The 144,179-nt window shown below is 32.5% G+C and overlaps 2 protein-coding genes across 2 annotated transcripts; both read left to right on the top strand.

Annotated features, from left to right (window-relative positions):
- The first annotated feature begins 48,528 nt into the window (after positions 1 to 48,528).
- Positions 48,529 to 102,678, top strand: LOC129228425 (uncharacterized). The gene is made up of 6 exons (XM_054863105.1): positions 48,529 to 48,661; positions 89,283 to 89,500; positions 94,143 to 94,278; positions 95,715 to 95,863; positions 98,791 to 99,010; positions 102,554 to 102,678. Exons 1-6 carry the CDS (start codon positions 48,529 to 48,531, stop codon positions 102,676 to 102,678), a joined length of 981 nt encoding a protein of 326 aa, XP_054719080.1.
- A 23,467-nt stretch (positions 102,679 to 126,145) lies between these two features.
- On the top strand, positions 126,146 to 126,955 carry LOC129228424 (uncharacterized). Its single transcript, XM_054863104.1, has one exon. The coding sequence runs from the start codon at positions 126,146 to 126,148 to the stop codon at positions 126,953 to 126,955; it is 810 nt and encodes a 269-aa protein (XP_054719079.1).
- Positions 126,956 to 144,179: the final 17,224 nt, after the last annotated feature.

Here is a 144,179-nt window from a genome sequence, read left to right as displayed (position 1 = left end):
TAAACCATTTTTTTTTGTTGATAATTTCCCTTATTTTTCATGCAACTTTCTATGTTTTATATATTTTGCAAAAAATAAATAAATAAATAAATAAATAAATAAATAAAATAAAATAATAAAAATAACAATTATAAAAATACCTCGACACGTGATATTTCCGGACCTACGTTCTACTCGTCATCAAAGCAATGGATCACGTGACTAGATATCTACCAATCAAATGTGATATATAAGTATATCTTTTGAATTAATGACTGGACGCATTAGTTTTATGTCCAATACCGTCAGCTAGGGTAAGTCGTTTTTCCCGGGCTCATCGCGGCTTTGGTGAACGGATGTATCAGTTAAAAAGGAAATACAAATTCGTTTATTAATTCGAAATTGAAAAAAAAAAAAAAATTGCTTGTTCATTTAATGCGTGCCCACAATCGAGCTTTCTGACTTTGTACAATATGACGTATTTAAGTGGTTATCTAATTAGTTTGCCCTTAGTACGTTATGTCATTGTTACTATTGAATATTATACTTGTAAATACGAGAGAGGATACACCAACTAGTAAGATATTGTATAATAAAATAGCAGAAAGTTCCTTTTTTCCTACTTATTTCAGCATCGAAAAATTCACCTTTCTTTCTCTGCAATCGGTTAAAAATCAAATACTGCAAGGCAAATACTACCGACATTTTACCAGCTAACTAGCAGTAGCCATTGCAATTCGAAAGATAAACTAGAATTATGTACGTTTTAGCGTGTATAGATAAAAACACAAAACATTTTTCAAGACTTAGTTTTTATTCAGCCATAATAGAAGATGCGTTGGGCGTGCAAAATTCACTCAAGAAGACATTTGAAAATAACTCCACCAAAAACTCAGAAGAGTTAGTTCACACTGCCTCTTCAGTTTTTCTGGGAATACGGCAATGTTCAGTTTCTTTTTTCAACATTTTACTGTTATCCTCATGAATAGTTTTAGATTGCTGCTGTTGAGCAGGGCCTCCCAGAACTCAAATTTTTGGGAAGGTGGATACTCTCAATTCGCAGAATGAAACTCCAAATTTTGTCGAATGATGATAGTTTTGCTGAATAGAACTCCAAAGTTCGCCAAATAAAACTCCGAATTTCGGCGAATGATAATTTTGTCAAATAGAACTCCAAATTAGCTGAATGATGATAATTTTTCCGAATCGCCAGACAGAATTTGCCAAATAAGTAAATTTTTGGGTTGGTGGTATTTTTTGAAAGATATCTGTAAGCTACGTTTTGAACTTTTATCAAGGACAAAGTTTTGCTAACATTACTGGGACATCTCACATTAAATGTCAATGAGTGCTTATTACATACGTTACATAATACACTGTAAGAACGATTCAGAAACGTTCCTGGAAATTAATGGGGAGCTGATGTGCCCAATTTCTGCCAGTAACATATCTTGCAAAAACCAGGAACGTTTTCCGCTAATATTCAGTAACCTTCCTAAAAAATTCAGAAAACTTCCCGTTTAAAGCCAGTCGTGTCACTGGAACTTTAGAGTAAATTTTGGCAGGTATAATTAATAGCTCAGTCCCTTGCTGATTTATTACGAAAGTTCCATAAACTGTATTGCAAGTACGGCCAACGTTAAGCAAGAATTGCAAGTAAGCATCGAGAATTTTACTCGCCTACAACCCTTGCAAAGCAGCGTAGTCCATACTTCTTTGCTCCTTCTGAGAGCTTAATCAGCACGGACGGGCCACAAGTAACCTGACGTTGATTCACTTTATAAATACGCAAAGTTAATCTTTTAACTGGAAGCTAAAAATATTTTTTACACCAGTAAGAAGTGTGCACTCGTGCAACTTGTAGCAATTTAGGAAACCTTTTGACAATAAAACTTGATTTTTCAAGGAAGTGGATAAAAACCTTTGAAGTCCCGACACGTTACACGGAAATACTCAGTAACGTTTCGGAATTTTTTTACAGTGTAATACTAATACCAGATAGTTTTGCGACGTTCTGACGCAATGAGATTATTTTTTAACATCCATTCTCCACACATCGAAAACGGCGAGCTTTTCAAAAATTCGGAAAACGAAGAGATACACATTATCCAGCAGAATCGTTAAATGCGTGATGTCATCAGTAGTCTAAGATTAAAAACGTAAATACGTGACTAACTACTAACTCGTCTCTTCCGTTTTATGTTGATTTCCATGGAAACGGGCTCCCCTCTCCAAAGGATGATCAGATAAAATTTCCAGTTACAAATTGCTTCCATTCCATAAAGCAACTAACATCCATTTATAAGCAATAATACGTGCTGATACGTTGAAAGCACTAATTTTCTACAAGTACAGGATCGCACATATTACACCTCATTGCATTTTATTGCTACTGTTTAATTTTGAGTTCCACTTAATGATTTGGAATCGCTCAAATTGCTGGTTTTAAGAGACACTTAATATAATAGTCTTCCAGAAAAAATGGAAAATGCCGTCTTATTTTTTTTTTTTACAAATCTGAAATCTAAAATATTGCTGATTCTTTTAAAAAATGACTTTGCTCCTTTCTTTCTTAAGATATTAAAAAACGAAATAACACAACTTTGTAAAGACACCATTATTTTTAATTTACAACTTGAAAAACATGAAAATCATCCAGAAAAATAAAATAACTTTTTTTCTCTAATACCTCTATTTTATTACAGTAAAAGAGTGGCTTTGCAACTTCTTTTTACCTTTGAATGCAGTTTTTATGGCAAATACGTTCTTTCAGTAATGGTAAAATTACTGTTTTCTGTCACCAAAAACACGAAATATTTGTAAGTCGTAGTACTTTAAAGCTGCAGTAACTAACACTTTATTAACGAGATAACAACTCTAACTATAACTGGCTAAACAAATGTCCTTCTTTGGAACATCTTAGTTTGACGTGTGCTGCCATGCTAAGCGCAAAATTCGTATCTGCAGCTGAGTACAAAATGAGATATTGCCGTTTAAAGTTGTGCGGCTTCATGTTTTTAATTCCGAAGAAGTTTTTAAAGATTTTTTTAAAAAATATTCCCTGCTCGCATATGATCATAAAACATTGTATTTAGGTGAAATATGTGACGAAGAACCACCTGATGAACGTAACTCAATTTTGATAAAAAAGTGAAAATACGACATTTCTGCTTAGCATGACAGTGTGATACATGATTTTTTTCGTTTTCTTAAGACATCACTGCAGCAAAATTTTTCTGCATGCATTTCTAATGCCACATTTCTAATGTCATTACCACATACATATTCAAAAGCTTTACTAAAAAACCGCTCACTACTGAGATAATAACTTCAACCTTTACTGACTAAACTGCTGTCTCTGGAACATCCGAATATGAATATGTAATATAATAGATAATCGTTTTCTATTGGTATTACTACAGCAGTATTTGTTTTGATTGTATTTTGAATGTAAATTTCTAAAGCTATTTCTAATATTATTACTACAGTGTTATTTAAAAGTTATTGCAAAGAACTGTTCATCAACTTATTAATAACTTTAACTATCACTGACTTAACATCTGCCTATTGATCATCTGAATATGAGTTTGTAATGCAGGAATTGATCTTTTAATGACTAAACAGCTGTCTCTTGAACATCCAAAGATGAATTTCTTATATATTTGTTCATCGTTTTCTAACGGTATTACTACAGCAGTATTTATTTTGATTTTATTGTTAATGTACATTTCTAAAACTATTTCTAATATTATTATTACAACAGCGTTGTTTAAAAGTTATAGCAAAGAGAGCTGCTCATCAACTCAATAATAACTTAAACCATCACTGACTTAACATCTGCCTATTGATCATCCGAATATGAATTTACAATGCAAGAATTGATCTTTTAATGACTAAACAGCTGTCTCTTGAACATCTAAATATGAATTTTTTATATATTTGTTCATCGTTTTCTATTGGTATTACTACAACAGTATTTATTTTGATTGTATTGTTAATGTACATTTCTAAAACTATTTCTAATATTATTATTACAACAGCGTTGTTTAAAAGTTATAGCAAAGAGAGCTGCTCATCAACTCAATAATAACTTCAACCATCATTGACTTAACATCTGCCTATTGATCATCTGAATATGAATTTATAATGCAAGAATTGATCTTTTTCGAATATCATACATTTCAAATCAATTTATATGCTCTTGTTTTGTTCCTTTTTGATAATGTTTAAGCAGTTTTGTTTCTTCAGCTTTCCAAGAAATACATTAATTGATGCAATACTCCAAAATAAGATAACTTTTTCTTTGAGAGGGGTCTTCGATCTCTTATTTTAATTCTAATACAACAAAGAGAATGAACTCGATATTTATGATATAAAGGTCATACCATCAGTACATTACCGCTCTTCACCCAGGGTTAACGCAGAACAAGTATTATACCGACTGCCTGGTTTTGACACCTCCAGTCCTATTTACGGACGCATAAGTTTGGACTAGTCGATATACCGAGCTGCAGATGCTCTCTTATTGAAGCTCAGATTGCCTTCAAACTAGGGTAACACAACAATGAGGTTCTTACAGCAGTGGTGTGTTCAACTCGTAAAATGTAGGCGAAAGCTTAGGTAATAAGCACTAAGTTTTTTGAACCTCACCATTGCTTCTGAACTTTGATTTATGTGCTAAATTGATTTTAACTAACAGTTTGAAGATTATCTTCTTTTAAATGAGAGGACAGCTGCTTCCAACTCAGTAATTACTATCACAGACTGATGAGTCCATATCATGTACAAAACTGCAGCCTTCGGATGTCATTGGCAGAATGAATCTATATACTCGTATCTTGACTATATGGGTTCCATAATTTAAAGGGATCCGGGACAAAAAAAATCGTCAAATTTTGTATTTTTTTTCTTCTCATTAAAAAAAAAAATCCGTTTTTTTTTTTGCTTGAAATGACGTTTATATCTCGTTTCTATCTTAATTAAAACGAAAGATATAATTATTTTTGTTGCATGCCATTTAACAAATATTATTTTTATCTTTAAAACTTTAAACGCGTTTTTCTCCATGATGCAATTTTTCCCCAATTTTTGCATTCAAACTCTTATAAGTCAGGAACTGATAAGGATAATGTAAGGAAACTTGGAGCATACCGTTTTTAAACATTTAACTTTAATTTTTATTTGGCAAATTTGAAAAAAAAAAAAACCGTTTACTGCATAAAATGGGATTAAAAAAAAGTATCTTAGATTTTTTTTTAAATTTTTTCAACTATTTTGTATTTTTTATTGAATTAATATTTTTAAATTGCCTGAAATATATTGAAGCTTAGATATTTGCGCATAGTTTTGTGAAAAAAAAATTGAAAATTGACCAAGAATGTTTTGAATGTTAGCGCTTTAAAGCAACGCCATAAAAAAAAAGAAAAAAAAATATTATTTTTTTTTTATATTTATGCTTTGATTTTGCTTATTAAATAGATGATGAATCAGTGCTGCAAAAAATTTTAAAAATCTAAACTGTTTAATAAAATAGTTTTCAAAATGCGTCTTGGACCCCAATAAAAAAAAAAAAACCTGCAAAGGTTAACAGTAATCTCCGATAATGTAAAAAAAACTTCGATACTGTACTGTTGAAATTACCGATACAATATTGCTCATGCATAAAGTTTATTTAATTTGACTTCATTTGCAATATTACAGTTCGAATCACGTGTAATCTTAATTTACAGTTTATCACTTAACATTCTAATGATCACCCGAAGACGTAACTCAGCTGTTTCCCGTTTTGGGAACAGAGAATTATTCGTTTCTCTTGGAAATCTCGTAATAGTTCTGAGTAATACTTAAGTCTAATCTAAAAATGAAGCAATTCTTTCTTCCAATCTCAAGAATATACCAAGAAACATTTGGATCTAACTTACCGGAAGTGTAAATATTTTTTCTTAGGATCAATCTTCCGAGAGAAGGAGTTGTATAAGATAAAATCACAATCTTCGAAAAAATTCATACCATTCGTATTCTTCTCTGATCTTATTAAGGCACTATCATCTTAAATGAGTTTGTTTTTGATTCTCTCAGAGATGACCATCTTCCTACTTAGCCATCTTTTTTCTTTCTTTAGGCTTAAAAAAAGCAAGTTCTTTCCAGATAAGGGCGATCCGTTTAGCGGAGAAATGAGAATTTTATGAACCCATCGTAAAAGAAAACTTTTTCCGCTTACTGAAAATAACCGTCCCTTTCACATCAAACGGTTTATGTGTAAATATAATGGGGTGCTTTTAGAGAAGCTTGGATAAAAAAATGATGTTTCTAGTAAAACGCCTAAAATTTATGGAGCTTTTTCATTGGTCCATTAAAAATCTGTTATGCTAGAATGTTGCCGTCTTTGTGCATATGCATTAAAATTATGATAACTAAATGTCAGAATATAAGTGCTTGAAGATTTTAAAAGTAGCACAATAACTTGAATGTGATATTATATATTAATGTATAGCATGAAAAATTATCAATAAAATATGGAATAAAAAATATTTTTTATGAGTTAATAATGTGGCATATACGAGGGTCGACTCAAAAGTAAGGTTCCTATCAGTTTTACAAATATACAGCACTGTCTATTCTCAATGAAATTTACATCGTTGAAAAGTAAAAAACATTTCTCTATTTTTATAAATAATCGCCATCGCTTTCTTTGCAAAACTGTCGACGGTGCTTAACTTCTGTATCGAGTGTCAGAGAATTCCAGAAGGGGATATGACAGTCAACCAAACCACTCCATTCTTGATTGCAGTCCGGAGCTCGAGTCTAGTGATTACCACTTGTTTCCTAAGTTTAAGGAATACTTTGATGGCCAACTTTCTAGAGCGATGACGAAGTCAAAAAAGGGGTGAAACGCTTTCTCAACGGGTTGACGGTGGAATTCTGTGACACTCGATACAGAAGTAAGGTCATCGTCGATAAAAATACGGAGAAAAAGATGGCGAATATGTATAAAAATAGAGAAACGTTTTTTCTTTCCAACGATGTAAATTTTAATGAGAGTAAACAGTGCTGTATATTTGTAATATTGGTGGGGACCTTACTTTTGACTCAACTCTTGCAGTCTACGTCAAATGAACTAATCAACTGCTTATATGAAGAGATAACATTTCCGGGCTTATTGGCCGTGGTCTAATTGGAGTAGAAACTCCAGACGTTTCGTCTTGCTTTGCTGCAGCCATCATCAGTGGTTTGAGTTTGGTGAGACTGATGAACTACTCAAACCACTGATGATGGCTGCAGCAAAGCAAGCCGAAACTTCTGAAATTTCTACTCCAATTAGACCACGACCAATAAGCCCGGAAATGTTATCTCCTCATATTGACGCCGGCCGTGAAAGCCTTAAACAGTATTTAATCAACTGCTTATTTAAATTCATCCTTGGTAACATCCAGAGCCATGCAAATCTACTTCAGATGTTACGTCGAGTATGAGTTTTAAATAACTGGTGAGTATTTGAAAGTAAAAATACACGACGTTTCCACCGAAGAGAAAATAAATTGAACTTTCGAAACAACAGTAGACCGGGGGTGGGGGGACTCGAAAATTGAAATATTTTCTCCATGAGATATCTTTAGTTTGTGTAGAATTTTTCACATTACTTTTAGTTCTTCATTCCCCCCCCCCCATTTTTTTACCAGTTTTAATCGGCTGATCTTTCAATTAATCATTATATGATTTTCATCAAACTTTTAATGATGTTGATACCCGCTGATGGTAGTAGAACAATCAGTTCTTTTGGTGTTTGAATTGCTTTTTTTTAATATCATTTTTACTTTCTTCTATATCTGGTTTTTCAAGAGAAGTATTAGATTCGGGAAAATTCGCGAATTTTAAATTTTAATAGGTCCAGAATAGCTGAATGTATTTCGGCAATTTCCAGAAAACTTCTGTCTCTCTGTGTATTTATGCGTGACCCATCTTTTGGGGCTATGCGGATTTAATTCCCAAAAAATCCCGGAGAGCGACCCCAAAGAGCTCTTCCCCCCCCCCCCCAAAAAAAAACCGCCCTATCTCTATCAGCAAGAATACTCTAAAACTGCGTTTAAAGAACCACAATTTTGAAACAAATCTAGAATTGCATTCTTTGAATTTCAATTTCGAAACATTCCCACGGGAATGCCACCAAATCTCTACTCCCCTTAAATTATCAAAACTCGTCTAAAACTACAATTTTAAAACTACAAATCTGAAAAATTTCCGATGGAGTAAACCCTGGAATCCCCCCCCCCCCCCCGCATCTTTACGGAGTGAATATTACACATACTCGAAGGTTAATAAGGCCCTTACGTTTGGGCCAAAGGTCCACAAAGGGTTTTTTAAATAAAGAAACTATTTAAAAGAGAAAATGATTGAAAGCTTTTCACTTTTATCTAGATGAAAAAGGGTCATACTGTTTAGATTTACTAATGACTATCTCTTAAACCAGACGTTGTATCTATTATTACTATTAATTAATGCGTCAAAAAAAAAAAAAAAAAGGTCGCAATACTCAAGGGTCTTCAACAGTTTTCATACTCAGGGACCTCATAGTAAGTTTTGGACACAAAGTGACCCAACAATACAAAAATGTTTCAGTTCATATGATGTAGTCAGAAAACTTTGCAGATTTCATGGAGCGAATATTAGTTCCTCATGACTTGTATATTTATTGATGGCAAAATATTTTTTTGTAATTAGAGTACCAAAGCGCTTATGAGAAAAAAAAAAGCTTTTATATTTGAAGAAAACCAGCAGGGTAAAATAATAATAATCGTAAGAAATATTGTTATAGACTTATTTTTTGAACAAAGTATTTTAACTGCCGAAAAAGATTTATTTTATTCCATAATGAAAGCTGAAGTAGATGAATGAAAACAGCTAATGTCAACTTCTCAAGAAATGATGTTTGAAGATTATATTCAAACAGAAAAGAGAAAGAGATAGAATAAAGGCTGATTGCTTACGCATAATTGAAGATGAACGAAGGCTTTCCCTGTTATTAAGTAAGAAGGTAATGAAAAGTGACTGGAGTCTGCTAAGAAATTTTCAGGGATTCTCATAACACACTTAGTATTTGTTTCAAAATTATATTTTTTTTTGTTATTATTATTTTTGATCGGAATATTGCAACATCTTTTTAGCAAATATCTAAGGGTTTACAGTATAGTTCATACTGAATGGGACAAAATGATAGAAAAGTGCAAACTGCGTATTGTATTTACTGAACAAAATAAATTGAGTTTGAAGCTACAATTATGTATATTTCATATTAAGGGGTCCAAAGACCATTAACGTTCAAAAATTTTGACTTTCTGGAAAAAATATATGTTTTGCATAATTTAATTCTAAAAAATTTGACACCTCCATTTATAACCATACGCGATGAACTTTTCGTCGTGAAAATGCGTAAACTTTCCCCATAGAGATTTATGTTAACAGCTGCTGTTTAAGCCTCTTTTTCTAAGGTGCCGGTTTCGGTCAGAAAGTTTGTTATATATTTCCATAAAACTTATCATGCATAATTGTCTGGTTTATTTTCATGATCTGAATCTAAATTTTAACTAAAAATAAAAATTAATATTAAAGAAATGCATATTTTTGCCCAAAATTTTGGAAAGTTTTGATATTAACTTATAAAATTTCAAAAAAAAATAAATCAATTATTTTAAAAAAATAAGGAAATTTAGGTTTAGATGATAAAAATAAACCAGACAAACATGCATTAAAAGTTTTACGGAAATACATAAGAAACTTTCTGAGATATCATGCACGCAAATCGAGAAATAGGTGGAACCGGCACCTGAAAAAAATGAAGCTTAAACAGCTGCTGTTAACATAAATCTCTATGAAGATATGTTACGCATTTTTACGATAACTTGAAAAGTTTTTGCGTATGGTAATAAATAAGGTATCAAATTGTTCAGAATTGAACTATGCATAACACATATTTTTTTTTTCAGAAAGTCAAAAATTTTGAACGTTAGAAGTCCTTAGACCCCTTAACATCGAGAATTCTTCTGGTCATGAATTTTCCGTAAGGGGCACTGTTAATCAAAATGGCGTCAGTCACGCAAGAAAAAAAAAAGTACTGTGTTTTAGAATGTGTCAAAAAATATCTTTTATTTTCTTTTAAGACGTTTTTGCATAAACTTTGTTTCACAACTATCGAAAAGGTTAGTTAAGCAGTTGCAGATGGAGAGTCTACCCTCATGGCTAGATTGGTTGTGCGGGGTCAAACAATATGACAATGCTGTGTTCTCCACGAAGATACCCTAATGTAACTCTACTGTTGCGTCCTTTTTTTAGGGAGGGGAAAGGGGGAATTTCGCAAAGACTAAGCGTTCTTGACTCAATTTCTAACGGATTAAATACTGCAAGCCCAGGTGAAATGGAAGCAACAACCTGGAGCAGCAGATAGCTGAAGTGCTGTAATATTTAACAATATGTACTCAATGGCAAGTGTTGCAGGAACTGGAATACCCTAGACATTTTCGTTATATTACCGGAGTGGTACACATAAAACATCTACAGAACGATGACAACTATAACTTCTTTGTAAATTTAATTTATTAAAATTAAATAATTACAACGTTCACATGGCTCCTTTCGTTTTGTCCTATTCAGTATGAAATACCCTGCATTAGTATTAATGTGTAAATCAAGAAAATGCTTAGAAAAAAATATAAAAAAACGAATTTTATTTTTGGAACATATGCATTCAGTTTTCAACTATACATATTTTATTTTAGTTTAGATTTATAGTTAAGAAAAGCCTTTGCAACTAAAAAATATGTGGTATGGTAACTGCATAATACAAGTGAATTATAGAAGTTCGTACCATAAAAATACGCATATTTGGCTTCTGATATTAATTTTGTCTAATTATTACTTGAAATTATTATTTCAATATTTCATCATTCTTATTTGAAATTAATTTTTCATACATTTCCTTTTTTCTTCTTTAAAGTAAGATTTTTCCAAAGTACTTCTTTGCAACAAACTTTAATGCAACTTTGCTGAAAAAAATGTTACTACTTTATTTGAAAATAACTAGGAAATTTATTTTAAAACTTATGTATATATACAGGTACCGGACAAAAGAATAGGAACAACTGTGAAAAAATGAAAATCTTTTATTTATAAGGGGTTGGGTAACTTTCAGCCCGAATGGCAGCTTGCATTCGATGTGAAACTGTCAAATAAAGGTCTTGAATATAGATCATTGGCTCTCGCACTCATTAATCGCACGGACTTTTTTTTCTACAAAACCCCACAAAGCTCAATGATGTTCAGATCAGGAGACTATGGACACCATGTGAAATGTTCCACTTCATCGTCCTGCTCATGTAAACACGTTTGAACACAGTGGTGCGTGTGAGTAGGGGCGTTGTCACCTTGGAACGCCGGACGTTCTCCCGGAAAGAGAGTCTGAAGCATGGGGTGAAGATGATCGGCGAGAATGCTTCGATAGTGGTCACCTGTAGTTCTCCTCCTTAGGTCAACAAGAGGCCTCAATCCACATTAAGATAACCGCTACTAGGTGGCAAGCTGTTGCAACACTTGGCGGTCGTTTATTGGACGGTCGAAGAAAGACTCAATTTTTTTAGAGGGTTCCTATTATTTTGTCCTATAACTGTGTGTATATAGGTATATATATGTATGTGTGTGTGTGTGTTATTGTGAATGACAGAAATTATTAGCTTAAAAGAATAATAGTTGCAAATAATTATTTAAACAAAAAATTTAAAGAATACAAACAAACTGTAGGTTTTCGCTGTTAATGAATAAATTATGCAGGGATTAAATAAATGAATGAATTATCAACGTTTTAAAACACAAAAATTGCAAGTTACTGCAGACACTTTTTTTGGATTTACAAGGAACTCCTTTTTCAGTACCAAGAAGTGTGAGCTTTTGGATGAAAAGTCATCCGAAGAAAGCAACACGGTGGAACAGAAGACAGTATAAATAGAAAAAGAAAGAAAGTAACAAAACAAACGTGACAAAATGAAACCTAGAGCCGAAATTTATTACATAATTATATCAGGAAAAATTCTTCTGTAATAAATTTCCCAGGAATCCCTTAAACAATGCAAATTGTCCAATAAATGAAACCACTCCTAATAAATTAGCAATAAATTTACTGACAGGAAAAGTTATGCACTTAAAAAATGTAACAAATAGAGAAATGCAGAAAAAGAGAGTGAAGGATCTGAACCCCCCTCCTTTTTCTGTTTTTGTCAGTGCATTTTTTTATTTTGTTTTCATATCTTGTTTTGTGATCAACTAATTACAATTTGTTTAGCCTCCCGTCTGTTAATTTATTGCTAATTGATTAGAAGTGGTTTCATTTATTGGACAATTTGCATTGTTTATGGGATTTCTTGGAAAATTATTACTTAACAGTTTTTCCTGCTGACATTATGTAATAAATTTCACCTCTAGGTGTCATTTTGTCGTGTTTGTTTTAGTAATTTCCACTTTTTACTACTTATACTGTCTTCTGTTCCACCGTGTTGCTTTCCTCGGATGGCTTTTCATCCACAGGCTCACCCTTCTTTGCATTGAAAAAAGGGTTCCTTGTAATCCCGAATTACTTGTCTGCAGTAATTTGTGTATTAAAACACTGGTTGTTCATTCGTTTAATTTTCAAGCACAAAGGTATGTAGTCGTTGTTCTGGCAGGGTTTATAAAAATTTGTCCCTCACCCCAACATGTGCTGAGTCATCTTCACCTATAAGTATTGACCAATTTACTTGATTTATTTTCTAAGTTTTGCATAACAGGTAAAGGGAGGGAATCCCTTCTAGAGAATGCTATTTTAATTTTGTTTATAAACCATTTTAACGTGTACACACAAGATAAAGTTTTTGATCTAATATAATTATATCTCTAGAAAAGAAAAAAAAATATTTTTCGGGAGAAGTAGACCAAACAAGTTTAATAGTAGGGGCATTCCAAGGTATTTTTGACATTATGTAGAGTCCCTAACGTGACCTTTTTTTGCCATAACTTTTTAATTTACCGTTTGATTTGCAAATTATTTTAATTTGAGCTGGTATGTTGGTTGGTAAAGATCAAAATAAAATAATATGCTAATCAAACAGTAAATTAAAAAGTTATGGCAAAAAAGGTCACGCTACGGACTCTACATAAATGTCAAAAATACCTTGGAATGCCCCAGTAGTTAAAATATTTTTTTTCTTCATCTTAATATTTTCTAAGACTTAACGAAAACTGAAAGAAATTAAAACCTTCTAGTACTTTGTTTCAAGAAAAGTAAATATTTTTCTTCCGAATAGAGAAGTAATTAATAAAAGGTGAAATCACACTGCTGAAGGAAAATTCATACAGGGATTTTCTTAAATAACTCTGTTCCTTTATTGATATTTTTAACGAGTTACAAGGTAACTTTTATAACGAGCGTAAAGTGGTTTCCAATTTTTCTCGAAAAACCCCACTTTTTAGTTCGAAGCCATTGTGAGTTTTAATTTTTTAGAAATCGAAAAAAAAGAAGGAAGAAAAAAATCAGATAATGATGATTCCTTTCTCACAGAAATAAGAATTTTATGATGCTCTCGTAAAAGAAAACTTTTTTCGTTTACTGGAAATCTTCTTTTTCACATCAAACGGTTTATGTGCAGATATTAGAGTTTTCTTTTTGGAGGCTAAGATAAAAAGTTGTGTTCCTAGTAACGCGTCTCAAATTTATGAAGGTTTTTTGGGGGGACTATTAAAAATCTGTTCGATTGAAATGTTTTTTTCCCTTCATTGTTATTACTATTATTATTTTAATAAGAGACTGCATAATAAGTTTATTTATTGTGTTTCATAAATCTTTTTGACTTGAATTTTTGATATAAAAGTTAATTTATTACTTTAAAGTTTGACCTATGTGTGAGTTTTAACATATTACATTTCCATTTCTTTTTCAAATTCAAATTAGTTTCAAAATGTAATTCAGAGTTCAAATATTCGCCCTCAAAGTCCCGAAACACACTGGAACACCTAAATTCAGAAAAAGCTCTTATTTCCTGTATGTGTACGATAACGTGTTCCGGTGCTTCGTTATAAACACTGTAAAAAAAATGTGTAAGGTGACCAGTATTAATGAGTGTGATGTTATGCGAATTCTGAAGTGTGTAGCATTATTGTTTCGAAAACTCAATTCTTGGTGAAATCTCGTACTATGGTTTCAGTAGAACTCAAAGCGCATGCGTTAAGATCATAATCGACGCAAGGCAGGTGAACTCTTATTAGTGGAACGAAAACCGTCCATGATATCCGAGCGGTAAAAGCTCTTGCTTTGCGACTTGTCTAAGATTCGCGTTGTGGGTTTAGACACCACTCAGGTCATTTCCTCATTGAATGCAATAAAATTGTCTTGTTTGTATATTACAATAAATAAATGATTGGTGTTAAAAAGCATGAAATTGATAAATTGTTCAAGAAAGCCAGATGAAAGCTTAATTTTTGCTAATGTGTTATCTTTCAAGCGATTTCTCTGTAAGCATGCAGAAAATACAGTTGATAATTCACGCAGAAGTGAGTGAGATGCTACGCTATAATTACGTTACCATGGTGTAACCTTCCACAAGCAATGTGTAACTTTACACCAGTTATATCAGTTAAGTAACTCCAGAGCAATGGGGGCAATTAAGGCCACCGATTTTATGGAGTAAAGTTACACAATTTCTTTTAACAGTGGGGAACGTGTACTGAAATGTTTTCCACCTCTGTTCCGAAAGTGTACTGAGTTTGTTCTGATTAGGATATTTATAAGTTTAAACTTGACAGAGCATTCGAGGTTTGAACCGCAGTTAAGAACGTATGATGCAGTGAGAAGCAAAGGGATGCAAGTAGATTATTTTAAGTTTCGAGTAAAACGCGATTAAAGATAAGATCTTAGGTAGGCTTTCATTGAAATTTTTTTCAAAATCATGCTGTACAGTAGCACCTACCAGGGCTACTAGTACTATCTCTTGCCCCAAGACGGAGGAGAGGTTCACCTACCATGTGTACTGTTTTTTTTCTTTTTTTTTAATTAGACACAAAAAGAAACCACATAGTATCACATAGGGCCAGAAGGTAAGAGGCACAACAGTACAAAAAGGTACTACAAAAAGGTCAAACAACTGAATAAATAAAACGTTTAAAAAGAGAAAAAGTCTCGACGCTCTGAACCAGAGCAGAAGGAACAGGAGGCCAAGAAACGGACAACTTCCTCAGCTCCCGCATAAGAGTTTCTCTCAGGGGGTTAAAACGATTGCAACGAAACAACAAGTGTTCTGGATTTTCAATATCCTGTCCACAATCACACACGCTACTAGTAGAAATATTAAATTTATACAAGTATTCTTTGAAATTTTCATGCCCAGTAAGAAACTGAGTGACAAAAAAATCAGTTTTGAGATGTTGCCGTTTCAATCTAAAGAAAATAGTGGGAAGGAAGCGCTTGGTCCATTTTCCCTTATTTGAAGACAGATACTCTGAATAGGGAAGTTGCAACCTATTAAATGTTCATATTTTGGCTATTGGATATTGTTAATTGACCCTCAAAACTAAAAAATTCACCATCGCCGAATTTTAAAACACCGTGGTTGATTCTTAATGAATTTTTAAAAATCCACGCGCAAAAGTGCGCGCTTCTGAAACGTCACTAGCCTACGTCACAGGGCGCGAACGGGCAGCCTTCCGCCGAAGATCCCTTGTTTTCGCTAGGAATATTTTGAGCGCGCTGATATTTATATTTTTTAGAAATTCAATAATCCTTTTGAACACACTATGGAGACCGGATTCGTTAAAGCACAATCTAAATAATCTTCCTCATGTAACATCAATGAGGATATTCGAATATTTCCGAGAGGATGAGAGGTTTAATGTTCCAAAAACGCGAGAAGTTAAATGCGAGGAGATAGCCTTTTACGTTTCGTCTTCGAAGTCGAATGCGTGACCTTCGGCTTCTGCCCTACCGGAAGGCGCATAACGTCACTTCCTATGTCATCTGACGTCACAGGCGCTTGAACTTTAAAAATTAATTTAAAAAAAACTACTTATCGTATCGCAAAAATTTTTTCACCTATGATGTTCATACATGTTACTCTATCATATAAAAATAAAATTGAAAAATCGAAAACTTCCCTATTCCAATCCTTAGTAGCTTTCTTAGAGTAGAACAGTTTCCAGAACGAGGGAGGATTATTTTTAATTTTGCCCCATACTTCCCTTCGCTTCTCACTGCCTCATATAGGACACACATCTGGACCTTACAGCCAGATGGACGTAAGTCACCTTAATATAATTTATGTTTACGATAATTTAGAGAGGTAAAACTTTTTTCTTGCGCATGAAAGGATGGGACGCGAGCTCTTTTACCCTGGTAAAAAACGGGAAAGAATGTTTTTTTTTAAAGAGTTACCTTCACATGGCTCGATGCGAAATGGTCTTTGTCATCATTCTTGTATGAATGAAATTCAAAGAACAGTTCTAAAACAGTATACATGTTGATAATACGTACTTAATGTGGTGTTAGCAAATGTCTGTTTAAGTTATTCAGGAAAAGTTTTTAAAGAAAATGAAAGCTTCAATGTTTTTTAACCACTGCTTCAAAGTAGACTACAAAGAAATATTTATATTTTCTTTGTTTAACTAGTGTTGGTGTTTCTGTTTTGAGTGTGAAAAAAGTGGGAAATACAGTATATAAAGAGTGGATTAATTTTCATAATTTCTTCTCACTTACGATATTTTTCTGCTGATCATATTATTTTATTTCGTTTTCACTGAAGTAAAGAGCTTCGCTGTTAAAGATAAAATGTTTTGGTTCATGCACGACGACAAGAAATGGCGATTTTTTTTCTCGCTTCAACTGAAATGTTTTTTTTTTCGAGCCCTTTTTAGAGCATAACACCGTTGAGAATGCAAATGATATAACGCATAGTCCACTAATAATGAAGAACGGACTTTTGCAAAGCCCGATTCGAAAATTTCAGTAGCTCTGGAAATGTTTCCCGATACTTCCATCAACATCGCAATGAATTCTGACATCCATACGGATATACAAAATTTGATTAGCTATTCGTTGTTCATTTCGTTACCGTATTTTATTTCTCTTTTTCTTTTAAGTATAGCAAGAGAATACTTTTGAATGTAAAAAAAAAAAAAAAAGCCAAAAGATAGTTGCCTCTATTTTCCCTTACTTATAAACAAGAGATAGAAAAAGTAATGTTTTTTTTTTTATTATCGCCATTATGATTAAATGTTTGCTTTAACTTTAAATTTCCTTCTTTTCTTAAATTTATGTCTTAGTTTTCACCGTCATCGTTTTAAGATATTGTTGACATTTTATTAAAATACGTAATACTCTCTTAACTCTAATTAGCAGTTTTCTCTAATCTCAAAACATCGCATCAATTTTCTCTTGGAATCGAAATGCAAGAAGAAATATCCAATGTTTATTTTTCAAAATTGTAAATCTATCTTGCTTTTTTTTCCAGTACTTCGGCAGATAAATGAGAATTTCAAAAAAACATATCAAAAGTGAAATTGTTACCTATGCGTTAAAGTAAATCTTACTTTTATTTTCAAACAAGTTGCACGTCACGAGATACTTTTAGTAAAGTATTTTTAAAAACGACGGCTCTTCTAGAACATTCTTAAAATTGGGAAACAATTCCTCATCTTCTTAAAAAATATAATACGAATGCACTAAATCAATAATTACAAATATAGATAGTTTTGTATAGATTCTCTCTTAATTAGCTTTGAAGGGATTATTCATTTAAAACAAATTATTTTTTCTTTTATCTTATATGTTTTTATCGACCTCTATAGTTAAAGTAAAAGTATTTTAGGAAAGATTATCATTAAATATTAGATTCTCATCAAACACTCGCGATAAACTTTTTCAATGCAAAAATGTGCTTTGTAAATCTTTCAAATTTCTGCTGCTATTGACAAAGAGTAAATGTACCGAGGAGTCTTAAGGAAACGCAATAGTTTTTTTAACACATAGCATTTATAAATTGACGTAAGATTTCATCAAATAAAACTATCTTTGCAGTCAATTCGTCATTTGAATTAAGAAAAAAATGCATGTTTGATTCTTTTTTCTAATGGGGCTGCGTTGAAGGCACTACACTTTGTAGACTTGGTGCGATTCCTCTATTTAGGATACATTCTTTCATATAGCACCACTTTCGGTGGTTGCCATTACCAAGATTCTTTTGACGAAGTCCCAAGTAGATGGAGGCACCAGGTCTTTATTCAACGCGAAACTGCACTATGAACTTAATTTTGCCAAGAACTTTAAGCCAAACAAGTACGCGAGGGATCTTTTTTACATGGTGCCTAATCATACGACATAGACGTTGTCGTTTTTCTGCGTCTTAAAAATGCTCCGACTGGAGCTATAGGATTGAACCTGCGACTTTGGACGCTAGGGAACACCGTCTAACCACTATACCACTCTGTCGACATGTTTGAGTTAAAATCAAATAAAAAACATTATGCAGTGAAATCTTTCTAAGTTAACTACTTGCGATTGATCTCTTAAGTGGATGTCAAACTAGACAAGTGGTTGACTTACACAAGTGGATACACATGCTGTGGAATTAATTCCGTACCTGACAAAAGTGGTTAACTTAGACAAGTGGTCAACTTCGCAGGTTTTATTGTAGCAAGGAAAAAAAAGTAGGGGACATTTTTATTGAAAAAAAAATCTTTAAAACACATTTTCAAAAAAAAAAAAAAAAGACTGATTTCACACTGTTTCATAAATAGAACGAAACGGAAATCAAAGGAAATGCCCTATAAAAAATTTCGAAACGTTACTGATTATTTCCGTGGAACATTGCAGGATTTAACGGGTTTTCAATTATTTCCCGTAAATTCAAGTATCTTTGCAAAAAAGTTTCCCGAATTGTTTCAAGTTGCACGTACGCAGACTCCTCAGTAGTAGAAAAAATATTTTTAGTTACCAGTTTCAAGATTAACTAAGTGTATTTATAAGGTGTGTCGTCTTAACTTCGGCTATGGCCCATCCAGGTTGACTAAGCTCCCAATGAGAGCGAATACATCTTTGAGTAGCCGAAGCTTTGCGAGACAAGAGTTGCAGGCAAAGGAGATGCCTGGCGCTTGCTTGCTATTCTGCCGTAGCGCTTTGGCCACGGTTCCATTGATATTTTGGAACTTTCTTAGTAACTCTGGAAGGTTTATAATGAATTGTATTAAACCTACCGAATTTCAGTTGAAGGATCTAAACTGGCTTTAACCGGTAAGATCTGCATAATCTTCAGAAAGATTCAAGGATAATTTCAGAAAGGTTACTGGTTTTTAGTGGAAAACTTTCCTTGTTTTTAAAAGTTATGTTACTGGCGAAAATCGGACATACATCAGCTGCCCATTATTTTTTAGGAACGTTTCTGAATACTTTTAACAGTGTGAGTGTGATGGAAGTAGCAGCAAAGTAATAATCCAAAACAAAAGACATAAAGCAAAACATATGACATACTTCATATCAAACATCCTTCATTATTAATCGAAGCTGAATATTGCTTCGCTTGTTATTGTAGGGTTGTAATGAAATGGGACTTGGAGTTTGACGCGAAAATGTCAGAAACTGAATTAAAGACAGGGTGTATTTGGCGCAGAGCGAAAAATATCATTGACCGGGAAGACACATATATTATTCTGTTGTTAGTGAAAGGAATTTTTCCTAATGTTTACTTTTAAATACTTTTCTTTTTAGAGATATAATTTTGCTAATGTAAAATCCTTAGAATTGAAGTTAACAAATTTTAGGCTCTTTTCTTTAAAAATTTTAACGGCATGGTTGGAAAGCATACTAAAAAAATCATCTTCGTAGTTATGTTTTACGATACTTACAACAAAGCTATTACCTAAGTTAAAGGCAATTTATGAAATCCGGCATTTAATAGAATACTTAGATATTCATACTTTAATAGAATACGAGTTTGTTAGGGTAGAAATTTTAGATAATGCAGGGCTTCCATTTTTGACATTGGATTCATTTCGTGTCAAGTGACTTAGTGATCCCAGCTTGACCATCCCCGATTTGGATGAAATTTTATAGAGATGCCTTTGAAACTAACTTATGAAAATTTTCAGCTTCCAAAACCCAAATGCTGAGAATTTTGGATTTCCTTAAAAAGTGCCCAAGAAGGCGTGTCAGCTTTGAGTAACGAATCGCTATGTTTAGGCTGAGGTTGCAGAGCATTTTTTACATAGGAAACTTCAAATTTAAAGAGCTCAAAGTACGTTTGGCTAATTATACGTCCTAGTATTTTTTGGGAGTTTGAGCTCATTAGATTTTGTGTAATACGCATGTAAACTCCCGAAAAGGCGTGGTATGGGCATTTTTCCTGGATTTTAGGTTGTCATAAATTCAGAACAAAAAATATTCAAAGGCACATACGAAAACAGTTCTTACATCCCTCTTTGTTTTTGTAGAAACTTCGAACATATTCCATCTGATGCAGAAAACTCCAAACTTTCGAATGACTGGAAACGTATAATAGTGTGAATAAAATATTTCTTCCCCTTATTATCAATTTTATGTGAAAAATGAACTTAAATTTGGAAGAGAAAAAGAACAAAATTGATCTTTCCAAAAAACACTTCAACGTGTAAACCCCCATGCTAGAAACTAATGATATACCAAATTTAATAATTACCGGCCGAACAGTCTTTGCCTTATGATTGTAACAGACGTACATCCAGACATCTAAACTTTTTGCTTTACTTTCAGTAGAGAAAATATTTGGCAGTATACAATTAGAACAATGCGCTTTTGAGTCTCGACGATTTGTTTTTATTTCTAACAAGTCATTGCAGTTAAAAATCCCTTCCCCTGAAAGTTTGTTTAATATCCTGCCGTATATTTCTCAGTGTAGTTCGTGGGCAAAACACTTTGGTTAATTTAATACATATTAAAAATCTCTTAATTAGCAAATCATTTTAAAATTTGCTTGTATCCTTCAAAATATTTTAGTTGTATATAGAGAACATGCGTTTCTTTTCTTACCTTTTTTTCATTTTAGACAAGGTGTTAAAAGTGATTGAGAAAGTCGAGTTGAGTGATAGCACTTCTCAGTTATTCTCTTATGATAATAGTAATTTCTTTTATTTTTTACTTGAAAAAAGTTTTGGAATACAATTAAATAGTCATAAGTTTCAAAAAATTGAAAAAACATTAAGAAACCTGCATTTTAATTTTTAAATGTATGTGTATGAATAGAATTTTATTTTACCAGCATTTTGTGAACCAAATACATAAACTTCGCGTGAAATGAATTTACAGAGCAGTTAATGAATATCATTTAAAAAAAAGACATACTGGGCTATTCTATGTAACGGAACAGTACATTTTCATCAGTTTTGTCACGAGATTTTTGTTGTTGGGCGCACAATGTTTGGACATTTTTGCATCTTTGAATAATTACAATCACAGATAAAAGCATTTTAACAGAACAAGTAGATTGCTTCAAAACCATATTTGTACAGTTAAGTATTATTAAACTTAAGTTTATTGAAGTAAAAATACAATAATGAGACTCACTCACTCTCTGCACTTATCTAAATTAATAATAAATTATGTTTACAGCAAATGTAGTTATGAAGCAACGTAACAGTTTTTCCCGCAAGTTAAAATGAAGGTCTTGTGTGGAAAACACAAAAGAAGTAAAGGAAAGTGCTTTGAAACCAAAACGATTATTCCTCATGAACATCAAAATGTCCGTCACAGTTACAGTTTGTGACAGCGAACAGTTTTAAGTGACAAATAGGGAGAAATACTCTGTCCGGACGTTTTATTGACAAAGATTAATGAGATGGCATGTATAAGAACATATTTGTCTACATTTACTTCATAACCGTCAAAGGAGAGCAGATATCGATCAGAGATTTAGGGAGATACATATTTGGCAAAAATAATTTTTACCTTTCATATGAACTTGTAAATTAAACTTGTGACTAAAATGTGAAAAAAAAAAAAAATAAATATGCAGATAAGCAAAAACGCTAATTTTGTAAGAATGTTTTTCTGAGTAGTTGTCTTTTTAATTATGTCAAAACTATTTTCAATGAAGAACAATAATATTAATACATTTTCTTGAAGCTGCGCAACAAAAATGTTTTTGAAATATTTAAAATTCGAATTTTTTATGATGAAATGTTTCATAACATTAGTAGTTACATATTTAATTTAATTGGTGTTAGAACTTTGGCCAAAAAGGAATGTTATATAACAGATGGCATGGGGAATATTTTTACCACTGGAGGCCTTATTTAAATGATGCAGTTATAAAGGAGGCCGCGTACGTCGATAAACCTTTAAAATGCAACTTTTATGTAGTTAATGTATAGTTGTATCACCTAACTGTATTACATGAAAATAATAGAAAAAGCATCACGTCGTTTTTTATTATTCAGTTTGTACAATGAAAATGCATATTCGTATTTGCTAACGCAAGAATTAATAACTTGATACATTTTTTATTTAAAAAACAATACGCATTCAACTAGCACTAGAGTGCAAGTAGTTAAGTAGAATTATTTTTTAAGGTTTATTTTAAGGTATTTTGTTTACCTAAAAAAAAAAAAACAAATTTAAAAAAAAGAAAGAAAATAATAATAAATGAACTACTTTGTTCGTAGACATGATGTTTAGTTTTGATTATTTGCGAATTGACTTAGACACTTAGATAATGTCATCTAGGGATTCATTGAAATATAAACGCAAAATCCATGGGGGAAAAGTAACGATAAGATGTGATAAAAAGTGCCGGTTACATCCGTCGAATTGAATTGCAACTACCACACATTATAATCACGATTATGGTACTTCCTAAAAATATTTTTTCATTCTATATCAAATTATTTTAAACTAATCTTGATGTGTTGCTGGTAATTTTTTAATTAAATGAACAAAAAATTAAACCAGTCAGGATTTGCGTTGTAATTTCTTATTTTTTTTTTTTTTTTAGGTGAGTTAGTTGTCGTCTTTGCTGTTTGAAATTTACGAAAATATAAAGGCAGTTTCCAGGTAAAAAGTCATGTTTATTACGTATTTCAGTGACATGTTCTTTACGGTAAATAGTTGGGAATTACAAAGCCTTAAATGAAAGTGCTATTTGCACGTCTGGGTTTAAAATCATAAACATATTCGGCAAAATTGTTAAATCACTTTTTCTATATATGTGCGTTTAAGTGTATACAATGAGTACAGTTTTTTCTAACAGAAGGATGAAAATTGTCAGACAGCTAAGCAAAAGCTGTTTTTTCTTGAAATTTGACGCGGATTCCAGGCAAATATAAAACCAAACAGTATAAATGCTTTTAAACACATACAAAATGAAATAAAGAGACACATGGCTGTTACACTAAAAAAAAGTCCAAAATGTTTCTTTAAAAATGATAGGCAGCTCATGCGCCTAATTTTTGTCAGTAATTTATCCGACAAAAAACAGGAAAGATTCACGCTGAAAATCAGTGGCCGTCCAGAAAATAGCCTGGACGAAGGAGTTGGTTTCTGAATGAATTCTGAAGTATTCAGAAACCTTTCCAATAAAAGCCCGATATGATTCTAAAACAATAGAAAAAAAATCTTAGAAATGTTAGATGTAGGATAACAAAACCAGTAATAGACATGCTAAAGACATCGCTCTCAGGTCAACTCAATTTTCTAAGCCCTTTAATGTATTTAAATTTTTAAAACCTTTTTTGTCTGACGCAACTACATCTCATCTAATGTTTGGCTGCTTTTGGACTCTCTGAGTTAGTTAATTTATCTTTTATTTGCTCATTTTCCAAAAAAGGTCCAACTCCCAGTAACATACACCGAAAAATCTGGTGATACCCAGTAATAGATAAGATGCGGAAAAGATGAGTATTGGACGAAATTTCCCTATTTTTCTTCAAAATGTGCAGAAGTTCTTTATTTTTAGAACTTTAGCTTTCTTAAATGCAAATGAGTATGAAACACCAGCTGACCTCGTGGTGGCTGTTCGTAACCTTCCACCACTGCCTTTTAAATACCAACTGGATCATAAAATTTACTCTAATAACACTAGATGGTTGCACCGTATTCATAAGCCACAGCAAGATCAGTTTTACCCGCCTAAAATTCTTGTTATTTGAATCCAAACTTATGACTGTCTGTTACTGCACCCTTGTTTGTTACTCGTGCCGTTACCCTATGTTCAACAGCTTCTTTATTTACCAAGAAATCATTATTTAAAGTAATTACCAATCAGCTTATTTGCCTGCAGTGCTTGAAATGCTGTAGTATGCAGGAACTGCATTTCGCCTTTGTTTGGAAAATAGTCAATTTGGACGAAACTCCGAATAAAGTAGCAAAATATATTTTCACATTGGTAACTAAAAATGTTTTTCACGATTTGTATACAGGGTGTCCCAAAACGACAGCATAAACTCTGCACAGTTAGATTCATAGTTGGGAGTGCATCAAAACTGCCCAAAGAAGAATTCCTATACGGTCCATAGTTTACGAGAAAAATACGAAAAACGAAGTATGACTTCAGTGCCAGTGCAAATTAAAAACACTTTATTAGACATATCAACAGCGGTATTTGCATATCTCTCCCGGCGATAATGTTTAAAACATCATTTCACGTATTTGTTGCTATACGTAATGTAAGTACACTGCTGTTGATATGTGCAAAAAAAATGTTTTTTCTTGCACCGGAAGCGGCGTCTCTGGTGCAACTTCTTTTCTGGTAAACTATGGATCGTACAGGAACGTTTCTTTGGGCAGTTTTTATGCATACTCCCAACGAGGAACCTAGCTCTGCAGAGTTTATGCGGTCGTTTTGGGACAACCTGTATAGTCGGCATTTATGCAACTTGTAGCGACTCAATAGTTTTTCCTGAAATATAACTGTTATTGATGGGAAACCGTAAAATCCCGAAACGTTGCCTGGAAATAACCTGCGACGTTTTTGAATTTTCTGGCTGTAAAAATACATGTAAGAAAATGCTATTGAAGTAATTAGACATCTACCCATGAGCGGTAGAAATTAACATTTTAGCCTTAATAAAAGCGTCAGCGTTTAAACACAAAAGTCTCAGATAATCGCCTGCTTGTGATTATTGATTGACAGAAAGGAAAAGAAAAAACGTTGCCGCCTAACTCTTGCTGCCGCCGCAGATCATAGAGAGACATTTAAGCTGCATCACGAACAGGTGATCTACGTTCTCTGAAAATGGACGTAGATAGTCAAGTGAAAATAGGGCAGCTTAATTCTATGATATTTTTTTGTTTATTTGCATAATTTTACCCAAGCATATTTTTTGGAGTCATAGATATTTACCGTGTAAACAGAGTAAGTAGCTTAAGTTTCTTTTTAAAGTGTAAAAAGTTTAAAACTCCATTGCAATCCTTAGGTAAGAATGAAATGCCTTTTCCGAAGTTTAAAAAGCATTTGAACTTTTGCAAGTCTCACGTCAAAACATTTCGAAACGTCAAAATAAGATCTAGTTACATAAAAATTTACTGTTACTCGGAAAGGCTTTTCAGTTTTAATATTCAACATCGTTTTAAAATGCGAAAAGAAAATAAACTACAGAACGTTAAACGGGAGAACTTAAGCACGTATATCAAATATGACTTTTTGGAAAGAGAGAACGTCACTATTTGTAATCTTTAAAATATAAATATTAGTTGTACTACAAGCGGTCGGTCAACCTTTTACTTAGAACGCCATCCCTTCGTCAACAATACATTTTCGCAAGACTTTCCTCTTTCAAAATGCTTGGTCTTGCATTAAGAATAAAACTTCAAAGGCGTTTGTCTGAATAATGCAAGTAGAGAAATTTAGAATCGGAGGGCTTTAGAAACGTGATAAATTCTATGGGGAAATATTTCAAAGGACAGTAGATTTTTTTCTTCCTTAGCAAACTGTTTCGGTTTGTTTCTAAAAGGAAAAAAAAAGACTGAAAGAATGTTGCATAGGTGCTGTTACATACATAGTAGTTTAAATAATAAAAAAATAACTTTCATGGGTAATGAAATTTGCATAACATTCGACAATATTTTTCTAGTTTTATGTATTGATACTAAGTAATTCGTGCTATTGTATGGTAAAACGTTACATATTACTTGAAAGCTTTTCAAAGATTTTAATGAGAAATATTTTCTCCTTTGCGAATAAAAATGTTTTGTTTTACAAGTGGGGCTAAACACGTTTGACGTTTCAAAAATATGCTTGTATCTCTAAGTTTTTGTCTGCGCACTTCTATTTCTATACGCAATTGAACTATTTTATTAGAACTACATTTCTTAAAAAAGTATCTTTTCTTTCGTAAATGATGAACATTTTAAATTGGCATAATATTGCAGATAAGTGAAGGACTTAACCAAATTTACGATTTTTTCGAAAGCAACGTTGAAATTAAAAAATGCAGTAAATGAACTCAGAGCCACACAAACCTACTGCAAAAAAAAAAAAAAAAAAAAAAAAAAATATTACTGCAATACAAACATTTACCAGATTACCTCAAAAAAAATCTATAAAACAGTTATCGGTAATGTTTGAAGTAATTTTTCCGGATGTAGTAATCAGGCTGGGCCAGAATCTTACATTTTATTCCCTTCGCGTAACTCCAAAACCCGTGAATATGCAGCTAAATATTCATGGATTTGCATTCAAGTGTTAGTTTTCCCACGGCTGCGGAGTCGGAGGTAAAAGGACCGACTCTGACTCCGATTTCTTCAATTTTTAAGCCTTTGACTCCATCTTCTTTACCCGAAAATCAGTCCGACTCTAACTTCGACTCCACAAGCATTGGCAGTTGCGCACTTAGAGGAAAAATTACCGACTTGAACTCTTGAAATTCAAAATCTTCGAATCCCGACACCGGCTCTTGAAGTATAAAGTTTTTGACTCAAAACCAGTCCGAATCAGTTTTGCAGTCCTGTTCCTTTTACTATATGTATATATTGAATGATGTGTAATACGATTTCTACACGTAGTGGAAGGGGGAACACATGTGCGAAAACCTTTCTACTTCTTTCGTTATTTTTCGTATATTATGATGAATTTCTAACAGCAAAAATATCCACATGGTTGAATATAGTCAGTTATGTATGTCACAGACACTTTAATGCCTTATTTCTTTATTTCAAGGTGTTTTTTAAACGCTCTTAAATTTTTTTACAACTGCCCCTGTACAAGAGCGCATGTGAAAAGGCCTGGCGCACAAATGTACAATATTTTAAAAACAGGACAATCACCAAAAATAAAAATTTTTCAGGATAAATATTTTTGTTGTTGAGCATATACAGTCAATTATCAAAAACTCGAAGTCCCAAAAGACCGGCTAAAACATTCGAGTTATTGGTAGTTTGAGCTATGGGAAGTTTCCACAACAGTCTCAAGAGTTTGGGATCCAAGGAAAACTTTGAGACAAAGGAATATTCGACTTATAAGCTTCGAGTTATCAAAATTCAATAGTTTTTAGAAGAAAATACTTGATAGAAATCTATCAAATAGTATGCACGTCTCTTAAATGTAATCAGGGGAAAAAAACTTAAAATCTTCAGTTCACAGCTTCAATTTTTAAAAGGAGAGGAAAAGAAGAACAAAAAGTATTTTTATTGAAAATACATTGAAACATATTAAAATATGTTGAAAATATATTAAAACATATTAAAAATATATTTAAAATATATTGTAATATATTGAAAATGTATTGAAATATATTGAAAATGTATTTAAAATATATTGAAAATATACTTAAATATATTAAAATGTATTTAAAAAATTCCATTGATTAATTTGGGTTTACTAATCCATGTGGATACCAAACCTTCCTCTGAAATCGCCTTTGGCAAAGAATCTCAGTCGCTTAAACTTCATGAGGTATGAAAAGTTTTCATCCTGCTATTAATCCCAGCGCAGATAAATCCAAAAACCAATCTGTATTGCACCTCAATGTCTGGGTATTTTCATAAACCGAGACATAAAGTGGAGTAACGATCTCGAAGATGATCAGTCAGTTTAGCACACAAATGAGGATTTTATGACGATGTCGTAAAATACAAAGAGCTCCGGAGCGGCCTAAAATGATTTTTCTTTCCGGCCTGAATGTTTTATAAGCGTCGATAATGGTTGCTATTAGACGGAACGTAAAAAATGTTATCGATACTTTGGGCGAGAGTGGGAGTGTGCTCTTTCGTAACTGAGCTATTCGGTCACCAGCAAAAATCATATATTATTTGAATTTTTTTAATATGAAAAAAAAGCTTTGAATAACAAAATCCTTTCTTTTGGAAAATAAATTATAAGAGTTTCTTCACTTAAAAAATATTAAAAGCAGTGAGGAATGCTGTGTAGTTAACAACATTTTGTTGCTATGATGATTTTACGTTTGCACGATTACCATGTTTCGTTCTAGGAATTAGATCCCAGCTAAGTTTAACTTTAGATTACCTAACAGTCACTTGTTTCTCATCTTCTAAAAGCCGAATGCAATTACAGATATCTGTTCTAGAAGTTGGAGCAGAGCCTACTTATCTAAGATTTAATGATTTTTATTTAAGTGCTTTTTAAGAATACTATTTAACTGAGTGTAAAAAATTGAGTTTAAATGTTTTAGATTTATTCACCGCATAAGTTTTAGCCACATATTATCATTTAATACTGCAGCCTTTTTAGTATCAACCTGATAAGTTGCCTTCTAACACATTTCGAAAACCGTGTTTAAGATTTTGCTGTTTTTTCAATATTGTTATATGAAACTGATTGATTATAGAAGGAAAAAACCTGTACTATCGTGACCGTAACTACAATACTTACCCAACAATTAGGAGTGAAAATTAACATGTTTAATTATTAATATTTTTCTAGTATGGTAATAAAGTAGGCAACAGTAGTTAAAACTCCATTCTCTCATTTTGAAACTTTACTTTCCTCAAAATGTCTCGAAATGAGATGAATTCTCTGGTGATTTGGATCATTGTAAGGATTTTATTTAAAAAATTTCATTTCAGTGCCATTATATACTGAAATAGGATTATACAATCATTACATAACACACTACAAATATAATTTTGAGAAATCAGCTAGATTACATTGTAAATATTGGGTTCGAATGTTTTTTAACAAAGAGCATGTAATGAATTTTCTCAAACCTTATTGATTACTGAAGTAGCTATTGTTTTGAAATCTTAGGTTGGTTCAAAGCAAATATTTTTTTTTAAATAACATGCATACGATTTAATTAATCAAATAATAATTCGATTGAATTAATCGAATTAATCCTGCTAATGAAAATGATAAACGATTGTTGTAAAATCGCCACTAACTTCGAAGAAACATGTCTCTTAACCGAAATATCATATCGACTTTTTTAGGCCATGAACTTTCATTAGTGCCATCGATATGAAAAATTACACAATTTGAGCGCTCAAATTTGCTAGGTCGTAGAATAATAGCTGCAAATTAGGCATTATACTAAAGCAATGTTTTAAAAAGATGCATTTAAAGTTTTTTCGAGCCTTATTGCAGTGCTGATTTATTAATGTTAAAAAAAAAAAGTCTTCAAGAAGAATTCAAGCTAAAATATTTCTCAACCATATTTTTTTCCCATATAACTGTCAAAATTTGTATTTAGAAAATCTTAGTGATCAGATAGACTTTTTCTGTGCCAGCATAAGATTTTAAGGAAGGAATAGTAGAATCATATATTTTTTTTTCTGATCAATATATTATCACTGATGTTTTTAAATCATACACACTGTTTTTATGAGAAACTGCAGATTAAAGCTCATAACTGCAATGTTAGAGCATGCATGAGACAATAAGTCAAGACATCATTTAAGAGATATCGTGCTAATTTACAAACATTAAGCAGGTTTTTTTTTTCGCCTCCATTTTTTATTTTTTGGTCCTGGTCCAAATCCAAATTTTGTATCAAAAAAAAAAAAAAAAAAAAAAAAAAAAAAAAAAAAAAAACAGCATGAAATGCTGTTATTATTATTATTATTTTTTTGGTTACTAAATGTTTTTAGAAATAACAGTATCTAATTCTACATTTTTCAAAGGTTAAGGTGCTACCGGTTTTGGTGCGGTTTAATTCGAATATTAGATGGGTTAACAAAATCAAATATTTTTACTTTATTTCTATCGCAACAAACTGTAAAAATAATATAAGATTGAGTATTTTAACATAATTATAATCAAAACCAATAGAATAATATCTATCAACTTGTTTGAAAAAAAAATGAACGGGACGCATTGAATAAAGTCCGAGACGCATACATTTAAACAAAATAATTGATTGAAAACCATGAACTATCTTAAAACGTTTCACTTCAAAAGAAAACTGAAGCACCCCTTCAATATCAAAACCAAAAGAGCTCTTTGGATTGTCCATCATTTCTGACAGTTGGCACTATTCTTTGCCTGAAGAAGATAAATTGACATTAAGTGCGTGATCTTTGCAAGCTTTGTAACAAAAGAGGGTAAAACTACTTGCATTGTAATAAATACAGCTAGCTGTAATACAAAAGATGGAAAATATCGAAGAGAGAAAATTTAATTTTAAATGGGGAAAGAAAGCTTCGCAGAAAATGCGTGATAAATATTTATGATCGGAGTTAAAGAAAAATATGGATGGAGCTGGAGAGAGAAGATTGAACAACTGAAAATTAAATACTTCGAAAAATAATGAATAATTCCTTACCTTCATCTTTTTGCATAATATTTTATTACTATACCACAAAAAGTAAAAAATGTTTACGATGCTCTTGCATTAATAAAGTAGAGGAATGTAAAGCAAAGTAAAATAGTTAAGATACCTATCAATTTTCAAAATGAACAAATTTGAAATAAATGTTTAAACTTAAACTGTATAAAGAAAGAAATATGATTGCTATAGTTGAACTTTCATTCAAACGTTATTATTATTATTATTATTTATTATTATTTTTTTTTTGCTGTAAATAAGTTTGGCAGTCATCATGCACTGTAAAAAAAATCCGAAACGTTACTGGTTATTTCCGTACTCGTCTCGGGACTTCACAGATTTTCATCTTTTTCCCGTAAAAGCAAGTATTTTCACAAAAGAGTTTCCTGAATCGCTACAAGTTGCACGCATGCAGACTTTTCACAGTTGTGGAAAATATTTTTAGCAACCAGTTTAAAGATTGAATGACCGTGTTTATAAAGTGTATCGTCTTAAGTTCGCCTATGGCCTGTCCAGATTGACTAAGCTCCCAGTGAGAGCGAAAAAGTCATCCAGATTGACTAAGCTCCCAGTGAGAGCGAAAAAGTCAATGGATAGCTACAGCTTTGCAAAGCAGGAATTGCACGCCAAGAGATATGCTTGGTTCCTTCTTGCATAGCCGTGGTCGCTCTAATTGTAGAGTTTTCTTGGTAAATCGGAAAGGTTCTAATCAATTACACTAAACCTGCTCAATTATTTTAGAAGGTTCTAGAGACATAGGTCTTTAAAAGGGGAGATTCGTACTTCTATCAGAAAGTTTCTAGGTTAATTTCAAAAAGGTTACTGACTTTTAGCGGAAAACGTTCCTGATTTTTCCAAGATATGTTACTGGAAGAAATTGGGCGCATCAGCTGCCTACTAATTTCCAGAAACGTTTCTGGATCGTTTTTACGGTGTGTTTCTCTATATACGAGACAAAGTGACAGTTAAATTTATTATCTTTACTTATGTTTTCTTTATTTATTTTCTTTTTTATATTTTGTTAAATAAAATAGTTTTATTTGAAGGAACAAGAGTAAAAATAATAAATGACTAAATAAGTAAATAAAATGTTTCATTTACATAAAAAATAAATGTGTAAAATCGTATCAATGAATGGAACAATCTATAAATATGTAAATACTAGTCGACCCGTGCGGAACTCCGCACTGTGCTTCGAATCGTTTCATAAGGCATTTCGCTCTTTAAAAATTTCAAAGGAAGAACATTATGAAGAAAAAACGAAGAAAAGTAAGCGCAGCAGAGAAGGCATGTAATTTAAAGACATCAGTAACAAAACCTCGTTAAATACAACGTTGTGATAATTTGATCATCGCTCACCTTTTGGTCGTACATATTTTCAAACATAAAAATATAATGCAAACATAAATATTAGGGCTCGACCGATGGCATTTTTTGGCCGATGGGCCGATGCCGACTGTTGGCCGATTGTTCAAAGATGGCCGATGGCCGATTGCCGATTGTTTTCCTCCAAATGGCCGATTGCCGATGGCCGATGCCGTTGGCCGATGGCAAAAAAAAAAAATCTAATGGAAATAAATTGATAAGATTGTCAGGGATTTAAAGGATCATTTATTCATTTCACTTTATTTCCTTTCTGTGAAAAAGGACTTGTAATCAAAAAAAAAAAAAAAAATCAAAATTTAACCTAATTTCTATTTTACGATCACCCAATTTAAACTTCACAAGTTTTTTCGGCACATCTGTACACGCATATGTACCAAAGAACATATAGATGATCCAAATATCCATTTTGAACATCTCCTCAGTTAATTATCGCAAGTTCTCTTGTGATGTCTTCATACGCGTAAACTTGCGTCACTCAGAAGCGTTGTGAAATAGTAAGTTGAAAACTCATACGTACGTAGTAAGATCTAAAAGTTCGTGGACAAGCAGTATAAAACATTACCCTAAATAGTTCATATTACCGAAGCACATCTATCTACAAAATAATCACCTTGAACGACTATGCACTTCTGCCAACGTTCGTATAGCTTTTAGATGCACTCCTGGCAGCCATTTTCCGCAACCTCCTGTAAGGTCTCTTGCGCTGCTGCTTTAACTTCATCGAGGGGAAGAAGGCCACTTTCATGATGAGGATGCACGGTTTGATTGATCAATGCTCTTATATGACAAATAAATAACAAAACGTTTCGTCGGACTTAGCTCCGTGTGACTCTTACCTGACGCTTTCTTCCGTCAAGAGAAGATAAAAGTGCATCATAGTAGGTTGCAAAAATGGCTTCCACTGGTGTTTCCCAAAGCTATATGAACACTGGCAGAAGTACATAGTCCCTCAAGGTGACACTTTGAAGGTGGATGTGCTTCGGTAATGTGAACTATTCTGGGTAAAGTTTTATACTGCTTGTCCCCGAAATTTTGGATCGTACTACGTACAATCTATATAGGATGTAGTTATGCTTCTTTTGTTTGACTGTTGTAAGATGACAGAGAAAGAACAACAACCAAAAAAAAAAAAAGGAAGAAAAACAAAGACACTGTTTCATAACCAACTGATTTGCTTTTTTAAAATTGAACATATAACTAAGATTTCAGCAATATTATAATAATGCATGGATTATGTGCATTATACATAGTTAAAAAACTTTAAATTATGTTGTTTATTCATTCAAAAAAAATTTAAGAATAAAAATATGAAACCGTCAACAAATTGCAATTAAAGTGGAAAGATTGCACATAGACATTTTTTAGTCATGAAATTAAACAAAAAAAGTAACAGATAAATTGCAATAATAAATCATAATAGGAATAATTTTATACTTGTTTAAAATTTATGAATAGAAAAATTTGCATTTTTCATAAAAGCTATAACAGGGACATAAATTTTTCAGAAAAAAGAAATAGCCATGAAAAGAGTGAGGTTCTTAAAACGCAGCTACAATAAAAAAACTCAATATTTACTCCAAGTTAATAATTGAATACATATACTACTTGATCTGATGTTTGCAGACATAATATTGAACAATTTGATTGTTTAAAATCTTTTATGAAGCACTACAAACAAGTTCAAATTAAATTCTTCAATTTAACAATAATTTGCAGAAATTTAAAAAATTGCTTAATAGAAAATCCTTAACTTTTCTATAACGTATTAAAAATATGATGAAAACGAAAATAACTCGTTCACTGATTTTATAAAAATACATGAAAATAGTTACTTATAATAGAAAAAAATCGATCGCTATAAATGGTGCAAAAAAGATGGCCCATTACGAAATAAAGATGAAACAAGAATGAGAAATACTCAAAATGACATTTCTTGAGCAAAATAAATAATCGCTAAATATTTAAGAAATTTCCATTCAAATACCATTCAAAACGTATTTAATCAATTTCTTACATTAATGCTCTAAATTCTTCCTAAACAATAGATTAAGTTTGAAAAAAAAAATCTCTATTTTTATTAATGGTGTTAGTTTTAAACAACTCGGATGTGCAACTAGAGTTTAATTTCAGAAATATAGGGAGGGGGAGGGGGGCACGCAAGAATTCTAAAAATTACCGTCGGTTCAACGGGAATCTAACAAAATGACACAAAAACCGGTTTCGCCATCTCATATTTGTTTCCATGGTCTCCAATTTGGGTATATACACTCTATAACAAAAAAAAAAAAAAAATCTCGCATCAAGAAGCAATCATCCGATTGCTTTGAAATTTTGTATGCAGGATTGTTTCGACCAGATGTGCAAATGAATAAAATTTGGTGTCCAATGAATGAATATCATCAGAATGATCTCCAGCGCATCCAGCAGATGTATATAAAGAGCAGTTCTTCAACAGTTTTTAAAACTTTCGGTTTGATTGCGATTCAGATTACCTTTCAACAACTTTAAAATGCCTCGCCGCATGGTCCGTGCTCATTACGAGCAACTGTCGGAGTTTTAAAGAGGTCATATCATTGGATTGAAAGAGGCCGGCTGGTCAAATTGGAGAATCGCTCGTCATTTGAGTCGAAGTGATGCGACGATTCGAAGATGCTGGCAAGGATGGGTAGAAAATGGCAGAGTTCAGCGTCAGGATGTCAGCGCTCGACCTAGGGTCACAACAGATCGTGATGACAGTGATTGTCCGATCAGCAGTCACAGAGCTTTCTTCATCTCTATGAACCATCAACGTTAAACCTAAACACCAATGTCCATCATGACCACTTACAGACGACGGACAACGAAATTTACGCTCGCGCCGACCATTACACCACCTGCCACTGACGCCTACACACTGCCAAGCTAGATTACAGTGGTGCATGACTCGATCAGGTTGGAATGGTGCCGACTGGGGATGTATAGTTTTTAGCGACGAATCCTGCTTCCATCTGTGTCATGACGATCATCGAAGACGTGTTTGAAGACACCCAGGGCAGAGGAGGGATCCTGGTTTCACTTTTGCACTCCGCACCGGCCCTCAGCAAAGCATTATGGTCTGGGGTGCCATTTCCTTTGATAACTGGACCCCTTTGGTCGTAATTAGAGGTACACTTACTGCACAGTGGTGCGACGACGACATTCTAAGACCTGTTTTGTTGCCGTTCCTTTTGTAGTATCCTCGACTGGTTTTCAGCAGGAAAATGACAGATAACATACGGCATGTGTTGCTATGAACTGTCCGCAAGCTTGCCAAACTCTTCCGTGTCCAGATCGTCAGATCTCTCTCCCATCGAGCATGTCTGGGATATGATGGGATGGCAATTGCATCTGGCAAGGAAATGTTGATAACCTCGTCCGACAATTGGAGCGAATATTTGGCCTGAAATACCACAGGACAACCTCCGGGAGCTTTCTCGGTGTTTACCACGCCCTGCTTCAGCTTGTATTTAGGCTAGAGGCGGGTCAATACCTTATTGAACTTGTTACTGTAACTCTGACATAAATTATTCAATTGTTCTAAGAATTTAATCATTTACTATTATGTGCATTGTCTTCCTATCCACCAATTTTCGTCTCAATCGGATCACTCCTTCTTGGTGCGTCGATTTTTTTTTGTCATAGAGTGTATCACCAAATGATTGTCAGACTGAGACGCTATATAGTTTTGTATTGAAATAAGTAATTAATAGCCAAAAAAGAATGAATAAATAGGCTTTGTAGAATACCCGATCGAAAACAAAAAGGAAAGTGCAGCACTGGAACGTACGCACATCCTACATGCGAAATTTTAACCTTCTACACTCTACAGCTTACCATTTTTGAGTTATGACTTATGACAGATACATACGTACATCCAGCCGCAAGAAACAACGCAATTATTAACTTGTTTGGTACCTGAATGCAGTATTAAAAACTCTTTCAGGGGTGACTAAAATAGAAATTCATACTGAAGTTTAAACAATTTTGTATGAAAACTATAACTTCCTTTACTTTGCATTAAAAAGTAAAACAGCAAAGGTTTTTTTTTTGAAAACATCGGCCACTTCCATCGGCTTTTCAATGCTTTTCAGGCCGATGGGCCGATGTTTCCTGCAAGTTAGCATCGGCCGCCGATGCCGATGCCGATAGCTAAATTGTTGAACCATCGGCGCCGATGCATCGGCCAGGCCGATGCATCGGTCGAGTCCTAATAAATATCATTAAAAGTGTGGCTGAGTAGTGACCCGTGAAAAAGCAATAATTGTGCATGTGAAAAAACAGGTTATGGCAAATACAGTCCTGCCCATGTGAGCATCTGACGGGAAAAAAAGAAACATTAAAGAGATATTTATTGGCTCGGATTCGAATTGGCGCCATTCTGATTAACAGCCCGACACCCCAACAAACCTAGCAATCGCGCCTTCCTTTTCGAAAGCTATTCATTGAAGGAATGCGTAATAAAAAACAGCAAAAAAGCAGTTTGCCAAAAAAATAACAATAAGATCATGCTTCTATGTTTTGCCATGAACCAGCATGATACGATTTAAAATTATTCGTAAAGCATGGAATTTGTTTAAAGAATGACGAAGATCTTACATAGCGATTGAAACAAACATTCTAGAGAAGTAATAAATTGGATTGAAAATAAGTGTTTTTATCTTTGAATATTGAACTATTTCACATAGAAGGTTGTTTTAACCGTTACGGCTTAAATGCCCGCACATGTTTCTCTTTTAATCGAACACTTAAAATTCAAAACCAAAACCAGTTGAACTGAGTCCGTTTTTTAAGTGTAATTTTTCGAACGTAGACAAAATGTATTTTTTTTCAGCAGAAAGCAGAGGAGTAGAAAATGATTTCTTGTTAATGAAGTTGATAATAATTTTAATGCCTTATATCGTATTCGCTTGAATAAAAAATTAAAGGTTTACTGGGTGAAACTCGTAGTTTTAATCGGCGTAGTATTTTTTCATTTGTACAAAAGGTCGAACACTGCTATTAGAAACATCTACATTTCAGCATACAATGAAAATGTTTTTCTGCACAAAAAGGATTTCCGTTAGGTAAATTTAATACTTTTTTATGCTTACATTATGCTGAGTGATCTGAATGTAGTCAAAGCCTAAAAAAAGGAAGAACACCCTTCGATTCAACTTATCCGAATGATAACTCTAGCCTGCATAAAGGAGTCCAAACACTAAGTAGCATTCCCACTGCATTTATTTTATTACGTGTGTATGTTATGAGTACATGTAATGCGTAATACTAATATAAATTTGATATTATGTCGGACAGTCCAAGCTTGCCCGAAGTTCAGATAGTTTACAGCCGAACGCTCTACCGAAAAAACTTATCAATTTAACCAAACAACTAAGTCCAGTGCTTTTAAGCTTTATTAAAATATGAACACACACACAGGCTTTTTTTTTTGCCGAAAGCGACGTAAAAAATTGGAATCCGCCATTAGAACTTTGCTTTAAAAAAAATGCATAAGAACTACAGGCTGCATCAAGGTTTTGAAACAGCAAGGGGCGCTTTCGAAAGCTTGATTTTTCTACCGTAAGTCTATTTTTCGTCATAAGCCAGCCTGATAAGTTTTAAAATGAGAGGGGAATAATATATAAAATAAGATTTTGAAGAAAAATGTTTTTTTTTTTTTTGAAAAATTTTACAATTTGTTACCGCAGGCTGCTTGAACCGTTATGACTTAGATGGCAGCACGTGTTCATGATTTAACAGCACGGTTAAAATACAAAATAAATTGAACTATGCTCTTTTTTAAGCGTAGTTTTTCGAATGTTGTAAAAATGTGATAAGTTATTTGTTTTTTTGCAAAAAGAAGAAAAAATATATATTTTCCCCTTGAAATTGAGGTAGTAATTTTTTTATTTGTACAAAGAGTCAAAAACTCATTAGAAGAATATATATTTCAATATACGATTAATTATTTGTTCTGAACAAAAAACAATTCTATTGTAGTCTGAAATCTTAAACCTGTTACTTATATTTTCGCTTACATTATGCTTTAATTTTCTTACCGGAGCCAAAGCTTAAAAAGAAAAAAAAAACGTACAATTCAGAAGTAATTTAGCACAAAAGTCACATCAAGTTTTCATAACAGCAAGGGGAGCGTTTCCTTCTCATTTATTCTATTTCCTCATATTTGTTATTCACTTAATTAAGTGTTCATGTAATGCGCGATATTTCTCTATTTTATTGATGCGGATTGTCCGGACGTGGGCCCGAACACTCATTCTCCTGGTTACGAGGAGAATGCTCTGCCTATCAAGCTATTCAGCTCTGTCGATCACAGTGCAAATTAAAGTTATAAGTTTAACCGAAAACCTCATTCTGGTTCTTTAAAACAGGTTTTTCGGCTGAAAAAAAAAACAATTTTTAGACCGTGGGTCTATTTTTCGTCAGTAGCCAGCACCATAAGCTTTAAAATAAGGTGTAAATCAAAGAAATCGATCAAGAATTGAGGAAAATCTGGCGTAGAAACCATAAACAGGCTACAGAAATAATATATAAGGAAGTTAAATGATAAATGAATAAATTAATGACTACATGAAAAAATAATGAATGTGTAAATAAATAAATGAAATTATCTATTTCACTTTGTTAGAATCACTTTGCCCCTCTTATTCCTCTCAGAATTTTGTATTGCATTCTGAAAACCGAAAGTCGCCTAACATTAAACAAATTCGTACTGACTGATTATCAGCAGGCATTAATTACACTGTGTGACAAAGTTTTACTTTTTTTTTTCGAACATTGAATTTAATAGCTGATTTATGTCAAGTTGGACCTGCTTAACATAAATATATGAACAAAATTCATGTAACACGTACCATTTTAAAGTTATAACAAATTTAATTTCAATAAATGGCTAAAAACTGAAATATTTAAATCAAACCATACATGATTCAAGAGGTAAATTAAAAAATTAAGTGTTGCCAATTTAGAAACTAGAGGCTCTAACCAAAAAACGTGATTTGTAAGACACCCATATTGGCAAACTTTGTTATAATTAAGTAAGTAATTCAATACATATGATAGTATTCATGTTAGAAAAACCGAGTCCCACTGTGTTATTTTTTTAACTGTTAATAACAAAAATTTAACCAATTTATAGTGATCATTAGGGGAAATAACGTCAGGGCTGGTATCATCCCTAGGAGATAGTATTCAGCGTAATTACATTGGATGAATGAATCCGGGAAATGACACTACGAGCTCAGCTCAGAGCGAATCTAAAGCAAATACGAAATCACTGGATGTTTCTTTGCTCCATTTGTAGAAGCTAACCAGATAGCACACTACGTTTCGTAAACGTTTTAAAACGGTTATCAACGTAATGACAACCACTTCAAAACGTTTATAAAAAATTACGTGTGTTGCCTAAATATCTGTGTAAAAATAACCGAGAAATGAACGCTTATTTGAAATTTGCGAGAAGAGTTATGTAATTTGAAGACTAGGATAACGACACAACAAACAAGGGTCCAGTAACAGTCATAAGTTTGAATTTAAATAAGGCAGGTAAAACTAATGTTGCTGTCGCCCATGAATACGGTGCACCATCTTGTGTTTCCAGAGTGAATTTTATGAGCCTGATGGTATTTTTAAGGCAGTGGTGAAAGGTTGTGATTAGCCACCACGAGGTCAGCTGGTGTTTCAAGTTCATTTGAATTTAATAAGGTTTTTGTTTTAGAAATAAAGAATTCTTGAACATTTTGAAGAGAAAAAGGGAATTTTGTCCATTAATCATCCTTTCCTCATCCTATCTGTTACTATCATTAGAGTTTTCGGTGTCTGTTGACCTTTTCGGAAATTGCGCAGATAAAAATAGAATTAACTAATGCAGAGGATCCTGAAGCAGCCAAACTTCAGATGAGATGCAGTTGCATGAGTGAAAAATAGTTCAAAAAGTTTAAAGACGTCAAAAGGATCAGAAAATTGAGTTAACTTGAAAGCAATGTCTTATGCATGTCTGTTACTAGTCCCATTTAAATGAAGGGGTGTTTTTTTTTCTTTTAAGAGTGTCGAGAAAATGCAAAAGGAAGCATATGGAGGAGGCAGTGGAGTGAAGAGAACATAATTCTCGTTACTGAAACGAACAATTATTGAAAAAAAGGGAGAAATATCGAAACATGATGCTCAAAAACTTTATGGAATCGCGTGGCAAGTTCTGCCACTCTAAGTGTCTCCTCAAAAACCATCACCTTCCAAACAAACATCTTCTAGTAAAGAAACAGCTACAAAGATTCTATAGAAGTCTTATCCAGTCCCAAAAACTACCTAGCTCGACATTGAAGGAAAAATAAGTTGTTTGTGTGCACTAAATGATGGATAAATTATTATTATTATTATTAAAAAAAACATGACTTGATTAAATGTTTGTTATGCCGAAAATGGTTGAATGATTACAATGTACGCTCCGCATTGTAATAATTGAAATAATCCGCAAAAGATCAAAAACAAGGAATAATAACATAAATGGCATCTCTCCCACACGTTATGGGAGAGATGGCCTGCTGTCAACTTACAATTTATAGTTTTTACTAATTTTTTATTTAAGTCTGAAGCTCCGTAATGGTAATTTTAGTACCTAATAATATTGTCTACTGCGAAATAAGTAAACCGAAGAAAAACGACACTCTCTTTTCAAAAAAGGTAATATACTAAATATGAAGAGGCGTTTAATGTTCGGGATATTTGTTCCTGAAATGTGTTGGTATAACCAGAAAGTGTAAAGAGAAATGTGTATGTTATAAATGCTGGTAACTTTTTCATGTCAGAGGAATAAGACATTAAGTGAGTATTTATGTACACTGATATTGTATTTAATGATGAAAAACATCACTAGGTAATTTCAACCTCGTGGAGCCATTTTTGAAGTTGTTTTCATAAAAACACATTTAAATGTTTTATTTTGCGATTGAAATTTATTTGGTTTAGTATTTTACATTTTGCAACGAGATCCGCATGTTTTCTAAGATTCTTGAATACTTTTACTTGTAACGACGAACATAGTAAAACATAATGTACCGAAGCATATTTAACGAATATTTCAAATATAGTACTACAATAACAGAATTTTTAAAAAAATATTAAGGACTTTTCAAAAAGAACAAAATAACTTTTCTGACTCAGAAAGGACAATATTTAAGTATTCCTGTAGTTTTCAATTATTCCAAGAAAAGGACTCCACAAAAAAAGAAAAGTGCGGCTCAAATCAGGTAGAGAATATTTCTTATCATTATTTAGCTTTCTATCCTAAAATTTGAGTGTTGAAACATGCGTATTTTTCTGGGAAAGTTTGGTTTGAAATGACTTGAGCCGCACTTTTCTTCGTTTGTGCAGTTATTTCCTTGGAATAATTTAAAACTATAGGAATACTTAAATATTGTCCTTTCTGACCCATAAAAGTTATTTTGTCCTTTTGAGTGCATTATGAAAAGTCCTTAGCATGTTTGAAAATTCTGTTATTTTATTCTTTTTAGTGTATTTCAGTCAGAATATTATTTCAGAGACGTTCAAAATACGACATTACAGAATAATTTATCAATCAGAATAGTATTTCAGAAATAGAATAATGTTACCATCATGAAATTTCACCTCTTTTTTTTCATATAAATTTTTAATACTAAAAGAACAAAAAAACTTAAAACTTTAAGCATTTGACACTATAAATTAATCCTTCTTCCCCTGTAGGATTTGTTTGCGTGCTAGTTAAATTAGAACCATTTGAATATTAAAAGTTTGCGAAACAAATTCGTAGCTCACAATATGCAAGTTAATCGCGATAAAGATCCTAATATGTGTCTTTACTTAGCCCCATTTTCGATTATTGGCATAGATGAGGATAAAAATCCTAAGAAAACAATGATAGTGGAAAAATTTCATGCTTGCTCCAGAGAAGCCTTGATTCAAAAATTTTATTATGGTTACTATTAATATTGCTGTAGTAAAGCAACAAAACTTGTAACAATGGATCTCATATTTAAGCATTTAATAGGGAAATTACATAAATTTGCTATTTTCCATCCTAACCGAAATAATAGTTTTATTTTAGAATTGAATTTTTTAGCGTTACGTTGTACCTTAAGATTCAGCAAATCATTTAAGGAAATCCCGAAGTCTCTAAGTGGTGTAGTTGCTGGGATATAAGAAAAAGCAAGTCAAAGATTTTTCCGTGACAATCAGGTCAAGTATAATGAAAGTGCTTAAAAACATAGCATATAAAAATGGTTTCTTTCACTGTAAAAAGATTCTGAAACGTTACTGGGTATTTCCGTGTTACGTTTCGACACTTTAATGGTTTTTATTCACTTCCTGGAAAAATCAAGTATCCTTGTCAAAAAGTTTCCTGAATTGCTACAAGTCGCATGAATGCAAAATTTTCACTGTTATGAAAAATATTTTTAGCTCCCAGTTTATAGATTAACTGAATTTATTTATAAAGTCAATCGGCTTCAGTTCAGTTATGGCCCGTCTATCCTAATTGAGCTCCCAAAGGGAGCGAATAAGTGTGGACTACTTTGCTTCGCAAGAACTGCAGGCGGGTAAAATTCTGGCTTAGCTTTGGCCATGTTTGCAACAATGCTCTTGGAACTTCCTTAATAAATCAGGAAGATGCCGAGCTATTATATTATACATTCCTAAGTTTACTCCAATTTTACAGACACACGACTGACCTTTAACGGAAATATTTCTGAATTTCTTAGGAGGGCTTCCAGGATAACTTCAGGAAGATTACTGAAGTTTAGCGGAAAATATTCCTGGATTTTGCAAGATATGTTACTGGCAGAAATTGGGCACATCAGCTACCCAATATTTTCCAGAAACGTTTCTGAATCGTTTTTACGGTGTTGAATTAGAAACAATTGTGTCGCGTAGTCGCAAAACCGGCCAACTCCTCAATTTTAGGAAACATGTTTTTTTAGTGTTTTGAGTACTAAGATACATGTTCCACCTATTGGATACCTAAGTCACGACAAAATTGGCAAAATCCTCATTTAATATGCATTTGAAAATTATGTGCTGCAAACCCGGCCAAATCCTCTCGTCTGTGAGTTTCAAAACCGGCCATGTCCATATCCGCTAGATGGCGCTGCCGATTCAGATCTAGAATGTTCCTTTTCAGCTTACAGCAGTCTGTTTACCTTTCCCTGTGCTTTATAGTCGTCGTGTTTAATATTGGTTAGTGGTGCGCGTTGCTTGACGGCTGTGGTGGCCAAAACAAAAACACAACAATGATGTTCATGCTTCAATACTGGATGACTCGCTACGCCCCAACCCATCTAAAAAAGTGGAAGTCATTTTCCCCATTCCTGGTCATTCTTTTATTCCTCCAGATCGTGTTTTCGTCCAAATTGAGAAGAAGTTGAAAAAAATTGAGACCCTAGTTCAGCCTTCAGAATTTAACGACGTTCTTTCGGAAAAAGGAACAGTGTACAAGCCATGAAGAGACTACACTGATCTTGATTGGAAGAGAACCAGCATTACCATCCTCAAACCCCCAGCACAATGGCATTTCAAATTCGCACCAACGAAGAGATTTTTCATAACCAAGTAGAATAATGAAAAGCTGGTTCAAGGAGCGATTTTCTATTTGAGGATGGAAGAGTAAGAGAAGCATTATAATCAATAAGGTTGCGAGTGTATTTCCAGGTTTAGTGGTGAAACCTCAGAAAGTGAGCGATATCCAAAACTTACTGACCAAACATTTTGGGTCAAACTGGGAGACTGAAGAGCGCTTGATTTTTTACAAAAACATCTGCTCAAGGTGATGGAAGCACAGGCGAAGAGGAAGAAAACAGTAGATATGAAGAACATCATGGAGAAATGGGTGAGCCTGTTGAAGACGATAATGCTGCAAGAAGTATGAGACTGTAGTTCTTAAATGTTGATATTATTATTATTATTTTGTTATTTTATTATGCTTAAAAATAATTCTAGTCAGCTGTTCTGGTCTGTTTGATTTCAAATTATATTGTCTTATTCTTGAGAGTTATGTTTATCGTACCTCTAAATTTCCAATACCTAAATTTGGTACAGCAATTTTTAAGTTCAAATAAGGAGCAAAACCGGTCAACTCCAAAATGAGTTGCAAAAGCGGCCAACTCAAAAAGGAAACTATGAGTAAATACCCCCCTCCACATACCACCATCATTTACATAAACGTTTTCCAACACCCTTATCTAATATCATTGAAAACTGAAGAGATTTAGTTTTGACCTCGATTATGGTTGATGTAATACTAAAATGGCTCTCCCCAAAAATTTAATTTTTTGGGGGTGGCCGGTTTTGCAACTGCACGACACAATTGTTTGAATTGCATATTTAAACTGGCATTTCATGTTTTTATTTCAAATATTTTTAATAGACTGACGCGTTACAAGAAAATGAACTTTTTACGCTGAAATGATTCAAAATTTGATATGATTCAGAGAAAAACCATAAAAAATACTATGCTACGTCACAAAAATGTTAATCTATAACAAATAAATACAACTATCCTATTGCACAAATTATCTTAGAAGCATGCATAAGATATATTGTAAAATGCATAAATTTTCGATCCTTTATACTAATTATCTGCAAGATTTTTGTTTAAAAAAAATCTTTGTTATATTTAAACCAAGAAGTACTAAACGATGTTTAAAGGAAAATAGTTTCCGAAGTATAAGAAGCTTAAATATCGAAAACGTTTTTGTTATTTTGTTTAGTTACTTTTTCTTTTGTTCCAAAAGCGAAACTTATTTCTCTGAAATATTTCATCATGCAAAACTCAATGACGCTTTAGTTTCCAAACCAAAAAACTCTCTGGAATGTCAATCATTTTTGACAGTCGGTTCCATTGTTCGAATGAAGAAGATAAATGGATGCAGAATGCATTTTCATTGTTATATTCGTATCAAAAGAGCATTAAATAAAGAAATATTTTAAAATAAAATAATAAATCCAAACGAATACCTAGTGGATGGAAAATGTAAATTTTTGAAAAGGAACTTTTTCGAACGTTGAAAACTCATTTGATAAATATGTATGATTGAAATTATTTTCAAATGCTAAGGTACCAATGCTGAAATGGCATTAAAAGTTTGAAAGTAAATAAATTATTAAGATTTTAAAGAAGGAAAATATTTTTTTCCAGTTTTATCTTTGAATAAACAATGCAGTTGCTTTAAAACTATATTTAATGCTAGTTAGCAAAGCAAATATTATGCTTTAATGTAAAAAAAAAGTAACGAGAAGAGTGGCATGTGCATTCATACAAACATAAAGAAACACACAAAAACTTTTCTTGTAACTACTGTTATATATCTTTAGCTATGTCATCTATTTAATTTTTAGTCTGAATCAACTCTCCTTTCTGTATATATAAGCATAAATATATTATAAATTATTCAAAACTTACGATGGAATAGAAAGCAGATGTTTTTATTTTTAATATTCCTCTCCAATGCATTTTAAAAAGTCAAAAAAAAAAAAAAAAAAAAAAAGTTGAAGTAATAGTAAGTAAAATAATAACTAAACGCGCATAAATTAAAATTGTTTTGACTGGCTTAAGTATTTTTTTTTTGGAAGTTTTAATTTTCTTATAGAAGGAATAAAAATTTTAAAGCTGTATAATTTAAAGTTAAAATATGTAGTTTGTTCATATTGACTCTAACATAGCTTAAAAAAACTGCAACGTTGAATTTTATATGTAAAATATCGATTTAAAAACGTACTTATTGGTATTCTTGTGTAAATAAAGTTTAAAAAAAAATATATTTATCGTCATTCAGTCTACATACTTAAAAGTTGTAGAAAATAGGTAAACATTATGTATTTGCGGTGGTTTCAAGCTAGTTTGTTCCAGATAATTTTTATGTTTTTTTTTTAAATTTAAAATATGTTTTGTTTTTGGTATTTTATTGCACTTTTCAGGGTTTTTTTCCCCCCAAATTAACTCAAGAAACTGTCTCTGACTTGAAAATTGCAGTTCCACTTTTTTTTTCTTTTGCCCCATGCGTAATGTTACTAATAACGTCAAATACCGTTCTAGCGAAGTCCGTTATAGTGAAAATTTGGTCATCCTCAACATAAGTTACGTTGAAACTCGGCAAACAATCGTAATATCAGAATAATGAGCTCTGTACCTCATAGCAAGAACAACGTAAGTCACACAATTAACAGGAGACTACAGTAACTTAAAGCACTTCGAACTAAATAAAGCACACACACACACACCTTGAACTTAGTAACTTTTTCAAGCCTATTTACCTTTGTATGTATGTATACATGTGTATTGGTGCATATATGTATGTTTACATATATATGTATATATATATATATATTTGTGCATAGATATGTACGAAAATGTATAAGTATATTAGGGTGGGTCGAAAAACATTTTTTTTCCTAATCAATTTCTAATAGTATAGAAAATACACTTTGTAGTTTGTGAAGTGTATAGAAAAAACTTGGCGGCACTTTGTCGATCATTTGAGTTCGCGCAAAAAGCCTTAAAATACCGGTTTTAAAGTAAAATCCACAGACTAATATTAAGAATAGACCGAGCTATGGCAACCCTTTTGCTGCTCATAAACCAAACCATGTGACTGGTGGATATCCTAGCAACAACGGGCGTTGATTATAGCAGACGATCAACGCTCGCGAGAAATAAAATAAATAGAATTGATGGAACATGGAAGAATGATCTTTTATGGAGTCCGATTCGTAAATTTGTTATTCTAAGTTGTAAATATTTTGTTAATGTAAGGAGTTTTTCGTTTAGATAGTACTGTGCATTTTCTTCAGTCAATTTCAATAAATCTCTAAGCAATTAAAGATGCAAGCGCCCAAAAAAAAATCGACAAACGGTAAGTTTTTTACCTACAATTTCAATTTAAGATACCGATTAGTACATTTTTGTGTTAACGCAAAACGTTTACGCCATTACGTTCACGCCAACGCTGACATAGCAGTTTCGAATGAAATAAAAGTTACTGAAAACTGTGATCAAAAACTAACTACTAATGTCAAAATAATGCATAACTAAAAGAAAAACAGTTTAATCTCTGCACCTGGGAAAAAATATCATGAAAATACATTACGTCTTAAAATACATGTCGAGTGCCAAACTATAGATAATGTTGCCGTCTAGCAACCATACTGCCAAAGTTTTTGCCAAGCCTTCCACCAGTCACATGATGTATCCATGAACCAATTTTTTCATCAGCAAGTCTGGGAAAGCTCGGTCTACTCTTATTATTAGTCTATTGTAAAATCATATTATTTCAAAAATTCTTAAGCTGACATAAAGTTATAAAAATATCCTATTAAACATCCGCTTTAATGTTTAAATACACTTATATTATGCTGAAATAACTCAGGACTCACCACGGTGCAGGCCCGCCATTTGAATTTTGTCCAGGGGAAGGAGTCAAAGGGTGCAAATTCAATGGAAGTTTCAACTGAAAACAGCAAAACTCACTCCCACCCAAATAAAAAAATTATTTATTTTTCAAAGATGTGGTGTGGTGTGGGGGGGGGGGGCGACGAACCACCCTCTGAACCTCTAAATGACGGGACTAATCAAGTAGCGGTGGCAATAAGTCGAGTCCAGCTTACCATACTACCCAATCAACCAACCATTTTGGGTTTGATTCTTGAATTTATTTAAATTGTGACTTCGTTTCAAATGTTCTTGATCTAATTGCTATTTACTATTTAAACCCTTCTGGATTTTCATGCTTGCAACAGTTTCTTCCAGCCTCTGTCACAAGTTTTGCACATCTCTCTACCGTTTGAGTGTATCAAATATTCAAGCTATGGCAAGGGTTTGACTTTCAATGAAGTTCAAAGTCTTCTGTTGCCATATTTGACAACAAAGGTAGTGGTATCAGCTTAAACTTGAGCTGATAAATAAGTTCAGGATAATCAGCGGCTTGAAAATTAATTAATGAAAGCTTGAAGAATCCTGGCGGCTCATTTCAGGCATTCAGTATTCTCCTGTTGCCTAATTCTCGAATGTGCTGTGCGTAGTCCAATACCATTGCCACATTACATTCTCTGGATAATAAAAGAACGAGCTTCTATGAAGGACGGGATCAAAGATTTCTTTTAACCCGGGAGAACTCGCACCGGGTCTCTCAAACCCGGTCATTACAAAACTACGCTGCCAAAAATCACCCCTTCAACGGAAATGAATGAGGTCCACAGTAGCTGATTCAAGGCGACCTACATACTGACCACATGCTTTACAGGAATATACATTCCCCCTTTTCCCCAGAAAATTCCGGTTCGGGCCTCAGAGGCCCGGAGCGAGCGCTCACGCTTTTCATTTCAGATTGTGAATGTAAAAGAGGTTGTGAAATGCATCGCTATTTAAGCTACAAAGATGAAATGAAGAGGTTGCAGACCTTCTTAGTTCAGGTGTCAACTGATGAGGACTCCCTTAATGAAGATGATGAAGAAGAAGTTGACACAGAACAGTATAGCGATCATCAGTCATGCTTAGAAGAAGATTTAGATTTATGTATTATAAAAATTTCTTAAACCTTACTTTTTAAAAAATATTTTAGAAGCTGTTTATCTATTTACTAGCTTACTACCCGGCGTTGCCCGGGTGCTTTTCAATGCAGTATATCTTTTGGGTTATCAAATGAATGAATTCTATCTAAATGAGCGTAAAAAATACATTCACACCGCTTTCTAGGCTCAAATCTTCAAAATACTTTAAATAACATAGAAAATCAATCATTTGCCGAAAAAATAACATCAACTTAAAGCGAAAAAGTATGAGGAATATTGTTTGGGCTCTGTAGTGTCCATTGTTACATTGTCTGAGGTTGAATCAGACGGGCGGTACATAAATTGTCTTAATAACAAAGACAAATGATTGTCTTTTGCACGTCTTGTGGGACAACCTATTACGTGAAGCTTCGAAACAAAAGCGTTGTGCTGCCTTTGTAGGTTTTGCTTTCCCCAAGACTTAAAAAAAATGCAACAGTACATTTCACGTACATTTTATTAGGAAATAAATCATTGAGTGTTTCCTTAGAAATTAAATTTCTGTTGCAAGAATGAAATAGATGAGGTTTTAATAAAAGTATTCTAATGCTGAAATAGTCGAAGATTGTACGTCAATATTGAATACAATATTATTACCTTATTCATGTTTGTACTTTCTCTGCTATTAATGGGAAGAACACTGATCAAAAAATACACGCAATCCTTATTGTTGTGGATTTTATACGTAAACAATATTTACAAATTATAATTTAACGGAAGCATCCAAATTAAGTAGAACCATGAGTAGCATCAAAGGATCCCTGGGGCTTCGTAGGTCGTAGTTCAAGAAACGATGTACATAGCATCATTTCTTACATCTACGGCGTTCTCCCCAAACATGCTTTAACGCTCATTGCTTAGCGGCATTAACGGGCATCGTTCAGGATACATTTTGTGTTGATTGCATTTGAAATAGCTCCTGGTGGTTATATGCTGATAACCGTTTTCATTTGGTTTGAACCAAGGTTCACAAACTTAACGATTAAAGTTAATCTTTGAAGAAACCTCATCTAGGGCAGTTTTTTACGGACTTTTCATTTAGACTAAATTTATAACTATACAAAAATTCGTTCGTGCAGAAAAGAACAATTTTATGACTCAAAATATGAAATAAGACCTCTTTGGGTCTTTTTAAAATTCCAAAAACCCGCCTATATGAATTCCTGAGCAATAATTTACCTTTGTGTCAAATTTGGAAGAAATCCGACGAAAACTGTGGATTTGTATTAGGAACATACACACATACCCACACATCCACAAACATACATCCATTTTTATATATATAGATAATTCAGTGTTGAAAGACATTTTTTTTTCTATTTTCCATTCCAATTTACTGAAATAACCACTCCGGGCCTACGAAGCCCCCCTCCCTCGCGAGGTTTCGTGTGACGAAAAGTACCGCGAGTTCTCCCGGGTTAATGCTATTTGGTTCTTGTCTTGTTGTTTGAATGACTTTTAGTATAATGCTTCGGACCGTCTTTCACGGTGTAATTCACCTTGATATCAAACCAAACAGGAGCGTAGGTCTTAAATATAATTTTTCCAGTATCTGCATTGCGCTTGTCGGACTTAGGGAAACTTGAAAGTCTTAACATCTAGTTAGCACAGTTAACCGTTGGCACTAACTGAGGAGTCTGGAATTCTTAACAGCTAGTTCTGGATCACTTGTTGAAATGTTTGTGCTCGGGGTATGGACACTTCAACGAAAAGGTGAAATTTCCGTGCCATACTCCGTTAGTAGAGAGATGTATAAAACTTGTGACAGAGACTGGTGTAAAATCTTGCGGGCATAAAAACTCAGATGGTTTTGTTAAGTAGACAGCATTCGGATGAAGATTTTTAACCGACGAAAAAACGGAGGAGGTTCTCAATTCGACACGTATATATTTTTTTTAATGTATGACCACGCATAACTTTTTACAGAACAGTCTGATTTTGATAATTCTTTTTTTATTGGAAAGGGTATATGGGACCCCGAAGGTGGTCCCATAAAAATTTTGAAAAAAAAAATCCTACCCTAAGGGTGGGAAAAGGGGGTTGATTTGTTGTTTACTCACAGATTTTTAATGTATGACCACACATAACTTTTTACAAAATAGTCCGATTTTGATAATTCTTTTTTTATTGGAAAGGTTATACCCTGAAGTTGGTCTCATATAAATTTAAAGAAAAAATTCCTACCCTAAGGATGGGAAAAGGGGGAGATTTGTTGTTCACTCACGAATTTTTTTATATATGACCACACATAACTTTTTACAGAATAGTCCGATTTAGAATATTCTTTTTTTTATTGGAAATCGTATAGCCTGAAGTTGTTCCTATATAAATTTGAGGGAAAAAATCCTACCCTAAGGGTGGGGAAAGGGGGGCGATTAGTAGTTCACTCTAAGATTTTTTGATGCTAAATTGGGTATAACAAAAAAAAAAAAAAAAAAAAACTCACGATGAATGAGATGCAGACTTGTATGTCTCTCGTGTGTACTGTCTTGAGCAGGTAAACGACAGTATCTGCAGAAATGAGTTTTCGAGATATTTGAAGAATTGTGCGCTGGATTAAGTACTATCAACTGGGAAATGTTGGAATTATATTTCTTTTAGCGGAAACCAAATAAGTTAGTTTGCACAACAAAGCTAACGTACAAACAATGATGACAAAATGCAAAAAAAAAAAAAAAAAGATAAAATTGCAGTTATAGCCCTTTACCTGCACACGGCAGTGTAGACCTCTCAATCTCTGGTACTTGTGATTAGGGTTAGTTTTCAGTGCCAGTCGTCAAACATTTTTTACATTCAGGATTTGTACGAAAAAATAGGGCGAAGTTTAGTGATGGTGACATACTATTTTTAACCGACGAAAAAACGGAGGAGGTTCTCAAGTCGACCCGTATATATAAGTTCTTTTTTTTCATGTATGACCAGGCATTACTTTTCACAGGTTCGTCCGATTTTGATAGTTCTTTTTTCATTGGAAAGAATTTTCCCAGAAGTTGTTCCCATATAAATTTGGAAAAAATTTCCTATCCTAAAGGATGGGAAACAGGGGTGAGTTATTGTTCACTCAAAGGTTTTTTACTTTTTTTCGTGTAAGACGACGCATAACTTTTACAGAATAGTCTGATTTCGATAGTTGTTTTTTTATTGGAAAGAGTATACCTAGAATTTGGTCTCATGTAAATTTGGAAAAATTCCTTATCTAAAGGTGAGATATTAGGAGTGATTTATTGTTCGCTCACAGATTTGTTTATTACTGAGTTGTGTATTACAAAAAAAAAAAAAAAAAAAAAAAAAAAAAACCAACTCACGATGAATGAGCTAGATTTATCAGTCTCTTGATTTAGAGCTCTCAGTCTCTGCATTTCTGCTAAAGCTCGTTCATCGTGAGGTTTGTGTAGTAACTTATTTGACTCTAGATCAGATAAAGCAATACCCTCAAGTGTTTTTACTCTACTCAGTGCCACATATGCCTGTCCTTTAGCAAACACTTTCTTTCCGAGGTCTATTACAGCTTTATCAAGGGTCGTACCTTGCAATTTGTGTACCGTGACGGCCCAGCATAGAATTATTGGCAACATCCTGTGCTCAATGTCACCATAACCTTTCGTTCCTTGAAAAGTTGCAACCACTGGAGGTATGGCGACACAACCATCGCTATCTGTTAGTCTGCTTCCTATGCTTTCATCGTCAAACTTAACTAATATGCAGTCCGGTAATTCTCCTTCCTTTAGTTGATCCCTACGTATTGATGGCCATTTTATTTTTTTTAAATACCCATTGCACCATTGACGAGACCGTCAGATACTGATATGTTACGTCTCAACATCACACGAGACTCGGCAGCAAGTTTTACCTCGGATAACAGTCCACCACAATTGTTCACATCTTTCGGGACAACATTATCTGGAGGTTTCTTCCCATAGGTAGCAATTTCATGAGACTCATCTATGGAACGGATTGTATAGACACGACGTCCTCAATTTCATTTGAAACTCGCTCTCTTATCAGATCTAAACGATGAGCGCGTTGCTCTTCACTCTCATTTGAAAGTCGCTCTCTTATCAGATCTAAACGATGAGCGCGTTGCTCTTCACTCTCATTTGAAAGTCGCTCTCTTATCAGATCTAAACGATGAGCGTGTTGCTCTTCACTCTCATTTGAAAGTCGCTCTCTTATATCTAAACGACGAGCGCGCTGCTTATCACCTTCTTGCAATAAACTATCGTTATTGTAGCTTCTCATTCTCGACAGTCTTTCATCGCGCTGACCTAAACTCTCCTGTGAACGTGTTAATGTAATTCTCTTTCTGTTTGCTTCCAACCTTTTTTCTTTCTCATTAATAGATTCTTCTAAACATCTTTTCCTCATCCGAGCAGCATTTTTTGTAGGCCTACCCATGTTAGTATATAAAGCCTGCTTTTTTAAAATTATTTATGTAACACAACAGATAATTGTTAAAATACGATTATATATATATATATATATATATATATATATATATATATATATATATATATATATATATATATATATATATATATATATATATATATATATAAGTTAATAGCTAAAGTAAGGTAGTTAGCTATTTTAAAAGTAATCAAAAATATAAGCATACAGATTATAGCCACATTAGTAGCTTATAGCCACAAAAAATTATAAAATAAAAACTTTTTAACAAAAAAATTAAACCGCCGAAAAAACTGAAAAGCAAAAAATAATAAACCATTTTAATTAAACCTTAATAACTAAGTTCTTAAACTGATGTAAGTATACCTAAGTATATATTTTTGTAATAATTTAGAGTTTTTAATTAACCTTAATAACTCAGTTCTTAAATTAATGTAAGTATACCTAAGTAGTTTTGAGTCGGTGCCAAACAATAAATAAACAAAGATCCCTAAATTACCTAAATTTAAAGAAATAACCAAATAAAATTAGCAATGTAATGTGAAATGTCCGGCGATAAACATAAATGTTTCAAAAAATGCTCCCTCCACACGCCATCATTAAATCATGAATACTAGTAGATCGTATACAACGAAAAGTACCTCTCGTTGGAGCTTTGAAACCTTTGGGAGGCCTCCCTTGCACGAGAGAGGCAAACAACCAGTGAGAAAAATCTTCAGGATCATGTATGCAATTAACGGCTACAGTTGTTATGCCATACTTACGCTGAATAATACTATGACCCACAAAACCATTTATTTGAGCTTTTAACAAGATGAGAAATCCTTCTTCAGTATGATGAACAATGATATAAACATTTTGACTGTTGTATATGAGGCAAAAGCTCAGTAGCAGCCAAATACTCGACACGTGCTTCTTCGAGACCACTCGACGACGTTCGGGTTTAATTTCGTGAACGCTCGGCATTTTCCGGCGAAGGGGCGTGTCGCCATACGCCACCGCTGCGCCTCACGCTTTACAAAAATAATTAATTTGCTTGTTTGGCACCGACTCAAAACTACATAGGTATACTTACATTAATTTAAGAACTGAGTTATTAAGGTTAATTAAAAACTCTACATTATTACAAAAACCCCCAAAGTTTGAACGTTTATTCGATAAAAAAAAAAAAAAAAAAAAAAAAAAAAACTCGTAGCATTCCCCCCTCCACACCTATGGAGGGGTTTGCTACGCGGTGCGCGGTTTTACAACGTGGTGCCCTCCCCAGGGGTGAATTATCGATTGATTAAATTAAAAATAAATGATCACTTTCGTGGAGGGAATTTTACAGAGCATACATTAAATTGTTTTAATTGCAAAAAAAAAATCTCCCCCCCCCCTCCGCCTCCAGTAACTATGGATCAATTTGTCAAAAAAAAAAATTTTTGTTCCTCTTTATTTGGTCCGAGTCGAGTACTATTCGCACTTTAGCCTGACCGCTTAAATTGCAAAAAACAAAGTTTGAATGTTTATTCGTTAAAAAACTCGTAGCAAATTCCCCCCACCTATTTGTGTGTGGGGGGGGGGGGTTGCTACGCGGTGCGCGGTTTTAAAATGTGGTGCCCCCAGGTGTGAATTATCGATTGATTAAATAAAAGACAAATAACTGTCGTGAGGGAATTTTACATATATATTTAATTGTTTTAATTGCAAAAAAAAAAAAAAAAAAAAAATCCCCCTACTCCAGTAATTTTGAATTTATTTCACAAGCAAAAGTGATTTTATGTTAAAATTGCAATAACGATTTTTTTTTCTTGGTAAATGTTAATCCGTTAATCCGATGCGTTAAATGAATATTTAAAATAATAATTTGAAAATTCATATAGATTTATTTACCTTCGGCATACTGGTTGTGATAGTGTCTATCTAGTTTGATAAAAATGTTCCTGCAATCTCGATGATATAAATTTGCTTCTGTTAAGAACTCGGAAAAATCTAAATCACGGAATTTCAGTTTTCAGTGTTTTCGAATCTTTGAAACTTTTATTTCTTCAAGGAAAGTTTCTGTCAAAACATTATCTTTTATCTGGTGGCTGGCTACACTTAAAATTACCCTTTAAAACACTCATAATATAAAAACATCAAAATATATTTTTGAAAAAAGGATTTTTTTACGTTTTCAGTGTAAGGATGCGGTAGAGCGTGCTCCGAAAAGAAAAACCAACAGCTATAACGACTTCACTGTGTTGGCTACAGTTGATCACTGACGAAACTGCCCTCGAAACAGCAAGAAGAAATCATCACAGGCGTATACTTTCCCCTTCCTTCTTTTCTGCTGAGCACACAATGGTAGAAGCAGATGTACGGACGCTGAATTGCTTCCTTTCATTTTGAAAAATATTTCAAAATTTCTAATTTAAATTAAAAACATTTTTTTTTTTTTGGGGGGGGGGGGATTTTTTTTCCTGCTACAATCAAATGTAAACTCTGAGAAAATCCCCCCTCTCTACGAAATTAATCTTTTTTCTTTATTTAATCAATTGATAATTCACTTCTGGGGGGCAACAGGTTCGCCCTAACATAGCTGAAGGGGGGATTTTCTACGTGTTTTTTTTTACCGAATAAATAATTGCAATTGTTTTTTACAATTCAAGAGGTCATGGGAAAGTTCGAATAGTACTCAACTCGGACTAAATAAAGAGAAACAAAAAACTTTTTTTTTGACAAATTGACCCATAGTTACTGGGGAGGGGGAGAGGTTTTTTTGGAAATCAAAATAATGAAACAAATACCCTGTAAAGTTCCCCATCCCCAACCCCACGAAAGTGATCTTTTTTTTTTTATTTTAACAATCGATATTCACTTCTGGGGGGGGGGCTTCCACATTCGCCCCAACATAGCTGGAGGGGGAATTTGCTATGTGGTTTTTTTTTATTAATTTAATGTTATTATATAATTTTTAGCCATTTCACTTATCATGTTAATATTTTTCTTTTATTTTGACCTTTCATCCATCCATGCAGCGTGTGACCCAAAAATAGTGGGCGGAAGGAGGGGGGGGGGGATTAGAGCCAAAATTTTTAGTTACATTTTTTTATTGTTTTAACCGGCCACCTGCCATAAAACAGATAAACTGTGTTTTGGGGGCTCAGCTCTTGGTCTACAGGGACGACGGGATCGAACTGAAAAATTCATTTTGTGTTGAATAGTCCATTTATTGAGAAAGTTATAGGCTATATAACATTGCGCTTTGACTAATAGGAGTGGAGCAGCAATAAGAAATGTAATGAAAACGGGAAAATTTATATAATTGTATAAAATGCTTGGGACGCGGAATACACGTACATTTTTGAGGTAGACCGTGCAACGCCTGGCAATGCAGCTAGTAGACTCATAACTGCTGGGGAGGAGAGATTTTGTTTTGCAATTAAAACAATTAAATGTATGTTCTGTAAAATCCCTCCACGAAAGTGATCATTTATTTTTAATTTAATCAATCGATAATTCACCCCTGGAGGGGGGAGGGAGCACCACATTGTAAAACCGTGCACCGCGAAGCAACTCCCTCCATAGGTGTGGAGGGGGAATGCTACGAGTTTTTTTTTTTTATAGAATAAACGTTCAAACTTTGTTCTTTTTTTTTTTTTTCAATTTAAACAGTCATACGTAAGTTCGAATAATAATACTCGACGTGGACCAAATAAAGAGGAACAAAAAAATTTTTTTTTGACAAATTGACCCATAGTTACTGGGGGCGAATTTTTTTTGGCAATCAAAATAATGAAAATAATACCCTGTAAAATTCCCCCCACGAAAGTGATCATTTTTTTTTTAAGTTTTATAATCGATACTTCACCCCTGGGGGCCACCACGTTCGCCCCAACATAGCTGGGGGAGAAATTCGCTGCGTGTTTTTTCTTATTAATTTAATGTTATTATATAATTTTTAGCCATTTAACTCATCACTTTAATATTTTTTTTTTTTTTTTTTTTTGACCTTTCATTCACCCACTCAGCCGTTTGACCCAAAATTAGTGGGGGGGGGGGATTCGAGTCAAAGTTTTTAATTGCATTTTTTTATTATTTTAACCGGCCACAAGCCATAAAAGAGATAAATCGCGTTTGGGGGGGGGGGGTCAGCTTTTGGTCTATATAAGTCAAATTTTTCTTAACTTAAACAGAAAAATCACACAAAAACTAAGTGGTTGGTTGGGTGGGGTGTTATTGTGTGTGGGGGAGGGAGAACTTGACTTACTGCTAAATCCACGTGGTGAGTTATGAGGCATTCAAACATAATGGAGAAATATGTAAAGCATTAAAACGAATGTTTAATATTTAGTGAAAGCCAAAGCCTTGCCATAACTTAAATATTTGTACCACACTCAATCGGTACAGAGATGAGCAAACCTTGTGACGAGGAATGTCGCAAGCGTGAAAATTGAGAAGGTTTTCATAGTGAATAACAATCAGATCATAAACATTTGATACGAATTCAGAATTTAAATAATTTCAGCATAATGAATGACATCCAAATTGGTTGGTTGACTGGGTAGGGTGGTGAGTGAGACTCGACTTGCTGCCACAGCTACGTGATTGGGTTCGTCATTTAGGGTTTCAGGAGTGGTTCGTCGCTCCCCCTCCCCACTACGGCTTTGAAAAATAAATAAATTTACATTTGGGTGGGTGTGAGTTTTGATGTTTTACGCTGACACTTCCACTTTAATTTGCACCCTTTGACTCCCCCCCCCCTGGAAAAATTAGAAATGGCGGGCCTGCACCGTAGCGAGTCCTGAGTCATTTCAGCATAAAAGAAATGTATTTAAACATTAAAATGGACGTTTAATAGTATATTTTTACAGCTTTATGTCATCTTAAGAATTTTTGACGTAATGTGCATTTTACTTTTAAAAAGGTATTTTAAGGCTTTCTGCGCGAATGCAAATGATCGACAAAGTGCCTCCAAGTTTTTTCTTTACATTTTAGTAACTATAAAGTGTATTTTCTATACTATTAGAAATGAAGTAAATTATTTTTTGAAAAATGCAGTTTACAAAAAATGTCATCCCTAACAGTTTGAGAAATTAATTAGGTTTCATTTACGTATTTCTCTCTCAGATTCGATATTTGGTTTGTTTTGAGATAATTATTTTAACTACTAAAATGATATAAATAACGGTTAACGGCTATGGCAGTCAAAATTTGGGTTAAAATGAAAATGCAGATAGACAATGTTTCAAATAATGTGTTTGCGCACATAAAAAAATCCTCATTTTATGGTCAAAGTTCATGCGTAAAAAATACTTTATGTCAATTTACAAAGCTGAAACAAATCTTTAATCAGTTCAAAAGAAGTGAACATTTTTTCGTAGAACTACTTCTTTTATATCATCCGCATTTATATGTTCTTTAAACTTTCAGCAATCGTAAAAAGTTTGAAACTAAACTTTATCATAAAATATGCCTTATACTAAGCTAAAAGTCAAATCTCGAACTCTAGAGCTTACACAACACGCTGTTGTTTGCATATTATGTCACACATTTATATATTTAGGATTCAGCTTTGGACAAAGCTGTTTGCACTTTGTAAGAAGTTCCACATTTTTCTTACATCATATAATTATCCATATGAATATTTTACTAGCACATGCCTTTCAAAATCTTTAGTTTGCAGCATGTTTTAAAAGCATTATGTCAATGAATAAAATATGAAAGCCCTTTTTCAAAACTTTTAACATGGTGAGATTTGAAAATGGATGAGGAACAAAATTGCCGTATGCAGTAACATGTTTTCCTTAAATATTTCATTCTGAAACTTTTACTAGCACGTTTGTTATTGAAGCAATGCTCATGAAATATTAAATTTCATTATAGTTTTGAATTGCTATAAAATGCATCGCTGAACATTTATTTTAAAACAAAAGAAATCGAAAAAAATATTTTAGTGATGGTAATGGTTTTCAAAGTTAATACAGGTTTTTCCCCCCATAGCAGACTGATGTACCAAATGGAGTCGTAATAACGATAAATTGTGTTTGTTCATTTTTGAAATTGTAGACTTGAATGTTTCTTCAACACCATTGTCCAGTTTCATATTAATTTGCTCATAAAAGATAACATCTGAATAATGATTTGTGTATTTGTATAAAATGGTATTTAATATGTAGTTTCTTTGCTTCTTCTCAAGGTTTGTTATAGACATTGAAGGAAGCAAACTCTGGCATTTCAAAATAAATCAATTCTTATTATTTTCATTTGTAGCAGCTTTAAATCAAATTTAGAAATTGTGTCTTTTTTACATATGAATTGTTCTGGATTAACTTCCTCTTTTTTTTTAAGACAAAAGTTAGTCTGATCATATTTGTTAAAAGTTCATACATTAGAAAAAATAATGACATGCGTCATACTAAATGCAATTTTGCATAGTTTTAGCATAATTGGAAATGCATTTAAATAATGGTGTTAGTATTTACCAAGAAACATTTTTTTTTAAATAAAAATACTATTATTGTTTTTTTTTTGCTCTTGCATATACAATTACTTTGACACCATCAAAATGTTTTATTAAAAATGTTTGTTTTAATGTTAGTAACATATAAATTCAGGTACATTGTTTCTAAAGCTTGGTTCAAAAGGGGGGGGGGGGGGGGGCGACCTGAAAACAGTATTGCCTAACAGCGTACAAATTCACCAATAACAGGTCGTGTGTGGTTTTCCCCTTCAGTATATAAGCAAACAAAATTAATTTTTTAAGGGCTATAATAAAAAAAAAACCGCGGCATTTGATTTTTAAACCAAAATAAAATGTTTCTACAAACAAAAACGGGGAATTCCGTAACAAAATAAGTCACCTTAGAATCAGACAAGAAGTTCCAAAACTTTTTAAAGAACAAAATCACTTAAATCACTCAGCTGACGAAAGCGAAATAAAACTTAAAAAGCTTTTTATGTTAATTTAATAATTGATATAGTTTTTACCCGATAGTGTCACATTTTACACAAAATCGTGATCCTATTTCAAACATAGGAGAAAGTGAGGCAAAACCATGATTCGATTTTGCCCCACTTTCTTATATGTTTTTGAAAAATGTGCTAGACTATATATTATGTTTTTTTACTATTTATGTTTGCTTTAATTAATAAATTTACTTAATTAATATTTTATTTATGCTTTTTATTGTAAAATTTGCAGCGTCGGAAAGAAAAATAATGTAGGAAATTATGTCTGATGAGATTTTTTTCTGCTCAAATAACTATTTTAGAAAGAAATATCATAAGTGCCAAGTCAATGCAAGAATAAAATATTTCACCACTTAAAATTAAAACATACCGTTTCTTTTAAAACTTAAATTTTTATTTCCGTTTCTACGCATTGGAGTTTCTGCATTTAGAAAAATTTGTGATGGAAAGACAGTTGAATTCCAAGTCTTTCCCTATTTATCGATCAAAAACCCAATGCAGTGTGCGAACTTTCACGAAAAGAAATAGGAAAGTGAAATTGAATTAAAATCGGAAAAAGCAGTAAGTTGAAATTCTATATATAAAACGAAAAGCAGAAAATAAATTTTAGCGAACTCTGAATTGAAATGTTCTGAATCTTTCTTGCGGAAGAAAAAAACAAAACACACGCAATGAGTTCCCCTGTGTTAATAAACTTGCATAAAAATAAAGAGTGTAATGAAATCATAAGGTCTAAACTTACACCTGGCCAAAATTTGCTATTTTGTAACGAAACGTCAAGCCGTAGAGCATTTTTTTTGGTCGTCGCCAAAATCATTATATCTGTCTGTATTGCTTTTGATTGGCTTATACTTTCTTCAAAGTTCATGGAATTCGTTGGGGCGCTCTGAGTAGTTAGAAACCTCTAGTTTATTGTTGTTTGGTTGATTGTCGTATCCTGTTGCGAATTCCTATTTCTGACTCATTTTTACACATACCGATGTCCCCGAGGTGACGTTCATTTCTCTCACGACTTTCGCATTTGTTTTGACCTTTTTACACTAATGAAGAAGCTCTATTGTAGACTTGGAATAGCTGTATGCTGTATTATCTGAACAATGTGTGCTTTACATTTGTTGGTTTTTCTCTTCAACTATATTTTAGCACAAAGATTATTTGATCATTTTTCATTTATTAATTTACTAGTGGTACCCGCTGGGCTTTGCCCGTAGTTGAAAATAAAAAGGTCATTTTGTTCGCCTGTATATTTACAAATAATGGATGACGAATTTCTCGACAATTTGCTATGTTCATTTGCTAGTCAATGTTTCGGTTCCACGTTATGATATTTTCGTAATTTACTCTTCCACGTTGTGATAGATTGTTTGGGAAAATGTTTTTAAAATTGATATAAAAAGAAAAAAGTCGAATTTTTGAAAAGTCGCTTCAAGGTGCACACCCCCATGCTACAAACTAATTTTGTGTCAAATTTCTTGAAAATCGGCCAAACGGTCTAGGCGCTGTGCGTGTCTGTCATCCAGACAGACAGAGATCCAGATATCCAGACAGGCTTTCAGCTTTATTATTAGTAAAGATTATCCTTCTTTTAAATTTTATGTTACGCAGATAGTTGTGAGTGTTAATGGCTCATTTAATAAAAAAACAGGCAATGCCGAGTGGAGTTTTGAAAATTACTTGAGCTTTGTCGAAGATTGGTTGGCATTTTATAGAAATAGTACGCTCTGCAATGATTGTCTTTCGAGCATTTTTTATACAACAGTGTTGTTAGAAGTAAACGCTTCCTCCATTGTGTAGTAAGTTATCGCTCTAAGCCAGGGCTAAGACAGAAATACATAAAATACACCACCAGCTCAGTTATTCCATCCGAGGACTGCAGTTTCGTACTTTTTAGCACTCATCAGCCCGGAATAGGTATCACATAAACTGGTGGCGAAAATCCTCTTAAGGGAGTTAAGAGAGCCAACCAAACTGGTAGCTAATGTAGAATTAGCACACCAGATGAGTGACCGCAGCAATGGTGCGGTTCAACTCAAAGATTGATGGCAAGGCAAGGCTCATGTGATTCCTATTCCGGGCTGATGAGTGCTAAAAAGCACGAAACTGCAGTCCTCGGATGGAATAACTGAACTGGTGGTGTAATTTATATGCTTCCTCCATTGGTTTAAGAGCATGAACGGTGCCTATTCCTTATTGGAAGATACTTCTGCAGCTTTCTACGGAGTTCATGAAATCTCTTGTGTAATCCTCTAGCAGACTTACACTGTGAAAACGATTCAGAAACGTTCCTGAAAAATAATGGGCAGCTGATGCGCCCAATTTCTGCCAGTAGCATAACTTGCAAATACCAGGATCGTTTTCCGATAAAAATACGTAACCTTAATGAAAGTACCATGGAATCTTTCCGAAAAACATGGAGATCGCACCAGTTATCGCCCCTAAGAAAGCTCCAGACGCATCAAATGCAAACACTGCCAAAGCTGAATTGCAAGTAAGAGCCAAGCATCTCCCTACCTGCAATCTTGTCTTGCAAAGCTGCAGCTACCCAGAGGCCTACTTGCTCTAATTGAGATCTTACAAACGCTGGAAAGACTGTAAATTTGCTGAAGACAATGCACTTAATAAGTACACTAAGTCAATTTTTAGACTGGTAGCTAAAAGTAATTTTCACACTAGAAAGGAGTAATCATTTGTGCCACTTTTAGCGGTTCAGGAAACTTTTTTGCGAAGAGTAAAAACCAATGAAATCCTGTTACGTTCTACAAAAATAATCAGTATCGTTTCGGGATTTTTTTGCAATATAGGAGAAAGTCATTTATAGTTTTTGACGGTTAATATTAAAGATTTTAATACACTTATGGTTTAGAAATAATAAAGGTATACATGCAAATGTGAGTTTTTAAATTACTTACATTTATAAAAGATTTGAACACTATGAGACGTAGTACGTTACCGTATATCACTTAAAAGGCTGAAGCACAACACAAAAATTTTAGACTGACATTTTCGAGTTCAATTCCTTAAGCTTTTCTAATTTCCTTCTTTACGCGATATTTACTTGTATTCTTTGAAAAATTGAAATGTGTATCAATCAACGAAACGATAATCATTGTTAATTATTGGATAAATATTTTTTACTGTTTGTTTAAATAATTAAAGGAAAATTGAACAATTTTCCTTTCCTTTTTATAACGGATAAGTTTCATAAAAATCCAATAAAGCTCAGATTCGTTACTAGTGGAACATACTCCTACAATAATCAAGCAGGTTACATTTTTTTTCGAGAAACTTTCGAAAAATATCTTGGCCAAAATTGCAGAAGAAAAAAGTTTTATAATTCTGAATAACCAGAAAGTTCTGGATTTCATAAACAGTGGTAAATACCATATTTATAGTATTAATACTTTTGACTTTGAAAATCTTTTCACTAACATTCCCCACAAACTCATAATCGATGTTTCAAATAGACTTTTCGAAAGATACGAAAAACACATCAATTTAGAAAAACACTCTTGGATTAATATTGTTAAATTTTGTATTTTTGAGATTTACAATGGTTCCGATTTCTACAGACAGATCAATGGAATACCGATGGGCACATCTTTTTCTAGTGCATTTGCAAACCTATTTCTGCATTTTTATGAATCTATTTTTTAAATAAACAACAGTATAGAAGCATTTAGATATATTGATGATATTATTATTTTTAATAACAATGATTTTCACAATTTCCACAAAGAAATTTACCCAAATGAACTGCTGCTGAAACAAACAAACAAGGATGAGTCAGTTAATTTCCTTAATCTCAATATTCAACTGAATAATAAAGTTCCCAATATAGCCTTGTATGATAAACGTCAGGATTTTAATTTTAAAGTGTATTCTTTAATTCATTTTCACAGTTGTATCAGTAGAAAAGTGTTCAAAAATATAAACTTTTCACAAATTATTAGATATAAAAAAAATATGCAATAATAAAACACATCTGAAAACAGCGATTCGAATTTAAACTGCTACCCTAACTGAAAACCAATGTGCGGAGCATCTTACGAAGCATTTCATTTGCAAGCTTGTGGAAGATTAGCGGTAGTCAATTTTCAGTTCCTTGAATTTTCTGTCCTTGAATTTGATTGTTTTGCATTCTTTCTTTTGATTTTGAGCTCAGGTATGAACTTTGTTTCTCTTGTAGGTTAAATATTGTTCTATTTTCTTTATATAAATCTTGTAGCTTAAATATTGTTCTATTTTTTCGTTTGTAAAAGGTTCAATGTTCTTATTTCTTGTTATGCTGATATGCTGGACTTTCAGTATCCCTATTGCTAGTTTTGTGAGATGTCGCGGACTAGTGCTGCTTTTTAGGCAATTTCTCCAGCAGCACTCACGAAACATCTCATGGTTTTTCCCTACCCTTGTGGAGTACCCCCTGATGAGGCCCCGGGGTATTTTGGAATTTTTTCATTTTTTCGTTCTTTTAAAAGAATTTTTCTTTCTTGTTCAATCTTTATATTGCTATCAAATATATATATATATATATATATATATATATATATATATATATATATATATATATATATATATATATATATATATATATATATATATATATATATATATATATATATATATATATATATATATTTATATATTTATATATATATATATATATATATATATATATATATATATATATATATATATATATATATATATATATATATATATATATATATATATATATATATATATATATATATATATATATATATATATATATATATATATATATATATATATATATATATATATATATATATATATATTACAACATGTTCAATTGAGTGTTCATTCAATGATCGGTTTGTCCACTGTCATCGTTCTTTGAAGAATTGCTTAAAATTCAAATCAACCATATTGTAACCACCGTAATTGCATGTCTACAAGATAATATTTCCAGACAGAAGTTTAAAAATAGATAAATACGTTAGAGGGAAAGGTAGAGTGAAGAAACAGATTGCACGTTGTTTCTAACTGAAAAATCAAATCGTATGGAGAAAAAAACGGAACATCTTCTGCTGAGGATATTGAAATCTCGTGAATCACATAATGGCTTTCTCCAAATCCAGAATGTAAAAAAGAAGAATTTTTTCCCTTAGCTGTTCCCGGGTGGTAAATTTAGAAAGTAAAATCGGATTTTCTGCATCTTTAGCATCTTACGAAGAGGAAATGGATTTTTGATCGCAGATAACTGGAAAGAAAATCTCATAGAATATTAAAACATTATGTATGCTTCTTCCGAATACGAAGCATTTTCCAGCTTGTGATTCAGGAAAAGGAACATGCCTTGCATTAGAGGTGACGCAAAATTGAACGTAATATTCGGTAGTACATAAATAGTAATCAAACAATTTATGAACCACTTGACGTATGACGGCAAAAAAAAAAAAAATCTTCATTTGCTCTTTTATAATGTAAAAAAAAAAAAATCATAGCCCGTTATAATGTTCAGAATGTGTTAAAATACATAGGACATAAAACAAAAACTTGTATGCAACTGAAATATGATACAGTTACGGTTACAGTTATCTGTTCATGGAAGCAGTATAATGAAAGGGTTGAAAATTGCGGATTATTTTAATATGTTTAAATATGTAAGAAATGTTGTTACACTCCAACAGAAGAGAGTACCGCTTTTTGTAACCAAATACAAATCCCAAGAAAAAATTGCTTTATCTAAGGCTTGTGTTGTAATACCTTTAAGATAAAATGTTTGTTTTATACAAGATATTACTGTTTTTGTTCGTACCTGGGGAACAAGACTTTCTCTAGCTCCTGTTACTGAGTGGTCTGGTAAAACCAATAAATTGTATCTGCTTTTATAAAACTAAAACTGCATAAAAGGTTTCTTAAGTTCTTCTGCGTTTCAAAGACAATACATTTTTATGTACAATGGAACATTTAAGACTAGTTCACCACGGTATGTATGCCAACATCTGCAAAAAGTGTGCATTCATTGTAGAAGCGATTTAAAACATAAACAAGATAAACTAAATTTGGAGTAATCTCTATGAGCTATATGGATTAACTGCTCATATAACTTATATATTTCCGCTAAAATGTGATCCAGGACTTCTTTCTATGGTACATACGTTTGAAAATGGACATAATTATTATAATGAACTAAATAAGGCTCTTTTTTTTAAAGGAAAACAATCGTTTTTAGTGTAATACAGAATCGTTCCACCTACTCGAGTTTAAGAGCTATCTAAATGTACTAGGTATAATGACTATAAATATAACAGGTGAACATTTTTTTCATCGCATCAACGAAATTCCGCTATTATTGTGGCTCCAGTTTTTTGATCGTGCCGTAGTCAGGACACTGAAAAATCTTTGTACGACTAGGAGCTTAATTGCTAACAACAGTTCATCAGATCATCTTGTATTCGATGAAAAAATATAATATAAGCTTTGTGATTCAACATGATTAAAGTGAAAGCCAACGTAAATAAAGCACACATTTTGAAAGAAAATACAGCGTATACCTATTTCAAGGTGACATTGGAGCCTCTTCATCAGTGAAAAGCTCACCAACACCACCGAGAGTCGCAAAAGTGGCTTTCACTTTAATCACATCTTGTATTCGATTACTTTTTTCCTTCTAGCTACGGATTAATTTTATCTGATTCATATTTATTGCCGTTATTTCATAATTTAGATCTGTCCTAATGTGCTCTGCAGACATTGTAAATTTACCCGCTATAAAACACCACCAATCACAATCTTAAGATTACACGTTCCTTCATCAAGATTTTTACACAGTCTAACGCACCATAGTTGAGTTTAGTAGGAAGATGTGAAACACATAAAAAAGGAGTTTAGCAATCGGTAAAACTGTTTCTTAAAAATGAAATCTTCCCTTTATAAATTTTGCAATGGTGGACAACATTTACATGATTGAAAATGAGGTTAAATCATTGAGGCTACAACAATATTAAACTCACCAATAATTCTGAATTGTATACGAATGAAATACTTGCAAAATATACTTCAAATTAAGGGAATGAATAGCTGAAAGTCACTCAATTTTCATTTAAAAAAAACTTAAACTTCAGAAAATCCGCACACTTCTTCACAAGGTGGGTTTCAAATTCACTTTCGGAAAATCAAGAGCGAATATATACATAATTATTCAAGTTTAAGGCAATACGAAAATCAAGGTATGTGTAACTAACTTAAGAATTTTCATTTTATTTTAATCCTAACTTGTGAGATCTTTGTATTGAATATTTTTATTGTTACAATATTAATAAATAACAATATTACTAAAATATATTTAATTATTTAAATAAGATTTTAAAAGCTAATGTTACATTGCCATAATTTAATGTCACTACCCTCAAACTTTACGCAGTCGTTAACTATATGTGCGTACAGCTTTTGTTCAGTGTCACTGAAAACAATGCTACTTTTTTAAACAAAAGATATTGTCTATCGAAGTTCTATAAAATGCAAAGGACTTACTTGGAGGTAGGTATAACTTTTCCTCACACTCTAAATTTCGTAACTTATTTTCATCTTGCTTATAGTAGTGTATGTATTAGTGTGCACATTCATAAATCTGAACTAAGATAGAAGTGCAGGTTTTTTTCATAAGAACATAAATAATGCAACACTAAAACAAAACTAAACAATAAGATCGCCAAAAAATATGCAGCTCTCTCAGACAAACAGCATATTTTACGTAACGTTGTGTTACTTTCAAGTACAGTGCTCTCATATTTATTTCATAAAAATACAGAATCCGTTTAATATGATAAAATGAAAATTAATGATGTAAAGTAAATGAAAAAGCTGTAAAGGAAATTTCAATTTTTTTTTTCAGATATTTGTCGGCAGGTCTTAAAGTAAAACCCGTACGTCTTAAAGAAATTGGGATATTCCTTGAAAAAAAAATCCACTAGAAAGCTATTCCCCATACCTACTTTTATATATCGTCTTAAGAAGCCGAATATCCTTTCATATATTTCAGATTCTTATCAAAAATAGCAATATATTCACATAAAAGAAAATCTTCAAAAAAGACAAATGTCTAACAATAAGAAGAAGAAACGTATTAAGAAAATCTATACTTATTCCAATACCGCTGCAGAGGAGATTGATTTCAAAGCTGCGTAATAAATTACGAGAGTTTCGTTGTACAAAAATATGCATACGATTTTCTTTTTTGCTTTTCCTCTTCCGCAGTAAACCACGGAAGTAAAATGTTCTCAATATCATTTTCTTTTTCTCCCAGAATGCAGAAGTTTGATGAATAAAATGATTTTTCCTTTGGTTCCGAGTGATTTGGAATATTTTTCATATTTGAATATAAAGTGAACGGATTTCTTTAGGAAAAGATTACCACAAACTTATTTTACAGTGCTGAATATTTTTATGCATCAGAATTGAATTGCCTGTTTTTTCATGATGTTGAGTGGATGCTATTTGATTTCGCTTTCAGACATTACAAGCTATTCTGAAAATTAGCATATTTTTGATTTAGTTGAATAATAACAAGTAAATAACATTTTTCAAATATTTCATCAAAATAAAGTGTAACAACTCATTCATATTTTATTCTTAGAGTCAATAGCTGCATATGAATTTTGAATAATGCCCTGAATAACATCAGATATATTCATGTTGTTTGATGAAAAACGAAATCACGAAATAACTTAATTCATCGTATTTAAAGCAAATTAAGCGGCTGTTTTTTTTTTTTTGGTGATTTTATGTCATTGAGTGAACTAAAATCTTTCATTTCCGTCCTGTTCAATTTATGTGTGTGTGTGTGTGTGTATGTGTGAGAGAGAGAGAGAGAGCATTTTTGGAATTCAGTTACTCTCTACGTTTTTTTTAGGAACAAATATGGGTCAGTAGCTTTTTAAACGTCTAGTTTTAAATGTTTGTCAGTTAAAACGACATTTTTTTATGAGCTTACCTTCAAACTTCTCTTGCATAGTGATAACTTGCAAGTCAGTTTGTAAAAACATAAAAAATAAATAAATAAATAAAAGCATAGTGAGAAGCACTTCATTTCAAGTATGAGTTAGAAGTGTGTAAAGAAAATATACTTAAAAACGCATTTCTGAAAAAAAAATTACATGTAAGGTGGTGATATACGATAATACTTTCTATTAAACTAAATTCATTTCTTAAGCCTAATCTTCCTTTAAGCCTGATCTGTACTTATATTTTTTGCACAAATCCACGTTTAATACACGCATTTTTCTATTAACTGACTAAAATAAATTATGAATTTCCACGATTTGCGAAATTTCATAGCTTTAAGGATGAATAACAATCTGTGACACAACATCAGATAAACTAAAGCCCTAGATCGTAGCTTAAGTAGCGACATGACCGCCATTTTGGGGCTGAACGATGATTTCCTTTATGTCTGCTACGGTGAAGTAGCGTGTTTTGCTTCTTGAATATGGTGTTTCGTGATTGTGACTAAACATGGAGTTAACCTAGACGACCACAATTAAGAAGCAAAACACGCTACTTCACCATAGCAAACATAGAAGAAAGCATCGTTTAACCCCAAGATGGTGGACGTGTCGCAACTTAAGCTACGATTCAGGGCTTTAAGATACACCTCTGCCAACATAAGTATTCTACTTGTCATAAAAAGTATTATTACTTTACTAGCGCTGACATAACTAAAATTCTGAGGGGTCATGACTGTTTAATGAATATAAAATACAGCATTAGGAATAGCAGTTTCTGAAAAAAAAAAATAACGTCTTTGTCACCCATATTTGGCGAATATTGTTTGGGAAACTAAATGATGAATCTCTATCTCTTCAGATTTTTGGATGCAATTTGACGTACCGTGAGCCCTGAAATTTTAAAAGCAAGCAAGCTCAATTTCAGATACTTTGAATATTTAAAACCTAGCGACCTAACTGCAAAACTAGATTGAGATGTCTTCAATTGCTTACAAAGCTTCTATAGCGTTACGTGGTGTCTTGTGAAGAATAAAAATCTTCTCTAATTTTGCTTTTTAAGACACAAATACATTGCTGTTCTTATTACTTTGAAATTCACTTTTATTTCCCTAAAATTTAACCAAAAAATGTTTTATTTACCATTATTTTCCCACGGCAAAAATGAATAATTTTCCATCTAAATGCAGTTAAAGTTTTGGAAATTTTCAATTTTTCCTGATAATTTTTATCACAGAAAAAAACATTCAACTGCTAGACACACAACAAATTAAGTAACATTTTGCAAAAAATCAATATCCGTCCTGCATTTGGTGATTTCTTTTCATATTGATTTTAGAAAATAAAGACTTTAATGTTTTTATGGTAAGCCGCAATCAAGGTGTTGACATTTTATTGGCTAATTTGAAACGTTTTATCATGGAAGTTGTATACTATGAAGTTGCATATCAACGAAGTTTTTATCAATGAAGTTGTTTTTTTTTGAGTGGGATAAATCTTCTGTTTCAAAAAATCACATAGTCTTTAGTAACTCTAAATGATACCTATGCGCACATATGGTTATAGGCAGAATAAAAATAGAGAGCAGTAAGTTTAAATTTCGTAATGGTAAGAGTATTTTTTAAATTGTTATTTAAATAATTGTTTAAATTTTGGTAAATTCAAAATTTGCTAACAAAACAATGGTTGAGCACAATTGTTTAATGCCAAATATATCAATTTGTAGAATTTATCGTTTTACAGAAATATAAAAATTAAAAACGATGTAAAAACATTCCTGAAAAATAATGGACTGCTGATGTGCCAAAATTCCTGCCAGAAACATTTCTTGCAAAACACTGAAACGTTTACCGTTAAAAGTCTGAAAGTCCTTTCTGAAATCATCCTTTAATCTTTCTAAACAATACAGAAATATCTCTATTTAAATTTAGTCGTGTTTCTGGAAATTTCAGAGAAAACTTTAGCATGTTTTAAGTAGAAGCCTGGAGCCTTCCTGATTTACCAAAAAAGCTCCAAAAGAAATACTGCTCCTAGAGCCATATCCAAGTCAGTATTGCAACTACCAAGCCACGCAATTCTAGACAAACTGCGGAATTCTGGGACGTCTTCGTTCTCTTTGGGAGCTTAGTCAATCTGGATGGGCCGTACTCGCTGATACACCTAATAAATACGTTCAGTGAATCCTTAAATTGTTAGCAAAAAATATTTCTCCCAACAGGGAAACGTCTGCGTTCGTGCAACTTGGAGTAATTCAGGAAACTGTTTGACGAAGATGCTGAATTTTTACAGTAAAATGGTGAAAACCTCGAAATGTACCGTGGAAAATACCATTTACGTGTCAGGTTTTTTGTTTTTACAGTGTACGTTAAAGCGCACCCTGAAGCTGCATATTATGCTTAAAATAAATGTGCAACAATAAAGAAAAACAATTTTTGAATGTACCTTTTACCTAGTAATTTCACATTTCACCCTTCGGTTTATGGCAATACTGCCATTTATGAAGAAAATAATAAATATTTTATACAATTAAGTACTGGTTTTAGAAATGTGTACGATAAAAGACTTAATTCTATAGTAGCTAAAGTTTTTATCGCAAAAAAATACTCTACCTTCATGAATTCGGATAAAGATATTTTCAAAATTGATCTTTCAAAGTCTACTTTAATGAAATTAATCGAATTCATTTTATTCTTCTGAAACAATAGCTTTTTTTTTTATTTCACTTCATCTTTTATTCATTTGCAGAAAGAAGTAATTTCATTTTTGAAGAAGCATTTGATTCCAGTATTCTCTTTTATGAATAGTTCTAAAATTTTACGAAGCTGTAAATCAAATTTTTATGCTATTTCCTTAGTTTACGTTTTTAAAGTCCTATCATTTCTCGCACGTATCTTCAATTTCCGGAAAGAAATTACTAAGTGTAGAAATCCGTTGTCTCCTCAGAATCATAAAAAAAGTAATAAACGTAAAGGGAATAAGTAATTCAATAAAAGTTTTCAATTTGAATAATTAAACGCTCCGTTTTTGCTTTTATCATGAAAGGAAGAGCATATTTTCACTTGCATTATTTATTTTTCTTTGAAACTGCCTCCGAAACATATGTGTCGTTTTTGCAATATTGAATTTACATAAATGCCATTTTGAATGAACAACATATCTGCAAAGTTGAGATGGATGAAATTCTTACATGGAACCATTATATATACGCATGGAAATGTAAAAAAGCAACTAGTTTTTTAGTTTCATATTTTTCAACGTATATTTTAATTTAGATTGCATGAGCAAGTGTTGTTTCCGAATCTAAATTTTTTTTTAATTGTATGCAATATATCTCATAACTGATGGCAGAGAAAAAGATTTGTATCTTAGTAACATTATTGCTTCAAATTTGTACGTCCGTTATTGTTTAAAATAATTAGGTTTTCTTTTTCTTTTCTTTTGTATTTTCTTCGTAAATATCATATAAAATAAACTTACTTATCCTCATATATATATAATGGCAAATGATCGAATAACACTCCTGACGTCATCAACAATGAAACTCGCTCCACTTCATGATAATTTGATAATATGTTTTAGCAATGTTTAATATGCAGTAAAATGCTTTATTTTGACGAGGCTGAATCGGATCCGGTATCTTAACTGTTTTAGTGTTAGGACTGTCAATTCAGGGAAATGAAGGAACGAAAAAGTGGTCAACAATGAATGCTATCTACTGGAGCTTAGAGTTAGAGTTAGGAATTCACTAATAATTTTAATCTAACTTGCGTTAGAATAAAACATAAATATTCGGATTCAAAAATATGAAGAAATCAGTGAAATATTTGTACATATTTAATAATTAGTTATACATTAGAAGTCTCAATTCCTTTTTTATCTTTCCGTCGATAGCTGATATTGGAATCTACGTTAAAAAACAAGTTTGTATTAACGACAGAACATTTATGCGTTGTATAATTAAATAGGATTAAAGTGCCGGGAAGAGGGAAGGAAGTTGGCGTTACAGTTGATTCATCGCCATTGAAAACAAATTATTTTCTAGTTGGCGACATTATGCAGTTGTTTGGCAATGCAACCACGGAATTTGTCATTTCGCTTGGTCAAAACTTCATGTATTTATCACACATTAATTTTCTTTTTCTTTCACTGTTTATATTAAGTTCATCAAACAATATTAAAAACTATAGTTAATGTAAAAGAATCTAAAAAGAAAAAATGCACCTCTAAAATGCAATTTAATCCGCCAATAGAATGAACCAAACCATTAAATAACATTAAAAGATCAATTAAAATAAAAATAATCCCTCAACTAAATTTAAAAGCATAAGAAACTCTATTTAATGCAAACTTGTCATCCATAACAATAAAACGTGACACAAAGCTATAAATTTTTCATTCTGTAGTATATAATGAGAAAACATGTCAGTGGCGTAAACCATACTTGTCTGTGTAAACGGCAAAGTAAAAAGTAAGCAAATTGCCATTTGACAATTTATCTTAAATATATTTTCCTACATAAAATGGTAATGTTATGCATCTGTTGTCATTTATTTTTTAAATAGTATGATGCCTCAAGATAAGTGTAACTTATTATCTTAAATTTTCTGTGTGTCACTAGAGTGAAAGTCACAAATGCAATTATAACTTTCAAACTTAGACGTAAAATAACAATTTCTATTTAATATATCTATTATATCTATTTAAAATGAAACACGCATCAACAAAATGATATAAAATGATATAAAGTGATATTTATGTCCAAGCAATACCATTCCACAGACATATCTAATAAGCACTTTGCTTTGGTTAAGAGGGTCTAATATCAGATGGTCCAGAACGCAAGGACATGCTATGCTTCAATACATTTTGATCCTAGATTTCCAATCGAAATGAAGAGATGATTATGAATGTGTTCTATCACTGATTCAAACTTAATAACCATACTACGTGCATTTAACAACTTGATCGAAATAATCCCTTCATGTGATCTGGATGTTTTATTTATTTCGATAAACATGATAAATCTGATGTATATCCATCCACGGATTGCATTTCACACAGACTCTTAATGAAAGTATGTGACTTAACAGTTTGAGTAAAAATGCAGGCTGAAAAAGAGAAGAAGAAAAAAAGGTAGTAAAGAAGAAACGTAGATTTTTATTACGTAATTTTCACTCCTAAATAATGCAAAATGAGTACTTTAAGATTTAGGCTCTTAAAGGCTTTGAGGTAACAATATGTTAATAATCATTCTGCATACACTCATCTTTACTATAATAAAATAAACTAATAAATGTTAACAACAGACGATGAAACACAAACCAAGGGTTTTGCCACTAAAGAAATTGCAGCTAAAATAAAAATATAAATTAATTATGAACAACTACGTTCTTGAAACAATGATGAAACATTATGGACACACAATTATAATGTTTTGCAACATCCTCGCACCTCTTAAATAATATCAGTTTCAGTTTAAAATGTTTTTGTTCATGAAAAAAACCTTTCTCTTACATATTTTCTTTTCTTAATCCGACAAAAATAATGACTCTATAAATAGAAAGTGCATTAAAAAAAGAAAAAAAAAGAAAGTGACTTCAGAAATCACATTTAATATTTTTTTTTACATCATAACAGAACATAATAGAAAGGGTATTTTTTTACAAAAAAATAACCTTATATTAAAAGAAAATTGTTTTGCTAGATCACATGAAAAATTCGACATTTATTATTAAAATCAAACGAAATTAGTCCCCAAAGAAGAAACAAAAAAACAATAAGGAGTTTCCCAACGAGAGACCCAATACAAACATCTTCATAAATTACGCACAGAGCAATGTTTACTATCTTAAAATTGACATTGATGGTTCTAATATTCTATCATATTTACAAATATGCATCAGTGACTACGGGTTTAGAAGCAGTTTTATGCCTGAAAGTGTATACAACGACGTACGTGAGGTTTTAAAAGAGCAAAATAAGCAAATATTATAAAATTTGATTTACGGGTAGTAAAGTTTTAGAGCCTTAAAAGCCATCGTAAAATCAAACGTGGTTTTCAAGTACTTTGTCTCAATCCCTATCGTATTTTCTTACAGGGAAGTTCTGTGTATTATAGATGAGAGGAAATGCCATGGTTTAGAAATACAATCGTTGGTTCTTATTCATGTTTATTGCTTATTTTTGCTATATCCTACATCAAAAGTTTTGTTTTATGTCAAAATAATTACTGAAAAGACTGTAGAGAATTTGAATCGCTTATTGTTTTATGCTACCATTTTTATAAATTGGTGTTCTGGCGGTTTTCAAGTGCATGTTTAAACAACGAATGGAGACCGCTCTGCTTGATTTAGAAAATAATGCTTATTTTTTCTACCATGGTTCACCCCTGTAATATAATAATGTGACATTTAAATCAAAACAATGACTGATTTAATTTATTTAGCATTAACTATATTTTAAATACAGAAACACGCTTTGTCTATGACGAAACTGAGTAAAGGTATATCTTTGTATGTGAAACATCAGATGAAGTACTACATGAATTGGTGCATAACACAGAAGTTTTTTTGAAAACGGATTTTTTTTTTTAACTTTTTATTACTGAGCACTGTTTTTATTTTACGGTGTCTTGGAGTTTCTCGTTCTAATGTCTTTGAAAGTGGAAGATAGCAACCACATGATGAATTTTCTATTTTTGACCTTTTTTTGCGGTGTATAAATGTAAAATTCGTGGTCCTGTCTAGAGGTATTTTAGTACTGTTGTTCTTCATTGTAGAAATATTGCTGCAAAGAATTACGACCGGGTGACGTACACAGAACATTTATTTATCAACAACGCAAAACATATATACACACATGCGGAGCACGTTCGCTAGACACCGTATTTCCCACTAAGGGCAGGGTTACACGGAATGAACTATCACGATGCCATGTTATTCCTTTAATATACCATTTTTTTCTTGTTTTATTTTGGTTAATTTATAATTATTATTTTTATAATTTATTTATTTATTTATTTTTTTACCGACGACAAATTTTATCCTAATATTGATTCGTCCTCTTTTAATTTACTTAAAAAAAAATTAACAATCACGAATGGGGTCGTTTCCAGAGTTTTAAAATTATTTTTTTCTGAAGGAGGATGATTAAAAACAAAGGATCTGACAATTTTTTAAATAATTTGTTAATATTTTTTTTAAAAATTACATAAATCGGTGCGTTTTCATTGTCTAAGCTTATGCCGATGACATCACAAATGATAAAATGCCATTCAGTGTTGCCATTCACAGAGCAAAATATTTAATTCGCATCTTTACTCACGTGTATTGGAAACGATAGGGTTGATAACAAGCATATAGCGCAATTTTAATTCGCTTCTTGATTATCATAAAGTGGAAACGCATTAGAAAGATGCGCCAAAGATCATCATTTGTGACGTCATTAAGATCCCGCCTTGTTTGAAAGACAAGACATTTTAAAAAATTAATTAAAAAATAACTGTTGGGAAAATAAAAGTATATTCTGGGTCTATGTTATTTTATTGCTTATTCTATCAATTTCGGTGACAAAAAGTACTACTTTTGACTGAAGGAAACAACCCCACTGCTTATATTTCTCACTTGACCATAGTTCTTTGTCCTATCCTCTTATTTTCTTTTTTTCGTTGTAAAATATATATATCCTCGTGCTTTAATTGAAATAAATTTTGCGAAAAATAAAACCCAGCGTTCCATTACGCGAAAAAAAAGGAGAATAATGAATGCTGGTGGGGATTTTAATCACCAGTTTGGCATGTTACAAGTTATAACAATTTTACGAAAGTTGATTTCAAATGCTAAAAAAAAATCAGCCAAAACTTTTACTAAGTCTCCCAGCAAAAAGAAAATTTATTCAACTTAGAATATTTGCTATCAATAACGTTTGCTGTAACTGCAAAATTTCAATTTTTATTTTATTTTATTTTACTTTTTTTTTTTTTTTTTTTGCATTTTTGTCATCTGTGTACGTTACCTTTATTGTACAAGTTCGTTTATTTGGTTACGGGGATAAAAAAGCGCGAAAAAAAAATTTAATTCCAACATTTTTGTATTGTTAGTACTGAATCCAACACACATTTCTTCAAATATCCCGAAAACTTATTTCTGCAGATACTGCCGCTTACTTGCACGCGGTAGTGTATACGTTTATATGTTCTTAGAATATCATTAACTAAATTATTTTTAACAACAAACTGTTGTAACCAAAACCAAGTGTCGCCACTATAGAAAATACAGATGAAACAAAAGCAAAAATTAATTTTTAAGAATCAATGCTGCTAAAGATAAATAAAGATTGGTTCTTACGAATTCTTTAAAATATAAAATAATGTTTGTTATGATATTTTAAAAGAATAACAAATAAGTAACTGAAATTTGTAACCATTCAACTTTGAGAAATATAAAGTGAACCTTGATGCAATTGTTTATAGCAAAAACTTTTCATTACTTTTATCTATTGCTTTATTTGGCAATTTCTTTTGTATTAGGTACTCTTTGCTAGTTACCATGTTTTCATGCAACATTAAACAGTTAGATATGAAACTTATATGTAATAACCTTAAATTATGTTTGACTTCAAAAGAGCATTTTATTGATTTCAATTACGTATGTTTAAAATTTTCATTTTGTCCCCTGCAAAACGAAGGAGTGTTTGACGTTTTTTCAATTTTTTAATCGCATGTTTTACGCAATTTCTTGCATTTTCTGCAACAAAGAAAATTTATCGTTTATTTACTGCGCGGTTAAAGTATAATTTTAAGAATATTATGCTTAATTTGTATTCCACTTTCTATGCATTTTGTATGAGTTAAAAATCTTAAACAATAGACTAAAATTATAACTTTAAGTTGAGTGCATTCCTTTATTGCAAAAGTTTGAATTTCTCAAAAAAGGATTTAAAATAGTTCTATTTTTTAAAACAAAACTAAATAAAACAATGTTGAAACACACTAAAAACACAAATAGTACTTCCCTTTGTCCAGTCAAAAAAGAAAAATTCATTTAAATATACAAAAAATCTTTTCTATAACTTCTTTTCTCTAATGTATTTTAAATCTTATGAATTTTCTTCGCTAACAAATGCTTCATTGAAATACAATGCAGGTAATACCGTCCGATTCGATTAAAATTTTGTGTTTAACGAGGAAGATTTGTCTGAAGCGGTTACAAATCGGAACCACGAAACTTCTAGTCTGTGTGCCTATTTAATTCTGCCGGCAATATATCTTCAAGCAAATATCATTACTCATTTAAGCAGTCTTGATTCCCATTTCTAGTTTTAGTAAATCGGGCTTAATGGAATCATTATGGGGACTGCGTGTAAACAGGATACTTGGGTACAGAGTTTATATCTTCGATTATATCTCTGGTTACGCTTTATGGAGCAGATGCTTATGGTTTCGTCCAACAGAGATAATCTAGTGTAAGATGCTTTTAACTTTATTGAGCCAGCAAATCAGAATGAGGCATCACGTTCAATCTATATATTTATTAATAATTAATATTATTAAATAATGCACACCAACACACAAACGGTTGTGTGGGTTGAGTTAAGGTTTTTTTGTATTAAAAATAATTTTTTTGTAACTCTTTCTGTTAAGTAAGAAATAAAGCAATGCGAGTTTTCGTTTATTTTTCGCTGCTAAAAAAAAAATTACAATTTAATTTTTGTGATGAAAGATTGTCAATAGACATTTTGTACTACACTGTAAAAACGATTCAGAAACGTTCCTGGAAAATAATAGGCAGCTGATGTGCCCAATTTCAGTCAGTAACATATCTTACAAAAACCAGGAACGTTTTCTGATAAAAGTCAGTAACCTTTCTGAAATATTAAGAACTCTCTCCTATTAAAGCCAGTCGTGAACTATCTAGAACAATTTAATAGGTGTAATTTATTTGATTAGAACCTTCGTGATTTACCAAGAAAGATCCAGAAATATTAGAGCAACCACGGCCAAGCTACGCGAAAACTGCAAGCATATTTCTTGCCTGCAATTCCTGCCTCGCAAAGCTGTAGCTATCCAGCGACTTATTTGCTCCCATTGGAAGCTTAGTCAATCCGGGAGGGCCACAAACATTCTAAAGCCGATACACTTAATAAACACGCTCCGTCAATATTTAAACTGGTAGCAAAAAATATTTTACACACCAGTGCAAGGTCTGCATTCGTGCATCTTTTAGGAATTCAGGAAACTTTTTTTGCGAAGATACTTGATTTTTTGGGGAAATAGGTGAAAACTTATGAAATCACGAAACGTTCCACGGAAATAACCAGTAACGTTTCGGAATTTTTTTACAGTGTACACTGTAAAAAGATTCAGAAACGTTCCTGGAAAATTATGGGCAGTTGATGTGCCCTATTTCTGCCAGTAACATATCTTGCAAAATCCAGGAATGTTTTCCGCTAAAATTAGGTAACCTTCTTGATATTATCCTGGAAGACTCCTGTAAAATGTAGAAATCTTGCCGTTAAAAGCCAGTCATGCCTCTGGAAAATTAGAGTAAACTTAGGAAGGTGTAGTAATATAGCTTGATATCTTCCTGACTTATCAAGGAAGTTCGAAGAGCATTATTGCAAGCAAGGCTAAAGCTAAGCCAGAATTGCTGGTAAGTAGCGAAAATTGTACTCGCATGCAATTCTTGCAAAGCAATGCAGTCCATGCTTATTTTCTCCCTTTGGGAGCTTGATTAGCATAGACGGGATGCAGTTGAGCTGAAACCGATACACTTAAAAATACGCTCAGTAAATCTTTAAACTGGGAGCTAAAAATATTTTTCACAACAGTGAAAGATCTGCATTCGTGCAACTTGTAGCAATTCAAGAAACTTTCCGACAATGATACTTGATTTTTCCAAGAAATGGATAAAAACCATTAAAATCTCGAAACGTAATACTAAATACTAAATTTTTTTTAGTGTTGTTTGTTTTTAAATAGGAAGGTTTTTAATTTTTTTCGTAGGCATTAATGACAAAGGTTTTTGAATAGATCATTTTTGAATATATTCTTCATTATGACCTTTTTCTATCAAACTTTCTTAAAAAACAAAATTGCCTTCAAAAGATTGTGCTCTGAACTGCAATCTTCCCTGATAGACCCCAGAAAGGTGACTGACCAGGGCGGTCATTCCAATCTCGTCAGTTTGCGAGATCGAGATTCTCGCTCACGTGATTGGTTGTGACGTAGAAATGTCGCAAAGTAGTATTCTAATCTACTCGAACTTAGCTTGCGGCTTCGAGTTTAACCGTGCAAAGCCGGGCAACGCAGCTAGTAATAATAATAATAAGCTAGTTCTCATATCTTAAGAAAATGAGCAGTTAGCAATCTTGCTGAAGTTTTTATTCTATGCCATTAAGCTGGTATTAAGACTACACCAAACGGGAAACATTCTATTAAATATTGGTTTTTGCAACGCGCAAGACTATTTTCACTATATTTATAACGAAATGAGTTTAGTAAATACACTTATGTTTCTGAAAATTCGACACCAAGAAGGAATTATGCAAATGCACCGAAATTCACATGAAATTAATAGCAGGATAATGTATGCAAATGATTAGAATTGCAGAGACGTCACGCATGCGTAGACGGAGAAACGCCCTCTGAACTGCGGTGCAGACTGTATATAAAGGGCTGTGAAGATTTTTTGAAATTAGTGTATGAGTTTCCGCCGATGGTAGATGATTCTCTAGTACTCAATATGCCTCGTCCAAAGCGGCGGGCGCCAAACGAACGAGCAACGGAGTTCGAATGAGACTGCATGATCGTCATGAGTGAGGGGGATCTTACGTACAGAAAAATAAGTGCCCGCACTGGGTATAATGCCTCAACTGTGATTCTTTTTTGTAAAAGATGGACAGAGGACGATTAAATTAGCTGAAGGGCTCGCACCAGCCCACACAACTGAACGACGCCGCGGGATTATGGACGCCTCACCCGCTTAGCTGTGATGGATCGTATAGCGTCCTCTAGTATGCTAGCACAAGGTAGGAGCATGGCTACATGTGTCACACTTGCTGCATCCACGGTGCGTCGACATATGCTGTGGCAGGGCCTGCATGCAAGGATTCCCATCACCCTCAACCATCGTTGCTTCCGGCTTCAGTAGGCCCACCAACACGCCGAATGGCGTGAAGACTAGCAACAGGTCGTCTTTTCAGATGAGTCTAGAATTAATCTGCAATATAACGATGGACGAGTACGCGTCAGGCGTTACACATGAAAACGTCACCTCCCAGAGTGAATAATCCAAAGTTAATCCGGCATAATGCCAGGCGTCACACTAAAAAAAATCCGAGATTTTAGTGGTTATTTCCGTGGAACGTTTCGGAATTTCAGAGGTTTTCACCTATTTCCCAATAAAATTTATTATTTTCGCAAAAAGTTTCCTGAATTGCTAAAAGTTGCACGAATGCAGACTTTTCACTGGTGTCAAAACTATTTTTTGCACCAGTTTAAAGATTGACGGAGAGAGTTTATTAAGTGTATCAGCTTTAGCTTGATTACGCCCTGTCCAAGGTGATTAAGTGCCCAATGGGAACAAATAAGTCAATGAATAGCTGCAGCTTTGTGGAGCGAGAATTGCAGGTAACAGTCTTTGCTTGGCTCTACTTGCATGTCTCACGCAGTTTTGGGTGCGGTTGCTCTAAATCTTCTGGAGCTTTTTTGGTAAATTAGGAAATTTCTAGTCAGTTAAATGAAACCTAGTTAATTTTTCTAGATGGTTCCCGAGACATGATTTGCTTTAACAGGGGATATTTTCCAATAATTCAGAAAGTTTCAAGAATAATTTCAGAAAGGTTACTGACTTTTATGGGAAAACGTTCCTTGATTTTGTTACTGGCTGAAATAGGGCACATCAGCTGCCTATTATTTTCTAGGAACGTTTCTGAATCGTTTTACAGTGCATGGTCTGGAGCGCTATTGAATATCAAGGGCAATCCCATCTAATCCAAATTATCGGTACTCTTAATAGCGAGATCTACTTCAGGGACGCTGTGACGCCGGAGGTACTACCCTTTCTTCAGCGCGTTCCTGGTGCAGTGTTTCAGCAGGACAATGCACGTTCATATTTCGCACGTAACGTACAAGTGTTCTTCGGTGCACGACAGGTTACGCAACTTCCCTGGTCTGCCCGTTCTCCGGATATGACCCCCTTTGAGCATTTCTTGGATTGCGTTATCGGAGACTCGTCCATATGTCTCGTCCGGCAGTGGGTATAGATAAACTGCTGCATTGGATATTAATTTACGCCTGTTATTTGCATTTCATTGATCTGTAATTTTGATTGTTTATTCGTAGCACAATGAGTAATATGTGCAATAAATTTTATTCCTTTGCAATTAATCCTTAATGTTGTTGCAATTTTCACAAACATGAGTGTATAATCTAAACTTAGCTTCGAGGTTTATCATAGATTCCTCTCTACACTACCTCTAATTCGGTATTAATCCGTCTTCGAGCAAATATCATTACTCATTTAAGTAGTCACAAACTCCCCTCCTAGTTTTATCCAATCGAGCTTTATAGACTCGTTATGAAACGCATGTAAACAAGCTGTTCGGATATTTAGTTTATATCTCTGATCATACCTTTGGTTGTGCTTCGTGAAGCAGAAAATTCGAAATTTAGCCAAATAGGTAAAATCTCTAGTGATATATACTTGAGCGGGACATTTAAGGTATGTTTGGTAAGTAGCAATTGAGTGCACGTCTTAGCCATATATGATATCGAGAAATTAGTTGATCTTCGATAGTCAGAATAAAGTTTAGTTGAGAATAATGTATAGCAAACAGTGTCAAAATAATTTAATAAAAATGTATATTTTATTGAAATAGCGTTACTGACGTCACAGATGGTAGGATTTTGTAAAATAAATCAGAGGGGAAATAACTGAATAGGTTTTCGGGATGGAAAATATTTTTTAGTTATATGCGTATTTGAAATACACTGTAAAAACGATTCGGAAACGTTCCCGGAAAATAATGGGTAACTGATATGCCCAATTTCTACGAGTAACATATCTTGAAAAAACCAGGACCGTTTTCTGCTAAAACATACTAACCTTCCTGAAATTATCCTGGAAGCCTCCTGAAAAATTCAGAAATCTTCCCTTTTAAAGCCAGCCGTGTCTCTGGAAAATTAGATTTAGTTGAGAGGTATAATACAACAGCTTGGCAACTTCCTGACATTTCAGGAAGTTCCAAAAGCAGTATTGCAAACGTGGTCAAAGCCAAGACAATTACAGAATAAATATCAAGTATTTTATTTCCCTGCTGTTCTTGGGAAAGTACGTAGTCCATGAACTTATTCGCTTCCTTTAGGAGCTTAACCTGTCTGGATGAGACTTATTTGAGTTGAAGCCGATACACTTTATAAAAATGCTCACTTGATCTTTAAACTGGGAGCTAAAAATATTTTTCACAACATTGAAAAGTCTGCATTCGTGCAACCTATAACAATTCAGGAAAAATTTTGACAATGATACTTGATTTTTCCAGGAAGTGGATAAAAACCATTGAAATCTCAAAATGTAACACTGAGATACTCAGTAACGTTTCGTAATTTGTTTATAGTTTAAAAAAATGTGTGCTTAAAGCGTACTTACGAAAATAATTTTCTTGTTAGACTTTAATAATTTTTTACTTCCGTAATTACTATACTTTATGTTTATTTATTTCTAAAAAGCTGACAAACTGGACCGTTTCGTGGTAACAGACGTATCAGTTATTGAACAAAATGCCTTACAAAGACAGCTGTTAGATCTTTGTTTTGATGGCATGACTTTTGTGAATAACGTAGATTCTGTTTCTGCACAAGAAAATTTACTTTTGAAGATTTCCAGAAGCAATATCATCCTTTTTTCCCTTAGTAAGGGCGTATTTCATGAGATACGTCCAATACTGAAAGAAAAAAATATTTTTTGAACGCAGCTCATTCAACGAAACAAGGATCTGACATATTTTGAGTGTTTTGGGATGTTTTGGGCAGTTTATAGACCTAATAAAATGGGATTGCTCAAATGCTACCTCACACTGCCAAAAAAATATGTGGTTCCTAAAAAAATATGTGGAAGTAATATGTCTATTTTCTTCAAGTAACATATATGGAAAAAAGTAGGAAAGATTCCCTCGAATAGTCAGTATCCTTCCTTAAATTCCCCTGGAGTATTTCGGTAGAAATCACAAACCTTCACAATAAACACCAGTAGTGCTTCTGGAATAAAATCCGTAACCTTAACAGAAAACTTAGATATGTTCAAGGTAGTAGCTTGATATCACTTTGATGTACCAGGAAATATCCTGAAGCAAACATGATCAAAGCTAAAGCGGAATTGGAAACAAATACCGAACAGCATGCTTGCTTGCAATCCTTGATAAGCCTGCAATATCCCGACACGGTTCAGTCAATTTGGTAGAGCCGTAGCTGGGATGAAGGCAAAACATTTAATGAAGAAGTAAAACATATTTGCACACTAGTACAAAAATGTTCCGTACAACAATATGAAATATGCATTCATGAAACTTTTTGCTATTTGCGAAGTTTCTTGAAAATATATTTATCTCTCCCAAGAAACTGGTGAAAATCAGTGAGATCCTGGAACTATATATTCTGTGACGTTTCGGAATTTTTCTACAGTGCGATTCTTTAAGTAAATTTCTAAAAGAATTTTCCTGTAGTTATCTCTACATTACTGATATGTGTCCAGCTTTGATGAAAGCAATAAGGATGTTTTTAAAAATTAAGCAATAAGGATGTTTCTAAAAATTAATTTTGTTTTAAGTATCATGAACTTTCTGAACTATAATGGACGGAGCAAGGGAATATTTTACACCCACTCCCTTAATAACCTACAGAGTGAGTATTTTTATGTTTCATTAATTTAAGTAAAAACAAAGTCAAACTAGCAAGATAAAGAACTAAATATTCTAAGTAACTAAATAAATCTTTACGTGTAAGGAGTTTCATTTCAAACAGTGAAATTACTTGTAAGTGAAACAGATGACTTGTTGGTCTTGAAAGAAAACGAGCTGATGTGTGCATCACATGACTTCCTTTTACTCCAATTTAATGTCATTTCCTCATTATTGGCAGTTTTAATGTGATTCAATTGTTTACTCTCTAAATATCAGCAACAGTGGCAAAATTGAAACCATATTTAAAATTAAAAAAAATCGCCAAATTTGTCGCCAAGTTGGCGACAAAATTTGGTGACCAAAAGACTGGCGATATATCGCGAAGTGTACGACAAATTATAACACCACTTGAATTTATATCGAAATTAACAATGATTTCCCTCTAAAAAGAGGCAAAAGACCCCCTTAGAAACATCCGAATGCAACCAAAAGAGAAGGTGCACAACTAGGCCGCACTAGGAACCTACGTACCAAATTTCACCTTTCTCGGACATACCGTTTTTGAGTTATGCGAGATACATATACACATCATACACACATACACACATACGCACATACATACGTACATACGGACGTTACGAGAAAATTCGTAGTAATTAAACCGGGGGTTGTCAAAATTGATCTTTCCGGTGTCTATATCCACGTGTTAGGCATATATCCACGTGTGGTCGGGTTGAAAAAAAAACTCAACATTCATTCGGGGGTGAGAAAAATGGAAATCAAGGCCGATTTTTGAGTGAAAATTTTTTCGCGAATACAATACTTCCTTTTTTGTAAAAGAAAGTAAAAAAAAAAAGAAAAATCTGCAAAAGTTGCAGAAAACTTAATTTTTAAGGCAGCAGTCTATTCTCTTAATCAGCATGAAAACACTCAACATTATTCCCAAAAAAAGGATTGAATAAATATTTTATGCAACATTACTGTCCCACTTCTACTAGGGTTCATTTTATCCTCTCAGATACATTTCATCTGATCATTCAACGTATTTTTGTAAACAAGTTTTCGTTCTGAGCTGAGGATGATTCTGAAAAGTAGCAACATACGATTACAATAGCATTCCGAAAAATATGTATGTAGCTGCAATATTAAACTTGGAAAAGCAATTAACCTTAGTAAAAACTAATTTATTAATTTCTTACTACGTATCAAAGTATATTAGTAAAAATTGGAACTAAAGATTTATAACAGAAATGTCGTTGAATAATTCTTTAGAAGTGCAGTGATCATACTTAAGTGCGTAGCAGATTACCAGTACAACCATACATAAAAGTCAAAATCTCGCAAGGCGGCTTTTGAACAGTAGTTTACATGCAACACAAATCCTATTTCAATCACATATTAACTGCAAGCACATCATATAGGTGGTTGGTGAGTATTATCTTTTATATCCTGTTCCATTTTCAAAGGATAGACACTTATTAAGAAATGTTATTTGGTAAATCTTGGAACAGCTTAGCAGAAATGATTTGTCGCCGTCGCAAATCGTCCTGGCGGGATTAACAGTTTAATTTGTTACATATTTACGTAAACTTGATGGTTCTTAGCAGATGTAAGATAAGCTCTTTGCTTCTCAACTCTGGATAACGAAAGCGAGCAACTCTTTCCGTCTGGTTGCTTTAATACGATGTAGAGATAGCGATTACGATTACTTAAAAGGTTATCCTAACATTGTTTTACTTTGGAAAATTTATAGAGTAATCAACGTTGTTTATCTTTCAACGCAAGTATTTGTATTATAGTGTGTAGATTCTGTATTATAATTGCACGGTACATTTTAATATTTTCAGCTTTGGGTGGAATGTTTTTTAACTTACGGCATTATTAGCTATTTTTTTAAAAGATTAAAATAACTTAAAGGATTAAAAAAACTGAAACTCTTTCTTTTGTTGTAAAAACACCTTTTACACCTAAAATTCAATTTGGGTCAATTTTAACACGAGAAATAAAGCGATCTTCTTGCACCTCATTTCATTTTGACCCCCGCCATATTTCTAGAAGAAATCTGCATATTTCCCTACATAATGTTTTATATCTGCACAAATTAGTTAAAAATAAACGTATTTAGAATAAATGCAGTTCACTTAATGCAGCGGTAGGCAACCCGTCAATCGCGATCTACAGGTCGATCTCGAGTCCGTTTTCAGTCGATCGCGACAATATTCTGGACCATGTTTTTTGTCAGATCAAGTTGAATAAACGTTATTTTCTGTGAAAAATTAGGCTCAACTTACTAATTAATAGTCATTTGAAGTCATTTTCAAAAATTTTTTAAACGTTGGAAGCACCATAAATTTTTAATTTAATTAAATCCAGTTTTTGCCTTTGTTCTTGAAAAATCCCAATAAAAGTAACTCTTTAACTTTAAAGAAGTTACTAAGATATTAGGTTACAAACTTAGCATGGATGTTTCACAAATTTTTAAAGTAGGAAAACGTTGTTTTTAACGCTCCCCCCACCCAATGAGTGATCTTTTTGTCCGCCAAATTTGGGAAGTTGATCGGCAGTTAATTTAGGTTGCCAACCGCAGATTTAAAGGATGCAAAGATTTAAGGATGTACATTAAAGCAATTAAAATAAGTTTAAAAACCCTTAAAATAAACAGCGCTGTTTCATTCTCATTTCAGAAACTAGTGACTAATGCTGTTTTTTATGAACAAAAACATTATAAATGCTTCAAGTTCTTGCAATGCTATATTCCAAAAGGCATTCTTAGGATTTTACTATTTTTCAGCATCAGTAAATGTATTTGCATTTCATTTTTTCTCAAAAAGGTGAAAATAACACCTGCCCACACTTTTAGGTATAACCCTATAGTTTGGGTTTAAAAATAAATTCAGTTACCTTGAAAGTTTTACATTATTAAACAGTACGATGATTTAGGAAAAGTCAAGGAAGGATTAGGCCTTTTATGAAAATACAGAGGAGCAGTTAGCAAAAAGAGTTTGCTTGGGGTCAAAATGATCCCTTCCGTAATTTTAGTGTTAAAGTATTTCAACATATATTACTAAACGTTTTCTTAAAAGATAATTTTTAGCACACGTTTCTAGCGTAAAAATGCATATTTTACTGTTGCGCAAAAGTTGCAAAGTTTTTCAAATGCCATAAAATTATATTCCAACGACTAATGTGGATATCATTTAGAAAATAAAAATGGAATAGAAAAGCTGGAAGAATATATTGAGATAACAGTTTTATTTAAAAAAAGCTATTATTTGTTCTAGCCATTGGAAATGGATAGTTACCTTATACAAAATTGCAAATAATTAGCATTAAATTCAAAAAATTGGCAAAAACTGACACATCTTAGAAATAAATGACAAGTTGAGAAGAAAAAAATCTGATTTTTTACTGTTTGATAGAGAGACTTTGTGCCGGAATGGGGTGAGATTGTGCCCCATCCACTGTACCAATATCCATACAAGCACGTTAAATTAAATTATGCGAAATATAAAGCAGAGTGCAATTTATTTTACACTCTCCATTTAGCTAAAAGTCATATCCTACTTATTAGATTTATACCACAAGTTTTGCGGCGCAATCTAATCCTGCTATTACAAAGAAGGTAATTAAACTGTGCTAGTTTTTTTCTATGAAATTGGTAAAATTTCCTTAAACTGAGATCTGGTAAATTTTTTTACAAACAAAAATGAAATGTTTTCCAATTTTTTAAACTTCTAAGAAGTGATGGATTTTGTTGTTAATGTTCTTTCTAGTACCACTCAGTTCCGAGTCCGAGTAGCGATTGCTATTTGATTTCAGGCAGTGAGATAAGGCTTCCGTTTTTATCGAGCATCATTTAGGTTCAAGTCGGAATTGGTTGAGACAGTACACAATAGATAGGGCCACCATCAATCAAGATTTCGATAATTTAGAACTTAATTTAGAAGTCGAAGAACGCCTATTTTAGTGCCGCAGATGCATCGATTCACTGGAAGACTTTATAACCACGACATATTTAACGTGTCACAGTCATCATCAGTGTACACGGATTTTCGGCCGACTGGCATCGAACGCGGAACTCTGTAGTTACGAGCTTGACGCCGTACCGATCACGCCACAACGACTCTGGACTTTATGAAGTAGTATTCCTCACTTACATTAATGTTGAATGAAATCTGAGCGATCATTTTATATTGACTGCTGTGTTAAATCTTAAAGTTACGCATTAGACGAGATAGTAAAATACTGTAAGCATTCCTAAACTTAATACGTTAGAATGCAGTTCTTCGTTTTGATCCACAGTACAAACTTATATTCATTCCTAGTCTTCTAAATTCTTAACTTATAATTTATTTTCAGTAACGATCAGCCTGGCCGCTATCCGGATGCTGATGATGGATGTTCCGAGTCCCACGACTCAAGGAGAATCTGTGGAGTTAATTTGCAGCTATGAATTACTTGACGAAGACAAACTCTACTCTGTCAAATGGTACAAGGATGATGTTGAGTTCTACAGATATGTTCCTAATGATTGGCCTCCTGGACAATTTCTTCCACTACAAGGGGTACGAGTAGATGTAAGTCAGTCCTTTTAAAAAGTAGAATAACACTTCCATGCTCGCTTGTCGTTGAATAGTCTTGTTTAAAATAAAAGAACTATGCATTAGGTAGCTAAATTAAAAAAAAACAACATATATATATATATATGTTGGTGAGGAATAAGTACAAAATAGGTTTTACTCCTACTTTGTCTTCCCTTTCATACATAGATTTTAAAACTGTAGAACATCATTTTGATATAAAAATTGCACAATTAAATATAGATTCTTTGAGGTGATGATAAAGTGTCGAATAAAAAAATTTTATACTGATGTTTAAAAAAAAAGCACTCCCTATCCTAAGTACTAACCTAAATCCCTAATCCTTTCCTATACGAAAGCCTAACATGGCTACAATAAATAAGCAATTGCGAATTCCTGACCTATCGACATCATTGCGAACACTGTAAAAACGATTCAAAAGCATTCCTGGAAAATAATAGGCAGCTGATGTGTGCCCAATTTCATGCAGTAACATATCTTACAAAAACCAGGAACGTTTTCCGATAAAAGTGAGTAACCTTCCTGAAATACTGGGAAATCTCCCCTCTTAAAGCCAGTCGTGAACTTCTACAAAAATTGAACAGGTTTAATGTCTTTGATTAGAACCTTCCTGGTTTACCAAGAAAGCTCCAGAAGCATTAGCGCAACCATGGCCAAAGCTACGCGAATAATTGCAAGCAAGAAGCAAACTTATTTCTTACCTGCCTCCCAAAGCTGCAGCTATCCAGTGACTTATTTACTCCCGGGAGCTTAGACGAGCCAGACGGGCCAAAATTAAACTAAATCCGATACACTTAATAAACACGTCCGGTCAACCTTTAAACTGGCAACAAAAAACATTTTTCACACCACTGAAAAGTCTGCATTCGTGCAGCTTTTTGCAATTAAGTATAATATACAGGTAGTTATCAAAATAATGGAAACACTTGGATTTTTTTTTTGGAATCGCTACTCTGCTGTAAATGTTCTGCTTGTAAAGGTGCCCTTCTAACTTTAATCGCTCACATTGGTGACTCTATATGGTGATTGAGTTCTGTGGTCACTTTTGCTACTGTTGTTCGCTTTTTAGACATGACAATCCACTTCAATACCTGTCGGTTTATTTCACTGAGCTTCTCTTCCCGCCCACTATTTTGCTTTGCCGAGCTTGACTTACCTCGATGTGTGTATGCTGTTATGACTTTAGATACTATACTTTTAGATGGCCAAAAGTTGAAATGTTTCACTTACACTTCCTTCAGCCAGACGCGCTCCAACAATTTGGCCTCTTTAAAAATTTGAGAGGTCCGACATTTCACGTGCTTGAAAAAAATCCAAGACTTCCAGAACTTCCGTTAAACCACCAAATAGTGCCAGAATATGCACATTGCTATTTATAAGAAAAACCAGATATCTAATTTTATTCTTTATTACTTACAAAGCGCATTCAAAAATGTCACATTTATGCTCAGGTGTTTCCATTATTTTGATATTTACCTGTATATGCTAAAAATAAGTCGATATGAACATAGTTGAAATAAGATAGAGAAAACTGAAAGCAAGTTTAAATGTATTTTTAAGATGCTAAACCCAAAATTTAAAAACCTTTCTTTAATGCACACAAACAAATTTTAATTTTTATGTAAACTACATTCTTTAAAGATTTTACGTACCAGTTATGACAATTACGAAAAAAAAAAGAATCTAAACAAGAAAAAAAAATCCAGTATCCAGCCTCTTGAATCCATTTGAATTCTGACGTCTTGTTTTCCAATTATGTTTTTCGCTATCGAAAACTGATGGGACCCTACGCTTTGGATTTCAAGTTTCTACAAATTAAATGGAATGGAAATGTGGAAGAAACTTTAACCCTTCACATTAAGGCTAATGATGTCTTAGATTAGGTTATCTAAGTCAGATCCATAAGAAAATGATACTTAGGCTGCGGTAATAACAATATAGTTATTATGGCTGATTTGCACTCGTACAACTGTCGTAAAGGTTATATATACAGTGTACACTGTAAAAACGATTCAGAAACGTTTCTGGAAAATAATGGGCAGCTGATGTGCCAAATTTCCGCCAGTAACATATCTTGCAAAATCGAGATATATTTTCCGCTAAAATTTAGTAACCTTCCTGATATTATCCTGGAAGCTTTCTGACAAATTCACAAATCTTCCCGTTAAAAGTCAGTCGTTTGTCTTGAAAATTAGAGTAAACTTAAGAATGTATAATATAATAGCTCGGCATCTTCCTGATTTATCAAATAAGTTCCAAGAGCCTTATTGCCAACATGTTCAAAGCTAAACCCGAATTGCAAACAAGTGACGAGAATTTTACCTGCCTGCAGTTCTTGCAAAGCAAAGTTGTCCACACTCATTCGCTCCCTTTGGGAGTTTAATTAGCAAGGGCGGAGCGCGGCGGAATTCAAGCCGATGCACTTTATAAATACGTTCAGTTCATCTTTAAACTGGGAGCTAAATATATTTTGCACAACAGTGAAAAGTCTACATTCTTGCGGCTTGTAGCAATTCAGGAAACTTTTTGACAATGATACTTGATTTTTCCGGGAAGTGGATAAAAGCCATTAAAATCCCGGAACGAAGAATGGAAATACCCAGTAACGTTTCGGAATTTTTTTACAGTATGTACATGAATGGGGTTATTTTTAATCGATCTTGAATGATAGGAGTTAGTAATCTGGACATTTTGCATTTATATGAAGTTTTGTCATTTAAGTTTATCTATACAGATGTTTTTCCTGACAAAAATGTAATATTACCCAAAAAACCCCTTTTATAATGGAAAATCTGCCTTGAATGAACACAAGCGATTTATAACCTTGACGACGAAAATTCATCTTTATAAATAAATGTTCAAAACAGCAAGTAAGATTTATTCTCGACACCATGGTAATCTGAAAAATTAAGGGACTATTAAAACGGTCAAGTGAGAATAAATAGCAATTCGTCATTGCTCGAAAAAATTCTAAACGTTTTTTCGGATCTGCATAGCAAATAGACAACAAGTTGATGTTTTAGTTAAAACTTAGGCCTTGATTTTGTGTAGTCAATTTAACGCTACATTAACAAACCACAGTTCAATCTTATAAAGTACCGTTCTTTAACTAATACACTAATATTCTTGAACCTTCACTCAAATCTAAAAATCTCTGACAAAAGTTTCTTATGTTTGCTTCTCGCAAAATATCTTGTTCCCACAAGTAAATTCTAAACAAGAAATCTATTCCGATAACCCCTAAGGATTTGAATGGGTTACGTTTCTCTAGTACGCTGAAGAAAACACGAAAAATACTCGGAACTATAAAGAAGTCCGCTCAAAACATCTACAGATTCAAGACGGCATAAATTTTCCGAAAGCTGAACGCGGTTGTTCCCAAGGGTGTTCAACGATTTGGATTTTTACGTTGATATTTTTTGGAATTTTGTCTTTTGAGGAGCAAGAGAAAAAGCGGGAGAAGGAATGCCTGCATTTTTTTGGTTAAAAATTGTATAGTATGTTATGATAAAATGTTTAATCTTTATCACTTATAGTCTGCACGATGTGAGTTATGTTTCTTTTATCATATTAAAAAATTGCTTGTCTGTTTCTTCCAATAAAAATAGCGATATTTTATCAGAGTGCAATAAATCATTTGACAATATTTCTTTGAAAAACAGCTAACACGGTAAATGCGAGTATTAATGTCTATTTTATAAATTCTGTTAAATAGCAATTTTATTACGAACTTGATTCCATCAATTACTCTCAGTTTTGCTTATACTGACAAAAAAAAGAAAAAAAAGAAAAAAAAAAAAAAAAAAACTTGCGCAAAACGATGTAGGAAAAGAAACAAGGGCGTGGAAAAGTCGAAAAATATATCTTTTAAGATGCATGTGCTACGAAGATTTACTGTAAAATTAAATGGAATTTAGCAGCTGAACTGATGAAAAATGCATTCATCCCGAAGATTTGTTTGAATATTTTATTATTTCATTTTTTTTAATGTCAACAACGTGCGTATTGAATTGTTTTGCTTATAAAATTGAAAATTATTGATTTTTAACCGGTGTAGTGTTCCAAAAAAGATCCAAAACCACGATGTGATGTATATTATTTTTTTTTATTTATAAAAACCTAAGCTGAGATGATTTTTTATACATATTTTCCTTATTAAGTCTTTTTATAATAAGAGCCTTTTTTATTTTGTAATGTTTTTTCTTTAAATTGTTATGTCTAAGCATGAAAGAAACTCTCATTTTGGGCGAAAGCTCATTGCGGCAATCAAGTTTCAAGAGCGTCCTCAAATGAAATGAAATTAAAGTACCTTATAACAAGTAAGCAATAACGCAAGCACGTCATTGAAATATTGCAAAAAAGGTTGCAAGCAAAATATTTAAAAGCTAATACGAAAGTAAACTCTGGCTAGTAAAAAGTTTCAAATATAGTACGGTTTCTCTTTAAACCAGCAACTCGTTTAAAAACCAGAAAAACGGAGTCATCTTTTGCATGAACTATTGATAAACGATTTGCAGCTAGTAAAACTTTAAATATTACAACTCTGAAGTTCTTAACCTAAGGGATCATTTTGGGAGATTCAAGATTATTGGGTGAAATATATTTCTTACCATTTCAGTTATCTAAATCAGGCAGCCAAAGTGTATATCTGAGGCATGTGGACCTCAATAGTGCTGGGACTTACAGATGTGAAGTTTCGGCGGAAGCTCCAGAATTCCAGACGGTTGAAGCAGAAAAAGAAATGAAAGTTTTAGGTAAATTTAAAATAGTATTGTTTTTTTAATTTCTAGTGAAGTCAGTTTCAGTCTATTATAATTTACTACTGGCTCCTTCAAGAAGTTTTATCATCTAATCTCTACAGCTATAATGATTATCAGTATTTAGGCTTTACAAATAAATATACAAAAGTATTTCTTTATAAATAATATGTTTAAAAAATATGCATTTAAAATGGTTACCAATTAAAATTAATAATGCAGATTAACTCATTTTGAAATTTTTTAAGTGTTTTTATTTTTGTTTTGTTTTTTTCTTAGAAACGAAAAAACCTTACAAACATTTCCTTTTTTACAACTTGACATAAATATTTGTTTAATGCGTTTTGCCATTGTCTTTTCTTCCCATTTGTAAAATGATGACATATCTGACTAACTGTTACGTTATTTGAAAAACGCGCTTGGTACCTAAATAAATGTAACTTAATTAACCAAGAACAATCATGACTGGGGACGATGACTCAGACTGCAATATCGGTTGAATTATCAAACACTAGCTTCGTTGCTCGGTCTACCTCGAAAATAAAAATTGTGCGGAAATAATAGAACAGTTAAATTTTATATGAAACAGAGAAATTTCGCAAACATTTGCTGTTTGTTGTACCTTCAAAACGTCTATATCCTTTGACGCCTTCCACTACAGGATTTTTCTTTCATGCTACTTCCGGTGCGTAGGTTTAGAAAATATTCAAACCGAATTCTCCAATTCTTTAGCTGTCTAGAAAAAACTCTTTATTTTTTTGTTTGTGTTATACCACCAAAGTGAAAATACCACCAATGAATGTCTGTCATTATAGTTTTGAATCATTTTCCTTGATTCACATTCTAATATAGGTGTATGTAAATAAAAATAAAATTAAGTAGGGGCATAAGTAAAAACTATGAAGTTCTGCCTTAATTTTGGAGAAATAAAAAATCCTAAGCAGAAGAAAAAAGTATAAAAACTAGATATGAATAACAGATTAATAAACTATGGTTTTTTAGTTGTCTTCATTTTTGGTTTTATTTATTTATTTATTTATTTGAGTGAAAAAAAATCCTTGTTCATTGCCTTCAACGATGTAAAACGGAAATTAGATCGTAATCGTCAGAAAACTTTTCCTGACATTTTTACAACATCATTTTTATTTTTCTATCATTTTATAGTTGGTTTTTGTATATATTTTTTCTATATTGCAAACCATAGGAAACCATTGCAAACAGAACAATTGCAAATCATAGGAAAAGTAATTAATAATGCTTTCTGCAATATATTAAACAATTTAGCTCTTTCACTAAAAAAATCATTACTTTAAACTTGATACAATCAATCTAAAATGGTGGACATTTCATTGATAAGCCAAACGCAGCAGCATTGAACAACTTTGGAATTTGATACATTTTCGATTTAATCTTCTTTTTTTCTTTCATTTTAGTTCTACCAACAGAAGGACCAAAAATAACAGGTGGACTAACAAAATATCGCGTTGGGGACGTTGTGTTTGTAAATTGCACATCATCAAAGTCTAAACCAGCTGCAACACTGCATTGGTACATCAACGATGAATTAATAACGCATAAAAAAGCTGTAAGTACAGTGACTATAAATATTTTAATTCTTTCTTCTATGAGTAGCAAATATTTTTTCTGAGCTTACAGAGAAGCAGAAGCCATGTGTTAAAAACAATCAATTAATTCATTTTCTATAATATTGAATTAAGCAGTTTTCCTACATTTCCAAAAACATAAGTGATATTTTCCTTGTGTGCATCTTATTATATAATTATACTGATTTATAACGTAATAATTATAACTGATTTAATAGTTTTATAGTTAAAAATGAAATATTCTGATTCAATTGGACGTGCGTTCCTAAAACATTATTTCTACTGTGCATGGCATGTTACATTTTAAATGAATATAACTAAATCCTAAGCGTTTTTTTTTCGTTTTTTAACAAACCAGTTGTGATTTTTTGATGCATTGTAGGAAATGTTATCTGTATCACTTACACGTGTTTTACAGTTACAAATAATCGCTTTTTCTATTTAAAAGTTTGAGAGTCCTGAGGCTACAGAAGCAATCTCTATGAAGCTTATAGGCGTTTTACAGGATATGATTTTAACTTCAATGAGCAAACAATTGTAATATTTCATTTATTTAAATTAGAATGAGAAAATACGGTTTGTAGTGCCAATAGTAACTAGTGGCGATGTGCAGATAGGAGAAGTTCTTCTATTTTTGCCCAAACGGAAGTCAAGTCTCTCAAGCCAAAACGTTTCGTTATCAGCGCTATACTATATGCAGCACGTCCCCGAAGCTTAAAAAAGTTTCGGATCATAAGTGTATATACAGTTCCAAATTAAGATTATTATCATCTGCTTTCTCTTCAACTTTTCAACATTTGAAAATTTTAATCCTAATAACGCTGCGTGCAATATTTGATTATTTTATAAAAAGTTTATTCTAGTTTAATACTGTTTTGGATTGTTTTGTTTATAAAATCTCGTTGATTAGCTTCATGTTTGTAAAATCTTTCTTGATTTTTTATAAATTCAGTTGTTCCTGTAAAAAGTATAATAATAATAATAATAAAAATAAATTTTTCTTAAAAATAATTTTGAACTATTTAGAAATATTAAGGTAACATTGAATAATCACGTGGATAAGAAAAACTAATTTATACGGCTGTCCTAGTTTAGTATTCCTTTGCGAAAATAAACTACCCAAACTAGCAATTGGCAATTGACTATTAAAAGCACAATCGTCATAAATCGGAATCTAGACGCGTTAGAGGCTCCTAAAGGAAAAGACCATCCTTTCCCGAAGTCTACTATTTCGTCCTTTTATTAGGACTCTTCTTTGTTCAGTGTTTGGGACGACAGTATTAATAGAGAAATATATGGCTCATATCAAAGACGATCAGGACTATTTGGGGAAAAGTGGCTATTGCACTTAAGGGAAATATGGGATGGACATGGCAGAGGGAAAGTGTTGTACTTAACAAAGAAAGATGGCAGTTTAGATCCTCTTCTGATGGTCTTTGGCCATAAATGCGTAAGTATCCTCAATTGATTGTCCGTGAAGTAAACATAAAGTCTTGTAGTAAGCATTTGTTTTTAAAAAGCATTTTGTACGAAAAATTAGCATAGAAACATGATGAGGTAGGGGTATGAACGGTTTAGTTTATTTACACTCATAATAAACAAAAAAAAGTGTATATAAACGATTCAATGATGAATGCATTTATTTATTCTTCATTACTTTTACAAATGAAATTCGCGCATAAATGACAAAAAAAAAAAAAAACTTGATTTACTGAGTCTTACTACTCCGGTAATATATTTATTCATTTACGAGGAAATTGAAATACGCTGTTTAATAACTAACATTGACGAGCCAAGAATGCGTATTGAAAAGCTAATTAGTTAAAGATTAATTATGTAATCACATCAAAGGGACATTTAACATTTTTATTCAGATCTATGCTATTTTTGAAATGATACAGACATTTTCTAAATACCTAGTTTTCACAATGATAAGTATACATTCGATTAAAAAAGATTTTATTGAAGTTAAGTAGATTTTAGGATGTTTACGGGGTTTGAAATAAGTTTAGGATGTATGTTCAAGGCCAAAATGTGAAAATCATCGTCAATAGTGATAGTAACCATTTCCATGGTTTTGCACAAAAATTATCTTGATGTTTTTTAGTATGCAGTTGGAAAACAATACTACGAACACTCACGATATTATAAACTGTTTTCGAGTCCCGGAAAGTCTTCCTTTAATGAAATGCATGTCTTCATTCTTTGTTGCAAGCTAGAAATGGGTTGACCTTTTTGTATGAATTTGTAGAAGGTACATGTAACTCTTTAGAAATAATCCCAGCACCAGATACAGGAAATCACAGGAAATAAGATAATCTCATAATCCTTATTCAATTGAATTGTAATTTCGTCTGCCTCCGTCGTTGTTTTTATTTACATAAATGAATAAATTAGTTTAAAAGTTGTCAGAAGACCTTTATCTTACGATCTGAATTTCTAGTTGGCTGTATTTAGAAGCATTTTTAATTTATCGATAAACAAATAGTGATAGAACTCGTAGCGGGAATAATGAGTACCATACGTAGTACATAGTTCTACAAACACTCTTTTTCCGAAAGTTTCCTATAGTCTCAAGGTGATCGTAAATTGAGCACGAACTATAGTTTCTGAGTTTTTAAGAAATATGTCTAAGAAATGTAAACGATCCATATATAGTTTATATTAGCAATCAGAAGAATCACAATGTATACTGAAAGACTTAGCTTAAATCCGCTGTATAAATGAAGCATTTCCCAAGACTGCAAATGGATCGCTTGGTTCAGAACTTTTGAATTCTAATTATTATTTCCGTATGTGCAAACAGTGTCTACGTAAGTTTGTTGTAGTTTATTAAAATATGTATAAACCAACATAAATCAATGCAATTTCTTTATGTTTTGAAATTCTATTCCTTATTAAACAGCCTCAATACGAAATGGAGCATTCCACAAGACTGCAGTTGGATGGATTGGAGTCGTGCAGTCTAAGCTTAAGGTTCACTGTGAACGAAATGCACTTCCGCGGTGGTAATATGAAGCTGAAGTGCACTGCTACAATTTCCCGCGTTTATACCATGAGCAATGAGGAGCTTGTCTTCAGACAGCAAACGTCAGGACTACATATAATGGAAAATATGAGTCATGGTATGTATTTGTAATACATGCACACATGAATATATAGTGAGTACCTCCCAAAGTATTGCAGTAATTTCTATCTCTTCGTGGTATGGAAAGTTTGCGAATAACTTTGCCAGCCAAAGCACAAAGGCTACTATTTCCAAACCTCTGCTAGCATGCCATAAAAGCCATGCATACGACAGGTGACTTTTGTGCACATGAGGAGACAACCCATTCTCCTTCCACATATTATTTCACTCCCGAGTTCATCCAACACCACCTGTATTGTAAAATCTTCATGCCGTAACAGCAGAAGGCTGAGTAAAAATCCTTACTTCACACTATTTAGCGCTATCGACACTCGCCAACATTTGCGCCAATCTAGTTTGATTCTGCACCACAGTTCTTTCACAAAATTTACTTTGCAGCGGAGTTCACTTCGTGTAATTAGAATTAATTTTATAATTAAATTAATAATACAAGTATAACGGTATTTTAGCAATCTTGAATTTTTATGGAAAAAAACAGCCATTAAATGTTTTAATAATTCATTTAGGATAAAATAATTTTATTCTAACACAAAAACAGGAAGGGATTTATGCATTATTTTATGTTAAAATTTAAGAAAAATGTTTCTAAAATACTTGCAAGGTGTTATTCGTTCTTTGCGAATTATACGGAATAGTGCAGGGAAAGTTTATCAGAATAGTCGAAAGTATAGAGATTATAAGTGATGGTATTTTTATTGCTCCTAAATGGAGATTAAAGTTTAAAGTAGGCCGTCACGAGTCTGATACAACAGACGACTTTGTTCAACGAGTTGACCAAGTGGTTATAAAAATTGAAGGTACAGCATGTGCGAATCATCAACGGAAGAAACGGCTCGGATGGTAAAGCTTAGAAAATGATCAGGAAGTCCGAAAAGGAAAAAAAAAAACGTCACAACTTTCTTTATATTATCACCAGTGGAAACAATTTATAAAGAGGGAACTTCAAAGCTTGATTAATAAAGCAGGTTTAAAAAATGTCTCAATTGTCAAGGTGATTATGATGGCGTTTAATCCTTACTGAACTTCCGTGGGAAGGTAAACAGCAGTACCGAAAAAATTAGTTTTTAAGATACTCGGACAAAAGCGTTTTGGATTTCATATTAACAAAAGGGAAATGTTGAAACTGGATGGATTTTCCGTGGTTTTGTTTTCAGCGGAAACCAAATAATCAAGCTTGTAAAATAAAAAAGTTCAATAGATGAGAAAAATGAAAAAAAAAACGAAAGAGTTTATTTTAGATAATAAAATTTCTCTCTTTAATAAACAACTGTCTTTCCTTTGATGCCTACTTGAGGTTGAAACACAAGTCTTTGTACAGTATCTTTAAAATATAATTTTCTATTCGCATTCACATTAAGATATGATTTACAGTAAGGAAAGTAAGTTCGGACAAGACATTGCGGAATGAAAAGGCATACTGATTGACATTGGAGCATTAGAGCTCATATACCTTAAATGATTATAGAAAGATTTTCTTTTTTTGAAAGTAATCTCATCATAGTGCTCATTATCCAAGTCTAAAATCAGAAGTTATCTAAAAATAGAATCACATGCTGTATTGTTGAAATAATTGGGAGAGACAAAAGGCAATACTGGATAACATGAAAATGTACTTAAAATCAAAATAATGTTACTGATGGGCCAGCAATTGGAGCTTGGATTTGAACTTTGCGTGATGGTGCAGTGCACATCATTGCGAAATGGTATGGATAAAACAGGACGAATTGAATATCAAAGTCTCATGAGGTTTTTTTTTTTTTTTTGACTTTATATAAGCTGATTACATTTATATGTTGCATTTTATGCATTATTACCGATTGATCTACAATAGTGGTACAACTGCTGTCCCAGAAAAAAATTCCTTTTTACTCCGATTAATAGAGTATAAGGAGGAAAACACATTCCCCCCCCCCCCCAAGTTTTGCTTTACAATGGAAAAGGACCTTGTTTACAGGACGTTGATTGCCTAAAGTGCATCTCATTGAAGATTGATGAAGTTACTAATGTTGCTTTTAAAGATGTTTTTATTTTCAATATCAAAACCGCATGAAATTTTTTTAAAAAAAGTTTGCTTTTAATGTTGCGGGTTCACAACATATTTTCAATATCCATTAATATATAAGTTATGAATAAATAATACATAAATTTTAAAACCGATACAACCCGCTTATTAGAATATCGGTTAAAAGAATATCCCACGTAATATAATACATTTTCAATGTGCCAAAACAACGTAAGGTGTTATTTTGATCTCGGTTATGGAATATCCCGCTTATTGGAATATTTTTTCGTGGCAAAATGGCTATTCCCTAAAGCGGATTCGAATGCATGTTTTTGCGTTATTTGCATTTTTGTTTAAACATTCAAGAAGAGTAAAGTATTGCATCAAAATATGTTCTTACCATTCAACAATGTGAAAAAAAAACGTTGATCAATATCTTACTCTGTTTTTAATAAATGTAGTAACACAACTGCAACTCGTGCACACAAATCTTTTTCACAATTGAAAGTAGGGGAATGTAGAGCAAAATGAAATAGCGGGGCAGAGTAAAATGGTAAAATATTTACTGCTATTTTCGCGCCACTATTTTTTAATATTTTAACTACGTAGTAACACCTGTAGCCTGTTCCAGTCAAGCAAAAAATACCTGTCAATATCAAAGCATATGATAATACAAGCAATTTTCAAAAATGAACACTCAAATTCTAACATTTTGTTGTACATCATAATTTTTTTGATATTATCAAATGATAAAGTTATTGTTATTAACATTTTAAACATTAATTGGGACCTTCTAATACTCGGTGCATTATTTATTTAGTTTATTTTTGCTTACTTGTATTTTTAATATTTTTCGCAATTAGTCAAGTGCATGAGGGACAAAGTGAAATAGTTCATTTGGTTTACTCATTTAATCATTTACTAAATCACTTAAGTATTCATTTACTAACTAACTTATTTACATTCCTTTATTTAATAATTCCCTTATTGCTTCATTATTTCATTTATATTCTTATTAATTCACTCTTTTCCTGACTGATTTATTTTTTTTTCGTGTAGAAATTAATAAACTAGTTAATTTATTAGTTTCTTGTTTCATTATCTTTTCATGTATTAAATAATATTCTTATTTGCTCATTATTTTTTTCAAAAATATTTTTCCTTAATCTAATAGAAAATGTTTCATTTGAAAAATATTTCAATCAATTTTCAAAGCAATTTTCCAATTTGTTCATTTTGAAAAAACTTAGTCATTTAACCATTTCACTTTTCCACACATTCCCCTACTTTTCTGCTTACCCCCATTAAACGCACAATCAAAAATTTGTTTTTTTTTTTTTGTTTTTTTTTTGTTTTTTTTTTGTTTTTTTTTTAATGTATGGTGTTGTATATTATTATCAGATTTTGCCATTAATTACGTTTTTATTATTTATTAATAAAAGTATTTAAGCTATTTGTAAACTAAATTGCTATAATTGACTGAATAAACATACTGTTTTTTTTTTTTTCTTTTTGCAGTTAGAAATTCTTCGTCGATGTTACTATGTCACAACATACTGATGCTCCTTTTAATCATATCCACGCTCAACTATCAGAATCAAATACATCACTTTAGAAGGACTTCAAAATACTCAAAAATTTGATACACAGCATTTATACATGAATATTATTTTTTGTAAGCTGTGATATGACAATCTGTGTGAGAGCCAATATAGTTGTTCCTGAATGTTAACCTTATCTGTGAGACTTTCCTGGGGAAAGCAGTGTATTTTTTTGCCGCCGAAATCACTGTGGTAAGAAGACTTGTTAAAACGAAGGTTAGGTGTTACGATGTCTGATGTAAACATAAAACATTTTATATTAGTAATATTAATTTTTTACGTGAAATATTTGTTTTATGATATCTATTACTGTAATAATATTATTTAGAACGGTCAAATTTTTTTTTATGCTGGATTAATTCCTTCATTTTTATTTGCTGGTTACGAAACATTACATTTTAAGCATTAATTCAATCAAAGGTATAAGCATTTTTTTTTCAAAAGTTTTAATCTGTAAACGGTGAGCTCTTTTGCTGTACTTTTCTTTTTCTGCGCATTAGCGGATTTTTAAGCGATTTTTTTTTTATAGCTTTAATAATAAAGTTGCCTACATTTAGACTTTAATGCAAGAACTGTTCCACATTTTTCGGTTTTCCGTTTTACATAAGAATATATGAACAAATATATTATCTTATGTCTGTACTACAACGAGACCATTCCATTCCTTATTCCATCAAATATTAAAGTAAAAGAGCTGCAGTAGGCAACATTTGGTGAAAAGAATTATACTGCACCTAAATAAGTCAATGTAATAATTTAAAACTTGATCTTTTTATCACAGAACTTGTAATTAGTTCTTAGTAAAACCAAATATTATTTCAATTATTGTTAAAAATTCGAAATATATTTCTATCATTGTATATCATTGAAGGAAATTTAGACAGCTTATGTACATAGCATTTAATTTCACACAGGTAATATTTCATTTCATTATAATGTCACGGAAAGCTGTTTCATAACACTTAATCTCAACCTAATATTATGTATAAGGTCAAAACGTTTTGTAATTACACTTTGATTTTTTTTTCGTGATTTCTTTTTTTTTTTTTTTTTTTTTTCAAATATAGAACTGTCCTCTTTTTTTTTTTTTTTTTTTTGAAGTCTTCAATTATTCCGTACTATAACTTTAAAACCTTATCGCGTCTAATCACAATCATTGCAGTGAAAATAATCTGTCTCCTGTAAAAGTAAATTCTCAGTGAGAAATCAATAAAATAACACCATGAAATAAAAACTCCATTTTTTAAAACACACACTTTTTTACTGCATGCTTTAAAAATAACACGGTCAAAAGTTCAGATTTTAAGGTTAGTTAACATTACGATTGAACATGATTTATTTAAATGCGCAACAATAAAATCTAACTTTTTGATGCAGCAAGAAGATCTAATCACGTGGTAAAAACGTTCTGCAGTAGAGAACCGATTATCCGGGAAGTTCGGGACTATCGCTATCACGGATATCTGAATTTCTCGGATATCTGAATTTCCCGGTTTTTTGGATCGCTAAAAAGCGTTATTGACCGGATAGTTTGTGAAACTTAAATTACTATGATAAAAAGTTATGTCTATTAAAATAAGAACACTGTAAAATTGATTCAGAAACGTTCCTGGAAAATAATAGGCAACTGATGTGCCCAATTTCTGTCAGTAACATATCTCGCAAAAACCAGGAACGTTTTTCGCTAAAATTTAGTAACCTTCCTGAAAAATCCAGAAATCTTCTCGTTTAAAGCTAGTCGCGTCTCTGGAACATCAGAGTAGTATTAGGTAGAGATAACATAACAGTTTGGCACCTTCCTGGTTTATCAAGACTGTTCCAAAAGCAGTATTGGAACAATGGCCAAAGGCAAGCGAGAATTGCAAGTACGTATCAAGCATCTCACTTGATTGCACTTCTTGCAAAGCTTTGTAGTTCATGCTTATCCGCTCCCTTTGAGTGTTTAATCAGCATGGACAAGACGTAGCCAAGCTGAAGCCGATACACCTTATAAATGCTCTCAGTTAATCTTTAAACTGGGAGCTAAAAATATTTTTTGCAACAGAGAGAAGTCTACACTCGGGCAACTTGTAGCAATTCAGGAAACTTTTTGACAATGATACTTGATACTTCCAGGAAGTGGATGAAAACTATTGAAATCCCGAAACGTTACATGGAAATACTCAGTAACGTTTCGGAATTTTTTTACAGTGAACAAAACAGTTCAGAAATGCTTATAAGTATCCTAATATTAAAAACTAACACAGTGAGAGAATAATTTGAGCACCAAAAAACTTAAGTTATTAATAATACCTGAGATTCTCACATTCTCTTGGGAAAAGAAAAAAAAAATCCGCGGCTTTTCAATGCTTTAAAACAAAAGAAATTAAATGGAAGGGGAAAAAAATAAGTTTTTCAACCTAAATGTGAGGTTTTTCTACTATAATGTATAAAAAAATTCGCTTTCATATGATCGCGTTTTTCTTTTTTTTTTTTTAATTTTTGTGAAAGTTGCAGCCTTATTAGTCTTGCGTTTAATGGATTTCTAGATTTTACGATCAACTAACTGTCCGAAAAAATCGCGAATCTGGATTTCGGTATTTCCCGCTCTTTCGCGACGTCAATTACGTAAACGCCTTTAATTATAGGCCATTCAAAAAATATACTGCATTAGAATGCGACAATATTCATTTCCTTAGTTTTCAGCTAGAATAAAACACGAAAATTTCCGACTTACGAATTTTAATTCAAGAAAATATTTCGGAAATTGTGTCCCGCATAAATGATAACAATTTAAAGTTAGTGTTAGCAAACATTTTCCCGAGTTATGCGTTATGGTGTTTATTAAGATATCGTTCATATTCTTTTTGGTATTTCAAAAAAAAAAAAAAAAAAAAGCTTAATTTTTCAAAAATTGCCAAAAATGCATAATTTTAAAAAATGGCGGGAAAATCGGGAAAAAAATGGCCGGTTTTCTGGTTTCCCGGTTTTTTGGTTCTCGGATAAAAGGTTCTGCACTGTACTATTTATACAATATGTTTGAGTCACTTCGCTTTAGTTCTTGCGGAAAATTTTCAGTTTCGTTTTATGGCAATACTTTTAGCACTTTTTGTTCTGAAACCTGGGTAAGCCTATTTCCTTATAATCTTAATTTCAAAAATGTATGCCTTTGCAATTTAATTTACTTATTGATTACGAAATTAGTTCAGTTAAAAAAAAGGCACAAGATCTATTTAAAATTTGATTGACAGTTTTATATATAAGATAGGTGAGTCATAGGTGCCCCTGTGTTCCTAAGATAGACTACCCTAAAAATTAGAATTAATTTTTTTAATGACAAATCTGCGGAAATACATTGTAGAATTTGTATCCTCAGTGCAAATGATTGGGTTTGATGGGAACGCTTACATTGGTCGGCATTGTATGCAGTAATTTCACTTTTGGAGGAGTCGTTCAACTTTCCAGGTTGGAGTATAATTTAAAAAGACAACTTTTTTTTCTAAACTTCGTTTTCTGAAAGATCAATTCTTTTATTTTAATTGCATTATCTTTACACTAATGTTAACTGTAATACATTATACAGTGCTGGAAAAAAATTGCATCACATGCGCCGCAGTGGAGAGGAATATCATCCCGATTACATTCAACACACAGTTAAGCATCCCGTATCCAAGTTTAGTGTTATCGAAAATAGCCAAAATATTAGTAAAATTTGACTCAGCTTTAGTGGTAACAGACTACATAAAATTATTAATCAGGGAGTTTCCTTAACCAATTCAAAACTTACAATGTAAAGATGTTTTTGCCCTGGTCTCCCGTGCAAATGAAATATTTCCAGTGATTCATGACAGTAAATTAAATTAGGCTGCAAAATTTGCATACTTTTACGTTATGAACTGCATAAGCAATATTCTAAATTTTACACATTTGCCGTAATGTAAATGCAGTAATTTAATAATAAGTTGATTATTTTAAGTTTAAACAGAAAATGTTGCATAGTTCCTTGGTTTTTCATTCCAAATAAAAAAAAGTTAAAAAAAATAAGAACTTCTCGTGCAGAACCGTTAACTACCAATTAAAAGTTATGTTCACTTGTATGTGTCACGTAATTTCTAGAGCATACAATATTAAATAAACGCTTGTTTTTTCAACACAAATTTATTTTGTAATAATTAAAAGATACAGAAACTATACGCGGTTAACGTAGAAATCTTAAGAAGACCACTTTAATCGGAATCAGAAATAAAATTTTAGCAATGAGTGGAACTTATGTATATGTTTTTCTTAATATTTTTTGTTCAATTCTTGTCTATACCAAAGTAGATTTTATGAAGACAAAAAGTATAAACTATTCCACGCAAATTCATTTCGTTTTTCTTTGAATATTTATTTAGTTTTCTCATTTACTTTACGTTTTATTGTGTAACATATTATGCGTGTAAACTGTGTGTAGTGAAAACAAAGGAATGACATGTTGCACAAATTGCAAGGCCAAAAGCTGAAATCTCAACAGCAGAATGCTTGCACTTTGCTGTGTAATTGTAAAATTCTCAATATTGTGTAAAAAGTTTAAATAAAAAATTGAATGTTTTTAAATATTTTGTTGTACGTCATTTTAATAGCATTTTCCATCTCCATGGCTGCGAAAAAAGTTCGAAAAGCTTTCAAAATATTCATCTAAAAAACCCCCTAGAATACCTCATTACCAGGACACTTCTTCGAGACATATGTCGTCAGTGGAAACTTACTCGCGTTAATTGTTTTTTGATGTTGAATACGAAAAATCTGTAAATTGTAATATATACTTGCTTGTAACTAGATATGAGGCAGTGCGAAGCGAAGGGATTTAAGTGCGAAAATGAAAAACTCTGACATAACCTGTACGAATGGTAGGTGAACCTCTCCTGTGTCTTGGGACAGGAACTATCAATAGTAGCTCTGTTAGGTACTGCTATGCAACATGATTTTTAAAATAAAACGTATCAATAAAAGCGTACTCAGGAGTTCAGCTTTAAATATGTTTTACTTAAAACTGGAAAATGTCCACTAACACCCCTTTGCTTCTCACCGCCTCAAATGTCCTCTTACTTTTTTTTGGTACTGCATTAATTTCTGTGAAACACAAGAAAAGAACTCGACTATTTAGCCTTAGTCAAAAGGTTATTTGTATACCTGGTAAAAATTTTCTTGCATTTCTCCCAATCATTATATACAAGATAACATATCGTAAGGTCGCGTATATACAAGATAATTACTGCTAAATCTTCATTAAAAGTATTTTTTCCGGGATTGCTTCTCATCAAGGTTCCCCATAAAGCAAGGGATTACGCAAAATCCCACTCAAAAAAAAAATCCATTTGCACGCTGTTCTTGCTGCTCAACATTACCGGGAACATGTTAAAAAAGTCACGAAAGTTGTAATCTAGAACTTTCTATTTTTCAAATTTATTTAAAGAAGTCAGCTAGTATTTTCCACTGTCGTTCTATTATTATCAACAGACAGATGAACTTAGGAATTTCGACAAAAAGAAACAGGAAGAAAATGTAGAGAATGGCGTTATTATTTTACTTTACTGAAAGATTAAACACCTTTGAAACTTCAAACTTTGCTCGTAGCTGCTCCTAGCTGAACCAAATAAAACGCATTGTTAAAGTCATTAAAGCCAAAGCTACACCAAAACGCATTATTTTTTAAAGATCTCCATGTTCAGACTTTTTTTTTTCCTTTTTAAGCATTAAGGTTTATTTTTAAGGGCAACTGAAAACACATCATTAGCATACTATTATGTTCATAGCTGATTAAGAGAAGAGTATTGCCTATGTACCGGACTTTGAAAGATATTTAAATGTTAATCGGGGTGGTAACTTGCTACTCTTTTTTTATTTCGGTTGTCATCATTTAGCTTATTAAGTAAACTTTGTTCTACACAGTATGAATATATTTTGTTTAACTAAATATCTGTCCAAAATGTTAAAGCAATAATCTAAATTCCAAGTAAAAATCTCATTTGAAATTTTGGTTTGGGAGAGGAATCTCACCTTATTTTTTACTTTAGTTTCAAACTGCTCTGAACTAAATGAACAAAAACAATTAATGCGATCAAAACTAAAAATAAATTGTCTAAACTAACGTCCTTTGGTGCATTTCACTATGTTGAAATAATTATTATTATGAAAGAAAACTTATGAACACTTAAATAGTAGCAAACAGTCTGCAATTTTCATGCAGCATTGTGACACCTTTGTACTATGAACAAAACTGACTGAAGTAAGCTATGGCAATTGAAATAATGCTTGTCAATCAAAAAAGTAGAAAGAACAATAGCACATTCGCTACCAGAAATAATTCGTTTAAAGTCATCATTGTGGTAACACCATCTTTCAAAAACAAATACATAAATTAATAGTAATTTAACAGTTTAAAGGGTAATCGGTACTATGTGTAACTTCCAATTGCTTAACTTGATGTACATTTTCTCAAAACGTTTTAATGATAGTAACTTACAATTTTCACAGTGCTGTCAAGAGATAGCTTAGAGTCCATTGAAGTGAAATTTTGATGCAATTCTTTTTATTTTATATTTTAGTAAATTTTAAGAAATAATAACTTTTTAAATAAAAAACACTGTTTTTGAAAAAAAAAAAGGAGAAAGTATGAGTTATATTAAGCTAAAATGTCACTTTAGTACAATTATGAACACATGAATAAAATGTGGTAAAAATAATAAAGTAATAATCAATGTAGTTATTTAAGAAAAGGAACATGAGGAAAATTAAGAAAAGGAAATTTCTTAAATTGACGTTTTGAGAAAATAGCGTTTGAGAACTGCAAGTACATTTTAGTACATTTCTCTCTCTCTCTCTCTCTCTTTAATAAAAAACTCAGTTACTTTAACACGAATTCATTGTTTGTTAAAAGATGTAAATTTGATTATTTTTAATGCATACAAACGAAATTTTTTTAAAAAATGGTTTTAGGTTACAACTCCCCTTAAAATACTTTATACTTTTCAGAAATGTTAAAATCTTCAAAACATCTTCTTCTCTTAGCATAGACTAGCAGTTGATATTTTTTCTAACTAATAGGCAAGAAGATTTTATTCAAGAACAGCGTTTAATATTGAATTAGCAAGGCGTTTGTTTTCTCAATATTAATGATGACAATGCCGTCAAGCACTGCTCCTCCTATAGTTACGTGAATCGAATGACAATTGAGTGTAACTCCAACCGAATGCGATTTAAACTGTCACCGCATCTGCTGAATGGTTGGTTGGATATTCATGGGTATGTCATTCTGCGCTGCCATAAACAGAAAGTGCAAACCACGGAATGCGTTACAGAATCAAGTCTTGTATTGTTCAGTGAAACATGAACTATTTAATAATGCAGTTCAGAACAGGTAAGTGTGGCAATGGTTTTATATAGTTATATATTATTCATGTAATCATTTATAGAATATTTATGCTTATTTAAGGGCTGTTTCGTAACTTCCTTCCACATTAAATATAAAATTTTTGCACATTGTAATTAAAATTATTCAAAACAGTTTATACTTCTGTAACGAATATTTCATATTAATACATTTTAAAAACACATCTGGATGTACTGCTGGGAAAAGAGGCACTATGTCTATTTTTAAATGGCATTTCAAGCTATTTTAATCATATTTTTTATTCACTATGTCAGTGGGGCAGTGGTGCAATGAAGGAGCGGGTGGGGGGTGAAAACACCCACAGAGACATTGGCTTTAACATAAATGCCGATTCAAATACAGTAGTTTCTGCATATGAAAGAGCTGCTTTGATCAAAAATCCCTCTAGAAGTTATTTTTGATCAAAAACCTATTCAGATAGTAATTTTGATTAAAAAAAACCATTTCCAGCAAGTAATTTTAACCAAAAAACCTTCCAGAAGCCAATTTTGATCCAAAAACCCCTCCAGTTGGTAATATTGATTTAAAAAATCCTCCAGAAGGTAATTTGGATCAAATAACCCTCTAGAAGGTATTGCTGGCTACACTTGTGCAGTGGACTCAACTTTTTTCCACCCGAAGGCTAGACCTCATATTAAATTGATTCTAAAAGGACAGAACAGAGATAAAATTTAAAAATGTTTGAAAAATTTCAAAATATTATAGAAAAGTACGAAAAAGAAAAGAAAATTAAAAATCAATGTTTTTTTCTATCACTACGTTGCTTCGTTTGTTAAACGCATCTGTTCTTCAGAAATTAGTTTTTAAATACTTGGCTTCACATTTGAAACACTGCTATTAATCGCGATTTTCGATTTGAAACATTAACAAAACATCGATTTGCATGAAGCAGTTTTGTAGGCGGGTTGTGGTCCACGGACTGTACGTTGGACTATGCCAAGGCTATGCCAAGATATTAAGCACACAGACTTTGAAAAGCACAATTTTGTATAAAAAACGCCTTAACTAATGTCCGTACTTAATCTGAGTAGTATTTAATTATTGTAAGGTTTCTCAGAAAGAAATGGAAGGTTTTTAAAAGGAAATGAAGACTTCCTTTTTACCACGATTACACTGTAAAAACGATTCAGATACGTTCCTGGAAAATAATAGGCAGCTGATGTGTCCTATTTCTGCAAGTAACATATCTAGCAAAAACCAGGAACGTTTTCCAATAAAATTCAGAAATTATACTGACAAATCCACAAACCTTTCCGTTTAAGCCCGTTGTGTCTCTGAAACTTCAGAGTAATCTTACATAGGAATAATATACCAGCTCCGAAAGCAGTTTTACCAACATGGCCAAAGCTAACCCAGAATTGCAAGTATCAAGCATCTCGCTTGCAAATTCTTGCAATGCTACGTAGTCCAGAGACTTATTTGTCTCCTTTGGGAGCTTACTCAGTCTGGACGCGTCGAAATAAAAAAAAAACTGAAACACCTTATAAATACTCTCAGTTAATCTTTAAACTGGGAGCTAAAAATATTTTTACAGTAGATAGAAGTCTGCGTTGGTGCAACTTGTAACAATTCAGAAAACCTTTTGACAATGATACTTAATATTTTCAGGGAGTGGATAAAAACCTTTTTAATCCCAAAATCTTACACGGAAATACTCAGCAACGTTTTCGAATTTTTTTACAGTGTAAATAAACTCAATAATATTACTTCAATGTTCGTTCACAATCCAATAGTAAAATTATCTCTGAAATTGAATGAGAAATTTTGGATGGTCATATCTAAGTCATTTATGAGGTAAAGGGGGCCGGTGACAAAAATATAACTTTGGAGATAGGAGAAGCATGGGTAGGTTGCTATAGGTTATAACTTTGCTGTAATTTTTGAAACTTCATTAATGATATTATGAAACGGGATCTCAATGAAAGGATATCATACTATTCGGACATTTAGGCAAAGCAAAAGAATGACAGCGAAGTTGAACTGAAAATAACCCCAACTGTAACACACAGTATGTTTATTGTTGCGTGATAAAATTTGAGAATGTGTTTTCAATTGGTTGAAATTTCGTTATGCCAAAAGTATCAGATAGATAACTGAGACTGAAAGCCTACTCTTTTGAAAAATGATCTTGCAAACGGCATAAAAAAGAACATAGAAAGTGCAAAACTAAATGAAGATGAATTTTTCGTAGGACAGGAAAAGTGTGATAAACACAAACATGATAAAAAAAGTGAAAGAAAATAAGGGAATAAGCATGAAAATTGTATTGAAGACAGTACAAGATGCACAAATTAAAATAACGATGATTAGTATTGCATATTAGTATAGCGGTTAACAGTTTTGTTCTTCTTTTACGGAAAAGGATGGGTGCCGTGTATCAGAACATTTGCAAATAGAACCGAAAATTATGCGCCAATATAGACAGTGAGGATGACGTGTGATTTAATTTATATTTTTCTGAATATTTAATTTTTGCCGTTTGGTGTTTTGTTGTCATTGCTAAATCTTTGCGAATCCACGATACCATGTAAATAGTTATTTTTGACACTTTGAAGTAGGCTACATTGATCTTTCGTAGCGTATTCTGTTCTGATACTATTTCTGAGACAAAACGGAGAATATGGCAAGCTGCTTTTTAAAATATTTGTACAGGTAAATTGAAATACATTTATTTTATTTTTCGTGTGTTCTGATTTTAATGTATTCTACATATGTAAAATCTCGCGTTCATTAAAAACACTATGCCTTTTCCTCACTTCGTTCGTACAACTACATTCTTAGAAAGTTCCAAAACGTCATAGTTAATTGTATCGGTAACACATATTTAATTATATCGGTTAAAACGGGATTCCTCCAGTTTCCTTTGAAAAACAAGCATCTTTGCGAGAAGTTTCCACAATTGCTACGAGTTTTACTTGACAGTGTGAAAACAAGTTTATCTTTATTAGGTCTCTTTAATGTGCCAAGCTGCTACTTCTGACTACTTTTATTTTTTTAGAAAGATCCTGCTTTATTCCAGAAACATAGATGGCTTTTGTTAGGACAGTTAACAAACTTTTCAGGAAAATTCCAGATCAGCGTCAGGAAAGTTATTGACTTTTAGTGGGAAGCACTTCTGTTTATCGCTAGACTGGCAGAAATTAGGTTACCATTGCTGCCCTTGATGGTTCAGGCTTTCTTGAATGTTTTAGTGTTAACGTTTAATAAACTGTACTGCCATCTTTCACGATTTATAATGACAACTAAAGGAAACGCATTTAAATATTTGAATTTTGCACTCGTCTTACTCATAATCTCTCTATTGTCAAGCCCAACCCTTTTCTTCCTGCTGTATCCTCTTAAGCAACGTTTTGTGTCATAAATAAATAAATTGCAGCTAATGTACTTGCAAATTCGTTATGTCTTTGCACTTTCTTTTTATTTGGCAATTTTGGCTTCCTTACTTAACTTATATTTTATTTATTAAAACAAAACAACCATTTATCAATTAAAACACGGTTCTTTCAATTTTGCTTAAACGTAATCGTAAAATAACTCTTAATCATATAAAGGATAAAGAGTAAGAAAAAAAACATCTACCTCAACTACAACAAATTATTTAAATCTTCATTCCATTATTAATTCTGGAACCTCTCTTCATTAATTTGGGACGTCACCACTAATCAAATGTAATCCACTTTAAACTCGTATGCAAACTTCCGAAACCCACAAGGTAGCTCTAATCTCCTCAGGAATAAATTAGCGTTTACCCAAGTATTGAACAAAGTGTAATATTGATCTCAAAGAGGCCATTGTTTGCCTTCTAAAGTTTAAAGGAAGTAAAATTTATTCATCTTTTACAATCTTGAATGAGTTAATACAATGCAAGACGCAGCTAAGTTTCTGAATTATTTAATAAGGAGAAAAGGCTTAATGATCCGAACGATTACTCAAAGTGAAAAAAGCTCCGATTTGAAATTAAGACAAATTTAATTTATGTTGCTAAAAGGCTCCTTCGTGTTCATTCAATTCTCTTACGGGATATAAGGTTAACAGTTTTGTTGCTTCAAACTCAAGTTATTTGTTTAGAAGTTACCTAATTAATGTGTTTTTATTGTTAATGCTTAAAGCAATGTTTTCGTTTAAGCATAATAAATTAGAAAACATTGATGTGTTTTCTTAATGGATTATTTTAATTTGTGAAGTGTTTTCAATTAAATATTAAATTTAATTAGTACAATATTTTTTGAAGCAACGATTACTTAAATCACCCAGAAAAAAATTCATATTAAAAATAATAATAAAAGGAATTTGATCACCATTATCCTAATTAGATTGACTTCAGCTGCTACAACCGTTGAACTGTTTTCAAGTTAAAGTAGTTTGAATCAAACATTTATTAAAGAATTAATAAGCTAAATCATTAAGATATATTAGGATTTTTTAGGACAATTGCAGATAATATATTTTCGAACGCTTTTTGGCATAATATCGTACACAGACTTTTTTGAAATCGCCTGATTTTAAGTTTAAATAAAACAACTTAGTAACGTAAGATGCTCCTCCGGAACTAACCGAGCCTACTTTCTGTACAACAACATCGCCTTCTAACATCGATCAGCTTTCTTGTCACTATCAGTTATATTATGTACTAGCTTAATACCCGGCGTTGCCCGGGTGCTTCTCAATGCAACATATCTTTTAGATAATTAAATGGAGGAATTCTATCTAAATGACAGTAAAAACCTGCATTCACACCACTCTAGACTCAAATTTTCAAGACTGTAAATAGCACAGAGAGTTTAGCATTTGCAGAAAAAATAGCATCAAGTAAAAACGAAAAAGCATGAGGCATGTTACCGGGGTTATGTCAACAATGATCTTTGGTTCTGTCGTGTCCACTGGCACGTTGTCTGCGGTTGAAACAGACGGGCGGTACATCCATTGTCTTAATCCAGAGACAAATGATTGTCTTGCATATCTTGTGGGACAACCTTTTACGTGGTGCTTCGAATACGAAAACCGTTGTGCTGTGTTTGAAGATTTTGTATACCTCAAGACATTAAAGCATATTGTAGTACTCTTCACATACATTTTATTCTGGAAAAAAAATCATAGAATGTCTTCCTAGAAAGAGTCGTGGTAAAATTCAATGGCTTTTATCAGTTATAAATAAATGCAAAATATGACACCACTACAATATTTTCAGATATTCAAATCATCCTCAATAGCCCAAAAGCTAAACAGATAGTCCACTGTACAGAAAATAAGGAATCCGGTCATTGTTATTAATGGTCGTTAACGTTCCGTTTCACGGATTTTCTGGCGGTGTTTTTACTTTCACGGTTTCACGTGTTAGATAGACTCATTTTATAAGTTTTTGTAAGTGTTCAGGTATGCAAGCACTTTCCGTAGAAAACTGTCACTTAGTATAAATAATTTCACAAAATGTGTCTGTTTGCCCTTTCCGTGTAGATTTAGTAGCATGCCATGTAGTAAAATTGGATAAGCGTAAGTTGCAAAAAAAGACGTACGTCAACTACACTTTATTTTCTTATATTTATGTCAAATTTCTATTTTCGTAGGCGAAAATGACAGTCAGACATTAATATTGGTGTCTTGCAACGATTCAAAATTTGTCTTGATTAAAATTTTATTTCCAATTTTTAAAACTTTACACTTTTGCCGTAAATGTCTTACATGATAACTCAAACTGATGCACGTAGTAAGAGCACTTATTTAAGTTTACTGCTCTAAAGTATTCCTTTGAGAATATCGAAATTTTAATTTACATAGGCACATTAAGCGCATTAAAAATGGAGTACGTGAACACGAACTTATGGAACGAACTATATTAAACCCGTCAATTGAACTGCCTTATTAAGAAATAGGCGTACACATTTTGGTCACTATCTGCGTATTTTTTTAAAAATTATTTTCAGGTCATGAAATTAAAAGAAAGAAAAAAACCGTCTTGTTTCTACTTACAACTGTATATTAGACAATTTTTTGTTTATGTTTTACAAAAGCTTGTTGCACATTCTGTTTCCCATATCCGCAGCTTCAAAACGAAGGAAATGTATTTCCACGTTTAGAAACGTAATCCAAACACTACGAAGTTAAATTATTCAAAATTTTTTAATTTGTAAATTTAACTCAAATCTTGCTCCTAAATACAATTTTTAGTCCCCGTTCCAGCAGCAAAATGAAATACATTTTTGAGTGAACCCAACCTTAAGCATGCAACATAAAGCTAAGATATATATGGGAAATAGGTAATTTTCACATGCATTTAAAGTACTTGATCGCCTGCCCTTCTGACTTATTGATCGTGATACAGAACTTAAGTCTTACCGGAGATTTTAATTTCTTGAAGTTTAAAGAATGATGTATTGCGATTAGTGGTTATACGTGAGATACAAATTGTTTCACCTTATCCCTCCACTCCAGATTTGTTTCTACAACACTGATTCGTATCCATTTTTATCTTACACCATTTTTTCAATGACGGTTGAATTACTTAGTGGTAGTTACAAACACTAATATTTTTCGGTTGTTTACAATAAAAGTTATCGAACTGAGAGTCTTGGAATTGGAAATGGAGCTTTCCTCAACTAATTTCACAATGAAGACTAAAAAGAAAAAACTTTATAATGTGGTGTAATATTTCATCATGCCCATTTCAGTAGCAATCTCTTAGTGTCAAAAGTTGCATCATACCCGCTAACTGGTTTAAAATTATTGCTAGTCAGCGAAGATGCCCCATCAGGTGTACTATTGCTTCGAGCGTTAAAGTAACATAAAATTTTAACGATTAAGAAATTTGTTTACATAAAAATGGAGACATTTTATGCATTTTAAAAGTTTAAATTTAAATTAATATTTCTTTGTGCATTTTTTCAAACTTTAAACTTTTACCCCTCCAAAACTATTAATTCCGCCGTATTACATTTCCGTGTGGTTTCGGGTCTAAAGGTGCAGTGTCTTATTTCACCACTCATTAGCAATCCTAGTATGGTAGTTTATGTACATGTAATGAACCCCATGACTATCCCTCTCCTCCTTGGAAGATAAATTCAATCTTCACTACTATGCACAAAAATGATTATTTTGCAATCCATTAGCCCTATTAGTACTTTTACCCCTTTTTCTTTGATAACCTGGAGCGATTTCGGCGAAACATAGGTGAACCGAATTAGGTAAATCATGGAATAGTATAAATAACATATACATATTGATTTGTTCAAGGATAATACAATATTAAATTAAGTTTCCGTTGCAAGGATGTCGTTTTAATATAAGTTTAGTATTCTAATGCTAAAACTGTTGAAGATTGTACTTCGATAATTGAATGCATTTTTAATACCTATCTCATTTTGGTATTTCCTGTGCTGGTTATGCAGAAAATACAGATCAAAACTTCGTTTATTGTTACGGTATTATTACTTGAAAACTTATTAGCAAAATGCGCAAGCAAATTGATGAAGAACCGACGGTGTTTCAATGCATCCCTATGTCTTTTCCGAGTGCAATTTAAGCTCTACTGAAAAACAGCATTTCTTTTTCGCTCGGCTTTCTTTCCAAACATGCTTTACGCTTGGCGATAATAGACATTAACGGCCATGGTTGAGGATACTTTTTGTGTTCATTGCATTTAAATATCTTCTGGTGGTTATATGTTGCTATCTATTTTCATTTGCTTTGAACCAAGGTTCACAAATTTAACGATTACAGTTAAACTTTGAAGAAACTTCATCTAGGGCAGTTTTTTACGGGCTTTTCATGTAGACATAATTCATAACTATACAAAAATTCGATCGTGCAGAAAAGAGCAATTTTATGACTCAAAATATGAAATTAGACCTCTTTGGGTGTTTTTAAAATTCCAAAACCCCGCCTATATGAATTCCTGAGCAACAATTTACAGGAACATACATCCATTTATATATATATGGATTAATTAATTTACTTAAATGAAGCGTTAATTGGCAAAATTGGTTTAATCCGTTTTTTAACATTTCACAAGAAAGAAAAAAAAATCTGCCTACATAGTTTTCAAAAATAAAAAGAAGGTTCAACTAACATTGGTGTATGACTTGAGTTTTGTTTTCTTTTATTACATTAACTGTATTGTCTTATTATGTACGGTAAAAAACAATGTGAATTAAACTGGTTTTGAAGTACATCCTCCCCCTTTTTTTATCTCTCTTTCTTTTTAATTTTTTATTCAACAATGTTAGCTAACTAAACTGTCACTAAACGCCTAAAATACACCTTTAAAAAAAATAACTTTTTTTTTTGGAAGAATTAAAACAATTAAATGATACAAAAGAAATCACTCCATAAAACTGCTAATTGTTTCCTTGAAGCATATACACATAAATAATGTTTTTTAATGTGAAGTTAAAGATTTAAACTATAAGAATATTTTCTACAAAGAATTGAATATAGTATTATGCAAAATTGTGAACCAGAATTACAAATTTATACTTCAAAAACATTTAGATAGTTTAACCATAAATTATCAAAACTACAGTACACTGTAATTTATAATACTAATGTTATCGTTGCGGAAAATAGTATAGGTTGTAAGAAAAATTTGCAATAAAAATAAAAGGTACTTCTTGGAGAAAAAAGAATAATAAAAAAAAATAAAATAAAATAAATAATAATAATAAATAACTAAATTAAATGAATAAATCTATCTATCTATCTATCTATCTATCTCTCTATATATATATATATATATATATATATATATATATATATATATATATATATATATATATATATATATATATATATATATATATATATATATATATATATATATATATATATATATGTATATATATATATATATATAAATGGATGTATGTTTGTGGGTATGTGTATATGTTCCTTATACAAATCCACATTTTTCGTCGGATTTCTTCCAAATTTTGCACAAAGGTAAATTGTTGCTCAGGAATTCAGATAGGCGGGTTTTGGGAATTTTAAAAACACCCAAAGAGGTCTAATTTCATATTTTGAGTCATAAAACTGCTCATTTCTGCACGATCGAACTTTTGTATAGTTATGAATTTTGTCTACATGAAAAGTCGGTAAAAAACTGCCCCAGATGAAGTTTCTTCAAAGTTTAACTGTAATCGTTAAATTTGTGAACCTTGGTTCAAAGCAAATGAAAATGGTTAGCAACATATAACTACCAGGAAATATTTTAAATGCAATCAACACAAAAAGTATCCTCAACGATAGCCGTTAATGTCAATTAGCGACAAGCGTAAAGCATGTTTGGCAAGAAAGCCGAACGAAAAGCAAATGCTGTTTTTCTGTAGTTCTTAAATTGCACCCTGAAAGGACATAAGGATGCATTGAAATCACCGTCGGTTCTTCTTCAATCAGCTTGCGCATTTCGCAAATAAGTTTTCAAGTAATAATACCGTAACAATAAACGAAATTTTGATCTGTATTTTCTATACATAAACAGCACTGAAAATACCAAAATGAGATAGGTATTAAAAATGCATTCAATCATCGAAGTACAATCTTCAACAGTTTTAGCATTAGAATACTAAACTTACATTAAAACGACATCCTTGCAACGGAAATTTAATTTAATATTGCATTATCCTTAAACAAATCAATGCTGTTTTTATCTTTTAAGCTGCATGCTTATCTGCTCTTGGCTTTTGTCGGATGTCTTTTCATCCATAAGCTCATTATTTTTTGCATTGAAAAAGGCGTTCCCTGTAACGCCGAAACACGTGTCTGCTGTAATTTACAAATTTGTGCTTCTTCTAACGTTGTTTTGTCTTACTTTAATGTATATGTTATTTATACTATTCCATGATTTACCTAATTCGGTTCACCTAAGTTTCACCGAAATCGCTCCAGGTTATCAAAGAAAAAGGGGGGTAAAAGTACTAATAGGGCTAATGAATTGCAAAATAATCATTTTTGTGCATAGTAGTGTTGATTGAATTTATCTTTCAAGGGGGAGGGGGCCATGGGGTTCATTACCATGTACAGTCATAGAAAAAAAAAACGAAACACTTTTAATTATTCGGCCATTATACATGTTAGAAAAGAAAGAAAGGTGTCATCCGTCTTGGTTTAAAGTCTTCTTTAAAACTACTTAAGTAAAATTTTGATAAGGGACCATATACAAAGCAAAATTAGCAACAACTCTTGATTTTCAAATAGGAACCCCTATTTTTTGCTACATAATTATGTTTAGACAGCAAAATGCAGCCAATGTACGAAATTTTATAGAATTCTGTGCAGTAGAACAGGAGTTATTAACGAAAAACCTTTTAGAGACTGTCACCACATTGAAAACGCTTCTTTCAAGGTCACGGCTTATCAAGTAACGGAGTGGAAACAAAAAAAAGTTCCCAGCTTAATGCATGATTTTTTAAGTTCGCTTTTTTTTCCGTAATTCGATACTTTTTGGCCGATAATGTTGCAATGTTGCACCACAGAGCGATTTAGGGTCGATTTTTTTTTTTTTTTTTTTTTGAAAAAAAGATTAAAATATTTACTGATTTTTGTCTATCTGGATTAACCTAAGAAAGACAGATGGGGTTTGGCTAGTCCATCGTATAAATCGTTGTTTAATAAATCGAGGCATGACAAATTAAAAGTAGTGGAATTTTTTTACTTTTTTTTAATATGAACCTATTAGATTGCTTATATAATCATTCAAACCTCATAGAAATGTAAATATCCAACCTTATACCTAGAGTCATGATGTAAATATGCTTGATAAATGTATTTCACCCATGTTACAGGTTTATTTTGGAATAAATGGAAAGTCTTTGATGTAAAATGGAGTTGCGCGTTTTTAGTTTCGCAGAACATCGGCAGAAATTTGGGCCATCACACACAAAAATATAAAAAAATATACCGCACAGCGTGGGAAGACGCAGCATTAAATAGATTGGCGACACGAGCGAAGCAAGGTCTATTTATTCCATGAAATTTTTTTTCTAAATACATAAAATGACGAAGTATGAACCTCAAAAATAAAATAGAAACAGGAGAATATAAATACCCGTTAATGAGCAAACCGTTCATACTCGAACTTTATTTGGGAAAAATTTGGTTATTTGAATTCACACAGTGAACAAACACAGTAATTGTTTTAGCGGCTTTTTTGTAATCAAAAAACGCGAATTTGTTTAAAATCTAAATTTTATGTGCAAGATCATAATGCGTGGTATTATTTAAAAAGCATAACACAATTGGCGGTTTTAATTAAACATGTAATTGCTCTTAAAAGCAATTTAGGAAAGTAATTTCCCAATGCTGTTTCTAGCAACGAGATTCGAGATGGTCCAATCCGTAATTTAAAAAGACAAAAGTTATTTTATCTTAAACCAAGGTGAACCAAAATTAGGCTTCTCGTCATTTCTCTAATTTCGTAACTTCGCACTTGCAAACAAAGCTTAGCATTATTTAATTTTGTATCGCGCACCATATACTTGCAAACAAACATGTTCCATAGTATCGCGCCTCAGATTGTCGCACCTGTAGCAAAACTACACGACACATACCCGAAAATCGGTTTAAGCGACCCAGAGGTTACGATTTCCATCTTGCTGCGGATTTTGCACATTGGAATCGAGACAATCGGGAGGGATGCAGAAGTCACCTCATTGAAGCTGAGAGTGCGAACAAACTGATAGGCAAAGTAAATTTATCTGCTGTATGTTTACGGCCTCTCACTGGTGAGATAAATTTTCTTCATCCACCAGTTTTTAGGCACTCTCAGCTTCAATGACATGACATATGTTTCATAGTTCGTTTAAACCAAGTTCAAGGCGTTTATGCGCATTATTCGGACCAACAGCAGCCTCTGAATGGGAGAACCAAGCCGCAATTATATTGCAGTGAAGACGCGGGTCACAGTTCAGCCCGCGAAGCTGGTGTATGTGGCCCTTTGTTTGCTTAAAGAATAAGATCCGAAGGTAGAATTAGTTCCAGTATCATTAAGTTGGAGACGAATATTTAGACATTGGATTCTGAAGAACATGCATTTAATAAGATACGCATTTAGTAGTTGATAAAGATAATTTATTATAACTTTCTCTCTTTTTCCATATTTTTCCATGTTATTCAAAAAAGAAGAAAATAATTTGAAATTTTATCTTTGTGTTGCGAGAATGATTTTAATGTGAAATGCACGGACAATGACAGAGAAAGTAAGTAGAAAAATAATATTTAAATTATAATTAAGAATAGACAAAAACTCAACTAAATCTGACACCCAAATTAAAGTTTTGTTAAATCATTGACGAAGTCAAAAAAAAAAAAGTTCACAATTAGCCACAAATACTACTTTCGTGCAGAATACGGGCTCAATGCACGCGGTCCAATACTGCGACTGACATATCCTCTCCTAGATCTTAACACACTGAAAATTATTCAAACACTTTACAAAAAAAAAAAAAATCCTAAAAACCAGCAAACTTATCAAAAAGAAAATATTACCTACTGACCCATTTGGATACTGTTAAAGAGGAAATTTCACGCTGTCAGCTATTTTTCGAGTCCTTTTTCCCGATTTAGACGAGGTAATAGTTTTTCCTTTTAGCAAATTATCACCGGTAAGAGCCAATAATTCTACACTGCCTATTGCAACATGACTAGCAAGAAAATGAGGTTTTATTGTATGTTTCTATGAAAAATTTGTGAATGTTAATTTTTGTTTTCTGAGTTATTGTTTTACAAAAGGGAATAGCTAAACGCAGAAAGAAAAAAAAATTGAAGTTGATGTTCGTTTTAATATGAAGACGACCCCTAAACAACAATTTTTTAACATAATTTTGTAGAACTATTTATTCCTGAAACAAAAACACCTTACACGTGTCTCTAGTGTCAATAGTCTTTGAAAACGATCGAGCGTTTCGTTTTTTTTATCTATGACTGTACATAAACTACCATACTAGGATTGCTAATGAGTGGTGAAATAAGACACTGCACCTTTAGACCCGAAACCACACGGAAATGTAATACGGCGGAATTAATAGTTTTGGAGGGGTAAAAGTTTAAAGTTTTAAAAAATGCACAAAGAAATATTAATTTAAATTTAAAGTTTTAAAATGCATAAAATGTCTCCATTTTTATGTAAACAAATTTCTTAATCGTTAAAATTTTATGTTACTTTAACGCTCGAAGCAATAGTACACCTAATGGAGCATCTTCGCTGACTAGCAATAATTTTAAACCAGTTAGCGGGTATGATGCAACTTTTGACACTAAGAGATTGCTACTGAAATGGGCATGATGAAATATTACACCACATTATAAAGTTTTTTCTTTTTAGTCTTCATTGTGAAATTAGTTGAGGAAAGCTCCATTTCCAATTCCAAGACTCTCAGTTCGATAACTTTTATTGTAAACAATCGAAAAATATTAGTGTTTGTAACTACCACCAAGTAATTCAACCGTCATTGAAAAAATGGTGTAAGATAAAAATGGACACGTATCAGTGTTATAGAAGCAACTCTGTTTACTGTGGAGGGATAAGGTGAAACAATTCATTCTCACGCATAACCACTAATTGCAATACATCATTCTTGAAACTTCAAGAAATTAAAATCTCCAGTAAGACTTAAGTTTTGTATCACGATCAATAAGTCAGAAGGTCAGGCGATCAAGTGCTTTAAATGCATGTGAAATTTACCTATTTCCCATATAGATAGCTTTATGTTGCCTGCTTAAGGTTGGGTTGACTCAAAAATGTATTTAATTTTGCTGATGGAATGGGGACTAAAAATTGTATTTAGGAGCAAGATTTGAGTTAAATTTACAAATTAAAAAATTTTGAATAATTTAACTTTTTAGTGTTTGGATTACGTTTTTAAACGTGGAAATACATTTCCTTCGTTTTGAAGCTGCGGATATGGGTAACAGAATGTGCAACAAGCTTTTGTAAAACATAAACAAAAAAATTGTCCAATATACAGTTGTAAGTTGAAACAAGACGGTTTTTTTCTTTCTTTTTATTTCAAGATCTGCAAATAATTAAAAAAATAATAATAAAATTAAGAAAAAAATACGCAGATAGTGACCAAAATGTGTACGCCTATTTCTTTCTCTATAAGGCAGTTCAATTTAAGGGTTTTATATAGTTCGTTCCATAAGTTCGTGTTCACGTACTCCATTTTTAATGCTTAATGTAACTTAAAATAATAACTGTAACTATATCTATGGTAACTATTATTCAGTGGAACCATTCCTACCCCTCATTACGACTGTGCCGCTGTAAATTAAAATTTTGATATTCTCAAAGGAATACTTTAGAGCTGCAAACTTAAATAAGTGCTCTTACTACCTGCATCAGTTTGAGTTATCTTGTACAACATTTACGGCAAAAGAGTGAGGTTTTAAAAATTGGAAATAAAATTTTAATCAAGACAAATTTTGAATCGTTGCAAGACACCAATATTAATGTCTAACTGTCATTTTCACCTACGAAAATAGAAATTTGATATAAACATAAGAAAATAAAATGTAGTTGATGTACGTCTTTTTATGCAACTTACACTTATCCAATTTTACTCCATGGCATGCCACGAAATCTACACGGAAAGGGCAAACAGACACATTTTGTGAAATTATTTATACTAAGTGACAGTTTTCTACGGAATGTGCTTGCATACCTGAACACTTACAAAAACTTAAAAAATGAGTACCTAACACGTGAAACCGTGAAAGTAAAAACACCGCCAGAAAATCCGTGAAACGGAACGTTAACCACTATTAATAACAATGACCGGATTTCTTATTTTCTGTACAGTGGACTATCTGTTTAGCTTTTGGGCTATTGAGGATGATTTTTGTATCTGAAAATATTGTAACGGTGTCATATTTTGCATATATTTGTAACTCATAAAAGCCATTGAATTTTACTCATGATTCTTTCTAGGAAGACATTCCATGTTTTTTTTTTTTTCCAGAATGAAATGTATGTGAAGAGTAATGATGTCCCCTTCACGGTTGCAGAAGTGAATGATGTTATTAAAAACCTTAAGCCGAACAAATCTCCTGGACCTGATAATATTGCGAATGAAATTATCAGAAGTTTTCATGAATGTTGCCCTACGATACTGTTTCTTCTGTTTAATGCTTGTTTTAGACTTTCCGCTTCTCCTTCTCGCTGGAAATTTGCAAAAATTTTGACGATTCCTAAGAATCTTCACTTTGGTCGTCCTCATCTTAATAATATTAGATGTATTAGCCTTCTGCCTTGTCTTGGTAAAGTTCTAGAATTTCTTCTCACCCGGAGACTCTCATGGCATTTGGCTAAGAACAATATTCTATGCTCTGACCAATACGGTTTTACACCAAATAAATCTGCTGAAGGTGCCCTCTCTCGCTTATGCAAGATTGTTGCATATAGCAATAGAAAAAACTTTTTTACTGTCTTGGTATTTATGGATATCATGGGAGCATTTGATAACGCGTGGTGGTCTGCTGTTATTGATCTACTTAAAAAAGCTCGAGTTCCTGCAAATATCTTATATCTTTACAAAAATTTCTTACACAATCGATTTGCCGAGCTTACTCTTGGGGATGTCAAGAAAGTGTGCCAATTGGAGAAAGGCTGTCCTCAAGGTTCAGTATCTGGTCCTACTTTGTGGAATTTAGTTATGAATGATCTATTACAAAAACTTTCGTCATTTATTGGATGTTTTAAAATTGCCTTTGCGGATCATTTACTACTTATTTTTCAAGGAAAAGATTTCCATAATGTTTGTACTCTTGCACAAGATGTACTTGATTTTACTGTGGAGTGGTCAAGGCTTTTCAAGCTTGAGTTTCATCCAATTAAAACAAAAGCTATGATTGTACATAAGAGGACACTTAACAACGAACTTTTGAATCTAAAACTTGGTAATTTCCCAATAGAAAGCGTGGAGAAATGAAATATCTTGGAGTTATCATTGATTTTAAATTCCAATGGAAAAAGCACATTTCTTTTCTTTCGAGTAAGATTGAGAAGCTTATTTGTGGATTTTATTGCATTTGTCGAAACAACTATGGAATTACCATGGATACTGCGAAACTCATTTATAATCAAGGGATACTGCCGGTTATCTCTTATGCCTCATGCATCTGGGGGCACAGCTTAAAAAAGAAAATAAATCGCAAAGAAATCAGAAAACTGCGAGAAGAGTCCTTTTGAGAATCGTCAAAGCTTACCGAACGGTGAGTTATGAAGCCATTTTTGTTCTGGCCGGTGCGCCTCCTTTGGACATAGTCATTTGCAACACGATGCTTGCTCGAGATGCTTATCTCCGCTCCGTTCGGGATGTTCACTTAAATAGTACTCTCTCTCCCTCCGATCTTCCTCATCCCTCTAAAAGAGTTCCTATTTCACTTGTAGATTTCAATGCCACTAATTTGAACAACTATGATTTTGTTTGCTTCACAGACGGCAGTAAGATCAATGAGAGAGTCGGACTAGCATTTGTTTTGTATCAGCATGAGATTGAGTTCTCCATTCATCAGTTCCGTATCAGTGACAACTGTTCCGTTTTCCAAGCCGAGCTCTTGTGCTTAAATCTCGCAGTGAAACACGTCTCGAATTTTCTTGGAACTAAAGTACTGATTTGCAGTGACTCTCTTTCCTCTCTTTTTTCTCTTTTGAATGTCAGAAGTTTTGAAAAGCTCATTGTGGAAGTTCAAAGCATTATAAGCAATATTAATTCACACGATATTTGTGTCGATTTTACCCATGTGCGAGGCCACTCAGGAATTCGAGGAAATGAAAGAGCTGATGCTTTAGCAAAAGAGGCTACTCGTTTACCTTTTTCCTTAGATGTAGCTAATCCTCCCTCGTTCTGGAAACTGTTCTACTCTAAGAAAGCTACTAATGATTGGAATTCAGAGTATCTGTCTTCAAATAAGGGAAAATGAACCAAGCGCTTCCTTCCCACTATTTTCTTTAGATTGAAATGGCAACACCTCAAAACTGATTCTTTTGTCACTCAGTTTCTTACTGGGCATGGTAATTTCAAAGAGTACTTGTATAAATTTAATATTTCTACTAGTAACGTGTGTGACTGTGGACAGGATATTGAAAATCCAGAACACTTGTTTCGTTGCAATCGTTTTAACCCCCAGAGAGAAATTCTTATGCGGGAGCTGAGGAAGTTGTCCGTTTCTTGGCCTCCTGTTCCTTCTGCTCTGGTTCAGAGTGTCGAGACTTTTTCTCTTTTTAAACGATTTATTTATTCAGTTATTTGACCTTTTTGTATGTGTGTGTGTGTTTTTTTTTCTTCTCTATTCGTTGTTAATTGCTTGTATGTTGTGCTCATTTTATTTTGTGTATTTTGTACTGTTGTGCCTCTTACCTTCGGGCCCTATGTGATACTATGTGGTGCATAGGGAGTTTCTTTTTGTGTCTAATAAAAAAAAAATGTCTTGAGGTATACAAAACCTTCAAACACAGCACAACGGTTTTCGTATTCGAAGCACTACGTAAAAGGTTGTCCCACGAGATATGCAAGACAATCATTTGTGTCTGCCATTAAGGCAATGGATGTACCGCCCGTCTGTTTCAACCGCAGACAACGTGCCAGTGGACACGACAGAACCAAAGAACATCGTTGACAGAACCCCGATAACATGCCTCATGCTTTTTCGTTTTTACTTGATGCTATTTTTTCTGCAAATACTCAACTTTCTGTGCTATTTACAGTCTTTTGAAAATTTGAGCCTAGAGTGGTGTGAATGCAGGTTTTTTCTGTCATTTAGATAGAATCCATCCATTTAATTATCTAAAAGATATGTTGCATTGATAAGCACCCGAGCAACGCCGGGTAGTAAGCTAGCGAAAAATAAAATGACTTAAAAGCTTTTTCTTTACAGCAAACAGGCGTTTTGAATGAACTCAACCAATGAATCAATCTCTTCCTTCAAAAATTCTATTGTAATGTCTATATACGGGAAAATATTAAATTTTTTTTCACATTTTTTTTCTAATTTTTTGAAGAGAAACAAGTAAAATAATATTCAGAAGATTTGTGAGGTTTTCGATTTTTTTGGCCAAGAAATAATATTAACTGGCAATCAGTTTTTTTTTTCAATCTCCCACAAGTAGTCATACAAAAAAAAAAAAAAAAAAAAAAAAAAAACAAACACTTATTTATTCGGCTACATTACGTGCTAAGACAGAATGAAAGCTGCCATTCTGCACAGATTAAAGTCAGCTTTAAAAATTCGTAAATAGAGTTTCGATGGAGCATGATTTTTCGAGAAAACTTTTTTGTTACTAGTGGACTGAAATTCAAAAATTATTTTAAAATAACAAATGAACAGCTAGCAAGAAAGACATACTTACTAATTGAGAGACACGTATTTGCGCTCTCCAAACTCTGATTTACATCATATTCATATTTACTGCTTGTTGAACAAATTGATATTACACTCTGTATAGCATATTGAGTTTTGAGAAATTCTATCAAAATACCTTCTATACTATAAAGTCTAATTACATGTTTCATTCTTTTTTGTTTTATCTCTGTCCTTTTCAATTTTATTTAACACAAACATATTAATTGTACTACATAGTTTTATACGAATGTTTATATGAGTGCAAATATCAATTTTTAAACGAGCGAAGAATTTAATACATGCAATTCCTTTATCAAAACGGTAGAATAAACAAATAAACAAAATGAAACTAAACAACTTCTTTCCTAATCTTCTTTACGATTTGTCCTTCTAAATTTACGGCATCCGAAAAACATTTTTCAATATGTTATTTAATAATCAGCCAAGATTACGCAAATTTAAATTGAGAACTTTCCATTATTGCTTGGTTACTCATAAAGTCTCAATAGAAAATGGCATTTATTTTGTAATTTAAGGGTTTAATTGTCTCATTCACGAAGAGCCTGAAGGGAAATTCTCCTGGGAGATTGGACATTAGTTCCAAGCATCGTAAAATGGAATTTAGTGATTGCACTCTCTCGTAAAGGAGAAGGCTTAAGTCTATCATAATTCGCCAAACGTCGTTACTTGGCATTATCCGTTAATTCTTTGGCAAACTAATCTTTAGCATTGGCGATGGTCGTATAATTTGTGCTAGAAATGGCTCTTATGAAACCATATTTCGATATATTTTAAGAGCTAAGGGATTATCTGTTAAGATAATTAATAATCAATGCCTGCCAATTAATGTATTTATTATACTCAATAGATAATGCTTTTAAAAACATCTGTGAAAGCAAATGCAGCTTGAGTTATGCAAATTTTAATTAAATACTGCTGCATTTGTGCAAAGATTTACATAAGCATAGGATAGCGTAGAGATCTAAAGAATTGTTTTAAACGTGATCAAAACATGTTTTAAATTTTTGTATAAATGTATATGATCGTAATTTAAATTTACCTACTGTCTGAAATAACGGAAAATTCAAATCAAAATTAGCTGTTTTTCCCCGAAAGAAAATTGAAATGGACCAAAATAATCACATTAGGAATGTTTTTTAAGCTAATGAATTTATTAATGTATTTGTTTTTCAGCTAAAATATTTCAATGCTTTCTTAAAAACTTTTGGTGATTTGAAATTAGAGATTTAACATTTCATACATCATGCATAATATGTTCTAAATAAGTTTTACCTTGAACTATATACCTTTGAACAATATAAATAACACTTTTTACCTTTTTTTACGCAATGAAGAATATCTTTACTCAAAATTTTCTCTCGTTGAAAGTTGTAAATGTTATGCTTATTTTACAGATCATATTTAATTTTAAAATATAAACTCTTCGTTGATAAAAAGAAATGCCATCTTTATGTGTGTTTGCAACTGAGGAAAACTCTTTTATGTATTGTTCAGTATTTTTCTTGTTACAACGAAAGATTGATGCATACTTATATGCCCAAAATCTCAGTTAAATAATAACGACGGTTCTCTGGTTGACAAAACGTACTCTTTAATGAATTTATCTGTTTAAAGGCTTTTTACGGTTCCAGACCCTCCACTGTAATTTTAGAAAAATTCTGTTTAAGAACCGATTTTACATATGGAAGAAATTTTTATGTGGTCTCTTGAAAGTCATTAAACAGAGAGTCACCTTTATTTAATTCATCAGATTCGTTTCAATATGAAACTTCGCAGTGCAAATACACTGTAAAAAATTCCAAAACGCTGCTGAGTATTTCCGTAAAACGTTTCAGGATTTCAATAGTTTTCATCCACTTCCTAGAAAAATCAAGTATCATCGTCCAAAAGCTTCCAGAATTGCTACAAGTTACACAAACGCAGACTTCTCACAGTAGGGAAAAATATTTTTACTCCTAGTTAAAAGATTAACTGAACGTATTTATAAAGTGGCTCTTCTTCACGTCGATTGCGGCCCGTCAGGACTGATAAGGCGTCCAAAGGGCGCGAATCAGTCCAAGGACTGTGTAGCTTTGTAAAATTTGTCTGGCGAGTGAGATGGTTGATACTTGCCTGCAAGTATGTCTTAGCTTTTAGCCATGTTTGCAATACTGCTCTTGGAGCTCTCCTGGAAACGCACGAATTTGCCAAACTTTTATAGTATAGCCACATAAGTTTGGCCCAAAATTCCAGAGATACGACTGACTTTAAACGTTAAGAGTTCTGAATATATTTTAGGAAGCTTCCAGGATAATTTCAGGAAGGTAACAGAATTTTAGCGGAAAATGTTCCTGGTTTTTGTGAGGTATGCAGCTGGAAGAAATTAGGCACATCAGTTGCCTATTATTTTCTAGGAACATTTCTGAATCGTTTTTACAGTGTACTCAGGACTTTTAAGTTTAGGTCTATTTTTTCTCTAAGAGAATGCACTTAAAAAAGGGTAAGTAAGCCTTTATAATTATTTAATAGTGAAAATAGTTATAAAAATGTAGCTTCGAACATAAAATGCATGAGCGTATTTCAGGGTTATACACTGTAAGAACGATTCAGAAACGTTCCTGGAAATTAATGGGCAGCTGATATGCCCAATTTCTGCCAGTAACATATCTTGCAAAAACCAGTAAGCTTCCTGAAAAATTCAGAAAGCTTCCCGTTTGAAGCAAGTCGTGTCACTGAAACTTTAGAGTAAATTTTGGCAGGTATAAGCAATAGCTTAGTCCCTTCCTGATTTATTACGAAAGTTCCATAAACAGTATTGCAAGCACGGCCAAAATTCAATCAGAATTGCAAGTAAGCATCGAGAATTTTACTACGCAGCGTAGTCCGTACTTCTTTGCCCCCTCTGGGACCTTAATCAGCAGGGATGAGACACAAGTAACCTGAAGTCGATTCACTTTATAAATACGCAAAGTTAATCTTTTAACTGGAAGCTAAAAATATTTTTTACACCAGTAAGAAGTGTGCACTCGTGCAACTTGTAGCAATTCAAAAAACTTTTTGAGAATTAAAACTTGATTTTTCAAGGAAGTGGATAAAAACCTTTGAAGTCCCGACACGTTACACGGAAATACTCAGTAACGTTTCGGAATTTTTTTACAGTGTAATGAAACTCTTATATCGGTGCAAAAAAGTGATCTTTGACGCATAAAATATGAGTGGAGAGCTTTTCTACATCCCTAAATGTTAAGTTCAACGCGCCTATCAATTTCTATGCATATTACTGCTTAGACTTTCATCTATTCAATCTATGCAAGGAGATACCCGTTTAATATTTATTAATATTGTTATTCTTTGTCTATTCATAGAATTTGTTAATAAAACTTTCAGCGAGAACAATCAAAACACAAATAAACTTCTGAAAATTAAACGTGTCTTTGCTTTGCTTTACATGCTTAATGTAATAAATATGTACACAAACTGAAGCATTGTTACTATGCTAAATATTTATCACTAAAGTAAATAGTACACGCTGCATACATGAAATTCGGTGATGTGTAAAGTGTACAATGTAATTCCGAATGTATTTTGTGTCATTATTTCGATATTGCATCGAATGATAATGCAGCGCTTACTATAACTAAATGAACAAAAGTTATGAGTCGCACATGTTAAGTATATAACTGATATATGTAGCGGAAAATTAAGTGCATTTATTTACAGATTGATTCTATTATAATTAACGTCATTCAATAATAATCAAACAGCGATTCAAGCGGTAATGTTTAAACGGCTGATAAATTTGCAAATAAAAATAGTTTTAGAACAAAAGCCATGCTTTCGCAAAACATAATAGGTTTTCATTTCGGATTCATTTTAAATGATACTTTTAATTATCGACTCTAATTAAGTGTTAAATATGCATCAAAAGAATATAGAAGGAGGTAGGATGCCTGTGACCTAATTTTCCTTTTTTACTTTTTAGTTTTCTTTTTTTTGGGGGGGGGGGGGAGGGCAATAAAAGAATGAAACTAGTTTGTATAAATACATTAGCTTTTCATTATATAACTAGAAAATCGCCCGTCTTGAAATTTTAACCCTGACGCCAGTGGAATAACCATAAACTCCAGTAGATAGCATTGATTGTTGACCCCTTTTTTGTTCCTTCATTCCCCTGAAATGACACAGTTTGATCAGTAAAATAGTTACCGGATCCAGTTCAGTTGTCACAATAAAACCTTTCCTTGCATGTTAAACCTTAGCAAAACATATTATCAAAATATCATGCTGTGGCAAGATTTTCATTGTTAATGATATCAAGAGATCGGTCATTATTTATTATATATATGAGGATTACTGAAAGCATAAAAAACTTAAATAAGACCAAGATGATCCACTGGTACTGGTAACCTGTACCTTATGCAGACTTCAGACCTGTACAAGGCCTTTCTTACACTGTAAGAACGATTCAGGAAACGTTCCTGGAAAATAATAGGCAGCTGATGTGCCTAATTTCTGTCAGTAACATATCGCTCAGAAACCAGGAACGTTTCCCGATAAAACTCAGTAACCTTCCTAAAAAAAAATCAGAAATCCTCCCATTTAAAGCCAGTTGTGTCTTCGGAACTTTAGAGTAATCAGCTTGGCACCTTCCTGATTAATCAAGACAGTTGCAAAAATGGCCAAAGCTAAGCCAGAATTGCAAGCTTTAAGCAACTTGCTTGATTGCAATTCTTGCAAAGCTACGTAGTCCATACTTATTTGCTCCCTTTGGGAGTTTAATCAGCATAGACGAACCGTAATCAAACAGAAGCCGATACACCTTATAAATACTCTTAGTTAATCTTTAAACTGGAAGCTAAAAATATTTTACAACAGAGAGAAGTCTGCATTTGGAACACTTGTTGCAATTCAGGAAACTTTTTGACAATGATACTTGATATTTCTAGGAAGTGGATAAAAACCATTAAAATCCCGAAACGTTACACGGAAACACTCAGGAACGTTTCGGAATTTTTTTACAGTGTATAGGTTCAAAGTACCCTATTTATCATATACTGAAAATGTACAGATCACAATGTTGAGGTCACGTCTATCTTCATTTCAATAAAATGCTAGCTGAAATTAAACATTGAAAGTCATTAAATTCACATAATGCGCATATTTTGACTTCTCACTTGGAATAAGTAAATTTAAAATATTACATTTTGTGCATAAATTTACTATTCAGCATGCTATCTTAAATTTGTAATTTTGGTAGAAGTAATGTAGCTACACTGAGAAACTAATTTTGCTTGTGATAAAGATGCTAACGGCATAGGTGTTAATATACCCTAAATAGATAATTAAAATTAATGGAGGAACAAGAAACGACACTTTTCCCAAATTAGTTCTTTAACTGTCTATTTTTTTGTAAACTCGATATTACGCTCTTCAGTTTATTTCTTTCATTTTTAACCAATTTAAATTCAGAACAGTCATTTTACTTAATGAAATCATTATCATTCACTTGATGCAGAGTAAGTATGGAAAGTTTGACTACCAGATATGTAATGTACTAATTTCATTTATCAAAGCACTGACATCTTCTTTGAAAGTAGTTCGTTAAGTGTGCGTCAACTTCATTTACACAGCATTATGCTTCGACAAATTTATTCTAAGTTTCACGCATTATCTCAATTCGCAGTTGCTGAAGTAGTTTGCGCTAAATTAAATTCAGCCACTTCAGTTCCCGAATTTACAAATAAATCAAATTCAAATTTGCATTTAATTTAATTAAATTTTGACGTCTGGGAAATAAAGTTAGACAGGAGTACAGCAATAAGGTACGGAGTCCGAGTTCATTTATGTTCCGGTTGCTTAATAAATACGTTCTAAACTTCTCCCTCCTGCTAACAAATCAATTAAATTGTCATTTGCACTGTGCTAACCTGGAGTATGACAAGTTCCTGGTATTTTAATGGATGACCGGTGAGGGTTAAAACGATGTTTTTAGAAAACGAGTTGGATAGAGAGGATATGTTTATTGTCAATAATACTTGAGTTAACGATAAAATAAACAATGCATCGAAATGTACAGAGTGTCCTGAAATAGACTGAATGTTTTCAAAAATTTATAACGGGAAACTGTCAATCATAAAAAATAATAATAATAATTCATGCAGAAAATTCATGTGGTGGTCTGTAAGTTTTTCCCACCCATAGTTGATAATTTAATTTGAAAAATCTCCCTGCAGATAGCGCAGCAGAAAAAAAAAGTATGCATTTAAATCAAGGAAAGATAGAAAATTACATCATACTTTTTCAAAAAATGTTTTTAATGAACAAAATTACGTAACAATATTTTCAAAATGTCTTCTACTGGCTGGAATCACATGTCGCAATCATAGAAAAATTCGCTGATTTTGAATCCTTACTTTTTAATTTACGGGCTTACTATCTGAAAGACCATCTGTTAAAAACATTTTGAACTAAAATTTGGAACTCATATTGAAGAAAATTACAGCTCATAACATGAATTTTCTGCAAGATTTTTTTCTTTTTCTTGTTATAAATTTCTTTTAAACAGTCAGTCTATTTCTGGACACCCTGTACTTCGTTCTCTTTTGCTGACAGAAGGGTTTTAACATGTAGTTACGGTAACCCATTACGAAAAACATACGGGTTACATCTATCCATCTATTGATCGACCTATCTACCTAGCTATCTACTATTTATCTATGTATGTATCTCTCTATACATCCATTTATCTATTATCCATCCATATATCTATTTATATTTCTACCTATCCATCAATTTATCTATTATCCATCAATATATCTATTTATCTTTCTACCTATCCATCCATATATCCATCTATTTCTATACATCTATCTGTAAACAAAAACTTCAAAACGAATACCAAAGAAAAAAAATAGAAGAATGGGCTCTGTTGAAATTTGAAACTTAATTATAAACGGAAAAAAGTCTGGTTGGAGTTTGTAACAAGTTAAAAAGGTAAAAAATGTGACTAAGTGGAAAGACATAAGGCTAATGAATTATGCAATATGTACATAAAAAATCTGCTATATTTTAACGATCTATTACTATTATTAAATACTAGTTGAGACACTTATATACTGACCGAAAAATTCCCAGCACTAAGAAAGACTTGTGTTAGATGAACGGAATTTCGCAGTCTTGCTTATACATTCAGAAAAAGCCAAGGCGGCCCTGTACTTGAACTATAACTTTGGTCACCTCTGACCTCCACTCTTCTTCAAAATTTACTTTCCTACGATTATTCACTGTAAAAAAATTCCGAAACGTTACTGAGTATTTTCGTGTAACGTTTCGGGATTTCAATGGTTTTTATCCACTTCCTGGAAAAATCAAGTATCTTTGTCAAAAAGTTTCCTGAATTGCTACAAGTAGCACGAATGCACACTTCTCACTGTTGTAAAAAATATGTTTAGCTCCTAGTTTAAAGATAAATTGAGCGTATTTATAAAGTGTATCCTCTTCAGTTTGATCGAGGCCCGTCCAGACTGATGAGGTGTCTAAAGGGAGCAAATCAGACTGATGAGGTGTCTAAAGGGAGCAAATCAGTTTATAGACTGCGTAACCTTGCAAGAGAATCAACTTCGTGATACTTATTTGCAATTCTTTCTAAGCTTTGGCCATGTTTGCAATACAGCTTTTGGAACTTTCCTAGAAACGCAGTAAGGTACCAACCTATTATCGTATACCCACTTAATTTTATTCTCAGGTTCCAGAGTTACGACTGGATTTAAACGGAGAGTTCTGAATATTTTAGGATGCTTCAAGGATAATTTCAGTAAGGTTGCTGAATTTCAGCGGAAAACGGACCTGGTTTTTGTAAGAAGTGTTACCGGAAGAAATTGGGCGCATCAGCTGCACATTATTTTCTAGGAACGTTTCTGAATCGTTATTACAGTGTTGGCTATCCTAAGGACCGGGCTTTTAGCTTTCGACTAGGCCGACATAGGCTCTCGTCGGCTTTGTATAGATAAGTACGTTTACAACATTGGATGTTTCAACACATAACTTAATTTTGATCATGTTATTATTAGAACACAATAAATCAAAAACTAAATACAAATTAATTTGAGGTAATTTAGGATCAATGTGGGGTTGGCATATCATACAAATTACTTTCATTATATCAACTGTTGGGTTTAAATTGTCTGTCCTTCATGAGTATTTGAATAAGTTCTGACTAAAAAAGCACACTTCAGGTCAGTTCTATTGTTCCATCTTTCTTGATATTTTGATTTTATACTTGCTACTGCCGAAAATGCTGATTCACAGAGATGCCTGGATTAAAAACTGTTCTAACATCTTAAACGAAAAAGATGCTAATGCTATCAATCACATGACCACAAAATTTAGTAGTATATACTTGGCTTTACTTTTTTTAGTTATTTTTTAAGCATACATGCATCCTTTTAAATTCTTTTACGCCCGTGGAGGCGTGTCCCTCAGGTTGAGAACAGATGAGTTAGATATGTTTTTGTTGTACCAGTGAAAAGTTTAAAAAACATGATTAAAACCTTCAAAACAAAATGGATATTCAATTTCTTTTGTTTGCTTTGTTAATTGTATTGATTCAATTGTCTGGCTACTGTAATTAGGTTTTCGCTGCTTTGGGCAATTAGTTTTAATAAATAAACACATGAAACACTGACACAAATATTCTTTACTGTGTCTCAGTCAATAACAAAATTATTTGAACTGTGTGTTAATTATACATTCTGAACTTGGGTCCTAGTAGTCTAAAACGCGTTCTGAAAAAGATGAAAAGGTTCTTTTTTACTTTTAATTGTTAAAAATGATTGTAAATAACTTGCACAAATTCTTTTTGAAATCAGTTTAAAAATTAAAAACTGGTTTCTATCCGAATTCAAAGCGTTTTATTCTATTAGTTAAAGGGGGAAATGCTTAGTACAAAAGATCCAAAACGGCATTGATAAACTTAAGGTCACAACTTTTCAATAGGAAACCAGATACACAGTTTTGATAAAATACTGTAAAAAGTTTTATCTACAAAATTTTTTTTCTCCTAAACTATGCTTGGAAAATGTATACAAAACTGCTACTTTCAATGCATAGGCATGGATTTATTTTATTTGGTAAAGTGTGATTTCATAAGTAATGTTGTTTATTATTTGAAGTTGTTTGGAAACTTTCTCGATAAAAACATCAGCTTGAAACAAATAGTATTTATGCGTATTTATACAGAAACATTCAACAGCCATAATAAGCATGGTGTAATATTTAAACACCACTATTTCTATGCATTAGGAAATTCATAGTTTTAGCTCCAAAAATTTCATGTTTCACCTTTATTAGAAGCAAATAAAATTCGTAAAATTGGTGAAATATTTTTACTAATATGTCTAGTATTATTTCGAAGGCAGCTTAAAACATTTATAACTATGTATACACTTTGTACAGTCATAGAAAAAAAAACGAAACACTCGATCGTTTTCAAAGACTATTGACACTAGAGACACGTGTGAGGTGTCATTGTTTCAGAAATAAAAAGTTCTACATAATTATGTTAAACAATTGTCGTTAAGGGGTCGTCTTCATATTAAAACGAGCATCAACTTCAAATTTTTCAATGAGAACCCCCTTTTTTTATCACATATTTGTAATCAGCACCCTTTTTTTACTTTGTACGCAAAGTTTTGTTTAATTCGATTCAGCCGTTACTTCAGAATCGAGTTTTGAAAAATTCCTCTCGTAATGTTAAAACGTATTTTGATATTTTTACTCATAACATAAAAACTAGATTGGGCACGGCAAAGATTAATTTTTTATATCAAAATATGAATCGACCCAATAATAAAAACGCCCTTTACAACACCTAGAATGTAATTTTAGTTTTTTTATGAATTATTTTAATATTTTTTGAAAAAAATATGATCTGAAACCATATTAAATTTTAACAGAAAAACAATCTAGACGAGCTTTTATGCGGGAATCCAAAATTTGAGCTCAAAATATTCAATAGTTTTTGCACTACGCTTAAAACTTCATTTTTTCTCACTTTAGGGGACCGTATACTATTTTAAAACAGAAATTATGAAAGTTGGTTTCCTCGTAAAAAATGAAAAAAAAAATGTTCAACAAAATAAGCAAACCAATTATAACGTGGATTTTCTACATAAGAGTTACGTCTATGAATTTTTTTAATGCATAAATTTATTCTGCAGAAGACTTCTGTCTCTGCAGAAGAACAACACAATATTGCAATCGTCAGTTTTTTGTGGATATCATTCAAACGTCAATGTGTAAATAATGCGAAACACTACTTCATTGTTGATTAAAGAATATTTTATAGAACTTTTTTATTTAAAAGCTACACTAAAATATTTCTTGTTTTTTTTTTTTTTTTTTTTTTTTTTTTTTTTTTTTTTTTGAGCAATCGCGATTGCTTATTGCTTTTATTTGACTGTATTTTTCGTTCCTTTGATTTTTCCCACCAGCTACCTCCACAGCATCACCGTCGACCGGGTCCTCACGATACTGCACCTCTAGCGAAAACCGTCTCCAGGTTTCGTCAATATCCTACACTTACACGCATACATACACGCACCTACACATATATACATATATACACCTACACACATACACAAACACATACACACAACTACCCACACACTAATGACTGCACACAGACACAAACACATATGCCTATACACGCATGCACATCCCCCCCCCCCCACACACAACTACTCACACACTCATGCCTGCACACAGACACAAACACGCGTGCTTATACACACACACATACCCCCCACACACAAACACACACGCCTACATACACACTCCCATGATTGCAAAAAACATAATTTGAATTCAAGATGACAAAATTCAAATTATTATTTTATTTATTTATTTATTTATTTTTTTTTTTTTTTTGCAATAGACAGTGTAGAATTAATGGCTCTTCCCGGTAATAATTTGCTAAAAGGAAAAATTATTGCCTTGTCTAAATCGGGAAAAAGCACTCGAAAAATAGCCGACAGTGTTAAGTTTCGCCTTTAACAGTATCCAGATGAGTCAATAGGTAATATTTGCTCTTAGATAAGTTTACTGGTTTTTAGGAATTATTATTATTATTATTTGTAAAGTGTTTGAATAATTTTCAGTGTGGTAGGAGAGGAAATTTTAGTACCAGTAGAGGGCCGCGTGCTTTGAGCCTCATTCTGCACGAAAGTAGTAGTTGTAGTTAATTGTGAACTTTTTTTTTGACTTTGTCAAAAATTTAACAAAACATTAATTTGCGTGTTAGATTAAGTTGAGTTTTTGTCTATTCTTAATTATAATTTAAATACTTTTTTTTTCTATTTATTTTCTCGGTCATTGTCTGCATTTCACATTAAAACTATTCTTGCAAGACAAAGATAAAATTTCAATTTTTTTTTTAATAACGTGGAAAAATATCGACAAAAAATTGAGTTGTAAAAAATTATTGTTATCAACTACTAGATGCCTATCTTATTAAATGCATGTTTTTCAGAATTTAATATCTGAATATTCGTCTCCAACTTTATGACACTGGCACTCTAATTCAGCTTTCTGGTCTGACTCTTTAAGCAAACAACGGGCCACACGGACCAGCTGCGAGGGCTAAATGTGGCCCGCGTCCCCACTAAGGTTTGGTTATCCCATTCGATGGCTACAGTGGGTCCTAATAATGAGCACAACAGCCCTTCACCGATCACCTGGTTTAACCGAGCAATGAAGCAGGTGTCATGTCATTGAAGCCGAGAGTGCCTAAAAACTGGTGGATGCAGAAAATTTATCTCACCAGTGAGATGCCGTAAGCATACAACAAATAAATTTACTTTACCTACCAGTTTATTCGCACTCTTAGCTTCAATGAGGTGACTTCTGCATCCCGCCCGATTAGTTTCGATTCCATTCTGCGAAATCCGTAGCAAGGATGAAATTGTAGTCTCTGGATAGATGAAACTCGCCTGTCGGGTATGCTTCGTGTAATATTGCTGTAGGTGCGATAGCCTCAGACTATAGGAAATGTTCATTTGCAAGTATATAGTACGCGAAACAATACGAAATAATAATAAGCTTTACATGAAATACACCACCATGTATTTTTGCTTTAGCCCTGGCTAATGGGCATTAATTTAATGAAAATACTAAGCTTTGTTTTCATGTGTTAAGTTACAAAATCGGAGAAATGACAAGAAGTCTGATTTCGGTTCATCTTTGTTTAAGCTAAAATAACTTTTGTCCTTTTAAATTACGGGTTGGACCATCTCGAATCCCGTTGCTAGAAACAGCATTGGGACATTACTTTCCTAAATTGCTTTTAAGAGCCATTACATGTTTAACTAAAACCGTCAATTTTGTTCTGTTTTTTTAATAATACCACGCATTATGCTCTTTCGCATCAAATTTGGATTTGAAACAAATTCTCTTTTTTTTTTTTTTATTACAAAAAAGCCGCTAGAACAATTACCGTGTTTGTTCACAGTGTTAATTCATATAACCAAATTTTTACCAAAACAGTTTGCTCATTAACGGGTATTTATATTCTCCTGTTTCTGTTTTATTTTTCAGATTGATACTTCGTTCATTTTATGTATATAGAGCAAATTTTCACGGAATAAGTAAACCTTGCTTCGCTCGTGTCTCCAATCTATTTAATGCTGCGTCTTCCCACGTTGTGCGGTATATTTTTTATATTTTTGTGTGCGATGGCCCAAACTTCTGTCGATGTTCTGCGAAATTAAAAACGCGCAATTCCATTTGACATCAAAAGACTTTCTATTCATTCCAAAATAAACCTGTAACATAGGTGCAATACATTTATCAAACATAGTCACATGATGATTCTAGGTATAATGTTTGATATTTACATTTCTTTGAGGCTAATTTGCTGAAAGATTATAAAAGCAATCCAATAGGTTCATATTAGAAAAGGCAAAAAGTTCCATTAATTTTAATTTGTCCTTATTCGATTTACTAAACAACGATCTATACGATAGACCAGTCAAACCCGGTCCGTCATTCTTAGGTTAATCCTGATAGACAAAAATCTGTAAACATTTTAACTTTTTTTTCAAAAAAAAAGTTTTTGACCGTAAATCGTTTTTTGGAGCAACATTATCGTCCCAAAAAGTATCGAATTACGGAAAAAAGAGAGAATTTCAAAAAATCATGAATTGAGCTGGATAATCTCGTTCTTTTCTTTGTTTACATTCCGTTACTTGATAAGCCGTGACCTTGAAAGAAACGTTTTCAATGTGGTGACGGTCCCTAAAACGTTTTTCGTTAATAACTCCTGTTCTACTGCACGGAATGCAGTGAAATTTCGTACCCTGGCTGTTTTTTGCGGTCTAAACATAATTATGTAGAAAAAAATAGGGGTTCCCATTTAAAAATCAAGAGTTGGTGCTCGTTTTGCTTTGTATATGGTCCCTTATCAAAATTTTACCTACATAGTTTTAAAGAAGACTTTAAACCAAGTCGGATGACACCTTTGTTTCCTTTCTAGCATGTATAATGGCCGAATAATTAAAAGTGTTTCGTTTTTTTTTTCTATGACTGTACAAAGAAAATACAAGTATTTGTTTTTTCTTGATTGTTTATTTTATTAATGTTTGGAAAGTTTTGTGATATAGACAGTTTTTTCTGTCGAAGCCAGATGCATTTAAAAATTCCACAAGTTTACTACAATTCTTACTACTTTCAGAGCTATCTGGTTGTTGTTACTACTAATACATTAAATTGCTAACACTATAGTAATAATCCCACTTAAATGCAATAACTGATCGCATCAAAAAGCATGAGTATAGAATATAAAAAAATAAAAGCTTGTTTTAGTCTTTAAAATAAAAACACATCGTTTAAGATGTATACTGAAGAAAAATTCGGAAACGTAACTGCTTATTTCCAAGGAACGTTTTGGGATTTCATAGGTTTTCATCTATTTCCCCGTAAAATCAAGTATTTTTGCAAAAGAGATTCCTAAATTGCTACAAGTGGCACGAATGCATACTTTTCATTATTGTGAAAAAATTTTTTAGCTACCAGTTTAATGATTGACTGAACGTGTTAATCAATTGTATCTGCTTTAGTTTGGCTGCGGGTCGTCCAGATTGACTAAACTTCCAATGAAAGTGAATAAGTCATTGGTTAGCTATAGTCATTTCAAAGGATATGCTTGGTTCTTATTTGCAATTCTTTCACAGCTATGCCTATGGATGCTTTTAATGGAGCTTCCTCTTCTGGAGGTTTTTTTTTTTTTTTTTTTGCTAAATCAGGGAAGGCTCTAATTAATGTCATTACGCCTACTTCATTTTTCGTAAAAGTTCTCGAGACATAACCGGTTTTAACAGAGGAGATTTCGCAATTCTTGAGAAAAATGCATGGGTAATTTCAGAAAGGTTACTGACTTTAAGCAGAAAACGTTCCTGGTTTTTGTAAGATATTTTACTAGCACGAATTAGACTCATCCGCTGCCTATTATTTTTCAGGAACTTTTCTGATTCGTTTTTACAGTGTGGTTGACGGTTAAAGAGACGTTTGGCAGCATCGAGCTTTAAATTAAAAAGAAACAAATAATTTGAAAATTCAAAAAACTCTTAAAATTTGTCAAGATACCTTGGTTTTGAATTGTTTTTACAGTGTAATTAATATTTTTAATTGAAAACACATAAACAAAATGTTTATATTTTGCAAATTATGCATCAAACCAATAGAATTACAAATTTTCATTAAATGTAATTTAAAATCGAAAACGAAGTTGTTTAAATTAATTGAAATATCTGATGTCAGTCTACGAGGCAAAGTTCGGCGGAAATATTTAACCAAATCTTGTTCACATGCAGCCATTTGAGAAAATTTATGCACCAAACTCCTGCTTTAAACTGATCAATTAAATTGCAGTTCGTTTTGTGTTAAGCGGGGAAATGTCGAGCCTCAAAACTTTGATGGATCACTTGGAAAGGTGAAAATGATAATTTTAATTCATTCCGTTCCATTAGGTGGTTCTTAAAATTGGAAAAAATAATCTAATGATATGGATTACTATATGAAACAATATTATGAAGGCTCAAATTTTATACAATTAGACAAACGAAATATCATATAATTAATTACCGAAAGTGATTAATTAGACATATTATTTTACTTCATTTACCTTATGTTTTTAAAAATTTAATTAGAGACAGAGAAAAGCTTATGCCATGAAAATATTTATAAAAATGTAAAGAATGTATTATTTAAATTCCATAGGTACTGATACAATTTTTTTAGACCACACTATGATTAGAACAAAACGTGTGGTTCTAAAGATTTTCATTAGCTTATCACCATCATAAGTTTAATATTTATATAACTGCTTCCTAAATGCTGATGAAGTCAGAAAAATAACACCATCAGGGAATTTTGATCCTTTCTTAAATACCAAATTTAAAAGGTCTAAAATTTCATCTTAAAAACAAAAACAAAAAATGGTAACTATTGTAACAGAAGTTGTTTGCGTTATGCGGATCAACGTAGCCAAAGAATGGGGCACATCGGTGCACTTTACAAAGTTCCGTTGAAAAACTAATGTAAAAAACAGTTAATGAAGTGAACCCTCTCAAAAAAATCTGGAATGAAGAGAGATATTTAGTAATCAAACTGCTAATTTAGTTTTTTGATTAGATCAAAAATGAAAAGTAGAAATACGGACCAACTTGCCCCGCCTACCCTGCTTTAAATGCAATATATCTTTAAAATAAAATTTAACTTGAGCATTTAAACTTGAAATTCATCACAAATTATA

The sequence above is a fragment of the Uloborus diversus genome, chromosome 8 (genome assembly GCF_026930045.1).
Source record: "Uloborus diversus isolate 005 chromosome 8, Udiv.v.3.1, whole genome shotgun sequence".
Taxonomy (NCBI): domain Eukaryota; kingdom Metazoa; phylum Arthropoda; class Arachnida; order Araneae; family Uloboridae; genus Uloborus; species Uloborus diversus.
The sequence above is the reverse complement of the archived record's forward strand: the minus strand, read 5'-3'. Positions and strand labels throughout refer to the sequence as shown.

Bases quoted from the DNA above. Each gene is read 5' to 3' on its own strand.
- LOC129228425 (XM_054863105.1), top strand. From the start codon at position 48,529: ATGAAGAGGTTGCAGACCTTCTTAGTTCAGGTGTCAACTGATGAGGAC. The intron at 94,279-95,714 runs GTAAATTTAAAA...CTTTCATTTTAG, and splicing joins AAAAGAAATGAAAGTTTTAG to TTCTACCAACAGAAGGACCA. The intron at 95,864-98,790 runs GCTGTAAGTACA...CTTATTAAACAG, and splicing joins AATTAATAACGCATAAAAAA to CCTCAATACGAAATGGAGCA.
- LOC129228424 (XM_054863104.1), top strand. From the start codon at position 126,146: ATGCATCTGGGGGCACAGCTTAAAAAAGAAAATAAATCGCAAAGAAAT.